The sequence below is a fragment of the Euprymna scolopes genome, chromosome 1 (genome assembly GCF_053919585.1).
Source record: "Euprymna scolopes isolate OS-2025 chromosome 1, ASM5391958v1, whole genome shotgun sequence".
Lineage (NCBI taxonomy): Eukaryota > Metazoa > Mollusca > Cephalopoda > Sepiida > Sepiolidae > Euprymna > Euprymna scolopes.
Window position 1 is genome coordinate 191252523 of NC_136482.1, and position 144179 is coordinate 191396701.

Genomic DNA, 144179 nt, shown 5'->3' on the forward strand with positions numbered 1-144179 from the left:
TTTTTTTTTTTTTTTTTTGTTTTTTTTTTGCTTTTCTGTTATTCAATTCAGTATCCTTAGTTGACAGTCAAGAAATTTTGTCTTTTCATATTTTGTTTTTTGATTTTTCATTTCATTTTCCAGAAATTAAAAAAACTAAATTGAATCAAAATAAGTTTTGTATAATTGATTAGTTCTTCCATAACCCGACATCTTTCTTTGGTGCTCATCTCAACACAATCATATGCAATATCAGGGTTTAAACATTTTTCAAATTATTTAGATTATTTGTTAATGAACAAACCTGTTTTCTTTCTTTCTTTATTGTTTTTTTTTTGTTGTTGTTTTTGTTTAAATACAATAAATCCTTTCCACATTTAAAAAAAAAAAAAAAATAGTGTTAAAGTTTTAAAAAGAACAAGATTAAATATTTTTTAAAATCTTTGGATTGGAGAAAAGGGTGAATTTTCTTCTTCACCTGCTACCCTGTAAGAAGGATGCCGTCAGAATTTGTTCTTGAATGATGCTTCAGAGAAATTCACTTTTATTTTATTTATTCCGTTTTTTTTTTTTTGTGTTTTTTTTTATATTGATATTTTCTACTTACTAAAAAATTGGTGAGAATAAGTATTGGTAAACCTCTAATCCTGCCAAATTTAGATTTTTTTTTCTAGTAGAGAATCTTTAAAAAAAAAAGTTTTCTGCAGACAAAACATGATACAAAATAAATTTTCTCTGTGTATTTAGTGTTGTGGTTAAGTTTTTTGGGATGTATTTATTTTATTTTTTTTTGTGCGCAACAACAGCATGCACATATACTTACATGTGCAGTTCTTTTTGTTCCCCTCTGTCATAGTTCCTTTATTTTTCTCTCCCATACAATTCAGGACATGTTTATTCATCAACAACAAAAAAAGCCAAACATTTAATAATTCTGTATTTTCTTCCCCATCAGTTTTAGTCCACATATTTTTTACGAATGTGAACGCGAAAAAAAAAATCACTTTCTCTGGCAGAATAAATATTTTTTTATTGCTAACATAAAAATTGTTATAATAAAATAATAAAAAAAATAAAAAAATAAACTTTTGATATCCAATAAAAAAGAAAGAAGAAAAAAACTCAACCCTTTTATCGGTTTGTGAGAAAACACCCCACCCACCCCTGACACTGAGATGACACATTTTTTTTTTTTCTTTTTCTTTTTCGTTTATTTAAATTTTCATTTTTGTAGATGTTGGAATTTTTTAGCCCATTAAGTCCCAAGATATCCAATTTTTTTGATTTATCAAGTTAGAATTTTGTATAATGACTAAAAATAGATTAGAATACACAAATTGAAAGGAAAATTTATTTTATTCAGAAAGCAAAATGTTAACTCTCCTATAAATAGAATACTGGGTAGATGTGATATATTTTAGAAATCAAGAGGCTATACATGCAAGATAAAATTTACACATAATGGTAATAAGCAAAGCAATTTACACAAAGAGCTACATTGCATTTTTAGCAATAAGTTAGTGGCTTTCTATTGCAAGACTCATTTAAGTTCATACATCATCGAACATATAGAATTTTAGAAAATTTCACAATGATTTGTATAGGCTTCTAACAACTCTCAGAAATGTTTATGAATATAAATTTAATCCTTTATTTATCCAGTAATTATCCAGTAAGCAGTACTATTATATCTTACAGATTTTAAAAAGAAATTATTGTCTTATTTATAGGACGATGGGACCTAATAGGTTAATGATGACTTTGTGTGATGAAACTGCACGTTCCAAAGAGATAAACAGATGTTGGTGGGGAGCGATGATGTTATGGAAGAAATGAGCACACATTTCGAACAAGGATGATTTTTTAACATGCTTTAGATACAACTTGATAAGTTTGTTATAATTTTCGATCAAATCTTTAAACAGTCCTTAGAAGAAATGTTTAATTGCATGACGAATTGGCCTCCTCCTCCTCCCTCCACATGTTAACCTTCAAGTAAAATTCACTTTTAAAATGTTAAGCCTTAAGTTTTCTTCTGGGGGTCTTTGGTTTGGAAGAAGTCAACCAAATCGCTGCCCCCTCTTTGTCAAATGGTGTCGAGTGCAATGTTTAGACAAACCAAAGAAAGCAAAGTTTATCGATTAACAGATAAAAATCTTTCCGTTCTATACAAGACATCTGTTCCAAATATTGGTTAGTTGCTTTCAATATCGAGTGTGCATATTAAAAAAAATTTTTTATCCATATATATATATATATATATGTGTGTATGTATGTATGTATATAAAACTTCATTAGAATCGGGACTTGTTGGCTCAAAAAAAACATTTCTGAACATTTTAAAATTTGTCTAATTCTTGTAAAAATAAAAAAAAAATTTTTTTTAATTATTAATCCCTCAGCAATCAGAACAAATTGTTAAAACAATGGTGATAATCTGTGTAATCCATTCATGCTAATCTATGATATGACTACAACAAACTGCAACTCTTTACTGTGATCACTAATAATCTTGTGATGTTAACATTTAAAAAAATTTCTTTTTTTTTCTGAGATACAATTGCAGAAATGGACTTTTTCTTAAAATCAAAATAAGATAAATTTATTTTTGTGAAATTTAGTTGTACAAGAAATGTTTTTTGTCTAATTTAAATGTTGGCCAATTAATGTTTAATTTTTTTCTTTTCTATTTTTTTTTTTTTTAAGTCTTGAAATCTGTCTTGTTTAAAGTTGAGTTGTAGATTGTAGAATTGGGGCACATTAATAAATCTCGCCTATTTTGATTGGTTTTGAAACTTATTTTAAATTACATTTCAAGATATTAAAACTAAAATTACAATCGATTTTTATCCAAAATGTTTCCAAAATCGGAGATTTTTTTCAATGATGCCCCATTCTACAATTGAACCGTATTCTTCAGAATGGTGAAATTTGTATTTGCAGTTCTCTGCCAAAAGTATGTTTCTTAGGAATTATTTTTTTGGTCGTTTCAGTTGCTTTTTAATTACAAATTTAGCTTCAAAAGTTACCAAAAATACGAAAATACCAGAGGAAAAAAAAAGACAACTGTGATTTTTTTTCTTTCTTTCTCTAACCAAAAATTAATGTTGCTGTATTTTAAGGACAATAAAGTTTTTTTTATATATTTTAAGATTGCATGTGATTTCTTTGTGCTACTTTTTTATGATCCATTAAGTTTAGTCTATTATGAGTGCCTAAAAATATCTGGTAGTTTGTTTTTATTTTTAAACTTTGTTGGAAAAGTGTCAATTTTTCACAGAGCCATCTCACCGGGCAGAGATATCTCACTCTAAAAACTGATCCTAAACATGCCATTCAAAAAGCCCGGCAAACAGTTGTTTATCAATGACTGGTTTAGATTGTCAAGTCAAAAATTTTTTTTTTTTTTTTTTTTTTTTTTTTTTTTACGGTGACCGAAAAGGAGATAAAAATAAGGTATTAAGAAACTAAAAATAAATGCAAGAAATACACGAGGGCCATTTCAAAAGTAGTAAGGCTTCCTATTTTTTAACTAAAAAAACTAAAACACTCCCCAACGTAACTACCCCCGACAAACCCGACAAGCTACTAAGTCTCATCCCTTTACAGTGGAGATCCCTAGGTGCAAGAAAGCCTTTTACTCCAATAGTTTCTTCCCCAGAACTGCGGGTCTTTGGAACTCCCTTCCGGGATTCTGCTTTCCCAGCTGCAATGATATGCAGAAGTTCAAGTGTAATGTTAACAAACATCTTTCTACTCTTCTCCCTTCATAATGACCCCGCTAATTAATTCCCTAATAGTAGCCCCCTGCTTCAAAGTGGCACTGTGCCTTGTTTGGGGTGAAAATTGAATAAAAAAAAAAAAAAAAAAAAAAAAAGATGGGAATGGTACGATTAAAATGAGTAACGTTCTATGTGACAGAATTTATTTTTCTACATAATTACCTTTCTTAATGCACTTTTGCCTCTTTTGATATAAGTTTGCAACGTGTTTTGTCACATCTGTCGCCTATCTGAAATCAACAAACCCAAATCTTCTAACTGTACTGACATCAACTGCATCGGCTTCGTAAACATTAAAAAAGCAAGAGTAAATGTTGATCAGTTCAATTTTTTCCTGCATGGAAGAATTCAATGATGCATATCTGTTTCTGACATATGTCCATGACAGGTTGGTTTCTTAGAGTCTCATACCATCAATATCTGCAACAGAGAGTAGCTTTCAGGTCATGAAGGCATAAGTTCAGTTATGATAACAATGCAATTTGCGGTCCCCTTTAATTCATTCGAGTAGAATTAAAAAAAAAAAAAATTTTTTAAAATAGGAGGTATTACTTTTGGAATGTTCCTTGTAAATTTAACTGAGACATTTATGCTGAACATCCACAGAATTCCAGCATCAATATATTACATGTGAAAGATTCCGCTGTGGAATTTCCACAGGTCCCGCTAGTTTATAGTGATTATTCAGTCAGAGCATGGCTCTTCTTCCAAACTTTTTCATTCTATTTTTCAATACTTTTATCAGTCAGTGACAAAGCAACATGTTCCTGTCTAAGTCCCAAAGTTATGACTCGCTCTGTATGAATGCTTCAGATTCAACCTATGTTTTGGGAACACATTCATCTACCGACTCAACATATATTCATATTTTTAGTCGCGTGCAAGCGACTCTATAAATCACTCCGTCTGTCTGTCGGTCTGTCTGTCTGTAACACTTTTGTGCTTGGCCTTTTTGGTTTCAAAGGTCTGTTTTGGCCAAGATCAAAGTGTAGTATCTGTTCCGGCAGATACTGCAAGCAACCCCACATATAAGACCTTGGTCAATGTAGGGGCAACCCTTCATACCAATTGTCACTATCCAGCTCCCCTACTCCCTGGGGGGTTGGCCCCCATTTCCCCCTCACTCCTCACATTAAAAATCGGCCATGTGCCTAATTTGCTCGGTGTGGGAGCAAATAAATACCCTTTTCTTGGCCTCTTGGCCAAGATCAAAGTGTAATATCTGTTCTTACTACATGCTGTACTTATGTTTGTAACTTTGTGATATAAAGTGGGAGATCACTTTTCTGTATTAATTTAATGTAAAATGATCACCCACTTTACAACCAGTTATTCTCCAGATCATTCAAGTTGTTTTTGAAGGATTCCAGTCATTTTTTTTAAGCATTCAAGTCATTCTTAAGGTCATTCAATTCACCCTTAAGTTCATTAGTCATTCTAAGTCATTTACTTTTTATTTATTTAAGTCATTTCAGCCCATTTTTTTTTTCGGTCATTTTAGTTTATCTTTAAGAATTTCATGTCAAGCCTACATCTATGCATTCATTCATTACACGAGAGCACACAACTAATGGCTATCGGCCTTGTTATCTTCATAACTGTTTCAAGCAAATACCAGTTTTGTTAATGAAACTGTATGAATAAAATTGTAATTTAATTGTAATAAAGAAGTTTGTCCTTATAATCAAACTATGGAACCGATTTTATTTCTGTTGTTGATGTTGTTAAATGCTGTCTACCACATCAAGAAGGACAAAATCAATGGACGAACAATAATAATGTTCACCAAAATGTAAATCTTACAAACTGTGAATTTATGTGCACCTGGTACAAGACATGTTTATACCTGGTACAAGACATGTTTATAAGGAATTGAAGGAGGAGGGAAATCTCCACACGTCCATACCAGATGACATCCCATGTCATAAGAGAATGAGAGAGAAAGGAAGTCAATATTGCTACCTTTTGGTTTTTACATGCAACTCTGGAAGTAAGGGTCGATAATCGTATATGTCTCAAATTTGAGGGCATTGTGAACTGTGTGCGCTGTATACAAGCCAGACTGGACAGCAGTTTGACAACACGTCTCTATAAATACTCCCCATCCAGTTAGCCGGCGGCTAGGAAATGTTTATGGAAAGAAGAAATATACAAATAAAAAAAAAAAGTTCAGGACGTTTGTGTAAAAGTTGTGATGACCACTATGAGTCGTGTAGATTGCAGGGATGGGGGAAGTCAAGGTCTGGAGCAGACACGATTATGGGTTCTGGGTCGGAAAAACTGATTGCAGTAGATGCTGAATTTGATGGTTTTTAGAGAAAAGTTGGTTTGACAGCATCTTGCTTGCCTTTGCGGTTGATAACAAAATATTTATCAGAGCGTTTTAAGACTAAGTATGGTCTGTCATAAAAAGGTTTGAGAGGTTTGTGAAATGAGTCAATAAAGACAGAAACGAACTTTGCGTTCTGAAGGTTCAGTGGATAATAAGGTTTAGAAACAGCAGAGCAAGGTGGGGTATACATTAAACCCATTACCTGTGACATAGTGAGTCTTGAAAGGGGCTGCATAACCAAAGGTGTCGGTGGGTATGGACCAATTCTCAGTGAAGAATTTGCTGGGCAGGTGAAGAGAAGTTCCAAACACTATTTCGGCTGAGGTAGCGTTAAAATCTTCTTTAATAATGAACTGAAATCCTAAAAGAACAAATGGTAAATGTTCACTCCACCATGTGGTTCTGGTTGCGTGGTTAGAGCAGCTTTAAGTTGGCGATGAAAACATTTCATCAAGCTGTTTGCAAAGGGGTGATAAGCAGTAGTTGCAAAATTCCAAAAGATTGGCAAAGATTTCTGAAGGTATATGAGGAAAATTGTGATCCTCTGTCGGTAGTAAGTAGTAGATAAGATACTCTACAAATTAATGGCCTACAGATTCTGAGGAAATGGCCAACAAGTAAAACGATCTACAAAAGTGAGTATGTAGATTGGGCAGAGGACTAATATATCCCTGTGAATATGCGAGAAATGAGTATAAGGACTGGGAAAATTCCAGGGTTGGTGATAATGCATTTTAATAATCTGACAGGAAATACATGTTTGGGTCTATTGGCATATGTCTGTATTCATATTAGGTCAAAAAACGAGTCATTATCAATTTGACTGTTGCATGTTTTCCAGGATGTGTCAAATTGTGAAAGTGCAGGAAAAATCTCTTCCGGCAAGAAAAAGGCAAATTTATTGACTTATTTTTTTTTTATTCAATTTTCACATCAAACAAGGCAAAGTGCCACTTTGAGGTAGGGTGCTACTGTCGGAGACATAACTTGCAGGGATATTATGTGGGCAGTTGAGCAGCACTGTGTCTGTTTACATTACACTTGAACTTCTGCATGTCAGTACAGTTGGAGAAGTAAGAAACCGGAAGGGAGTTCCAGAGTCTAGCAGTTCTAAGGAAGAAACTACTAGAGTAGAAGGCTTTCTTACATCTAGGGATCTCTACTGTGTAGGGGGGGGATTTTGCTGCTTGTTGGGTTTGTCGAGGGGGGTACAAGGGCTTGTAGTTCGTCAGAGCATCCACCATTAAAATACTTGTAGAACAGGCAGAGGGATGCAACATTTCATCGATGTGACAGAGGTGGAAGCTTAGATTACAGTTCAGAACCTATCAGGTTGGTGATTCTCTTTGAACCCTGTCCAGGAGTGAGAGACTAGTAGCAGATGCACCAGCTCAAATGTGACAACAATACTCCTTACATGGGCGAATGGTGGTCTTGTAGAGGTACAGGATTATTTCAGACGTGAGTAACTTTCTAACATATTAGAAAGAGTTCACCTTCTACGCAGCGGCCCTGGCAATGCCCTCAATGTATCTATTCTAACTCATGTTCCTTGTGAACGTTAAGCCAAGGAGTTTGAAAGAAGTACTTTCAGGCAATGTATCTTTAACCATAGCTATTGGTGGTTGAGAAGGTTTTTTGTAATTATTAAAGGAAACAAGGTTAGTTTTGGCGGCATTGAATGTGACCATCCATTTTTGTCCCCATTCAATTACAGACCGGAGATCTTCTAGTGTTTCTGCCATTTCCTTGGATCATCATCATCATATCTTATCGCAATAGAAATTAACCCATCGCATGGCGGTGCTGTTTACCTCCTTAAGGTCTTGGTTTGAGCAATGAGGGCCCAATCGGCAGTTTTCCCTAAGGTGGTGCATCGTTTGTACCTCTCCACATGGACATAAAGGTGAGGTGTCTAGGCCCCACTTGTGGAGATTGTCTTTTGTTTTGCCTTCTTTGGCTCTGGCTCTATTTAGAGTCACCCAGGGGGCAAGTAGCAAACCTTCACGTGGTGCCCCTGTTAATCTTCGGAGACCGATTGCTACACCACGCATAGAAATATACCCATTTCCTTAGATATGTGTTCATTTGTTTCCCTCTCATGCCTGCTATAAGATATGGTGTCATCAGCAAATATACCCATCTCAGAGACAATTGTATCAGAGAGGTCTTTTATGAATATCAGAAAGAATAAAGGTCTCAAGATAGACCCCTGAGGTACTCCCGCATTTATAAATAAGATCTTGGATGTGCAATAGCCATATCACACCGGATAAGTTTGCCCGAAAATGGAACTGGTACTTTTCTTCAGTTGAATAGCCAAAGCAGGAATAAAATCGGACAGTGATGTATGCCTTTCTTGTTCCAAAGCAATGTAATCCTAGTCCAGTGGTTGATTCAAGCTGCTGAAATCACAAAAACGGGAGAGAGCATCAGTTACAACGTTCGAATCACCAGGTAAATATTGAATATCCGAAGAATTAGGGCAAATGGATTTTGTTATACAATAGCATAACAAAATCCATTTGCCCTAATTCTCTCAGAGTATGCTTCCCCCGAAAAAGATTATGTAAGGGAAGCAATCCAAGGTTTGTAACCAGTAAAAATAATGAATTGTCTCCCTTCAAACATATTACAGAAATGTTTTACTGCTAAATACTGTGAGATATTTCTTCTCACTTGTTTTTGCTCCAAGACAGTGGCAAAAAATTAACAACAATTCAACAAAGTATACCTCTAAAATTCGACAAAAATTTTATTTGTTCTTCGTTGCAAAAAAGGAAATGCCTATTTTGCCTGTGAATAGAACTGGTAACATCTCAAAAGGTAATAGTCCTTTATCTTCAGCAGGAACTGGAATTTGGGTCAGCGTTGTTCGAAGATCAGATTAATTACAGCCGTTTGAAGGGGTTGGTATGATGCCTTCTGATGAACGATCCAATTGTCGGCTAGAGTCGACATCACAGAAGTTCATAAGGAATGTTCATTTGAAAGAAAAGTCATTAATGACAGGTCAATAATTATGACCTTAAAAAAATTTTCTGGGAGACATATAATAATAATAATAATTTAACCTAATCATTTAGGCTTTAAAATAAAGCCTCAAGGAAACAAAGGATAGAGGCGCCCAAATGCCACATATCCAGAGAGAGTTGAGTTCTATCTTTTTTCTATGGCTGCTTGTCTGGAACTGAAAAGAAAAAGCATTCAAAAACCCGCCAAGCCCATCACTTGGTGGTTAAAATCTCGACCAATTTGATTGGTTTAATCAAAGACAGTGGGTGGCTATCAACCAATGCTTATAATTGTAGAATTTCTCATAGTACATAGTAAGTAATTTGCATCCAAAAGCATTGTACCTATGCTGGGAAGAGCTCAGCTTAGTGGAAAAGAAGGACAGTGGTCACATTTGACCATCCACTAACTGATGGAATACAGCTCCAACGGCAACATCAGAGGCATTAGTTGAAAGAAGCGTAGCTGTTGGATTGGAGTTGATGAAAGAAAGTTTTGTAAAATGCGTCAGGACCATTTTGGAAGCATAAAAAGGTCCCAGGGCTTTGTCTGCATGCAAGCCAGGCTGGATAGCAGTTCAACAACAGGTCTCTATACTTCTAACCAAACAAGGCATACAGGACTCTTTCCTCTCTTACAACCCTTTCATCAACAAGGCCATCATTGTTCATAACCTTCTGGCAAATATCTTTGAGATTTTGTCAAAATACAAATCCTTTGGCTTTGAATCTTTAGGATAAATTGATGTTTTGCTTCGAATTATTAATTCAAGGACACAAAAGAAAGATATCATCTTTTAAGACAAAACAACAACAACAACAAAAGGGTTTTTAAACAGATATAGGAAGAAGACTGGGCAGGAATAAGTAATGTTTTTTCAGAATTTATTTATTTTGCATTTTCACCTCAAACAAAGCACAGTTCCACTATGATGTAGCGGGGTACTATCTAGGATATAATTTTCAAGGATACTACGTAGAGTTCAGCAGGAACATGTCTGTTTACATTACACTTGAACTTCTGCATGTCAGTACAGTCCGGGAAGCAGGAACCTGGAAAGGAATTCTAAAGTCTAGCAGTCCTAGGGAAGAAAATATTAGAATAGAGGGTGTTCTTAGATCGAGGGATTTCTACTGTGTAGGGATTGGATTTTGCTGCTTGCCGGAGGTATTTACGTCGAAGAGGAACAAGGGCTTGTAGTTTGTCAGAGAACCTACCATTAAAATACTTGTAAAATAGGCAGAGTGATGCAACATTTTATCGATGGGAGAGCAGTTGAAGCCTAGCTGATAGTGCAGGACCTTTTAGGTTGGTGACTCTTTTTTGGACCCTGTCTAAAAGAGAGAGAGACTAGTAACAGATGCACCAGCCCAAATGTGGCAACAATACTCCATACATGGGCGAATGGTGGTCTTGTCGAGGTACAGGATACTCTCAAGCGTAACTTTCTAGCGCCGTAGAGAGAGTCCACCTTCTTAGCAGTAGCTTTGGCAATGCACTCAATGTATCTGTTCCAACTCATGTTCCCTGTGAACGTTAAGCCGAGGAGTTTGAAGAAAGTACTTTCAGGTAATGTATCATTAGCCATGACTATTAGTGATTCAGCAGGTTTCTTGTCATTATTAAAGGAAAGAAGCTTAGTCTTGGCAGCATTGAATGTTACCTTTCATTTTTGTCCTTATTCTACTACAGACTTGATGTCTTCCTCTGGGGTTTCCACCATGGCCTTGGATACATGTTCATTCGTTTTCCCCTCATGTCTCTTATAGAGTATGGTGTCGTCAGCAAATATACCCATCTCAGAGACTATTTTAGCAGGGAAATCATTTATGAATATCAGTAATAATGAAGGTTCAAGGATCGACCTCCCTCCCTCAGGTACACCCGCATTTGTCATATTGTTTTGATATACGACAATCTTGGAGTGTCTTGATGTATTGCCAAGTACCACACCGATATTTAATACGAATTACGGTAAAAATGTCATGTTTTAGCAAAGGAAGCAAATGAAGGATAATTAATCGCCATGCATTTATTGAAGAAAAATAAAATTAATAAAATTCTCAAAGGAATAAAAAAGTATGATATTTTAAATTCATAAATAACTAGCAGTTCATCCCGGCTTTGCTTGGGCCCTATGTACTGTTCATAACTTTATGTGCACATGTATATATTAAAAAGTGTGAATATGTACGGTAATGCCTTTCTATAAAATAGGCTTCCTTAACTACCATAGAGAAAAGTTGGTAGAGACAGCAAAGGTCGTATTTTTTTAAACATTTGACCCCAATTTTGACCCCTTAACATTTATTGTTGTGGGCTCAAATTAAATTAAAATGTTTGACCCATGTCCGAGTAATCTACATCTAAAATTTAAAGTATTTAGACCCAAAATTGGCGGAGGAGTTTGGTAGAGTCTGGAAAGGTCAACTGTCAACTTTGACCTCTTACCTGCCAAATTTTCGCCCTAAAACGGATTAAAAAGCTTGCTGCATGTCTGAATACCCTTTATGTAAAATTTAAAATGTTTAGACCCAAAATTGGCTTTATAGTTTGCTAGAGACCGCAAAGATAAAATCTTTTGAACTTTGACGCCTTGGAAGCCAAATTTTCAGGAAAAAAAAAAAAAAAAAAAGATTAAAAAGCTTGCCCTATGTCTGAATACACTTTATGTAAAATTTCAAATATTTAGACCAAACATTTATTTTAATTCAATAAATGTTCAGATAATGTTTTATTTTGTTTATGGTATTACTTTAGTGTATTAGTTTTATTTTTTGTTTAACTAAAAATTACGCAAAACTTTTAATATTTTCAGATAGGGTCTTCTTCACCCCCTCCCTAGGAGTTCTTAAAAAATGAAAAACAAAAACTTGTACAAAAAAAAAAAAAAAAAATCAAACAAACAGCCCAAGTGCCGAAACTGATCTCCTAGTATAAATTCTAATTTGGTTTCTTCTCCCCCCCCCCCCGCCTTCTTTCGGCAAAGTTTTTTTCGTGTTCAGGTAATCGCCCACAAAAATAAATTCATGCGTTCGACTGAATGCTTATTTTCACTTGTTGATTTTTGTTGTTGATGTCGACTGTCGAATCCTAATTTCGTATTAATGGAGTTGAACGAAAATATTTCCAAAATAATTATTTTCTTTATTTCTTAGACAAAAAAAATCATGAAATTCTACACAATATAAAAATAATTTCGTTTCTGTTTTTAATTTTTTGTAAATACGAAAACAAATGCTTAGCTCTGTTCGTTAACATACAGGAAAAATTGGCGCCATTTACAGAATCGAGATTTGATTTAGTTTTGCAGAAAATATTTTTCCGCGAATTTTTTTTTTTTTAAGTTTATTTTGTTACAAACGTAAGTGAAATATTTGGAAAACAATTATCTTTTTTAACACAAGGTAACTGTTTTTTTTTGTTTGTTTTTTTCTAATTAATTTTCATTTGTTTTTATTTATTCCCCCCCCCCCGAGAAACGGATTTTTTTAATTCCCGAAATAATTAAATTTTCTTTTAAACTTTTGATTAATTCGATTAAAAACGGAGATGAAACAAAATTTCTACGTTATTAATGAAAACAAAATTAAAAGAAATACTAATTCTTTCTTAAAAAAAAAAAATCGAAAACTTTTAAAAAGTAGAAATTACTAAATACACACCTTTTTAATCGTTTCATTTGGAAATGTCAAATTGTAAACAAAGTTAGGTTCTTATTTAGAATCCAACCTAATAATAATAATAATAATAATAATAATAAAACGGCGACAAAACTACAGAAAAATCTTGGTGTGCGTATCCTCACTGAACGGAAACGTCATATTCCAAAAATAACGTAAATTGATCAATTTTATTTTTATAAAGAAAATCATTTTTAAACGAGTTAAAGCGACTAATGTGAAATCATTAGCATTACAAGGCTGATCTCAAAAGTTTGAATTATCGTGGAGTTATCTGCCCTTGTTTTTTCAAGATGACGACGTGAGACAGTCCCCTTTTGCTTACTCACAATTAACTTTTTAATAGTTTACGGGTTTGTATTACTGTACACAGATTCGAAAAAGTTGTCAAAAAACAAATATATAACAAATAAATGTTATCAAAGGCAAGATAAGTTACTTTTCTACCAAACTGGATATATTTTTTGTGTTTTTATTCAATGTAACATATTTATTCAGCTCAAAAAACATACAGTGTTTACCGATGTATTCGAAAATTCAAGATGGCGTCTCACACCCTCTTTAACACCGTAAGTATGGAAAAAGGTGTTATAAATAAAAAACTATACAAAATACTATTAAAAACCCGCCGAATATATGTCAACCTATGTCACGGTAACATATATTGAGCGAGTTTTTAACAGTATCTTATCCGGTTTTTTATTTATAACATCTTTTCCCAAACTTACCGTGTTAAAGAGAGAATCGGGCACCATCTTGAATGTTCCAATACATCGGTAAACACTGTATGGTTTTCGAGCTGAATAAACATATTACATTGAATAAAAACACGAAAAATATATCCAGTTTGGTAGAAAAGTAACTTATCTTGCCTTTGAACATTTATTTGTTATATATTTGTTTTTTGACAACTTTTTCGAATCTATGTGTACACTGTACAGTAATACAAACCCCAACCCCAACTTTGGTGCTTGTGCACTTTTGCCACCGCGCTATTTTTAAATATTTTCTTTTTCAGGTAAAATTCAAGCTTCACGATATCTTTTTTATTATGATTATTAAATTGTTAGGTAAGCACAGAATAGTTACAAAACACCCTCCCCATGTTAAGAATGGCTTTCATAATAACGTTATTATTTCAGTACGAGGGCAAAAGTACTAAATTTAACATTGGGGATCACTTTCCTAAAATGAGCAACCACTTCTTGGCCACGTAAACCTTGAATTCAAGCTTCTTCCAAAGAAAACGACGCCATTTTTTTTTTTTTTTTTTTTTTTTTTTTTTGTAAATCCGCTCGGAAAAACTGAATTTTTGAGATCAAATAAACAGCAATAAAAACTACTTAAAAACCAAAACAAATTAGCCAGGTAGGTATAAAATTAACTTTTTTTTGGCTACGGTAACATTTATTTCTTGTATATATTTATTTATTTCATTGTAGTCGTTTGTTGGCTCCTCTGCTAAATTACCCAACGTTCTCGTAAATCAATCCCCCATATTCGAACCACTTGACGAGAATATGAAGATCTTTCTTATCCACTTTATTTCGTATTGTTTTCACTGGCCGCCATATTTGTTTTTGCGCATTCAATTTTTACACACACACAAAGATTGAATGCTTTAGTCCATTAATAATGGTAGGCTTGTAGTTGTTCAGTACTCTCTTATTCAGCAAAACGCTCGAGAACCAACCCTCTGTATAACCAACCTTTGTGAGAAATGAATCTCACAAATTCAATACTCCCTGGCTGAGGCAAAAATAATTCCACAATTACGAAACCATACCTTTAAACTCAATTTTTATTTAGTTATAACATCAAAGCAAGGTTATTAAAAATGATGATCAGAACTTTAATAATTCAACTTACTATTTTTCGAAGCTTATATAACTACTTGAAAAATGTAATTCAAACGCTAATTTTTTTTTTCAATTAAAGGAGCAAAGACCAAATTTTTTAAAAATAACCGGTTTAATAGTAAATTATACAATATTTGTTTTTTTAAAGCGGTTTTCTTTAAAAAAAAAATATATAAAGAAAATCAACATATTTTGACTTGCTTATAAATATATGTATATATATATAAATGCCAAAAAATCACTTACTTAAAAAAAAAAAATACTATTAAATGGGTAGTTCCATTCTTCATTGTTAAGAATTTATTCATATTTATATTTTAAATTCCATGTATTTTTTAAATAAAAAGATTTTTTAAAGCGAGGTTCGTAGAAAATCACATTTTCGCAACGTGTTTTGCGCGAAGCTTTAAAGAGCTGCTGCTGCTAAAATTAAATTTATGAAATATGGATTCGTCCAAGGGACATAATGTCTCTTTTTTATTGCGTGTGTTAACCAAAATTAGTATTTTTCATCCTCCGTAGTTAAAAAGGAAACGCATATTCACTTATAAGTTTTTTCCCTAGAACAAAAAATCTGTTTCATCGATTTTTTTTTTTTTTTTTTTTTTGAATTTAACACGAATTTTTGATTGTTATATTTTAATACTTCTTTATCGGCTAAATTTTTTTTTAAATATCTAAAAAAAAAAAGAAAACATTCAATGAAATAGAAAAATTTGCCGTCAGCGTCTGGTATTTACTTGACGATGTAAGCATAACATGAGCTTTCAAAAAAAAAAAAAAAAGAAAATCAGCGTGTTTTTTTAAAAAAAGTTTTACACTTTGGACTCTTTTTTTTGTTTTAAATTAGAATATTTTCTTTATTGATCTTTTATCAATTTGTGATATATAAAACTTTGGTACATAAATTAATAATTAAAATTTTAATAGACGTTTCAAAATGGGGCGGGTTGAATTTGAAAAAAAACGTTTCTCTAAAATATTGTATTTGGTTTATTGGAAAGAGCATAAAATTTCACATTGACCCTGAAAATATCGTAAAAATTGAACCAATCGAAAAATTTTGATAGATTTTTAAAGTTTAAAAATTGAAAAATATTTAACTCGTAAAATTCTATTGATTTCATTACGTAAAAAAGTGGCTGCATTAAGGCACACCGGCATTTTGTAAACCTTAAACACTGTTTTTTAAAAAATAATATTCCTATTATTTTTTAAACAACTTTAATAGTTTATTTTGGAAGTATATTCCATACAGAAAATAAACAACCCACTTTAAAAGGAGAACTTACGGGTTTTTTATATTTTATTTGCAGTTTTCTGTTAGGGGTGTCAAAAATTCCTCCAAATTTCTGATACACCTAGTGGATCGGTTTTGCCTCCCAATTGGGAGCCAGTAGTTAACTCCTTTTGTTGGAGTGATAGTGTGGTTTTCCTTCCAAAAAGTCCATGATAATTCATGGTGTTCTTGGCAAGAGTTCTGGTGCTTTTAATTAGGCATAAATCGAGTCCCTTGGGACCCTAATTTGAAAGTTCAAACATTTAGGTGATATAAACATGATGAAAATGTTCAATTGATGCCATTCTCTAATTAGGATATTTTCGGCACAATATAAAGGTGTCTCTGCTTGTAGAGATTTCAAGTCCTTTTGCACCAAACATTTAGGTGATATAAACATAAAAAAATTGTTGCGGCTGTATTTTCAATAAGGCATTTGTGAGAGTTCTCAACTCCCAGTTTTTTTCAGAGGGTGGTTTGTTTACATTTAGTTGTCCACGAGTAGTAAGACAAAAAAGATGGCGGACGATAGATAATTGATGCACGTGTGTTTAGACGTGATATTGAAAATGCAACGAAAAAGTTTTTTCTCCTTTTTTTTGGAAATTGCGTTTTTTGTTTTGTTTTTTCTTTCTTTTTTGAGTATATTTCGCTGATTATTTAACGATATAACGGCATGTTACATTCGCGACAGAGAGAATGTTTTAAAAATGTTTTTGGAACGTTGATTGTTAAGCTTTTATGAGAATGTTCGTTAAGTCACCATTTTGAAAAAGATCACGTCGGGGTCACCAGAATGTTGGGAACAGGACGGTCTGCAGTGTGTTAGACGATCCCGTCCCCATGTGTGTAATGGTGAATGTATTTAATGGTAAAGGAATTGAAAAGACGAAAGGTCGCATAATGAAGACGAAAATATACCGTTATATATCAACGAAACAAATGCAATTTTATTGCATAAATGATGGAAAGAATAAGAGTTCAGTGAAAGATGAGTAACGTTACTTGCGGTTGACTGGCTAGTCAGGAACGCGGTGGTGGCTCATGGCTCCACCGGAGCAGTGTTTGTCACATCTTGACTGGTCGAGCGTTCAGGGGAAAAGAGGGTGAAATATGAGAAACAGGAAGTGACGTAGCTAGGTCGCTCTTCTGAGTTAAGGGGCGACAATCGAGTTAGGCTGAGAGTTCTCAACTCCCACACATTCTTCTCGAAGTCGACTTTTGGTGAGTCTCACTCTTGCCGGAGGTTTTGGTAGACCAAAAAACAAATGGATGTTTACAAAAAAAGTAATTATCTTTGCCCATACAAATTAACCATTCACAGGCTGCCTACAAGAAATGTGTTTAGGGGGCTTAAAACATGCAAATGGTATTGTAACTGGAATTTCTTGCACCTTCTGATTCAACAAACTGGAAATAAGATTCTCTTGCATTTCCTATAACTTATTTACAGCCATTGTGCGGAGTTTTACTGACAACTTTGGTTTTAGGTTACCTAATCTGTTGATGTGTGAGCAGTGATAGTGCTACACTCAGGAGTGTACCATGCTGTTAGGTCTCTGTTTGAATTTTTCAGAATAAACTCTGACTTTCACCTCTATTTGTGTTTCCTTTCCGAATAATAAATATATTTAATTCTTGCTAAAATGTTTCTCAACATACTTTATATTAAACCTATGTACTTATATATATATCTATAAAAGTGAACATGTCTGTCTGTGTCTGTGTACATTTCCTTACACAATAAATCTGTCAATTTTTAATCTACAGACTCAAAATTTACTGAGATTTGGGAAAATCTTTGTGATCGGTTTTCGGCCAGAAATTTGGCTGTTAAAGGGTCAAAGTTCAACAATTTGACCTTTGAGAACTCTAGCAAACTCCTCCGACAATTTTGGGTCTAAACACTTGAAATTTTAGATATAGGTTCCTTGGACATGGATCTAACTTAATAACTTGATTTGCACCCAAAACAATAAATGTTAAGGGGTAATAATATATATAGTTTGAAGTTGCTATTTTACAAAAGTAGGGTAACCAATGAAATATAATGAGGTTAATACAAGAGTGCTCAATACGGAAGTAGAGCTAGTTACATTTTCAATTTGTCTTTACATAAGCAGTGATTTGTTGCTACACAGTCATGAGCATGTTTTGGTCTTCTAATGTTCGGTCACTAGAGACCTTTTGTTGCCTATATAACCCCCAAAGTTAGGCAATGATGAGGTTGGCCAGTACCATATGGGTGACCACTTTGGAAATGCTAAGCGCCATATGTGTTAGACAACTCCTGCATTTAGTAACATGCTTGGTAGTCTTGATACTTTTTTTGCCATCAAGACCAAGTGTTTCTGGACGAGAGAGTGTGGTAGATGCAAGTCCTCAAAACTTTAAACTAAGTCAAGTGCAAGTCACAGCAAAAGGGAAAAGGGGGAGATAACATCAAAAGTTTCCAGAAAAAACACGATTAAACCCGAGCTTCAACTTCCAACATAGACCCCCACTACCATGTCTCCTTTTCCAACATCAGGGGTCTATGTTCCAACCTTCTAGCGGTTGAAACCCAATTACAGAAGACTTAACCAGACCTATTATTCTTAAGTGAAACTGGCATTCGATCGACTATTTCCTAAAAGAATTTGGAATTAAAGGATACTCTAACTTAACATCAAAATCTGACCCCCAAGATCGCCATGGGCATGAAATATGCGCCTACATTAAAGATGGCTTTCCATGTGGTAGGGACATCTCCATAGAAGATTCTAAATCACCCTATATGTGCTTCCAGGCTGCACTTGCTCACACGAATTCGTTTATATTTGCCCGCTATTGCCCCTACAACTGCGGAGTTACTATCTTTAAGAGCATATCTGAGAAAATTGACCACATTCTATCTGCTCATCCTGTAGCTAACATTCACGTCTGTGGAGACTTCAATGTGTACAATGTGGAATGGTTAGCCCAATCAAACAAGACAAATGATGAGGGGAGGTTCTGTCATGATTTCTCCATTGCTTATGACCTCACTAAGATTGTTCACGAACCCACCCGTGTGCCTGATACTGACAGTCAGTATGCAAGTCTCCTAGATCTTTTCCTCACAACTTGCCCTGAGCTATGTTCATCTTCTGTTCTGTCTCTACCGGGATCTTCTGATCACTCTGTTGTATCAGTTAAAATAAAAAAAAAATGTAATAAGTCCTCAGACGTACCTCTCCATCGTACAGTATATCGATACTCTATGGCTGACTGGGATGGCTTCCATTCATTTATATTAGATCTCAACTCTGCATTCTATGTTTAAAAAGGATATGTCCTCTATAGTATCAGACCTGACAGAATGGTTAATTGTAGGTATAGACCATTTCATACCCTAAAAAAAATTCCAGCAAAAACCTAACATCCAGCCGTGTTTCTCTCCGGAATGTGCTGCTGCCATAGCGTACAGAAATCACTTTTTTCATTGCTTCCAACGTAACAGATGTACTGAGACTAAAACCGCTTTCAGGACTGCCAGCAACCACTGTAAAAATGAAGAACACAAGAGAGTTGTATGCTCAGTCCATCAAATCTAAAGTGGTTGAGCAGCGGCTTGGTTCCCACCAGTTTTGGCAAATAGCAAATAGGATCCTGAACAGAAGCATGTGTTCTATCCCAACTATCATCAATGGACCTGAGGTAATCTCATCAGCATCAGACAAAGCCAAAATCTTTGCAGCTAATTCTACCCAATGCGACCCCCCCCCCCCGTATTTCCTCCTGTGTCAGAAAACATGCTATGCGATATCTGCATGTGATGTTGCCAAGCTAATCAAAATCCTTGATTCTAATCAGCAACTGGCCCTGACTGCATTCCAATTATAGTGCTGAAAAAGCTTCAACCAGAACTAGCTCCCATACTTACAAAGCTGTTTAAGTATTGTCTTAAGGAGAATTGCTTCCCAACACTCTGGAAAATCTCATCGGTATGCCCTGTATTTAAGAATTCAGGTGATCGGTCATCTCCCTCTTAGTACAGACCAATAAGTCTCCTGTGCGTTATGATTAAGTTGCTGGAATTTATGTTAAATAGAGAAGTAGTAAACCGCCTTCTTAGTGATATGCAATATGGTTTCTATTCTGCTAGATCTATAGCAGATGTGCTTACGGTTATTTCTCATAGGATTAGCAAAATTCTCAATGGAGGATTCCTTTCTAGGGAAATTGCTCTTGACATATCAGAGGCCTTTGATGATAGGGTATGGCATAAAGGTTTACTTCACAAGATCTCCAGCTATGGTACAACTGGAAATGTCTTAATTATTAAATCATTTCTCTCTGATAGGTTCATAAGAGTAATGGTTGATGGGCAGAAATCAGCTCATAATATTAATGCTGGAGTCCTTCAGGTGTTCACTCTGGGTCCAACTCTCTTCCTGATCTACATCAATGATCTTCCAAATGACATCCTTAGATCATTCGTAGACAATTTTGCTGACGATACTACCATCTATGGTTGTACATCAAAGGCCGTAAACGACCAAGTTCTCTCTGATTCTCTCTTCTCTGATCTTGAGCATGTGGTACAATGGGGGAAAAAGTGGCCGGCTACTTTTAATGAATCTAAAACCAAGCTTCTATCTTAATATTATCAACACTCTGATCCCCATCTGGCATCAATTGTAATGAATGGCTCTTGTCTTGGGGATGCTCCAAGCTTCTGGGCTTGACTTTTACTCCTGATCTAAAATGGAACACGTACATCAAATCCGTTGCCAAGGTTGCTGGAAAAATGTTGGGATCCTTCTATTACCACTCCAGTAGATATCTACCTGCTGATGCAATTCTCTACCTATATAAAAGCCAAGTATGTCTAAGGATGGAGTATTGCTGTCACATCTGGGCAGGAGCTGCTAGAATACCTTATCCTGCCTTGACAGAGTTAAAAATAGACTTCGTAGCCTAGTGCGGGATGCCCTTTTCTCTTCCCTGCAACCTCTTTCTCACAGAAGAGACATTACTAACCTGTCTCTGTTTTGTTATTTTCATGGCAAGTGCTCGTCTGATCTCCAATCTATGCCCCCCCCCTCGCCAAACATTCATGAGAAACACTTGTCTAGCTGAAAACACTATCAATAATTTCCTCCATTCTTTATCTGTGCCTAAACCTAAATGTAGATTCTATGATATTGTCCTTTTGACCACTGTACACTCTTTAACCCTTATCCTTGAGTGGCTTCTGGGCCTTAATAAGTGGTGATTCCTCTGTGTAAAAAAAAACCACAACTGTTTGTAAATACGAAAAACTGCTTGTAGGCTTTATGGTCTACCATAGATGAGGTAATATTACGTGACGACAAATTGTCGAAAGAAATTGTAAATTAAATTTTTTTTTTTTTTTTTTTTTTTTTTGCTAATCTGAAAGAATAATTATTAGCATATTCAAAACACAAAAGATGAAAAACTAAACACATGCAAAATTCAGATTTTCAATCTTAAAATCTGATACGTGCACAGTTGTTTTTTTTTGGGTTTTTTTATCTACAATCCTCACCATCCCCAAAATACAATATATATTCAATTTCGGCTGATTATTTAAAGCATATTTGTAACCACAAATAAAGAAGAGGTGGTTTGTAGGCATATATATATATATATATATATATATATATATATATTATTAGTCAGGTCTTGAAGTTTTCAATTGCTAACAGTGGATCTGAATTCTGTTTTCAGTCCCTTAAAATCCTAGATTTTTACGATCATGTATTATTTATGTATTGTTGTGTTGCAACATCAAAAATTGAAAGCTTTGTTTTTTTTTTGTTTTTTTTTTTTTTATTATTCTTAATTTATTCTTTATTAAATTGGCTGGATTTCTCCTGAAAACAAGACAACCTTTATTGAATAGCAAAGGCTTTCTTGAATCATTAAAAAAAATGATGTTAGAAATTCCGTTAAAAATAATGTCAGAAAAAAAGGTTTATTAATTGTTGTGATATGGTTAAAAATATTTTTTTAAAAAAACTTTTTGCGTCTTTCATGTAGAAGTAGAACTATAGAATTTTGCCAGTAAAATTTAATTCTAGATAGAAATTATTCTGATTGGCATAAGATAGATAAATTATTGTGACAACCATGTTTTTATCTATAATCATGGGAACAACTGAAAGTGATTTTAAAACCTTTAAATTGACTGATAGAAATTAATTTCAGGTTAGGATTAAACTTTATAGGCAAAAGTATAAGTATTATGTTTCATATAATTGAAACCAAATTAAAGAAAAACATCATTATTTTTGACAACACCACAATTGATGAGAATTATTTTTTTATTATTTGAAAGGAAAACTGGTTTGAATGCTTTCTATGTAATATTTTTTATATTTCTTTTTCAGTTAAGATGTCTGCCCAGGCGCAGCGAGAACAAATAACTGAAGTTGAAGACGAGACATTTGGACCCCTTCCAATTTCAAGGCTTGAAGTAATTTTTCTTTTTTGATTCACAAAATATTTTCTATTTTCAGGCAAAAAAATGTAAAAACATTTTTTTTAATGTGTGTGTGTGTGTATATATATATATATATATATATATATATATATATATATATATATATATAAAACTACTACATTTACTCACATAAAATTAATATACAAAAGTATAAATTTATGCTTAAACTTTAAGTATTTACTTCAAAAGTGCTCAATACGTAGGTAGAGCTAGTTAGTAATTTAATTTATATGGCTTAATCGCCATATATATTTTATAAATTACTATATATATATATATATTTTATACTTTTGCTAGTATATATATATATATATATACTAGCAAAAGTACCCGTCGTTGACTGGCTTCAAAAACAGCCTACAGAAAATGGACTCTGATTTATGAAAGTATGATAGGTTATGAAAAGGAAGGGTTATAAATTTGGTTGAATTTGCGAGTATCAAAACTAAAGCAAAATATGATGAAAGTAAAAATAAGATAGATAAACCCCATAATTTATTATACCATACCTGTTCACACTGAAACACTTATCACAATATTCTGTGGATCTATATTAAAAAATCTTGTTAAACTTTGTGACATATTTCCATTCTATGGAGGTCAGGTGCGAACGAACACCCCATAATTTTATTATACCATATTTCTTCAAACTAAAACATAATTATCAAAGTATACTTACGCAGATAGATATGAAAAGTCTTTATTAAAGTTTGTGCCTATTTCCATTCTATAGAGGCCAGGCGCGAACGCAGACCCTACAATTTTATTATACCATCCCTATTTAAGTTAAAACTTATCAAAGTATTCTTATGTATATCTATATCAAAAACACTTGTAAACGTTTTTTTTTTTAATTTTTTATTTCCATACTTTGTGGACCAGGCGCGAACGCAGACCCCACAATTTTAATGAACCCCCTTTCTGCCAGATCAAACATACCCATTCCTGTGTCTCAATACATCTATCATTATATGTAATCAGTTTTTTAAAATAGTCAACCATATAGGAACCTATTCGTGACCAGACACACACACACAGCTTTATTTATATATATATATATATATATATATATATTGTTTGCACAGGCTTGAAAAGGCCTTGATTTTTTATTTTTGTCTTGGAAAGGCCTTATTTTTATTATTGCCTTGAAAAATCCTTGAAAATATGGAAAATGTCTTTAAAATTGTATTCTTTATGTCCAGTAAAAGTTAAAAAAATAAAATCGAAATACTATTAAATTATTTTTTAAGTATTAATAAAAATATCATTAAATAATTTTAAAACATTGAAAATAAAATATATTTTTCTGAAATTACATAGTACTGTGGTAGATACAAGAGTTGCATCCCTTAATCACAAAACTGCCTGATGTTTTTTTTTTTTTTTTTTTTTTTGTTTTTTTACATATAACATGGATTAGTTTTGTGATAAAGGGACGTAACTCTTGTATTTACAATACCGGAAATTCAAAATTTAAAAGTAAAATGAACACAATGTAGACCAATCTACACTGCAGAAATAACATTTAATCGCGCTTTAACGTGTTAACTGTGTGGCCTTTAAAATTACTTCATGAAATAAATGAAAATGATTTTTCATGTTGTTTAATTAAGTTTTTTGGTTTATTTTATCATTGTTTATATATCAAATTTTTAAAACTTGTATTTTGTCTGGAGAAGGCCTTGAAAAACTTTGGAAAGTCCTTGAAATGAATATTAAAAATCTCTATGAACCTGTGTGTATTATATTTACAGTGGTGTAAAAGTCTGAACTCTTAGGCAATTTATTAATTATGTTCAGAAAAAAAAATGTGCAGAGATCATACATCTCCCTGCTAAGAAAGTAATTGTTGGAACTGATTTTTATATTCAGAAGAATATAAAAATCAGTTCCAACAATTATTGTAAGCTGTAAATTCTTTGAAAATTTCATTTTCAGAAGTAAATCAGTTATGTGTAAAATGTAAATTGTTGTATAATAAATTACCTATGGACCCAGACTTTAGCACCACCCTGTATGTATGTATATGTATATATTTTCGTAAAAATCAAGACAACAAAATATAAAGTGAGAACATCTTATTGTGTATTTTCTTATGCATTACAATTGTTTCATAATTGTTTGGACAATTTTAAATATTATATCACTTAAAAATATTCCAAAACAGCTACTCTTCAGACGGTCAAATACACTATTTATACATATATGAATACATTCATAATCTCTATTTTCAAAGAACAAGCAGTTGGACTCATCTACACACCATCTTTTTCTTTTTTTTATTTTTTGATAGCCTTCATACTTAGTAATCACTCCATTTTCATATTTCTACTTTTTTAAATGCTATTTCAATCAATTACCTTTTTTAATATTAATTTAATCTTTTGTATGTTTTTATTTTAAGGATTATTTTCCTTCCCAGTTTATTTGATTGATTTATTTCCGAATACTAATTGATCCCTTCAAATTCTAGTTGACACTTATATGCTCGATTCTTAATGTATAGAAGTGAAACCAGTGAGTGTTGAGGACATGTGTTGCATGAAGAGAAATGATAGATGTGTAATGTGAGTTTTAAAAAGAGGCTTTGCTTTGCTGAACTTAAAAAAATCAAGTTTTTTCCACCTCTGGGCTCAAAAAATAATTTGGGTTGAATTGCTGCAAGGATTGTCAAAGTTTTGTTATATCATTGGAGCACAGGGTGGAGAAGGTGCCAATCTGATTGCATGAATTAGAAGTAGATTGAGGATATGCACTACATAGAGAGAAATGATATAAGAACGATACGATGGATGTGTAATGTGAGTCTAAAAGAACGGCTTAGATCTGATGACTTCAGAGGAAGATTAAATCTGGACATTATAAGAAGTAGGTGAACACGAGTGGATTATGATGATATGATCACATTGAAAGAATGGATGAGAGTTCTTTGGTTTGTAGATGTAAAACAGTTGAGGTAGCAGGTTCAGTTCACATGGAAGAAAGTGATGAGTATGAACTTGAGAAAAAGAGGGATAAACAAAGACTTGGCCAGAGATAGGTTAGTTTAGAAATTAATTTTTAAAAATAATTTAATGCATACCAACATCTAAAATGGACATTTTAACAAATATGACGATGATGAATCTAAATCGACATGGAAAATCTGATTTTTAACAGCCAAATATTTGTACATTTTCTTTGGTAAATCTGCAAATTGAATGCATTTTTCTTTATATTTTCTTTCTAAATTATTTTTTTTCAGAATCATGGAATCAGTGCAAATGATGTGAAGAAACTTGAGGAAGCTGGTTATTACACGGTTGAAGCTGTGGCGTTTGTCCCCAAGAAAAGTCTTTTAACGATCAAAGGAATCAGCGAAGCAAAAGCAGATAAAATATTGGTGAGTGTTACGTGTTTAAATCTAGGGGCATTAAAATATGCAACATATATAAAATCTAGGGGCATTAAAATATGCAACATATATAAAATCTAGGGGCATTAAAATATGCAACATATATAAAATCTAGGGGCATTAAAATATGCAACATATATAAAATCTAGGGGCATTAAAATATGCAACATATATAAAATCTAGGGGCATTAAAATATGCAACATATATAAAATCTAGGGGCATTAAAATATGCAACATATATAAAATCTAGGGGCATTAAAATATGCAACATATATAAAATCTAGGGGCATTAAAATATGCAACATATATAAAATCTAGGGGCATTAAAATATGCAACATATATAAAATCTAGGGGCATTAAAATATGCAACATATATAAAATCTAGAGGCATTAAAATATGCAACATATATAAAATCTAGGGGCATTAAAATATGCAACATATATAAAATCTAGGGGTATTAAAATATGCAACATATATAAAATCTAGGGGCATTAAAATATGCAACATATAAAAAATCTAGGGGCATTAAAATATGCAACGTATATAAAATCTAGGGGTATTAAAATATGCAACCTATATAAAATCTAGAGGTATTAAAATATGCAACATATATAAAATCTAGAGGTATTAAAATATGCAACATATATAAAATCTAGGGGTATTAAAATATGCAACATATATAAAATCTAGGAGCATTAAAATATGCAACCTATATAAAATCTAGAGGTATTAAAATATGCAACATATAAAATCTAGGGGCATTAAAATATGCAACATATATAAAATCTAGGGGCATTAAAATATGCAACCTATATAAAATCTAGAGGTATTAAAATATGCAACATATAAAATCTAGGGGCATTAAAATATGCAACATATATAAAATCTAGAGGCATTAAAATATGCAACCTATATAAAATCTAGAGGTATTAAAATATGCAACATATATAAAATCTAGGGGCATTAAAATATGCAACCTATATAAAATCTAGGGGTATTAAAATATGCAACCTATATAAAATCTAGGGGTATTAAAATATGCAATATATATAAAATCTAGGGGTATTAAAATATGCAACATATATAAAATCTAGGGGTATTAAAATATGCAACATATATAAAATCTAGGGGCATTAAAATATGCAACATATATAAAAAAAATAAATAAAATACAAAGTTTAAAGAAAATAATAAATATTTATCTATAAAATATAAAAGTGTATGTGTGTGTGTCTATGTACATTTTCCAACGCAATAACTCTGTCAATTTTAAGTCTACAGACTCGAAATTTGATACTGAGATTTGGGAAAATCTTTGTGATCGGTTTTCGGCCAGAAATTTGGCTGTTAAGGGGTCAAAGTTCAACGATTTGACCTTTGAGAACTCTACCAAACTCCTCCAACAATTTTGGGTCCAAACATTTGAAATTTTAGATATAGGTTCCTTGGACATGGATCTAACTTAATAACTTGATTTGAGCCCAAAATAATAAATTTTAAGGGGTCAAAACAAAGCAAAAAAAAGCAGTCAATTTTTTTAACTTTGACCTAATAGTGTTACAATAACAGAAGCCTGTTCTTGTGAGTAAATATGAAATAGGATAGTCAAGGATTTGAACTTGCGAAGCTAGATTTGGAATTGAGAATTCCAATCATAAGTTAAAATAAATACAGAATGTTATTGAAAATAAGGAATGTGGAATCTCAATTGTTTAGCTCCCACAAAATAGTTAGATATCTGTTTATTGGAAAAGGAATGTAATGATGAAATTTGTTTCTGTTATAAAAATGAAATAAGGAATTTAATCGTCAATTGAAAATGTAAACATATTTTGTAAAGAGGTTACTCGAAAAATAGGTTACTGAACTCATGGGGTCATGTCAGTGTGGGATGTTTTGCAACGTGACGCATGTCAAGGCAACGTGCTCGATGAGCACATGTTTAATCATGCGATGACGTGACGAGTTCTCAATATAGGTAGAGATTTAGATGCAGTCTGGGAGAAAAGAGGAGAAGAGCCGAGAGAGAGAGAGAGGTCAGAGACAGCGGCTGACACCAAACCTTGGAAGCGAAGGTTAGAGAAGAAAAACCATGTAAAGAAACTTTGAATTCCTCGAGCGAAATCAGGACCGATCATGAAATAAAGGACGTCATCATGTGTTTTTGTATCTGCATCATCATGTTGTTATTCAACAGAAAAGATATTGTCCATTTATGTTATAAGAACCTTGATAAAATATGTGTTAGAAAGTATTAAAAAAAGTTAGAAAAAAAAAAAAAGAAACTTGGCGTTACCACGGGTACACAATGTAAGGGTCCATTCCATAGACGATCACACAACGTGAAAGAGAAAAAAGAAAGAAAAAACAAAGAAAAAAAAATGCAAAACGAAATAAAACAATAATTAAGAAGCAGAAAAAAGGAAGCACTCGCACATTTGAGCAGCTCCTGCCCAAATGTGGCAACAGTACTCCATCCTAGAACATACTTGGCTCTTCTAGTGATAAAAGAATTGCATCAGCAGTGAGATATCTACTGGAGCGGTAGAATGATCCCACCATTTTTTCAGCGATGTTGGATGTTTCAGATCAAGAGTAAAGATCAGACCCAGAAGTCTCCCCAAGATGGGAACCATTTATATCAGACGGGAGTCAGAGTGTTGACGATGGAAAGATAAAGGTTTGATTTTAGAGGCATTAAAATTAACCAGCCACCCATTTCCCCATTGCACCACATGGTCAAGATCAGAGGAGAGAGAATCAGAGAGATCTTGGTCATTTATTGTTTAAGTATTTTTTTTTTTTTCTAAAAAAACAGGTTTTACCTTAGCACTTTCAATCCGACAATTTGCCTCTGTCAACGATTTCAAGTTCTTGTATGCAAACCTAGAATCTCAAATCCTTAAATTCTACCATAAAAGATGTCAACAACTTTAATTAAAAACAGACAACAAAATTCACTCTAGGAAAGTAAAAACACAGTTTTAGAGAATCTACAAAGAAACAAGTCGCTACGTAGTGGTCACACAAAACTGACACATTTCTTTATACTTAAACAAGAGAAATATAGGTACTTGTACAGTTTAATCAAGACATTTAAAAATGAAAATATCAACAACAAAAAAAAAAATTATATTGTACGTATCCATTTTGGACTGAAAATCTCTAAAAATAAATTTCACTTAATTTGATTGAATAGTTTGTTTTTTTTACAGCGGAAAAACACGTTTTTATGAGAGTGCATTGAAGTCAGCCGTCTTGGAATTTTTTGAACACGCCACGTGGAGATAATTCAATTTAAAGTGCCGACACTCCCTCCCCATCTTTAATACTAGCTTTTCTTCCTAAAAATCAAACCTTTTGCTCAGTATCATAACAAATTGGTTTGTTTGTTTTTTTTTTGCTGTAAAAAAAAACAAAACAAAACTACTTAATGAAATTAAGTGAAATTTTTTTTTTTTTGGAGAACTTCATTCCATAACAGATACGTATAATAATAACTTTTTTTTTTTTTTTCGATATTTTAATTTTTTAATGTTTTGTAACTGTACAAGTACCGAAATACGAAATATAATATGGCATTTTCAAGCTCCACTATTGAACTACAACCTGATAGAATGTGCTCAACCCCCATGTCTACCAAACAAAAAAAAAGATTTATTTGAAAGCATCAATATGAATGACATGACTAAACTTGATCCTTACATCACTAATTTTAACCTTTCAACCTTTTAGCATTTCAAAAAAAAAACATAAATATCTTATAAGTTATACAGTGTTTCATCTTCTTTCTATAAAATAACTTTGAATGAGTTGATATGCCATAAAGAATAAATAAATACAATAACATTTCCAGATTGAAGCTACAAAATTGGTTCCTATGGGTTTTACAACAGCCACCGAATTCCACCAGAAAAGATCCGAAATTATCCAAGTGACAACAGGGTCGAAAGAACTCGATAAACTTTTACAAGGTTTGTGATTTTTGCTCCATTTCATTTTTAATATTTGAATGAATTTTTATCCAAGAACAAAAAGAAACAATTTTTTTTTTCCCAAACAATTGATGTAAAAACAAACTAATTTCTTTTCAATATTTATTCAACCCTTTCATTGCCTATTTAAATTATATGTGCTCATTCCCATAATGATGTGTATTATGTAGCAAAAAATTTTAATTGATATTTTGTGCTTCTGTAATACTTTTTTTACATCAGGTAAAATTTTCATATTTACCGCTAAAATTTTGTTTCTGAATTCTTGAAATGAGGATTGGCTATTCATATTGATCAGATTATCATTCTTATCTGAGTGTCATTTTCACAGCGTTTTGGTCGATGTAATCTCCGACCTTCCTTAGGTGTATCTTGTCGAACTCGAGAATGTTTACCTCAAACTCAGGAATCTGCACAGAATTCTGAACAGAACCCTTTATTTACTTCACGGGGGTAGCATGCTCTCGTTCTGTCAGCCATGACTGGATTGTATTTTTCAGTTGCCCACACTGAGAATTGAACTTGAAGATTGTTGGAGGTTACATTGACCGAAAAAAAATAACACTTGAGATGAGAACAGTAGTGCGAAGAATCAAAATAATATGAATTACAACTAAAATTGTTTGACATGAAATATACGAGAAAAAAAAACATTTTAAATTAGTGAAAAAAAACCCAAAGTAAATCTGCTTTTTTGCATTACAAATTTTTATTAAAATATAAAAAGAAAATAACCAACTGTCTTTAGTTTAAAATATGCGGAACTAAAAAAAATTAAGGAAAATGCATTTTAAGTAAAAATGCTATTATTATCGAAATTAGTAAAATTCCAAAGAACCTTGATTCCAGTAAAGCAACTGGCCCTGATGGCATTCCAGTTAAAGTGCTGAAAATGCTCCAACCAGAACTTGCCCCCATACTTACAAAACTGTTTAAGCGTTGCCTTAAGGAGAAGTGCTTTCCTGGAAAACCTCATCAATATGCCCTGTATTTAAGAATTCAGGTGAAAAGTCATCTCCCTCTCAGTACAGACCAATAAGTCTCCTGTGTGTCATGAGTAAGTTGTTGGAATCCATATTAAATAAAGTAGTAGTCAACCACCTCAACAGAAACAACCTTCTTAGTGACATGCAATATGGTTTCTGCTCTGCAAGATCTACAGCAGATGTGCTAACGGTTATATCAAATAGGATTAGTGAATCTCTTGATAAAGGTTTCCTTTCCAGGGCAATTGCTCTTGACATATCGAAGGCCTTCGATAAGGTATGGCATAAGGGCCTACTTCACAAGATTTCCAGCTACAGTATTACTGGAAATGTTTTCTCAATCATTAAATCATTTTTCTCCGATAGGTTCATAAGAGTAGTGGTTGATAGGCAGAAATCAGAGGCCCACAGTATTAATGCTGGAGTCCCCCAGGGGTCCATCCTGGGCCCAACTCTCTTCCTAATCTACATCAATGATCTCCGAAAACACATACTTAAATCATTCGTTAGCATCTATGCTGATGACACAACCATCTATGGCAACACATCAAAGGCCGTAAATGACAATGTTCTCTCTGATTCTCTCTCCTCAGATCTTGAGCGCGTGGTACAATGGAGGAAGAGGTGGCTGGTCACTTTCAATGCATCCAAAACCAAGCTTTTATCTTTACATCATCAATGCTCTGATCCCCATCTGGCATCAATTGAAATGGATGGCTCTCGTCTAGGAAAGGCTCCATGTTTTGACAAGCTTCTGGGTGTGACCTTTACTCCTGATCTGAAATGGAACACGTACATCAAATCTGTTGCTAGGGACGCTGGGAAAATGGTGGGATCTTTCTACCGCTCCAGAAGATATCTCACTACTGATGCAATTCTCTATCTTTATAAAAGCCAAGTACGTCCAAAGATGGAGTACTGCTGCCACATCTGGGCAGGAGCTGCTAAAAACAGCCTATCCTGCCTTGACAGAGTACAAAATAGACTTCGTGGTTTAGTGGGGGATGCCCTTTTCTCTTCCCTGCAACCTCTCTCCCACAGAAGAGACGTTGCGAGCCTGTCTTTGTTTTATCGTTATTTCCATGGCAGGTGCTCGTATGAACTCCAATCCCTCGTCCCCCCCTCGCCAATCTTTCACGAGAAACACCCGTCTGACTGAAACTACTGTCAATAATTTTCCCCACTCTTTATCTTTATATTTAAATCCAAACGTAGATTCCATGACCAAAGCTTCTTTCTTAGAACTGCACGCCAGTGGAACTCTCTGCCGCTTGCCTGTTTCCCACCTGACTACAACTTGGACGTCTTCAAGTCCAACATAAACAAACTCCTTACAAACCGCCCCCTTAAGTAAGACACTCTATCAAAACCCCCAATACTAATGATTACTACAATACTATCTCATTGATTACTATACACGCAATAACCCTTATCCCTGAGTGGCCTTCGGGCCTTGATAAGTGGTGACCCCCATGTAAAAAAATAAATAAATAAAATATGTGAAAATGTGCTAGAACTATTTTTTTACAAAAAACATTTCTATTCTGGATCTAATCGATATTTTCTAATTTGAATAAGTAAAAATTAAGTGAAAACAAGGGATATAAGTCAGTTTGCCGTATGGAATTTGACGCAATAGATTCAATGAACAAAACTGCATTATTCAATAAATTTTATTTTTCTTGTAATTATGTTTCATAATTATTGGAAATTTTAGTAATTTCAATATAACTCTTAATTATGTAATAATCTTAAAATGCATTTTTTTTTTTATTTTAATATACAATTATAATGCACAAGCACCTGAACCCCTTTCATAAAATTTATTTTATTTATTATCTCTTCTTGAATTTTATCTCAGGATATTTGTAACTGATTTGCATTTGAAATTTCCTTTCAAGGTGGAATTGAAACTGGTTCAATCACAGAAATATTTGGGGAATTCCGAACAGGAAAAACACAATTATGTCACACATTGGCTGTAACCTGCCAAGTAAGTCACAACCATTTATTTTATTTTTATTTTATTTTTTTTTTTTACATTTAGAAATTTAAATTTTGAAAAAAAAAAATTTTTGTAATTAAGGAAAGTAGAAAGGATATTTTATTTAAAAGTATAAATTAAATTAAAATAATAATGAATATAATAAGTTGAAAATTCTGTAGAAATAATTCTAATTTCACTAAAAAATTTCATCCTGTAGGGAGTTGAGCAGCAAACTGTCTTTATATTACACTTGAACTTCTGCATGTCAGGAAAGCAGGAACCCACGAGGGAATTTCAAAGTCTTGCAGTTTGAGGGAACTATTAAAGTAGAAGGCTTTCCGACATCTAGAGATCTCTGTGTAGGGGTGTGATTTTGCTGCTTGTTGGGGGTTAGGGTTGAGGAGGTTCAAGGGCTTGGAGTTCATTGTTAGCACCTTCCATTAAAATACTTGTAAAATAGGCACAGGAATGCAACATTTCAGCGATGAGACAGAGGTTGGAGCTTAGTTGACAGCAGGACTTATCAGGTTGTTGATTTCTTTTTTGAAGCCTGTCTAAGATAGAAAGACTAGTAGCAGGTGCACCATCTCAAATGTTGCAACAATATTCCCTACATGTAGAGGTACAGGATACTCTTAGATGGTGATATTTCCCATTGTTTATAAGGAACTATTCGAATAATCAGTTTTATAGTTGTTTCCTTTGACTGTTAGCTGATAAGAGTTAGTAACAGAAGTGGGTGGATAGACGCTGTATTAGATCGGGGGTGGGGGTGCAACTAATGTACTTTTTTAAGTTATGGACTACGGTTGTTAAGTATATTGCAGTGGGTGTTTTAAACATTAGCTCAATCCTCAAACCAATGAATATCTTAACAACTAGATAGCATTAAAAGAGAACCAAATGTTTACTCGGGTTTAGTATAATAATGGATCTGCACTTATGTGCTCATGACATCGAAGGAAGTAAATCATGGGTGGTCCTTGTGTAATCAGCACTTTTGATCTTAAAGTAGTATTTTTTTTTTTATTCCTTACATCAATTGGCTTCATGCTTTGTCTGGAGCAATTTCCATAAAAAATGAATACAAGAAAGTTGGTCACAGTACAAGTATCATAAGGGATAACTGAGGAAGATGGAAACGGAAACGCCTGCGATCAATTTTTTTTTTTTTTTAAACAGTGTTACGTACCGAATTGTCATGTCGAAAACAGTAATACAAAAAAAATTACAAAAATTCATTGTGTAGAAAGTTATTTATAGTTAAAAGTAATTTTTACAAAAAATTGGATAACATTGAATTTTTCTTAGACGTTATAAAGTAAGCAGTAAGAGTCTATACACAGGGGACATAACTCCAAAACGAATATTTTAGATTACTTGTTCATGGTTGCAATATTTGTTGTCTATGGCGATAGACTTTTTTCTTTTTAACTAAAACATTAGCAGTTGATTTTTCATAATTTTTGGATATATTACTATTTTCGGCATGACAATTAAGTATGTAATATTGTTTTTGCTTAAAACGACACATTTAAAAGATTAATTTGTCGACTATCTTAACAAGCACCTCAATTTCTTATAAAACATAATAGGATTTATAAATATTAGTGATGGGACGATTCCAAACTTTTTCCTGAATCTGATACAATTACCGATTCTGTTTGAAATTTCCCGATTCCGATACAAGTACCAATTCTGATTCTTTTAAAATTTCTTATCCTTTAATTAAAGATTTAATGCTTTTTAAAGATGTTGAAATAAACTTATCCAGGTAGGTAGAAGAGTCTTGCCTTTGGTAACATTTATTTGTTGCATATTTGTTTTTCATGTTCTGTTACTTACAGTAACAAATGCCCGAATCTCATTTGTCTTTGAGAGGTTATAAGTTTAAATGTAAATATAATTTCTTTAAATATAATTTAATTCAGAAAACTTCTAAGGTTTTCTCTTTTTGTATTTTATCCAAGAATTATATGAACTTAAATTTTCATCTATAGATTTTACTTCTGTCAAAAGCAAAGAAGTACCGTAAACATTATTTCAGAAGAAGCGGATGATAGACACCAACGAAATTGAAAAACCTTCTCACGAACATTTGAAATCTTTTCATAATCAAGTGTGAACACCATGAAACCTTTAACAAAAATGTGTGCGGAAATGTTTACAAAGAGATATTTACAGTAATGTACCAATAAAAGAAATAAAATAGACAATGTCTAGAGTGGGATTTGTAACCGATTCCATGGCCTTTAGTCTTACATTGTAAATGAAAAACTCCTATTAAATAAATTTGTGTTTGTTTCATTTTCTTATTGTCAAGAAAAAAAGTTAAACTAATCGTTTTGGAATCAGAAATGAGGCTCAAATTTTTCTGATTCCGATACTCAAAAAATCCTGACTTTTCCAATTCCTGATTCCGATTAATCATCCCAACACAAATAAATATGTAACATTTAATTTCTCTTTTTATTTGTAAGAGTTTAAAAAAAAAAATTAAAAATAAATTTAGCAAACAATCAGATTTCTTTTCTTAATAGCTTTTTACTTTTGAAAAAGAAATTAACTTAAGTTAAAACCATTATGAAATATTTCAAGAATAATAAGAAACGCATTAATTTATAGTCTAATAAAATATTTACGTGAATGTGATCTGTTGTGGGTTATTATATAATTTTAAATATAATTAAAATAAGAGAGACCAAAATAAATAGAAAAGAGGCTTGCCTTTTTTCTATTTATTTTGGCCTTTGGGCCGGGATCAAAGTGTAGTATCTGTTCTGCAGATGCTGCACATAAGTTAATTGGTCCTTGATCAATGTCGGGGAAACCTTTCATACTAAGACAATTACTATTTTTTTGGATACTGCCAGAGTTCCTCCTTTTTACCCTTGTTTTAGGGGAGCTGGTTTAACCCTACATTAAAAACGACTTTGTGTTTAATTTGCTTTCGTGGGGAAGCAAATAAATACATAAAATAAGACGAAAATAAATGGCAACACTTGAATCAGTTTCAGTAAAATCGAAATTTGTCATTTTCCATTGTTGCAGCTTCCTGTCGATATGGGTGGCGGAGAAGGAAAAGCACTTTACATTGATACAGAAGGAACTTTCCGTCCAGAGAGACTTCTGGCCGTTGCTGAAAGGTGATAATTTTATTTTGCAGTTTTATTTAACTTGAAGTTAAATCCAAATTAAAATTATTTTTTTCATAAGATTTTTAGGCATTTGTACAGTTTAATCAAAACATTAAAAAATGAAAATATTGAAGAAAAAAAAAAAAAAAAAAAAAGGTTATATTTTACATATCCGTTTTGGATTGAAGATCTCCGGAAAAAATTTCATTTAATTTGATCGAGTATTTTTTTTTTTTTTTTTTACAGCGGAAAAACATGTTTATGAGAGCGCGTTGAAGTCAGCCATTGTGGAAATTTTTAACACGCTTGATAAAGCGCCGACACGCCCTCCCCATCTTTAATAACTAACTTTTCTTCCTAAAAATCGAACCTTTTGCTTGGTATCATAGCAAATTGTTTTTTTGCTGTAAAACAAAAACTACTTGATGAAATTGAGTGAAATTATTTTTTTCGAACTTCATTCCATAACAGATACGTACAATATAACCTTTTTTGATATTTTTTAATGTCTTGATTAAACTGTACAAGTACCGATTTTTATTTAACTTTTAATTAAATTCAAATTATTTTTTTTCATAAAATCATAATTGAAATTATATTAAAAAGTTTTTTGTTTTTTTTTCATAAGATGTATCTTGTCTTTTGTTCAGTTCTGTTTGACATAGCATTTTCGGTATCTATGCATATCAATTCAGACAAAGTATTTACTTCTAAGAATAGTGTAATTTGAATTTATGGATTCGGTGAATTTTTTAATTTTAAACATACGGAAATGTATGTGAACAAAAGAATATCTAAAAACTGATTATTTTCATTGAAATTTTTTTTTTTTTTTTTTTACAAAAATAAGCAATGAATAATTTATTTCGTAAATATAATAAATTTTGAAAAATTAAATAAAAGAAAAAATGAATGTTTTCTTCACATTGTTAAAAAAATATGAAATCTTTTTACATATAAAGATTAGATAAAATAAATGTAATGGAAAAAATGTGTTTTTTTCCGTAAATATGAATAATTTTAATTGAAATATGTCTAGTTACAGAAATAATGAAAATATTTTTAATAGGTTTTGAAATTTAATCATTGCATTGTTTGATCATTCAATTAATAATTGAAACAAATTGTCATAAAACTAAGGTAATGTTTTAATCTCTATTTATAAAAGTATTTGATGGAAATAGTCTAGAAGTGTAAGCCATGTTTAGTTTCAGAACAGTTTCCGATGGTTAGATGTTTTATACAAGTTCTGGAGGTAAATGGTTCTCAGTAGACAAAACAGTTTCCGATGGTTCGTTATTCTACACAAGTCCTAGAGGTGACTGATTCTCAGTAGACAGTTCTTGAGTTGGAAGCCACAGAGCAAAAGACTCTTCCCGTGTTGACACGAAGAAAACATGCGAAGTTGCTACAGAAAAGGTTTAATTTTTATGGAGCAATTCTGGTTTCTGATTGGTTGATAGTGGAACGTGAATTTGATTTGTCAGTTCCTAGGAGCACCGTTTATAAATAAAATCTCCCGACTGCGCGGGATCATACCTCATTATCGATAAAAAATATTGCAACACATAGCTTCCAAAACTTTCAATCGAATGTGAATTTTTTAAATTGTAGAGAAAGCATGGATCTTTTCCTTATGTTTTTCTTGACATTATTGAAAAAAAAATAAATAAATAAAATAATCGAAAACTATAGATTCTACTGAATCAGATACAAATGATAGAGAAAAAAGTTGAATGTGAAGACGAGAAATCTGTGGAAAATTCCTGTTAACGAAGGAATTGATGAATTAATATGGTAATGTCTTTCAGAACAATTTTAATCCACCATCACGCAGTTGATATTGTAAATCGGATTGAAGTAATATTTTTAGGAATGTGTTCTGCTCTAGTTTTGGCATTTTACTTTAGGGTGTTTTGTAATGGGAGAAGTATATTTAAGATAAGCCAGATTCAAAGAAAGGTTAAAGAAAACAGTTCAGAAGGCAAAAGAATTCCTGTTAACGAAGGAATTGATGACTTGACATGGTGATTTGTTTCACAACTATTCTAATCCGTTATCATGCAATGTACATCGGATTGGAGCAATAATATTGGTGGGGGTGGTAAAGGGGTAGTCAGAGCTTCATTTCAAAACTTGCTTTTCTTTGAGTGACACTAGATGGAGGGGAGGTTCTGTGAACTTATCTATTTTATTTCTGTCCGTCAGGGATCTGAGATTTTCTCGCAGCCTGTAATTTCAGTTTCCATGCTTGGCGGTCTCAAGGATCACTTCTATTCAAATTTAATTTGTCTAAGATCTTTGTTGATGGTTTGCATCCAAGTTTCCTTGGGTTGTCCCACTTTCCTCCAGCCTTTTTTTTTTTTTTACTCACATTCAATCTTTACATATCGCCACTTGGACATAAGCGGCTTCTATTTGAGACAATGCTGAGTAAAGATTAACAAGATGTTGGTTTACTTTACATTTAAACTTCTGCATATCGGTACAATCAAGGAAGCAGGTAGCAAATTCTAAAGTCTAACTGTTTGAAGGAAGAAATTATTAAAATAAAAAGTTTTCCAGCACTTAGGGACCTCAACAGTGAAGGGGGGTAATTTTATTGTTAAGCAGGTTTGTTAGGGATATGTACATCGAGGGGGGGGGGCACAAGTGCAACAAGTTCATCAGAGCACATTCCATTAAAATGCTTGTAAAACAAGCAGAGAGATGCAACACTGCAGTGATGAGGCTGGAGTTGGAGCTTAGTTGACTTCACTTCAAGATCTCTGCATTTTCCTATTGAAAAGTAGCTCCTATCAATGTAACATAATTATCGTAAATTGCTGATCATTAGGAGTTTATCAAGCATAGATATGTTCAACCTTGCCAGCAAGTTATTAAAAGATTACCGTATATTTTGCCATATAAGATGACCCTTAAAGAAAATAATCTTTAAAAATTGGGGGTCATCTTATACAACCGATATAAAAGTTACATATATATATATATATATATATGATAAATTTATGAAAATTTGCTCCAGTTTTGTACCTTGTCTTATCTGAGGGTCACCTTATATGCTGAAATATACAGTATATGTAAACATATTCATTCTTGACATTTTGCATTGCCTATATGTTGTGTAACATTTCAATACAAATCCAGTTTTTAAATGTAAAAAAAAAAATTTATTTTTTTTTTTCGCTTGAAAGACAGACAAAAACTTTATGGCAAGTTTGAAAACAAATAAAAACTTCCATTCTGAAACCGATCTAAAACACATCTTCACAAATTGATTATCATGCTGTACAATCTTACGTCTCCTTCATTTATTTTTATCAGTTCTGTTAAATCAAACAATCCATTCTCTTTTTGCAGATATGGTTTATCTGGCAGTGATGTACTTGATAATGTTGCCTACGCTCGAGCTTATAACAGTGATCATCAAACTCAACTGTTAATGCAAGCAGCGGCTATGATGGCTGAATCGAGGTAAGGATCTAAAAACACAACACTATTATTGCCCGCGTCGTAAAAGTATGCAATGAAATACGACTTAACATATTGAAATGTTTACTAATGCGATAACTAAATTGCGTTAAAAAAAAAAAAAAAAAAAAAAAAACGAATATTAAGAAATTTGATGCTTTTGACAAACATTAATTGCAATATCATTACAAAAAGACTACATACATTTTATAAAATTACCGATCCCAATTTCCCTAAAACAAAGCAACTATGATGTACTTTGCACAAAGTTTTTGAAAAAAATTATTTGGAATCACATATTAGTTTTATTAATGATTAATTTATTAATTTCATCCACATGTTTTTGGGAAATATTGATATTATAAACGAATATTTTTATAGAGTATTATTTACTAACGAAATATAGTAACTATAATGGTTGGTAGAAATTATTTTGAATCCGACTGTATATGATCTCTGGTATATTGGGATTTTTTTAATATATAAATTCAATTTGCTATACTTTCACAAAAAAAAAATAAATAAATAAAAAAAACACTCGTCTAGTTACAACCACTAACAACAATTTCCTCCACTATATCTGTATTTAAATCTAAATGCAAATTCCGTGAACAAAGCTTCTTTTCTAGAACTGCCCACCTGTGGAACTCTTTTCTGCTTTCCAGTTAACTACAAAATGGTCTTCAAGTCCAATGTAAACAAGTTCTTGTTGAGCCATCAAATTATACCCAATTTCCACCACTAACTATTCCTACCCCTGATGACCACCGTACACCCATTAACCCTTATCCTCAGGTGGCCTTTGGGCCTTGATAAGTAGTGATTCCTTCATGAAAAAATTTTTTAAAAATTCCAATGTAAAACTGTGTTAGATTATAGATCTAAATAAGTTGTCATGTTGGGAAATTAAAATTTGACTTAGAAAAATATAAACTGCTACATGCTTGACCTAGAAATATTAAATTGATTGAAGCTATCCGGCGTTGCCTGGTATCCTGGAAGAGAAAATACTATAAAAAGAAACTGAGTAATATCATTAAAAACTTGCCTTTCTGTCACGTTTTCTAATACACTTCTTTCGGATTCATGCACAAACTTTTGCAACTGATTAAATATAATAAGGAATAATAAGGAAAAAAAAAACAAAAAAACAACAAAAAAAAAAAAACGTTTTTTTTTTAACAAGTTTCAGTTTTGTTTTTTACTAGTAAGAAAAAATGTTTATCATCCGCCTTCTTTTCCCCAAGAAAATATTTATTTATTTATTTTAAATATATATATAACTATAATTAGCTTGCAGATTTAATGAAGAACCCTATCTCCTCATATCCCCATATCAGATTATATTTTGTTATTGTTTGATGTGAAACTGAAGGATCTACTAAACACTGATTCGATTAGATGACATGTAAATAAAATATTGTTTTTAATGTATATGCGAGTTCCTCTTAAATCAAAGTTAAGCAACTTTGAACACTGTCAGTACTAAAATGGGTGACCATTTGAGAATTCTGGATGTAGTATGTGCTTTCCACTTATCTCTGCATTGTTTTCAGCCGTCCTGGACTTCTCCTTGCCACTAGACTCTAGCAGTACCAACTCAGGAGAGGTGTGGTTGGTGATTGCAAAACACTTGCTTCACAATATCATGCTAGCCACTTTTACAGGTGCTATCCATTGTCTTTCAAGATTGAATGGAGGCCATGCATGTATAAATATACTTGACGTTTCCTCATAAATTAGTGGGAACTTGCACATAATTCTGCTTCAAGCCTGATTATTTCTCTTTATTTCTATAATTTTACAATTTCTAAATCAAATAAAAAGTTGTCTCTTAATTTTATATCGGACATGAATGCACACCCTTATTATATTATTCCAGCCCCTTTGATCAAAATGAAACACAGTCAAATAAACTGGTTAATATGACTCATCTTTTTCTGCATGTTTGGCATGAATCTTGTACTTCATCAGGTATTACCTTATCGTTTCTTGGGGGAGGAGGGAATCGTTTTAGGGTTTGTATTATAAGACTTCCTCATTAGTGAGGGAGTGCCAACGCACCTATGCGAAAGCATTTAAATTCAGAGTGCTCTCCATTAAAAAAAACTAACCGTTACCCCCACCACAATCAAATAAAGAGTTCCATTCAAAATTCCGTCCAAATTCGAGTTCGAGAAGATGTACCCGAAGATCAAAGGCTACATCAACTGAAACGTGAAAATCACACTCAAGATGAGAACTGTAGTCCGATGAATAATAATACAAATAACAAATCCTCATCTCAAAAATGTCAAAAAAGGCACTTTGTGTGTGAATTTGTTCCCTAATTACTCCAAAATGGTTGGATCGATTGAATTTTTTTTTTTCACACAAATGTATTTTATGTGCCTGGAAGTGTTCTTAGATATGTTTTGTATCAAAATGCCTCCGTCATGTATCAAACATCGATGATGGAAAAAATTTGATCAAAGAAGGAACAATCGGATTTTGACGAAAGTTAACACCCTTATACAGCTAACATCACAAGCGCATTTCGTAAGTTTTATCATAGCAGAAGGGCCTGCGCCGTAAAACCAGTAGTAGGTTCTTTGATAAGACAGCGACTCATTTGAGATGAAAGTTTTAGTTTAGAGCACAACTGAACTATGACTTTTGCATTTAAAATTCAAGTCATTATATAAAAATAATTTATACAAATCAACAGTGAATGTAGACTACAATATATTGTGGACTAAATTATTGTAGGGAGGCATGTGAAGCTTCCTTCAAATACACTACAGTGTGTCCCTGACTAAAGCAGGCAATCAATCGATTTGATTGGAAAATGGGATAGTTCAGGTTTTGAAGTATGGAACATTTAATTCTCATTCAATCCTGGACAATGTCGGGTCCCCTTGCTAGTAATAAAATATACGACTTTTAATTTACTAGTGTTGGGACAATGAATCGGAAAAATTGATGCCTATTTTCCGATGCCGAAACAATTCTTTTGTCTTTTTTATTTGATTTTGTTTAAAGCAAAATCTTCCATTGCTGGTAATAATGATAAAATAATAAATATTTATTGATTTTAAAATACGATTAAAACTAAAATCGATAGATCATCTCACACAATTGTATTTTGACATGTAGGAAAACGTCTGCATATTTAACTTTTTTTTCTTTTTTTTTTTTTATGAAAATCGGAAAATGACAATCTTATAGTTAAATAAGTAGATATTTATAAAGTATCGGAATCGTTCCATCAGTTCTATTTATATAAACACTAGTGGTCTTCATTTGGCTTTGTCTGGTGGAAGAGGGGGGGGGGTAAAGTAAAAAAAAAACAAAAAAAACTTGTAGCGTTTCTGTAAAACAGCAAATGGCTTTAAATCAAAATAAATTCTTAAAAATATTCTTATAACTATTTTTTCTTTTTTTACAGAGATATTTATTCTTATAAAATGGTAATTTATATTTCAGTTTATGAAATATCCCTTTTTTTTTCTTCATTTACTTTTTAGACCTAACCAATAATTGTCCCTAGTGACCCCAGATCGAATTGAAAGAAAATTCCAATGTATTTAAAGTTCTGTTAAGAAATCAATTTCTATAACCATTAACCGCAATATGTATATAAGTATATTCATTAGTGATAGGACGATCACAATATTTTTCCTGATTACAATTCTTTATTTAACTATAAGATCGTTATTTTCCCCGATTTTCGTAAAAACACATGTTAAATATGCAGATATTTTCCTAGGCGTCAAAATACACTTATGGAGAATGATCTATCGATTTTAGCTTTACTGGTAATTTAAAAATCAATAAATATTTTATTATTACCAGCAATGGCAGATTTTGCTTTAAACCAAATCAAATAAAGACAAAAGAATCGTTTTGGCGTCGGAAAATAGGCATCAATTTTTCTGATTCTGATTAATCGTTCCAACACTAATATTCATAACAAACTATTTTCAAAATAGTTTATTACATGGGTAGAGTTTTTATAAATAAAATTATATAAACACTAAGAAGTTTATGTGGATAATGAACGTTTTTACATTTCCATAATATATTTTGAAACTTTGATCTGCATAGACTTCTTGAAGTGTTTATATAATTTTATGCAAGATATTTAGTAATATTTATTACACTTTTCCACGGTTAGATATTTAAAGTCATTGATTTGAAAGGCAGACCTCAAAAACTAAATTTTTTTTTTGTTAATAGATTTAAATATTTTGGAAACAAGTTATTCTATTACCTGAAGAAAAATAATAGCATGGAATCAGAAGTGGGTTTAACAAAAGTAATAAAATTGGACAACTTTTGAAAACTCTCAAATGACGTATTTATAGCAGAAGATTTTCTTTTTTTTTTTTTACCAATTGAATTGAAAAATATAGTTAAAACGAACAAATGTCCAAAAAGATAAAAGAAATAAGACTATTTGTTCAGAAGTTTTTAAACGATTTGTTTTTTTTATTTTAGATATGCTTTGTTGATTGTTGACAGTGCAACGGCCCTTTATCGTACAGATTACAGTGGACGAGGTGAACTCTCTGCCAGACAAATGCATCTGGCCAGGTTTTTGAGAACTCTTCTCAGACTTGCTGATGAGGTACGTTTTTCTTTTTATCTCCCCCCCCCCCCACCTGCAAACCTGCTACAAAAGAAAGAGCGAGGTCCAAACTGATTGGTACAAATCACTATTAAAAAAAAAAGTCATCGCTGTCTGGATGGTTTATCCTTGCTTGTCAGTTGATTTGTCACATTAAGATTTAAAAAAAAAAAAAAAAAAAGAAAACTAATTGAAAAAGATTCAGTGAAAATTTATGAAAATTAGTGCCAAGAGATTTTTTATACTAAAGGATAAGAATTTCAAAGTTATGAGGAATTTATGAAGCATAATTACATTGTGGTTTTTGATATTTCAAGCATTTTGTAATGAAGATCAGAGGATTGCTTTAAATAACAAAAACATTGTTTTTATGCTTCATAACCTTAAAATTATTATTCTAGAAGCGTTTGTGGAAGAATATATATTTTAACATTGCTAAAGGATAAGAGATAGATTGTCAGTCGGATGATGATCAATACTATGAAAGGATTGGAAATGATGACTGGACAAGATGAAATTTGAAGTTCTGGGAAAGAAACTGTTTGCTTTTACATATACAGAGCAAAAAAGAAAAGTTCTTTGCAACTGTGAATGTTTTACAAAGATGGCTGAAACTCAAGCATCTTCCATAGTAGAGAAAGAGGCAATCAAGAACAAAAGTGATCATCGCTTCACTAGATTGTGAAGGCAATTGGTGTTTTGAGTGGAACCTCTTCAGACATGAGAGCAATACTCTATCTTACAATGAATTTAAATGAGAAGTAGATGTATTTAAAATTTTGGCTGAATTTGTTCAAAAGTTTCAGTCCTGGGATGGTGGGTCATAAGAGCGCTGCATTATCTCATGCAGCATGTCTAGGGCACCCATTCCTCAGAGCACATACAGCACTTAACATCAGTGATCCAACAGGAACCATCGTGTCAACATGATTAAATATGCTTGTAAGCGATTGCATAATGAACTTTTATCTTCTTTTTTTTTAGTTTGGTGTTGCCGTGGTGATTACGAATCAAGTTGTGGCTCAAGTTGATGGAGCTGCCATGTTTTCTGCAGATCCCAAAAAACCAATTGGTGGAAATATTATTGCCCATGCATCAACTACAAGGTACGTATTAACCCTGGAAACTTTGGAGAGAAGGGGGGGGGGTTAAAGTGGTGCATGTGTTCATGTAATTTCAACAATTATGGGTCGATGAAGTTCGGGGAACTTCTGACGACATAATGAAGGATACAACGGATGTGCAATGTGATTTTTTAACGGCAGATTATTTTTATGCAATTTTTTTTAATCATGAAACCCACACGTGACGGAAGTTTATACAGGGTGACCCCCCCCCCCCAAAAAAAAAACGGGCCCAAACTCTAATTAGGCCCCGTTACTTAGAGTTTTGTCCGAATGAAATGAAACTTTTGTCATAACTAGTTTATTATATTCAACACCTCACATCAAAACACTAGGGTCTTTAGCCTTTATTTTTCTCTGTTCTACAGCATATGTTCTAGATATACTTTCTATGTTTTTTTTGGGGGGGAGGGGGTCACCTTGTATACAACTGAGGCACGAACACAAACTCCTCATTCACTTGTTGAACCATGCATAAATCTAATTTGGACACCAGTTGGACTGACAAGCCATAAGAGTATGAAATATTTCCTTTTTTGAAAAAGGACTCAATTTGGTTAAAGAGGAGTAGACTTTGATGGTTTGGTCGCCGTGTTGAAAGAATGGCCCTTGGATTAGTAGACGGAGAAGAGTTAAAGTAGCAGGTAAAGTGATAAATAAAGACCTGGCCAGAGATGAGAAATTTATTTCCTAATTAATCTAAAGCTATTAATGCGACGTTAAACTGAATAAATTAACTTTTCTCGCTTTCCTTTCAGATTGTATTTACGCAAAGGTCGAGGCGAGACACGAATTTGTAAGATTTATGATTCACCCTGTTTGCCAGAAGCTGAAGCCATGTTCGCCATTAATACAGACGGCATCGGAGATGCTAAAGACTAACCCCCTCCGCTCCACTTTTCTGTAAATAAAACTTTTGTTTCAATTTTCTTGTTATTTAAAACTTCAAAAGATTAATTTGAAAAAAAAAAAAAAATGAATTTTATTAAAATAGAAAAGCATTTTTTTTGTTTTGTTTTTAAATTCTAATAACTTGAGCAGCAATATTATTTACGATTGAGCCCTCTGGGGTTGGATGTAATTGCATGTTGACATTAAGACGAGCGTAAGTTCCACCAGATTCTCCTTTGGTTAACGTCCCAGGATTTACGCAGCAGCAACCGTCAACATCCTATAAAATGCAAGGAGGAAGAAAAAAAAAATGCTTTAATGAAAAGTGACAATTTAAAAAAAAATATATATATATTTTGTATTGAGATTGTGAACTAAAAAAAAGACAAAATCTACCAGCTTTAAATCTTTTATATAAAAGAAATTTGTCCCTCCCTTAAGGCCATCAATCATAATAGCACTATAACCAGACTTTCCTATGTTACTCTGTCCCACAGAAGTTTTCATGAGTATTTCCAAAAATTTTCTGCATTCAAAAATTACACAATCTCCAGTGACTTGACTCGAGAAAGTGGCTGCCATTTTCATTCATATTTTACTTTCTACTCCACCTGCCACCAATTGCACTGTATGCAATTTTTTTTTTTTTCTTTTGAATATTAATTAAGAGAAAAAAAAATTGCACTGTATGCAATTTTTTTTTTTTTCTTTTGAATATTAATTAAGTTCTTGGCCTTCGGACCGGGATCAAAGTGAAGTGTAGCATCTGAAGAACAGATATTACACTTTGATCTTGACCCAAAGGCCAAGTATTTATTTGCTCCCCCACCAAGCAAATTAGGCACAAGGCCGATTTTTAATGTGAGGAGTGAAGGGGAAATGAGGGACCAACTCCCCGGGGAGTAGGGGAGCTGGATAGTGACAATTGGTATGAAGGATTGCCCCTACATTGACAAAGGTCTTATATGTGGGGGCAACCATATGGTCTTTGCTTGCAGTATCTGCCGAAACAGATACTACACTTTGATCCTGACCTGAAGGCCACAAGTGCGCTTGTTTATAGTTTGCTGAAAGGAAATGAAAGGATGTGATTTGCATATGTGTCTGTTACCGGTTGTTTAAAAGCATCACTTCCTTCCAGGAGTGTTGAATGTTCTGATGACGGTTAAGCTTCTAAGGAACCTTTTAATATGCGGTACCTTTGCTAGAGTTCAAGGGAAAAAAAAAATTCCACTGTGTGCAAATTTTTTTTTTTTTTTCTCTGGAATATTAATTCACTAAGCATCGGTTATTCCAGAATCATTCTTACAAAAACAACTGCTCACTTTAATGTTTGCATGGTTAAACTTTTAATTGCTTTGGTTCAATTTTTCTATTTACCCTCGTATTCTTCATGCTATACAAAGTAAAATCTATTTAGATTCATGCACTAAATTTCATCCCTTCCCACGTCACCATTATTCTATATTTCAGATTAGAGTGAATATATAAATATTTTTGGCACATTGTATATGCTGCTCTCAATTATGAATTTATATTTTTTTTTGCTGATCCAAACTATACTTTTGCATCTCCATCCCAGACCAAATCCACTACCAATTTATACAACTTCCTGATACATCTACAGACTACCTACTGCAAATATTCAATATTTATGAAAGTGGCAATGTCCCTGAAATATGGAGGCCAGCCGCAGTGGTTGCTATACAAATCCCATACCCAAAGCACTCACTAGCTGCATTTCCAAGTAATGGAAAGAAGGATTAACAGCCGATTAGTATGATACCTTGAAACAAATAATCTGATTACAGATTATCAGTCAGGATTTAGGAACAAAAGAAGCCCCATGGACCACCTGACTCAGCTAAAAGCCTTCATTAAGAAAGAACACCTAACAATTTTTTTTTTCAATATTGAAAAGCTTATGACACAGCATGGAGGTATGGCATAAAAGATTTACAAGAATTCAAAGGCAAACTTTATAAATACTAGACAATTTAATGCATAACTGGGTGATATTATTTGTATCTATTAGTAAAAAAAAAAAAAAATATGGAGGTACCACAAGTATCCTGTCTGTCACACTTCAGTATCAAAATAAATATAAATGTAGGAACAGAATTTCCCCCCTATGTGGATGATCATGTTATAGATCAAAATATATTCCAAGGATAGAACCCCATTTACAACTTTTTCTGTTGTCCATTCATTTATTTTGTTTAGACAATGGGTTTAAATTTTCAAAAGAAAAACGAAAGCCATCCATTTCTGCCAAATGCACCATAACCCAATATTGAAACTGGACAATGTAATTGGGCATCATCTTTGATAAAAAAAGCTAACATTCATTCCTCATATTAAATACCGCAAACAAAGCCATCCAATTCTTAAAACTAGTAGCTCACACAGACTAGTGTGCAGACAAAGACATAATTAAATTATACAAGCAAAACTGGAATAGGGCCGACCACCTCCCTAGATGAGTTCATAATTAAAGGATACTCTAACTTAACATCTAAATCTGACCCCCAAGATTGCCATGGGCATGGAATATGAGCCTACATCAAAGATGGCTTCCCTTGTAGCAGAGATATCTCCAGAGCAATCCTAATTTACCTTATATGTGCTTCCGGGTTGCACTTGCTTATACCACCGCATTTATATTTGCTCTCTATCGCCCCACAACAGTGGAGTTACTATCTTTAAGAGTATATCGGAGAAAATTGACCACATCCTGTCTGCTCATCCCTCGACTAACAGCCACATTTACAGTGACTTCCATGTCCATAATGTGGAATGGCTGACCCACTCAAATAAGACTGATGATGAGGGGAGGTTCTGTCATGATTTTGCCATTGCCTATTACTTCTCTCAGATTGTTCCTGAGCCAACCTGTGTGCCCGATACTACAGGTCAGTACGCAAGCCTTCTCGACCTTTTCCTCACAACTTCCCATGAGCTAATGCTCATGTTCCGTTCTATCTCCTCTGGAATCCTCCAACCACTCCATTGTATAAGATAAGATAAAAATGAAATATGATAAGTCTACAGACGTACCTCTCCACCGTACTGTATATCGATACTCTATGGTTGACTGGGACAGCTTCCGTACATTCATATCTGATCTACCTCTCCATTCCATGTTAAAAAAGGATGTGTCCTTTATAGTATCAGATCTGATGGAATAGTTATTTGTAGGCATAGACCGATTCATACCATCCAAAAAATTCCAACAAAAACCTAACAGCTAGCCATGGTTCTCCCCTGAATGTGCTGCTGCCATCGCGCACAGAAATCACTTTTTCCATAACTACCAACGTAATAGATGTACTGTGACTAAAGCTGCTTTCAGGAGTGCCAGCAACCACTGTAAAAGAGTAATAAAACATGCAAGAGAGCTATATGCTCAATCCGTTAAATCCAAAGTAACTGAGCAGCGGCTTGGTTCCCACCAGTTCTGGCAAATAGGATCTTGAACAGAAGCATGTGTTCTATCCCAACCATTATCAATGGACCAGAGGTCATCTCGTCAGCATCCGACAAGGCCAAACTATTTGCTAAGAACTTTGCAGCAAATTCTACTCTATGCGACGAAGGCCATCAACTCTCGGTATTTCCTCCTATAACAGACAACACGCTAGGTAACATACAAATATCTGTGCATTAAGTTGCCAAGCTAATCAAGAACCTTGATTCCAGTAAAGCAACTGGTCTTGACGGTATTCCAATTATAGTGTTAAAAAAGCTCCAACCAGAACTTGCCCCCATACTTACAAAACTGTTTAAGCGTTGCCTGAAGGAGAAGTGCTTTCCAACACCCTGGAAAACCTCATCAGTATGCCCTGTATTTAAGAATTCAGGTAATAAGTCATCTCCCTCTCAGTACAGACCAATAAGTGTCATGAGTAAGTTGCTGGAATCCATATTAAATAAAGAAGTAATCAACCACCTCAACAGAAACAACCTTCTTAGTGACATGCAATATGGTTTCCGCTCTGCAAGATCTACAGCAGATGTGCTAACGGTTATATCACATAGGATTAGTGAATCTCTTGACAAAGGTTTCCTTTCCAGAGCAATTGCTCTTGATATATCGAAGGCCTTTGATAAAGTATGGCATAAGGGCCTACTTCACAAGATTTCCAGCTAAGGTATTACTGGAAATGTTTTCTCAATCATTAAATCATTACTCTCTAATAGGTTCATAAGAGTAGTGATTGATGGGCAGAAATCAGACGCCCACAGTATTAATGCTGGAGTTCCTCAGGGGTCCATCCTGGGCCCAACTCTCTTCCTAATCTACATCAATGATCTCCCAAAACACATACTTAAATCATTCGTTAACATCTATGCTGATGACACAACCATCTATGGCAACACATCAAAGGCCGTAAATGACAAAGTTCTCTCTAATTCTCTCTCCTCAGATCTTGAGCGCGTGGTACAATGGAGGAAGAGGTGGCTGGTCACTTTTAATGCATCCAAAACCAAGCTTCTATTTTTACATCATCAACGCTCTGATCCCCAGCTGGCATCAATTGAAATGGATAGCTCTCGTCTAGGAGAGGCTCCATGTTTTGACAAGCTTCTGGGTTTGACCTTTACTCCTGATCTGAAATGGAACACGTACATCAAATCGGTTGCCAGGGACGCTGGGAAAATGGTGGGATCCTTCTACCGCTTCAGAAGATATCTGACTACTGATGCAATTTTCTATCTATATAAAAGCTAAGTACGTCCAAGGTTGGAGTACTGCTGCCACATCTGGGCAGGAGCTGCTAAAAACAGCCTATCCTGCCTTGACAGAGTACAAAATAGAATTTGTGGCTTAGTGGGGGATGCTCTTTTCTCTTCCCTGCAACCTCTCTCCCACAGAAGAGACGTTGCGAGCCTGTTTTTGTTTTATCGTTATTTCCATGGCAAGTGCTCGTCTGAGCTCTATTCTCTGGTCCCCCCCCCCCTCGCCAATCTTTCACGAAAAACACCCAACTAGCTGAAATCACCGTCGATAATTTTCCCCACTCTTTATCTGTGCCTAAATCAAAACGTAGATTCCATGAACAAAGCTTTATAAATAATGTAATGTCATTCATAAAATAAAGTATTTCAAAATTTCTTTAAACATTAAAAATAAATAAATAAAATATGGACACTTAAAGTCTTTGCTTTAGTTATTTGTCACACAAAAAAAAAAAAAAAAAAAAAAATTTATGATTACAAAGTTTCAAAGATTTCTTAAAAATACAGAGTGAGGCAGAGCAATTTGCTTATTTGAATATCAAATAAAACAGAAACTGCCCCACCCTGTATAACATATCCAAAGATATTATTTAATATTTTTTTTTCTTTCTACAATAACCTGTTTAAAAATTACTTTCAATATTTGCAAACGGTTGTGTATGAAAAATCAGGAACAATAAAAATCTAAGCGTTCACTTAGATGTACAGCCATTATGGACAACTTGGATCCTTCTTTTATCTAGAAAGTCTAATATTAAAGACTCGATGAATTCATTTTCCAGAGAATACATTCATACTGGACTTTTTTCCTCGCGTTCAACCCAAACAAGGCATATCGCCAGTTGAACATAAGGAGCTACTATTTGGGATGATGCTTAGGAAAGATTAATAAGATGTTAGTTTACATAAACTTTAAACTTCTGCATATCAGTTCAGCCAGGGAATTCCAAAGTCTAGCTGTTCGACGGAAAAAACTATTAGAATAGAAAGCTTTCTGGCATTTAGGGACCTCAACAGTGAAGGGATGAGATTTTGTTGCTAAGCTGGTTTGTTAGAGATGTACGTCGAGGGAGCACAAGTGCAACAAGTTCATCAGAGCACATTCCATTAAAATATTTTTAAAACAGGGGGACAGAGGGTGTAGCTTAGTTGACACAGTGGTACCTATAAGATATAAAACTCTTTTTTGGACGCTATCCAAGAGAGAGAGACTAGTGGTAGATGCAATAACCCAGACGTGGCAACAATACTCCATGCATGGACGAATGGTGGCCTTGTAGAAGTACAGGATACTCTCGGGTGTGAGAATCAAAAGGTTTTCAGTATAGGTTTGCTTGTTTTGTTCAGCACATAGTATATGTGTTCAGAGATAAATGTTAGAGTTTCTGCAGTAGAACATGCTTGCCTGAATCTTTATTGATGGTCAAAAAGATTGCAAGATTGGTTCAAGATATTAGTGAAGAGTAGTAGGAAGATAAAAATCCCAGAAAACTTATTACTGTTGAGCATGACTTGGTTGGTTGTTTTTGTTTTACGGCATATCAACCCTTTTCAGGTTATTTAATGCCGAATCCAAAGATTTTGAAGAAAAAAATCTTTTAATAGAATATATTTATTGTTTTCAAGTCGGTTTCTATTTAACCCATAGTTGGGACCCGAACAGGTACTACCACTCCGGGTCAGAGTGGATCTGGAAGCAATGGCAATTAAAGGGTGGCTCCACACTCCCTAAAGCCTGCAAGTTGGAGCTTAACCCAGTGGATATAGTTTAAGGTCATATCCAGGACCAGCGTGACTTGGAGAAAATGGGTTACAGTCGAATGAACACTTACATAAAGTAAATTTTGCAAGAGAAATTGGAATTTTTAAAGAGGTTTACCATAATAAAGTACCGCAGTTGTGATGGCACAATCAGGATGTGTGGTTTGATGGGAAGTTGCATAATGTCCGCATGGTTGTAACTGACGAGAGTTTCTTCAGGCGGAGGATAAAGTGGATAGAAACTGGCAAAAAAAAAATAAAGAAATAAAATAAAGAAATAAAAAGTAGAATAAAATTTGGTGAATCAAGTTAATTTGAAAACCTGGAAATTTTGCTGTAAATGAGAAATATGGAAAGAATGAAATGCAATTTCCTTACCTGTGTTGTGTAAATAAATGACGGATGACCCGCTTGAAACGATTTGTATGTGTCGTGCTGAAAAGACAAAAATTAAAATTGGCTTTAAGTTTTAAGTGAAATGAGCAGAAAATTCTGAAGTTATCCATCTTCCCACGGCGAAATGATGTGACATAAGGATCAGAAAGTGGGATTTGAAAGGCCAGTGCGAAGAAAAGAGAACTCTGGCTTGCAATAAATGCCAAGGCAACCCCATTGACATTCCTCGGTAGAGACACCTCAGAATAAACTAACCTCATATCAAAGAGAGATGACAAAGCCTGGGAGGGTGGACTTCCTATGATTGCACAGGATCAGAGATACCTCAGTCAAAGCGGAACTAGCCAGCTCAGCAATGGTCGAGATTCAGCTTTGGTACCGAGGGAAAATGAGTTCTGATGATATTTTTACTTTCAAGTAAAAAATGCCTGGTGCTTCAATATTATAACAATGAAAAAAATATTGAATTAAAACAAATGGCACCTATGTAATTGTTAGGTTTGAAATAGTAACATATCCAAAAATTATGAAAAACAATAAGGTAGAAAATTAATTATTCATAAAAAAACAGTTCACATAAGGTTGAAAACTGTTCGATAACGTTGGGTCGGAAATATTGGGTCACGTGACCTAAGCAAAAGGAGAAGTAACTCCGTTGACACACAAACAGAATTTATTCAGAAAAGAAAAATAAACATAACGTGCATAATTTATTAATTTTTTTTAAAATTACTTTTTTTAAACTTTTCAAAACTTATCGAAATTACTTTTCTGAAATTGGCATAAGATTTCAGAGAAATGGAAAACTTGATTACCTCCCCTGTTAACTCTCCAATTCAAATCGGTAGATTTTGAAACCAAATCACTAGATTTTACAAATGTCTTTTTCATGAATAATTATTTTTCTACCTTATCGGTTTTTGTAAGTTTTGGATATGTTACTATTTGCGACATGACAATTACACAGGTACCATTTGTTTCACTTGAAGTCCAATTTTTTTTTTTAATGATATAGAAGCACTTAATTTTTTTATATTTTTTTACAAAAATCAAGCTTTAAATGATAAAATCTTGCTATCTACCTCGCATGAACTTCTGCATTGCTTAAGTGGAAAACAACATCGGTGGAGGTGATCCCGAAAACAACTCCATTGACTTGTAATACACACGGATTTGAAACAAGATGCATGAACTAGAAAGAAAAAAAAAAGAAAAAAAATGTTTAAAAAAGGAAAATATTTTTAAAAATATAATTGCTGAGAAAACGTCATTAATTTGCAAATTAAAATGCCCTTTCAAAGTTTGAAACTAGGAAAAGAATTAAATTGTTAGCTTTTTTTTTTTTTTTCATTTGGAAAAAAAAAATATTCTAAAATCATAAATCAAGTTAGTATATTTGATCAGCTTCATTCTGTTTAGCATTTTTGGTGTTTGTTCAGAACCCCCCCCCCCCAACCTAAAAATAAAAATCTGTATTATGTACAGATCCACAACGAAAAGAAAATATGCACTAAATATCACATAAATCAGTCAAGTAGTTTTATTTTCATGAAGAAAATCAAATTTCCTGGCTGAACAATGATAAACAATCTCACGGCTTCATCTTAAAAACAGCTTGAAAGAACAAGGGAGATAACTCCAAATAATTCAAACTTGCAAAGTTTTTAAAAAGCTATACATAAAATAGGGAGGCATGGGGGGGGAGCATTAAAAAATAACAAAATTCACTTAATGATTTTCTTTATAAAATACTCCATCAATTTGTGATTTTTGGTATATGATATTTCCTTTCTGTCATTAGTAAGTACATCATACAGACTTTTTTAGTGCTTATTTAGAATTCAACTGATTTTTCAAACAAAAATACACAAAAATCTTCAAAAGACTTTATGATGTACATACCCATCACGGAACAAAGATATCATATACCAAAAATCATGTAAATTTATCTAGTTATTTTTTTTTTTTTAAGAAAATTAAATTTTCTGACGAAGCACCATGTTTTATAGATAAGAGGTAGACAACTCAATTCGAACTACCAAGATCAAAATAAACCTTGTAATTACAAGGTACTATTAAAATCTATAGAAATTGTAAAAATAAAAAATTCTCTATAAAAACTAGTTGATCAATTTGTGATTTTTGGAATATGACATCCACATTTTATGATAGGTATGTGTGTACAAAGATTTTTCTATAATTTATTTTTTTCTAAATCGATTTAATTCTAAATAAGCAGCAAATTTCTTTTTAAATTCTGTTTTTTTCATATAAGGGAAATTCTGGATAAGCACTGCATTTTCTTTTTTTTAAAAAATCCGATAGTGATGGGAGAGACTTCTCAAAGGTTACCAACTACATCGTTGGGTTGCAGATTTCACAGAAAATGACAGGTAAAATTCTCCATCTGTACAGATATTCATTTTACAACATCTACCTCCCATTCTCGGTTTGATAAATTAAATTTTATTTGTTTTAAAACCAACTAAGATTATCTATCAAATAGAAATCGGTTTGTAATTCGAAAGTTGCAAACTTGATCTGAGAAAGATAGATGAAGTTATTTTTTAAAATTTTATTAACATCATTCCATTTCTCTTAAAAAGATAGTGTGCACAGTGACAAGCAAGCTTAACATCAATGTTTTCGTAACATTGTTATGCCAATTATTACGAGTTGAAAAGTTTGTTTTTTTTATCCAGAGTGGACGAGTCTGTTCACATTTCAGAGTTAAATGTTTGGATTAGTGACTCCAGAGCCATATTTGCAGATGAGTATTCCTTAACTAGGGTATGCTGTTTGTGAAAACGGTAAAATAAATTATGCTCCACTAGTGTTCTCACTAATATTTATATAAAAATCATAGAATTAGGTTAGTGAATATGGAGAACAGAAAATAAACCTTTTAACTCACTTCCCTTATTTTTATCCTTTAGTTCTCACATTCTAGAAGTGATGTTTCTGACATGGGGGAAGAATTGCTGTCTTCTGGGTCAGAATCACTTATCATTGCTTCATTTTTAACCACAAAGTGTTTTTTTTTTTTTTTTTTTTTTTTTTTTTTTTTTTTAGGTTTTTTCAAGTGGCTTCATGCCTTGTTTGGAGCGATTTACATAAAAAAAAACAAAAAAAACATTAAAGGAGAAATATTGTTTTTTAAATGTGGAACTGGTAACATTTCAAAAGAAGGTTTCAGTTGCAAGATTCAAATTTTGGGTAGATTACTTTAAATTCAGACAACCTTTTTTTGGCAACTGCATAATCTGGATACTACTTAAAGCACGGTTGAACGTCTTCCGTTCCCGGATGCTAGGGTTGAACGCCTTCTTGTACAACAAAAAGGATTAGAAACAGGTTTCTTTAAAGCAAAGTTTTATAGTTGAATGCCATTCTTAACGTCAGCTATTTTATTTGTGATCAACACTAAGTGAGTTACCACCCACAGCCAACAGTATCCACACAACAGAGTTAGGACTGTGACAACAGCATATTCTTTTCATTGTTTTGACTAGAGTATATATCTGACACAGATACAGTTAATCAACCGAGAACAACATCAATATATAAAAGTGTATAAGATATCAACGGATACACACTTGAGAGTCAAAACAACAAAAAAAATATGCTGTTGTCCTAGCCCTAGCCACACTTTACAACAGGCAGGGAAGATATCTCCAAGAAACGGAGATATCTTCTGACCAGGACATATCCTCTCCAAGTAGGCTGCTATCTGCTCCAGGACTGCTTATCGAGTATTCATAGCTAACCCTAACCTCCATATTGGAAGGTCATTCCCCTATCTACCACCTGGGAACTCAATGAATGGGAGATGGCACTCCACACCATCACAATATGAAAAAAAAGCTGCTTGTATTCATTGGCCAGTTGAAGTTAGGGTAGGAAAGAAAACGCCTCGCTCACCTTGCTTTCCGGTTCTCCTGGTAATGGGGGATGAGGAAATGCAGAAAAGCCGTTAATATCTCGCTGCGATGGAACCAAAATCATGTGACACTGAAGCCTGAAAGAAAGGAAACAATTCTTAAGATCTTGCTCTAATGTTCTTGTCCAGAATTCTCACTAAAAAATAAAAAAAAAAAAACTAAGATGTCAAAGTGGTTTACTTTCAGAAAGCAATACAATGTAGAGGTGTAACGGACAGACACAAACTGAAGCAAATTAACAGATATATATATATATATATATATAATACCGGTGCAATAAACGATGCAAATTCATTTTTATTTATCATATAAGAAATTCAATTTATTATTTTGTAAATTAGAATTTACAACAATTTATTATTTGACAAAGAATACAAGTTGAAAAGTTAAAATTTTCCTAAATCCATGAAGTTTCAAAGAGTCAGAGCATTGCAAATTTGAAAACAAATGACCTCGTTTGTGTCTGAAGAATGGTCTTTACCAAATTACTCTCAATTTTGGGTCTACAGACTTGAAACACGGACCTGTGAAACAAATTTGGTTTTTAGCTGGTAAAAATAGCTGCTAAAGGGTCAAAATTGAAAAATAAGAACTTGACAGGTTTAAGTCAACTAAGCGTGTATCTTCTAAGTTGACTAAACATGTTCTTTTTATGCGTGTGCAAATATACATTCCCAGTTGGATGCCTTCTAGTAATAACGTTTTTTTTTTTTTTTTTAAAGTTTTTACATGCGTATGGACTTAGCTCAGATGGTAACTAAATACTGCTGGAGAGCCACATGTTTTCGTTTCGATTCTAGCTGATGGCACCCAAGTCAGTTTTTTTTTCATTTCTTTGGAAATCACTACTACATATTGGGTACAATATAATAATCAAGAGTATTGACTCTATGATAATAAATACCAAATCTGCACAAATTAAAATACAGGGTGTTTCAAAAGTCTTGGGAACATAAAGATTTTTAATAACTCAAAAACTATTAGGAGTTAAAAAATGAAATTGGTACCGTTGGAAAGGTTAAAGTTTCAAGTTTTGTGGGGAATCTTCAAACTTGCTCAATATGAGCACCATTCGTCACACGGCAGACATCTAGTCGATAGTCCATTTCCTGCCAAACGCGTTCCAGCATCTTGACGTCAATGGTTCCCACAACTACCGTTATTCGAGCCTTTAGTTCGTCAATATCTCTTGGAAGGGGCGGCACATAGACTTGTTGCTTGACAAAGCCCCAAAGGAAAAAGTCACACTCAGTACCCCATATGCAAGTGCTATGCTTGTTAACTTTGCCATTCAGATAGAAGGTCGCCTCATCGCTAAAAACAAGCCGGTCATCAAAGCCGTTATCTTCCAACTTCTCTTGCATTGCAATGCAAAAGTCACGGCGAAGTGGCTTATCAGTGTCCTTCAACTTTTGGACCAACTTGAGCTTGTAAGGTACCATTTGCAGTCGTTTCCTTAAGACACGCCAGACAGTTGCTGGAGCAAGCTGAAGTTCCCTGCTGGCTCTTCTCACTGATTTACGGGGGCTCTGCTGAAAGGCTTCCGGACTTGCTCAACTGCATCTTCTGAAGTTGAAGGGCGACCTGTTCGCTTACTTGGGCACAAACACCCATCTTTCACAAATTTAGCATGCCATCTGAAAATGGGTTTCCTTTCAGGGACTTCTTTTTTAAATTTCCTGCGAAATGCACGCTGAACACATGTCCACGATTCAGTCTTTGCAAATTGGAGGACGCAAAACGCCTTGTCTTGTTTAGAGAACGCCATTACTGCACATGGAAAGATAAGACGAAAATCATTAGTATGACCAAAAACTTGATTAAGCAAGCTTTAAAATGACACCAGTTTCATTTTTCTACCTGGAATAGTTCATGAGATATACGCATTTGTAATGTTCCCAAGACTTTTGAAACACCCTGTATATTTAAGTGTATTTAACAAACAGGCAATGCTATGATACCTACTAGTATATATATATATATATATATATATATATATAATTCAATTTGGTTTTCTGCCGGCTGATTAAAACTTGAATTCTAAATTCTTTTCATTTGTTATTAAAATTACAAATTGAAAAGATGCATCTTTGTTTTGTTGTGGATTTTTGGCCTAATTGAATGGATTGTTAGATATTTGTGAAAAGTTGCACTTTGCCACTTTGCTCTCGCACGTCAGGAGTCACTTCTGGGAGTGGGGATTGGAAGTAAAAATTTTTCAGCACTTACTGTTTGGAAAGATCATCGATGCCATTTCTCAGCCGTACGTACATTTGCCTGTAAGTTTCAGTTGACATTTTCTAAAAATAAACAAAAAAATAAAATAAAATAATCATATGCACAGAAAGACGTGCGTGCGTGCGTGCGTGCGCGCACGCGGGGGGTGGGTAATTTACTTACAGCAATCCCTTCATGTTCTTCGTCAATGAATGGCCCAAGCTAGAAAATATAAAAAGGATAAAACTTTTGTTATATTGTCATAAAAAATAAAAATAAAAAAAAACTGGAATAAAACAAAGAAAAATGTATTTCAGATTCTTTGCAGTTTTGTATGCGTGCATCGAAATGCAGATTCTGCAAAGATCTGAATGGATTTATTAGAATGACACGTGAAATAAGACAATATCAGGGATTCCTAACAATTCCTGGGGATCCACATAAGTTTTAAGGGCCTCATGAAAAAAAGTTTCTAATTATTTTGAAGAGTTGTACATGTTAGGAATTTTAACAATTAGATTTTATGTTAAGTATTACAAAATTAATTGATTAAATATTAATAAATTCAATCAATTAAAAGAAAAAAAAAATACAAAAGGACAAAGTGAAAAAATTTGAAGTAAAATTATAGTCAGTAACAAATGCTAATTTATTTTTTCATAAATATAAAATATTTACAAAATTTTAACTATGAAAATATTTTTACAAAAAAAAATTAAAAAAACACTGTAGAAAGGAATTTGAAACCTCATTCACAGGCAACATGAATCGGAACAAATACATTGAGGACATTGCCAAGGCTTCTGCAAAAGGTGAGCTCCCTCTATCGTGCTAGAAAATTAATCACATCCGAGACGATCCTATATCTTTACAAAGCTACCATTCACCTATGTATGGAGTATTGTTGCCACATCTGGGCTGGAGCATCTACCACTAGTCTCTCACTCTTAGATGTAGTCAAAAAAAAAAAAAAAAAGAAAAAAAAAGTCAAATCTAACCCGAGCCTGTGCTATCAGCGAGGCCCCAACTCTTGCTCCACTGTCGCAATGTTGCATCCCTGTGTTTTATTCAGTTTAATGGAATGTGCCTTGAACTCATTGCATTCGTACCCCATTGACGTACATACACCTGACTAACCCAATATACAACAAATCCCACCCCTTTACTGTTGTGGTCCCGAGATGCCGGAAAATCTTCTAATCTAGCAGTTCGAAGGAGGAAACTATTAGATTTTGGAATTCCCTCATTTCCTGCTTTCCTGACTGTTCTAATATGCAAAAGCTAAAATGTAATGTGAACAGAAATCTCACTGTTCAACTCCTAAGAGTCCCCTGCTAGGTATGGTCCCAAACCCCCTTACCTTCCAAGTGGCAATAAGCCTTATTAAAAAAAATATAAAGTTAAACTCTTACCAAAATGCAAACATGTGGTTTTTCTTTTCGACAAATGTTTAGCAATTCTGTAAGTGGTTCAAACATCAGGCTGTCTGTCGTCAAGAACGGACCACAAGCAGTCATCACGTTCATCGAGGGAACTTGAAAAGAACAAAAAGATGCATCTTTTCAATTTATAATTAAAAAAAAAAAAAAAAATTTTAGAAGAATTCAAGTTTTAATCGACCAAGGAATTTTTTTTCTAAACTTAAAAACTTAGACCAATCTTCGATTTTAAAAGAAAGCAGTTGTCTGTATGTATATCCAGTTTAAAATAATACAAAGCAAATGCTGACAAAATTGGTATTTTCTTGGTCAACATTGCCTCGGCTGAATATCTAAAATTTACTGAAAAAAATTATTCATTTTTGACTTTAAACCAACACAAATTTTATCACGAGAAATGTTTTTTTTTAAGTTAGTTTATGTACTAATTAAAGGGAAATAACTCTTTGGTTTTATAAAATCAGTTATTTCCCTTATACAGATTCATTCCTTGAGAAATCTATGAAAAGGTATTGTTTATGCGTGTGTGTGTAGAGAGAGAGAGGAATGGGCTGGTCAGAGAAGAAAGAGGATGGAGCAGAGACAGAGAAAAAAAAATGGGTAAGGAGAAAATAGAAAAATATGTTACACTTTTGCCCAGGACAATGTCGGGTAGCTTGCTAGTTATATATAAAAAAAAAAATAAAAAAAAAATGAAACAAAGTAAAATGGGTTTTATTTATTTCAAAAACAAAAAAAGTAAATAAAAAAAAAATCAAGTTTGAAAACTTTAGATTATTTTTAATTTTAAGTATCTACTTTGTTGAGTAAAACTGTTTGTTGTTAGAATTTCAAGCACCTCAGTTAAAGTATTTCAGAATGTCAGGAGATAAAACCACCGTATTGAACTCTTTCTCAAAATAACTAACTCTTTACCACGAAATTATACTTTCAAGTCGCGTACAGGCCTATGCATGGTTCAACAAGTGAAGGAGGGGTTTGTTTATGTTTTGAAAACTCCAAAACAAAACAAACGTGTGGTCTACTTGCGATGGATGTTTTGGTTAAGCCCAATGAATGGATTGTTATATATTACAATAGAAAAATGCGAGCATGAAAGTAATATGGTTAAGCTTAAACATGGAAAAGTAAAGGACTAGTTAAAACTGGAAAAGAAAATGACAAGATATTCTTGTAAAAAATATAAATTTATAACTTAAAATATTGCAACATTAAGAATTGATTATATAATGTTATAAACTGAATTTAAAAAATTCTTAATACTGCAATATTTTAAGTTATAAATTTATTATATATTTTTTACTAGAATATCTTGTCCTTTACTTTTCCATGTTTAAGCTTAATCATTACTTTTCATGCTCGCATTTTTCTATTGTAATCCATGATTTCCCAGGCTTCCAATAAATTCACTTGTTCTTTGTTTAATTTCAGTCTTATTTTTTTGTCCCCAGAAACACATATGTAATAACAATGTACGGCACTCGTCTGCTTTCAATAAAATCCCTCAATTATCCCCTTTTCATGCTTTCATTCTGTTTCACTTGTTACTTATGTTTTTGAGATGGCAGTGAATTAGTAGCAACAGTAGTTGCTGAAGCAACATGGTTGCTATGGAAACCAGTCATAAAAAGCTTTTGTTTTACTAAACGAAAATTGAAATTTTTTTTTTTCACAATAAAGCCGAGAAGGTGATCTATAAACTGTAATAACGGTTTTATATTTGGTCGAGAAATTAATTAGCGGTGAAGCTTTAAAGCAGTTCTAAATGACTAAAACTGCCACTTAACCATATATCCAAACACTACCATTTGAATGATTATATATATATATATATATATATATATATATACATATACACACACACACACACACACACACACATGTAAAAATGACCTTGTCTGTTCAGAACAGTCAACCAAACTACTCTAAATTCTTTGTTTATAAACTTGATATACATATCTAGGTTTTTAGGCAAACAAAATAGCTAAGAGGTCAAAATTGAAAAATTGGAACTTGTAAGTCAACTTAAAGTGCTCCTCTATGTATGCACAAATATACATTGATATGTGAAAAGTCCACCTGTCGTTAGCTCAGTTTCGATTCTAGCTGATGGCATCCAATTCATTTTTTTAACTTTTGAAATGACTATGTATTGGATATAATATGATAATAGAGGATTGGCTCTATAATAAATACGAAATTTGCATATTTTACGAATGGGCAATGCTGGGCAACCTGCTAGTTTTAAACTTAAAATGTAAAAAAAAAAAAAAATTTCTTAGGAAATAAATGAATTAAAAATTGAAATGATCTTTATTAAACAAGTGTTTAAAAAAAAACACTTTGAAAAAACAGCGAGTTCAAATCGTAACAAGGGAGGTAATTATTTTCTGAAAACTGAAAATCTTGGGCAAATTAAACAAAACTAAATTTTCGCTAATTGTTTTTGAAAACTTTTCCTTAATAATTAAATTTTTAATAATTAAATTTTTAATAATTAAATTTCTACCTTACTGTTTTTTGTAATTTCATTACTGCAACATGTCAATTAAGTAGATACCATTGGTTTTACTTGAATTCAGTATTTCAAAGTTTGCTTTGTTAAAAAAAAAATAAAAAGCATAAATTTCTTTTCTTATTGAAAAGAAAAGCCTCAGTTTCATCTGTACTTATAATCTAATTTTTTTTTCTACTAAACAAAAAAAAAAAAAAAAAAAAAAAAAATTGAATTCCAGAAGAAAAAAAGCCATCTTTAGTCAATTATCTAATCTTTTCATCCTATTCATTATTAGCAAAGTGACCTGACGTAACCCTGGATTGAATGATTGAATGATGATCAAGTGTTTCACACTCCCATTATCATCAAAATCGGTGAAATTGCCTATTTTTCAATTAAATCAATTGATTGCCTACTCTAGTTGGGGACCTATCGTAGTCCACCGGAAGGAAGCTCACATGAGTCTCATGACTTATTCCATAATATATTGTAATTCACATTGCACTGTAGCGAACCTATTGTTGATTTTATAAAATTATTTTTATATATAATGGCTTGAATTAAAGCTTAAAATGCAAAACGTCCATCATACTTCAATTGTGCTCTAATTGAAAAACATTCATTTCAAACACTCTTGTCATATTAAAGAACCTGTTGATTTTATGTCAAACCTTTCAGCTTGTGTAGTAATAATAGCTCTCAGATGCACTTGTGATATGTTAGGCTGTGTAAGATGTTAACTTTGGTCAAAATCGCCTGTTCCTTCTTTCATCGGATTATTTCGATTATCGATACTTATCAAAGACATTCCGACACAAAACCTATCTAAGAACACTGCCAGACATATATAGTACCTTTGTGTGAAATTTTATATAAAGCTTCTCAAATGTACATGTGATATTAGGCTGTGTAAGATGTTCATTTTGGTTAAAATCGCCTGTTCCTTCTAAAAAATTTCATAAAAATCGGCCCAGCCATTTTTGAGACCATAGGAAACGAACTCACAGACACAAAGTTCCTTTTATATAATAGTGATTTCTATCCTATTATTTCACCTTAATTATTTTTTAATTTATTGAGAACAATAAAAATAAACATGTCAATTGAAGGATAGAGCACGCGGTGAGAATAAAGTTTAATTCAATAATTATTATCTTTTAAAATATGATTGCCATGCAAGGGGTGTTGGTTGTTTTTGTTTTACGGCATATCAATCCTTTTCAGGTTATTTAATGCCGTATATAATTTAAGGTTATATCCAGGACCGCCATGCAAAAGAGTCATTTTCGTACGATAGATATACCAAAAATAATGCCTCCTATTTTTTTTTTTTTTATTCTGCCAGAATGGATCAGAGGGGATTTCAAATTGCATTGTTATGATGACTGAACTTATGCATTCATGACCTGAACATTTCAATTCTCTGTTGCAGATATTGATGATGTGAGACTCTAAGAAAGCGGCCCCTGTCATGGACGTGCGACTGTGGCTATCCAGTCTAAGAGATGCAGGCCTGAGCGGGTGATAAGGAAACTTAGAGTTTGATTTTAGTCGTGCAACACCTCACTCAATAAGTCTTCGCATAATGAAATAAAACAACTTCACTCAATAAGTCTTTGCATAATGAAATAAAACAACATAGTAAGATTACTTGGAGGCAAGATACCATCATTTTTATTAAAATACGAAACAATTGCATATCACTAAAGAGAAAACAACGTTTAGGCAAAATTCAACTGGATTCATAAACAGTCCCTTTTCTTTCTTTTTTTTTTTTTTTCTTTTTTTAAAGGAGATATACGGATTCCATTGTTTCTCTAGAAATTTGATGCCTTTTTTTGTAGAATGATAATGAAAGAACATATTTTTATTTATGGTCAAATGCACCCACAGTGCCATTTAATATTCATTATTGATGCTGAATCCAGTCATTTTAGTAATACTTTAAGTTCTTTATATCTTCAAATATTTATTAATTTTTTTTTTTAGAGAATAAAAAAAAAAAACACAAAACATGGTGCATTTTAGGTTAGACAGCCTTTTTTTTTCTTTTTTTTTTTAAGGAAAAAAAAAAAAAAAAAAAAAAAAAAAGAAAGAAAAAAGACATCACTCAATAAGTCCTGGGGATAACTAAGAAAACAGCAACTTTTAGGCAAAATTTAATGCATCAACATTATTTTTATTGTTTTTAAAGACAAACTTCAAATGCTATTTTTTTTCTTTATCCTCAAAACATAGCTTGTTTACTGATATTGCTTCTTATTGTAACCAAATTTTATTGCCTGTTGCATTCTTTTGAGATCAGCAAACAGCTAGTAGTTGTTGAGTCATGTACGCATTGTTTTTTTCTTTTTTAATCTTTATAAAAATAAAATTTTACTGGAAATTTTTTTTTTTTTTCAAGTTAAGAATTTTTTTTATTAATCCTTCCTTGTTTTGCAAAGAATATTATAACTAAAGTGAAAGGGGTTACTGTGATAAGGCCCAGATTTTGGGATGGGTAGATCTTAGTGGAGAGTTGGTAAGCAATATGTTCACATTACATTTAAATTTCTGCAGGTTTGTACAGTTGGATAAACAAAGAGGGAATTTAGAATTCTGATAGTCCAATGGAAAGAAGCATCTAAGAGACCTCTACAGTGAAGGGGTGGGATTTTGTCAGTTATATTGAAAAGAGGAGATGTCCTTTTCTCTTCCTTGCAACCTCTATCTCACAGAAGAGATGTTGCGAGTTTGTCTCTGATGTATCGTTATTTTCATGGAAAGTGTTCGACTGAGCTTCAATCTATGGTCCCCCCTCGCAAAACTTTCACAAGAAACACTCGTCTAGCTGTAAACACTATCAATAATTCCCCCCACTCTTTATCTGTGCCTAAACCTAAACGTAGATTCCATGAACAAAGCTTCTTTCTTAGAACTGCACGCCTGTGGAATTGTCTTCCGTTTTCCTGCTTTCCGGCTGACTACAATATGGTTGTCTTCAAGTCTAACGTAAATAAGTTCTTGATGAGCCGTTCCATATAAGTTATCAAATTTTCCAAATTTTCATTACTAATGATTACTATATTATCCAATTTCTAATGTACAATCTTTAACCCTTATCCTTGAGTGGCCTCTTGGCCTTGATAATGTGGTGATGCCTATGTAAAAAAAAAAAAAAAAATGCATATTTTTCATAATTTTTTCAATCATTAAAAAAAAAAAAAAAAAAAAAAAAAAAAAAAAAAAAAAAAAGTAAATAAACTATTTTGATTTGAAACAAATTGAAAACAAGGAAAACTAAAAATCCTTACCTTCAGTCGAGAGATTAAGTTCCAGAGAAGGAAGGGGCAAATCTACGCCCTGCAAAAAAATAAAAAAACTTCTTTTACCATGTAACAAACACTAAGTAATGGCAGACAGTTTTCATTGTTTTCCATTTTCAAAGTTTTTTTTTTTTAGGGGAGAGCGGAGAACTTGTTTACAAAAAGAATAAAAAAAAAAAAAAAATAAAATAAATAAATAAATAAAAAATAAATACTAACACTTCAAGTAAGTTAGCTGCTGCTGCTCAATTAACAGACACACATAGCAGCGTAAAAAGATCACCAGTCACCTCAGGTGCTTACCAGAGAATGTTGACAAATCCAATAAAGACACATTTTGCAGCCATCCAGAGTGACCTATTTGGGAGAGCTGAATTCGCCACTATAAACTGATGCTATCAGACACAAATAACATTTAACTTGACAAATCAAAATTTGATTCTGACTAGCCAATTTTGATATTGTGTGTTTAACAAAATTATAAACGTACTTCGTTGCAATTTATTTAAGATTTATGAGTTGCCCGGCTTTGTTGGGTTATACAATATGCTTAAATATGATATTTTAATTCATATAGATTTCATACTTATTACATAGCCAATTTTCTATTGAATATTATATTGTACCTAATATATAGTAGTGATTCCAAAAGAAAAAAAAACGACTTGGGTGCCATCAACTAGAATCAAAATATTTAGTGCTCCAGTTGTGTTTCTTACTGATGTAGCTATCAAAAGATAATTAGGAAAGATTTAATATTTATTAAACGAAGATTTGTGCATTTCAATTTGCTGATATGTCTCCTGGCCTTGCTAGATTGTAAAATATGCTTAAATGTATTTTTAATTCATACAGATTTTATATTTATTATTATAGAGCCAATTCTGTATTAAATATTATATTGTACCTAATATATAGTACAGATTTTAAAAAAGTATAACTCTAGTGCCATCGGCTACAATCGAATCCAAAACATTTAGCATTCCAGCCGCATTCCCTATTGATGTAGTTATCAAGAAACAGGTAAGAAAGTTTAAATGTTGAAGAAATGAATTGAAGCTGGGCTGCACAGAAAAATAAATATGCCGGCAAATTGAAATGAACATTTTGCATTTCAATTTGCCGACATTTCTGTATGCGTTATTCATCCAAACAAAAATTTTACTTGTTATAAACCATCCTTGGTGTATGATTACTATTTTCTGTTAATTCCAATCTTATGTGATCAGTAGTTTAAATATTTACAGACAGACACATGTTTTATATATAGATGTCTTAATTTTTACATAGGCATAACCACTTATCAAGTCACAGAGACCACTCGAGGATAAGGGTTAAGAGTGTAAAGTAGTCAATTGGACAATATAGTAATCGTTAGTAATGGAAATTTGGTAAATTTTTTAACTTAAGTGGAACAGCTCATTAAGAACTTGTTTACGTTGGACTTGAAGACAACCATGTTGTAGTCAGCTGAAAAGCAGGAAAACGGGAGACAATTCCACAGACGTGCAGTTCTAAGAAAGAAGCTTTGTTCATGGAATCTATGTTTAGGTTTAGGCACAGATAAAGAGTGGGGGAAATTATTAATAGTGTTTCCAGCTAGACAAGTGTTTCTTGTGAAAGTTTTGCGAGGGGGGACCATAGATTGAAGCTCAGTCGAGCACTTGCCATGAAAATAACGATAAAGCAGAGAGAAACTCGCAACATCTCTTCTGTGAGATAGAGATTGCAGCGAAGAGAAAAGGACATCTATGAGGCTATGAAGTCTATTTTGAACTCTATCAAGGCAGGACAAGTTCTTTCTAGCAGCTCCTGCCCAAATGTGGCAACAGTACTCCATCCTTGGATGTACCTGGCTCTTATATAGATAGAGAATTACATCAGCAGTGAGCTATCTACTGGATCAATAGAAGTGTCCCTCCATTTTTCCAGCGGCCTTGGCAACAGATTTAATGTACATGTTCCATTTAAGATCAGGAGTAAAAGTCAAACTCAGAAGCTTGTCAAAACATGAGGCCTCCCCAAGATGAGAGCCATTCATTTCAATTGATGCCAGATGGGAATCAGAGGGTTGATGATGTAAAGATAGAAGCTTGGTTTTAGATGCATTAAAAGTAACCAGCCACTCCTTTCCCCATTGTATTAATGTGCTCAAGATCAGAGGAGAGAGAATCGAACTTGGTTGTTTATGGTCTTAGATGTGCTACCATAGATGGTAGTGTCATCAGCATAAATGTCTACGAATGATGTAAGGATGTGATCTGGAAGATCATTAATGTAGATCAGGAAAAGAGTTGGGCCCAGGATGGACCCCTGAGGGACTCCAGCATTAATACTGTAGGCTTCTGATTTTTGCCCATTAACTACTACTCTTATAAACCTATCAGAGAAATGATTTAATAATTAAGATATTTCCAGCTATACTATAGCTGGAGATCTTGTGAAGTAAACCTTTATGCCATACTCTATCAAAGGCCTTAGATATGTCAAGAGCAATTGCCCTAGAAAGGTTGCCTCCGTCGAGAGATTTGCTAATCCTATGAGATATAACTGTAAGCACATCTGCTGTAGATCTAGCAGAACGGAAACCATATTGAGTGTCACTAAGAAGGTAATTTTTGCAGAAATGGTTGATTACTTCTCTATTTAACAGATTACAGCAACTTACTCATGATGCACAGGAGACTTATTGACCTGTACTGAGAGGGGGATGAGCGATCACCTGAATTCTTAAATACAGGGCAAACTGATGAGATTTTCCAGGGTGATGGGAAGCAATTCTCCTCAAGACACCGTTTAAACAGTTTTGTAAGTATGGGCGCTAGTTCTGGTTGAAGTATTTTGAGTACTATAATTGGAATACCATCAGAGCCGGTTTTTACTGGAATCAAGGTTTTTGATTAGCTTGGCAACATCACGTACAGATATTTGTATATCAAATAGTGTGTTTTCTGATACAGGAGGAAATATTGGGGGTTGGCGGCCTTGATCGCAAAGGATAGAATTAGCTGCAAAGTTCTTGGCAAAGAGTCTGGCTTTGTCCGATGCTGACGAGATTACCTCAGGTCCATTGATGATAGTTGGGATAGAGCACATGCTTCTGTTCAGGATCATGTTTGCTATTTGCCAAAACTGGTGGGAACCAAGCTGCTGCTCAGCTACTTTGGACTTAACGGACTGAGCATACAACTCTCTTGCGTTCTTTATTACTTTCTTACAATGGTTGCTGGCAGTCCTGAAAGCGGCCTTAGTTTCCATACATCTATTACGTTGGAAGCAATGGAAAAAGTGATTTCTGTGCACAATGGCAGCAGCACATTCTGGAGAGAACCATAGCTGGCTGTTAGGTTTTTGCTGGAACTTTTTCGCGGGTATGAAATGGTCTATACCTACAATTAACCATTCCGGCAGGTCTGATACTATAGAGGACACATCCTTTTTAAACATGGAACGCAGAGGTAAATCCAATATAAATGTACAGAAACTATCCCAGTTAGCCATAGTGTATCGATATACTGTATGATCGAGAGGTAGGTCTGAGGACTTATCACATTTCACTTTTATCTTAATTGATACAACAGAGTGGTCGGAAGATCCAAGAGGAGACAGAATGGAAACTGAACATAGTTCAGGGCAAGTTGTGAGAAAAAGGTCTAGGAGACTCGCATACTGGCCGTCAGTGTCGGGCACAGGGGTGGGTTCATGAACAATCTGAGTGAGGTCATAAGCAATGGAGAAATCATGACAGTAGTAATACACACGGACGAAAAAACGCTTTGGATAATCACAGATTTCAAGGTAGTTCTACTAAAATAGCGATATTTTTTTAACCAAACACTTTAAGTCTTCAAATTACTACTGTTTTGTTCGGAAATGAATATACTTTCAAATGAATTAATAAATATGAATGTACATTATATATTTTAAGAGTTTTAAGCAAATAAAGTGATAAAAATGTGAACGTCATAAAATGGCATTTTCGGTAAGGTTTTGTAATGACCCCCCCTGTTTTCTAAAGGTCCGTACCGTGATTGTATGAAGAATTTCTTCATGAAATTTGGGAACCAATTAGAAGAGGTGCTAATCTTAATACTGTCAAGTGTCCGAAATATTTTTGACCATTTCTTTTTTTGTCGTGTTAAAAATAAGACTTTAATATGACGAGTATTGAACATTTTGAAAAAAAAATTATTCGGACACCCAGTAGTAAGTAAATCAATCTTTTTACTATCTTTATCAATTAAAAGTATTATTTTATGTTGAGTAGGACCGCGGTAATTGATAATTTAAAAGGACCTACCCGAAAAAAAAATTGTTTATATTTCTCGAATTTGGTCAAATGAAGTTAGTATTTTAAAGAAGCAGCAGGAGCTCCAGCCTGTAGAATCAGCCATAGCACAGCACAGTGTAAACAACACGCGTTCTTTAATTTTTATTCAAGAACGAATTAAGAAAAACATGAAAATATGAATATAAATGTTCTTATACGTTTAATGAGAGCTATTTTGTTATCAGAATAACATTAGTTTAGAACTATTCGGTTTTCAGAATGTATAATAACAATCCCAACCAATTCGGCATTATGAATCTGTTGCAATTTCTTACATTGCTCGTCAAATTTAAAAACATGGTTAAAAAAAACAACTACAATTAGGAAGCTTGCATGCACTTTTATTCTTTAAATTAGTTTTGAACAACGAATTAAAACAATGTTTTACTGCGAACAGCCACAAATGTTTTTTTTTTTTTTTTTTTTTTTTAAATCAAAATAAATATCAAAATCTCGTTCATACATAGATTCAAAAAGTTGTCAAAAAACAAATATATAACAAATAAATGTTATCAAAGGCAAGATAAGTTACTTTTCTACCAAACTGGATATATTTTTTGTGTTTTTATTCAATGTAACATGTTTATTCAGCTCGAAAAACATACAGTGTTTACCGATGTATTGGAAAATTAAAAATAGCGCCCGGCCCGACTCTCTTTGACACGGTAAGTTTGAGAAAAGGAGTTAAAAATAAAAAAAAAACTATACAAAATACTGTTAAAAACTCACTGAATATATGTCAGCCTATGTCACGGTAACATATATTGAGCGAGTTTCTAGCAGTATTTTGTCTACTTTTTTTATTTTTAACTCTTTTCCCCAAACTCACCGTTTCAAGAGAGTCGGGCGGGCGCCATTTTAAATTTTCCAAAACATTGGTAAACACTGTTTTCAAGCTGAATAAACATGTTACATTAAATAAAAACACTAAAAAATTATCCAGTTAGGTAGAAAAGTAACTTGCTTTTGATAACATTTATTTGTTATATATTTGTTTTTTTGACAACTTTTTCGAATCTATGTGTATAGTAATACAAACCCTCAAAATCTATATCAATATTCTTGAAATTTTAAAAGCAGTTAGAAAACACATCAAACTACAATTAGGAAGCTTTCTATTTTGTTATTTTTTTTCTACTTAAGCGAAAGATATTTTTAAAACCTGCTCCAGCGTAGTATAAACGGCCTATGGAATTAAAACCTTCAACCTCGAAAATAGAAAAACAAATTTTTGAACGCTCTCTTTGAAAAAAAGCTCTCTTAACTTTACCTCTAATACAAATTATGTGTGGCAAGTCTCCTCCTAAAACACTCTTTAACCCTAACAATAACACTAAGTTCGAGTGGCAAGCCCCCCCAACAAAATACCTCTGTAAGCCACATACAAGCATCTAAAACAAACAAACAAAAAATAGACCCTTCCTTAAAGAAAAATACACATAAAAATAAATTGGTTAACTGTCCTAAAATGCTAGAATGGCCAGGAAATGATGAATTATTTTACATTAAATTTTTGTGAAACTAACCGCTCCCCCTCTAATATTGTTTTTGTTAGCTTTGTCTCTGTCAAGTTTTCAGTATGTTCGCACATAATTTTCCTTAGCCCTACAATTAATTCAAAGACCGAATGGCAACCCTCCCCATATTCTCATTGCATAGAAACCCTCTTAAAACTACACATAATCATCTTAAAAAAAAAAAAAAAAAAAAAAAAAAGCATGCATATTTTCCCATAGAAAAAAAAAAGTTAACTGCCCTAAAATGCTAGAATGACCTGTAATAGGAAATTATTTTACATTCAATTCTAAAATAATTTGTTTATCTTTCATTAAAGTATTTCATGGCATTTTATACATAATTTCCTAAAAAGGTAGAATCACATTTTGGAGGGGTGGTCAGAAGGAGTTGAGTGGGGTTAAACAGAAGGTGTTAATCTGCAATAATACCAAAGAAATATTGCAATATATTCATTTTTAAATGGTCTTATGTTTAGATTTAAGTTTTTTGTACATAAAGCACATTACAATTCAACTTTGAGTTCTCCAACTTCTTTTCTGTTTATGGATACATGGCATTTTTAAGGAATTGCTGCATATTTATGCACATTTACTGCAGATTATTTGGAAACCATAAACTTTTGGGAGATTTTCAGTTGCATATTCTGATTCCTTGTACAAAAATACACTTATATCGTAAATTTCATTTCTTAGTCTTGTGTTTTAACAAAGATATGACATTTTTACTGAAAAAGTAGTGCAAAAAATGTGACGAAACGCATACGGTCTTAAAGAGGGAAAAATATCCAAACGTGTGAGGCACAAAAAATAACCATAACTTCCTTAATTCTAATCAGATTTCAAAAATTTAAAAAGATTCTTTCTTAGCTCATCAAGCTCTTTCTATGCATACCAATATTGAAATATTTAATGCTATTTCAATTTTTTCATGTGTATTGCTAATGACAGAACCTCCCCTCATCATCGGTCTTGTTTGAATGGGTCAAGCATTCCACATTGTGAACATTGAAGTCTCCACATACGGGAATGTTAGCTGAAGGATAAGCAGATAGGACTTGGTCAATTTTCTCAGATATGCTTTTAAACATAGTAACTCCGCTGTTGTGGGAGTGATAGAGAGCAAATATAAACGCAGTAGTTTGAGCAAGTGCAACCCGGAAGCACATATAGGGTAAGTTAGGATCTTCTCTGGAGATGTCCCTACCACATGGAAAACCATCTTTAATATAGGCACATATTTCATGCCCATGGTGATCTTGGGGGTAAAATTTGGAAGTTAAGTATGCTTTAATTACGAACTTATCCAGGAAAATTAGTCTGTCCAATGCCAGTTTCGCTTAGAAATAATAGGTCTGGTTTAGTCTCCTGTAATTGGGTTTCAACCTCTGGAAGATTAGAATGTAGACCCCTGATGTTGGAGAAGGAGACCTGGTAGTGGGGGTCTACGTTGAAGAATATGAATCATTTCTTTTAATTACTTAATAAAAATCAGCAAAGGAGAATAACTCATTTTAGACTGAAGAATATAATGGGAGTTATGTGCAAATAAAAATGTAAAAGATTTTGCTGCATTTCAACCAACTGGTTGCTAATATCATGAAGTTGAATAATTATCAAGTTTCTAATGCAAGGGTAGAAAACTCTGGGCATACTGGCCGATCCAGCAAAAATGTATATTGACCATCATTTTCTAATGTTACACTGACAATTTATAAAGATCACATTCGTGAAAAAAAATGCAAGAAAAAAATTGCTGAAGACTTAATAGTTTTATTTTATTTTCGTTTTTTATTACTAAAATGTAGAATTATTTCCATTAAAAATCCAGGTATTATTATGCATCTAAAATTGAGAAAAATCATGCTTGAAAAGTATTAATATGTGAATACATCGAAACCAAATAAATTTTGCCTGAGGTCGCGTTTATCTAATTAATGAAGCAGAATTAAAATGTCTTTTCTCAATTTTGATGCAGAATACCAACTGGAAACTTACTCATGCAAAAAAAAAAAAAAAAAAAAAAAAATACAAGATACAAACAAAAACCAAACCAAATACAAAACAAAGACACAAAAAATACAAAAAACAAAAACAAATACAAGACACAAACAAATACAAAACATAAAATAAAACAAAAATCAAATACAAAACACAAAAAAAAAAACAAAAAAATCAAAAGTTTAAATCTTCCATAACACAAGGAATACAATCAACTCACCGTGTACAATTTTTTAACTAAAAACTTTTTACCAGTATAATTCACTCCATCTACAAGCACAACCTAAAAAAAAATAAAAATAAATAAATAAAATAAAATAAAAATTTTTTAACTAAAAACTTTTTACCAGTATAATTCACTCCATCTACAAGCACAACCTAAAAAAAATAAAAATAAATAAATAAAATAAAATAAAAAATTTTTCCATTAAAAATAAAAAATATTTCTTTCACAGAAAGGATATCTTTTTTTTTTAGAAGCACACATGAAAAAGATAATCTTACACTAAATTCTCAAGAATTTACTAAACCACAACCTTTTCATTTTCTTAAAAGGCAAATTTACGACAGTCAACTATTGCATCAGTTGCACTTATTGACTATTGCAGTATCAATGCACACAGAAACGACTCCTGCAAGCTCCAGTATTCTCAATGGCAAAGAATATTGGGTTTTGAACAAAGTCAATAAGAGGAAAATTGCTGCTTTTGAATTGTGGTGGTCTGCTCTTTGGTACAAACCCCTAGCAAAAGGATGTGGAATACTAAAACCAAGAACGTCTGAGTACATTGTGGACATTAGCATGGCCGCCAAGTTGCTCAGAATGGCACAGAAGTTAATGGTGACGATTCATGAAGAGTGCCATGGCTGGTCATTCCATCAAAAAGAGAGAGTTACTTGCAATCGTAACAATCCAACTGATGAAATGGATACAGTTTGTAGAGAACATTCACTAGCTTTTGATAGAGTTCTTTATTTTCAGAGACCTTTCCACACTTTGTTTCTGAAATCAATCCTCTCTTCAGATGTTCATGTTATCGACAGCTACAACTTTTGTTATTCAAATCTTTCTTTCAAAGTTGCTGAATTGGAATGTTTACAGTCCGACTACTAGAATTCCAAAATGTCTGACAGATTCCTTATTTTCCAATAATTCAAACCACTTAATTCTTAGGGATCAAGAAATCATACTCAAACTCCAGCATTCTGACGAGTCCAAGGCAGATTCTAAAACCTCCAAATCCTTCAGACCCTGCTTCCATCTAATACAGTTGATTAGACAAGGCTTTCCCTCAATGCTCAAACCAAGAAAATATAGGTCACTGTTGAGATGGCTTTTTTCCTCTGTGGGATGACTTTGGTTCTGTGCAGTTTGAGATTTTAGATCATTCTTTCATTAATAATTGCCTCGGGCACCTGTTTTGGAGAATGCTGAAGGAGCTGCCCAGGCATTTTTTGCAGGTCAAAATACTCTTCTATGGAGCTAGCTTTTCAAATCCCACTTTCCAATCCTTGTTTTATTATTTCACTGTGGGATGAAGATAAATATCAGAGTCTAATAAACCCCATAGCTGGAGAGGGAAGGAGATGTATTTACAACTTTCCTAAGGAGATTAGTGAAATATTTCACTAAAGTTGATATTTCTCTGGATACCAAAAAAAAAAAAAAAAAAAAAAAAAAAAAAAAAAAAAAAAAAAAAAAAAAAAAAAAGCTTTTTTTTTTTTAGACAGAAAAAACAAAAAACTAATAACACGCAACAAATATAAGTTTATTAACATTTCTATGAAAATAAATTCCATTGTATTTTAAATATAAAACTGATCCAAATGAGATAAGTTAAAAAGCAATAATAAAAACTCGGAAAGTAATATTGTGCTACATAGTTCAATACAAATAATAAAATCAGATTGTAAGTACTATTCTTTAATTTACTCCCTCAGACCAGTATCTCTTGACAGGCAATTATTTTTATGTATTTTTTTTATTTTTTGCACCATTTTTTTGGAAGTTCCCTTCCCTTTTTTATATAATATTTAGCTAACTTCTTTCTTTGGTTAAGAACTACTGCACATCAAAATTAAGACACCATTACAGCAATGATCATATTCGAAAACGAGGCTACATCAAAGGGAGGTGACTTGCATTCTTGTCCAGGGTTGCTAGATTGGCTTTGTAAAGCCAAATTTCACAAACTTGGCCTTTTTTTTTTTTTTTTTAAAAAAAACACTTTGGCTTTTAAAAATTGTATTTGATAATTTTTCAAAACATAACGTATGGACTAAGGAAGGAACACGCAGAATATTATAGATTTTACAATCCCGGATAAAACAATGTTCACACAATTTACTAAATCATTGAATAAAAACAAAATTTTTCATGTAAATTTTAACATAAAAGGATTTATCCTTCACATATTGACACGTGCGATCACCAGTCGAGTTAAAATTAAATTACATAAAAAACAAGCAAAAGTTATTATTGTGTACGTTTCTGCCAAATTGATGGTTGAATAAGATTAAACTTGTGCTTATTTTTGCATTAAATAATAATCCCTGTTAATTCCTAACTGTGCATCTAATGGATACCATAATATTTAGTTTGCTGCACCTAATGGGTCATAAAAAATCCCTAGCCAGAGCGACCCAGTAGTTTCAGAAAAAAGTGGAATGGGTAAAGAAAGAGAAATATAATATAGACAAGTAGAGATCTATATTATTTTTTTATTGGAATCCCTTGAGATGAGTAATTTGTATATTTATTTATTTGCGGACCGTTATCCTCATAGTTGTTATTTCATGATATTTCGGCCAACTATTTCTCTGGCCTTCGTCAGGTGGTTAATCGTGACAGGATAGAAATGCTGAGTTTTAACTGTATCCACAATAATTACCTACTTCCATAGTGGTAAGACAACAACTATGGAAGGCAGTAATTACTGTGGATACAATTAAGACTCAGCATTTCTATCCAGTCGCGGTTAACCACCTGACGAAAGCCAGAGGAATTGTCGGCCGAAATGTTGTGAAACTTGTTAGTCTACTGGAAAACACTGGAAACAAATTATAATAATCAATTATTATGATCGTTGTAAGATTTGTAAAAAATAAATATTTACAGAAAAAATTGTTTAAGATGTAAAGAATGTATAAAGAATGCAAACAGTTTAAAATAAATTGACCTCTAAAGTCTGTTGAGGTCAATTATGAAGTGACGTGGATTTTAGAGTTTAGTGAAAACGCATCAAAGCGCAGAAATTAAAAACTCAGGATTTCTGGAAAATCTACAACAATGTAGCAAATAATGGGCAATCAACAATTCTACTATCCAACAGTCTTATAGTGGTTTACACAGCAACCGAGAAAGCTAATTTGCATGCCCGTCAGTTTTCCTGCAACTCTACTTTGGACCCAGCAAACCACTTCCTCCCGGATTTTCTTCTGCAGACAGAAACCACACTAGATGATCTGAAAATCACCCTTCTCAAGTTCATGATATAAAAAACCTTGACACTTCAAAAGCATATGGACTTGATTTCATCCCAGCTGTACTATTAAAAAAAAAAAAAAAATGCTCTGCGGAGGTTGCTCCAGTTCTCTCCAACAAATTCCTTAATGAATCATGCTTTCCTGACTGCTGGAAAACTGCTTCTGTGGTACCAGTTTAAAAGAATTCTAGCAAAAGAACTGATCCATTAAATTATTGTCCCATTAGCCTCCTCTCACTTTTCACCAAAATATTTGAGCCAAATCAATTAAGCTCTAGTCCACCACCTCACAGCTGCTAAACTTCTGTCCGACCAACCGTCAAATCAATTAAGCTCTAGTCCACCACCTCAGCTGCTAAACTTCTGTCCGACCAACCGTTCTACTATAATTGTTATTCATCCTTTTTGTTGCAAATTTGTTTTTTCTTGTTCCATTATAAACTTTAATTAAAGGTACATACACACACAACAAACTTTAAATGAGACGATCACAACGATAGACATCATAGACGAACACAGGTATATACACACATCATATAGATAATTGACATGTATATACACTCACTACATCTATATGGACCCCCCCCAACACAACTATGAAAATGAGGATAACAGTCCGCAAATAAGATCTATAGTCATTTTATTTTTTACTCGCATTCACCCCTAATAATGCTTATCGCCACTTGGACATAAGGGTCTACTATTTGGGATCATGACTAGGAAAGATTAACAAGATGTTGATTTATGTTACATTTAAACTTCTGCATATCAGTAAAGTAAAGGAAGCGTGTAACAGGAAGGAAATTTCAAAGTGTAGCTGGTTGAGGGGGAAAAAACTATTAGAGTAGAAAGCCTTCTGGTATTTAGGGACCTCAGCAGTGAAGAGGTGAGATTTTGTTGCTAAGCGGGTTTGTTTGGGATATGTACGTTGAGGGGACACAAGTACAAGTTCATAATCTAAATTATAACTGAAAGTGAAATGTGTTACAAGTGTGATCTAATATGCAAATTAATTGATAACCTGTTCCTTTATGAAAGTTCAAAATAAAAATAAGATTTTGAAAAAGATTATAAAAGTACTAAATAACCTCAGAAGTGAGAGTAAAAAAAAAAAAAAAAAAAAAAAAAAAATCCAGTTATTTTTTTTTAAATAAAAAATAAGTAAACTTGCCTGTCCTGGAAATAAGGAATAATCTGTGAGTTCACTAAGGTCAAGAGGGATGCGTTTCCCAGCAGATGTTTCCCTGGAACCTTCTAGAAGGATTGTATGTGCATTGGCTCGGCCTTCAGGATCACAACAAATTCGCCCAGCAATACTAACAACTTCCTAATTTCAAAACAATATTATTTCAAAACAAAATTATTTTCTTAATTGTTTAAAAAAAAAAAAAAAAAAGTAAAAGAAAATATTAGCTGTTTCCAAAGCAAAAGATAAATGAATTTAATTAAAAACAGTATTTTATAAAAATATTTCCCATGCAGAAAAAAAAAAAAAAAAAATGACTGCATTTTTGCAAAAGTAAGCTGTAAATTCAATTTTTTTAATCCAAAATATTTTCCAAAGCAAAATATTTTTTAAATGAATTTAATTAAAAGATATTTTACTAAATTATTTCTGTAAAACAATCAAAAATTTAATGCATTTTTACAATAGAAAAAAAAAAAAGCTAAAAATTTTATTTTCAATCTAAAATATTTATGAATTTAAATTGTTTCTGTATTTACCTGAATTGGGTCAGTGACGTGAAAAAGAGACTCAATTTCATGCACCTGCTGTAGTTTCCGAGACATTTCTTGTATTTGTTGATTGAGAACTTAAAAAAAAAAAAAAAAAAAAAAAAAAAAAAAAAAGTGAAATATTAGTTTTGGGGGTACTAAAATTGGAAACTAGCAGCGACTCAAAATAGTAAGCCCAAGTGTACTGGTTGTGTATTCCTATCTCAACCAAAGCAATTAGAATCCTCCCCCACCCCTTTGTATTTTCCTGACAGAAATTGGAATCTGAAGTGTATGCTAGAATACAGAAACAGTGAATGATATATATATAAAAAGAAAAATGGCACATAAAATACTCTTTAATCTGGGTGGGCTATCACCTAGAGATGGTATCGATAAAAATAAAGGCCTTCGTCCTCGAGTTGGTGTAAAGAAGGCATCCAACATAAAAATTCTGTCACGACTAAGGAAATAACTTCTAAAGAAAATTCTGCGCTTCTATATTATAATAATGAAAAAAAAGTTTCAAGAGAAATGGTACCTACGGCTTGTCTGAGCCCCAATCTATAGTCCCTCCTGGCCTGACTTTCACAAAAAAAAGTCTAGCTGAAAACACTATCAATAATTTCCCCCACTCTTTATCAGTGCCTAAACCAACCTAAACGTAGATTCCATGAACAAAGCTTTCTTAGAAGTGTACGCCTGTGGAACTCTTCAGTTTTCTGCTTCCCAACTAGCTACAATATGGTTGTCTTCAAGTCCAACATGAACAAATTCTTGATGAGCTATCCCCTTAAGTAACTCAATTTACTAAATTTCCACTACTAATGATGACTGACATGTTCCCTTGACCACTGTACACTCATTAACCCTTATCCTCGAGTGGCCTCTGGGCCTTGATAAGTGATGATTCCTTTGTAAAAAAAAAAAAAAAAAAAAAAATTTACTCGCCTCAAATATCCAAAAGTTACAAAAAACGATAAGCTAGAAAAATAATTAACAAAGAAATTTTTTAAATCCTGTACCTTTACAAGGCCACCACCATTCATGTATGGAGTATTGTTACGACGTCTGGGCTGATGCATCTGCTTCTAGTCTCCCTTTTAGATAGGGTTAAAAAAGAGTTGCCAACCGAATAGGTCCCGGAGTATCAGCTAGGCTTCAACTACTGTATGATTGATGAAATTCTGCATCCCTCTGTTTTACGAGTACTTTAATGGTAGGTGCTCCAATAAACTACAAGCCTTCATACACCCTTAACGTAAATACTCCCACCCACGCTGACTAACAGCAAAATCTTACCCTTACACAGTAGAAATCCTTAGATGCAAGAAGAAAGCCTTCTACTCTAATAGTTTCTTCCTCAGAACTGCTAGACTTTGGAACTCCCTTTTGGGTTTCTGCTTCCCCAACTGTACTGACACGCAGAAGTTCAAATGTAATGTAAACAGACATCTTGCTGCTCAACTCCCTACATAATACCTCTACAAATTATGTCCCAGATAGTAGCTCCTTCCATCAAAGTGGCACTGTGCCTTGTTTGGGGTGAAAATGCAATTAAAAAAAAAAAAAAAAAAAATTCTGTCAGCCATGACTAGCTATAAATCCTAAATAATTCAGAATTGTATTTAGAGTGTCACCCGCACTGAGTATTGAACCATCAATCTCTAGAAGAGTAACTTTTATCTGAATTTTACAAGCAATACTCAAAATACAATTGCGAATTACTTAACGACTTCTACCCAGTTATAGTTAATAGAACGAGAACATGCTGCCCCCGCCCCCAGGATTAAATAAAGAATTCTGTTCAAAATTCTGTGCAGATTCTCAAGTTCAGCAGTAAGATTTAAGAGTTCGGCAAGATACACCCGAAGAAGGTTAAAGGTTACATTGAGCAAAACGTGAAAATAACAGTGAAGATGAGAAGTGTAGTGCGAAGACTCAATAAAAAATAAATAAATAAATAAAATAAATAAATAAATAATCTTCATCACAAAAATTCAGAAACCTGACATAAGCTGTTCTGAATTGGGAATGAAAAAGTGGTCTAATTTTTTCATTTTTGCAGATAAATTAGGAGATAAAGCAATCTAAATAATATTCTGTTTGTTTCTACATTTGAAATAGAATTACAATTTTTGAAGGCCAAACTATAAAAATTTTTTTTAAAAAGTTCAAATTCATAAAATTTTACCTTTAAAAGACCAATTCGGTAACCTATCAGCTAGTTTTTGAATATCATTATAATAATATATGTTGTAATATTGTGAAACAGGAACTCATAATTTCGTACTGGTTCTTCACAGAAGAAGAAGAAAGTCCACAAAATGTTGCATTAAAAAAAAAAAAAAAAAGCAACTTCTGAAAGAAACAGCAAAAAATGAAGAACGTTATCTGCCCAGATTGTCACTTACAATTTGATTTTATTTGTCATTAACTATGTAGCACAATACTACTTTCTGTGTTTGTTAGTACTTATTAATTTATCTTATTTGGGTCTGTTCTATATTTAAAATACAATGGACACTATTTTCATAGAAATGTTTGTTGCATGTTATTAGTTTTTCTGTAAAAAAAAAAAAAAAAAAAATCATCTTTATCAAAACATTTGTTGATTAAATATATTCCTCATTCTGTGAAAATTCCATAGGTCCTACAAGTTGAAAATATTTCTCTCGAAGGAGGCAAATGATTATTTAATCAGGTTTTTGACGATCTTGCTTGCAATCATAAAAACTGTCAAAGAAGTGGATCTTGCATTCAAGGCTACTCCAGATCTTTCACTAATCAACTCAGAAAAAGTATAAATACATCTGTCTTCTTCCTTCCCCAGCTATGGGGTTTAACTGCATGATAAGATTTATGCGGGTCTTATAACAGTAAATCGGAAAGTTAATAAAGAATTTGCTGCCGTGGGATATCTGAATAGACATGTTGGAAAGATCACGGACAAAATGGATTTGGTGATTGGTTTTTGTTATATTAGCAGTTCAGCCCGGCTTTGCTCAGGCCCTATGTACTGTTCATAACTTGCCTTACATGTGAATACACTTTATGTAAAATTTCAAATGTTTAGACCAAAAATTGTCTGAGTAATTTCGTAGAGACCAGAGGTAATTTTTTTTTTTTTAGACTTTGACCCCAATTTTGACCCCATAACATTTATTATTTTGGTCTCAAATCAAAATACAAAGTTTTACCTATGTCCAAGTTACCTACATCTAAAATTTCAAGTGTTTAGACCCAAAATTCATGGAGAAATTTGGTAGAATCTGCAAAGGTCAACTGTTTCAACTTTGACCTTTTGTCAGCCAAATTTTCGCCCCAAAACTGATTAAAATGCTTGCCACATGTCTGAATACCTGTTATGTATAAATTTCAAATGTTTAGACTCAAAATTGGCCGAATAGTTTGCTAGACACTGCAAAGATCAAAATCTTTTGAACTTTGACAGCTCAAATTTTCGACCCAAACTGATTAAAAAGCTTGCCCTATCTCTGAATATCCTTTATGTAAAATTTCAAATGTTTAGACCAGAAATTGGCTGAGTAATTTGGTAGCGGCCACAGAGGTAAAAATTTTTTTTCAAGTTTGACCACTTTTTAATTTGATTTGGGCTCAAATCAAATTAAAAAGTTTGATCCATGTCCAAGTAATCTACATTTAAAATTTCAAGACCCAAAATTGATGGAGGAGTTTGGTAGAGTTCTCAAAGGTCAAATCGTTGAACTTTGACAGACAAATCTCTGGCCGAAAACCGATTAAAAAGATTTTCCCAAATCTCACTACTCCTTATGTCAAATTTCGAGTCTGTAGACTGAAAATTGACAAAGTAATTTAGTAGGGAAATGTACACACACGCAGACATTTTCACTTTTATAGATATACTGCATCATACATGGCTACAACATTTTCGTACTACAGTTCAAATGTGAAAAATCATCCTTTAAGATGATCATTCAGAAATGGGTGAATCACTTCACAAAATATGCAACAATGGAGAATATTTGTATGACTCATGATATCAAGAATTCCCAAAATATTAGAAACTCAGTGGAAAGATTACTGCATTACATCATGTACGTGGGGAAAGAATGTAAGTTTTGGATTTGAAATAAAAAGAAGACAGGTAATGTTGGTATTTTATTGCAGAAAAGTGAGTATGATAAAGTGATTGATGTTAATTGTTTTAGGGATTAAATCATAGAGTTGATGATTGATGAGAAAATTTGCAAAGTTATATCTGTTTATGCACCACAATGTAATTTGAAGTGAAAACACAAAAAAAAGATGAGTTTTATGACAATAACTTGTAAAGTTGATGAGAAGGTGTTTATGAAGGAAATGAATATGCTGTTAGGGATAGAGAAGGAGAAATGGTTTGCCATGGACATGTGCCAAATATAGGTTTGAAGTGAAAGTTATCTCATTACGAATGAATCTGGAAAAACAAACAAGCAAATAGATTGTAAGAAAAAAGGATGGATATCTCTCGAGTGATTTGAACATTTTTTTTTTATAAGGAATTCTGGACCTGCACCAAATGTTTAAAGAAAGACTTAAAAAAAAAAACTCACTTTGAGCATGTTGGTATTTCTTTTCAAACATATACTCATAATGACCACTTATTCCATGTGCCGGATGCAGAACTTCTAATGAATAGTTTCGCCCCAATTCCAACCAAGTAGCAGCATTGACATTTCCAAAGTTCAAAACAGATTCACCAGCATTCTTACGGTTTTTGAATATACGGGGTGGAGTGGCACTGTAAAAAAAAAAAAAAAAAAGTCAAATATTTTTTCAGTCCACAATATTTTAACAGAATTTTCATATTCATCTTTTGATGGTTTTATCTTTAATAAAACTTGTAAAAAAAAGAAAAAAAAAAAAAAAGAAAAAAAAAAGATTTCATTGTGAAAATCTAAACAGATAAAATATTGTGTTTATTTGTTTCTATAGACACAAAGATTAGATAAGGGATCTGAACCAGGTTTACAGAAAACAATGTAAAACCAGAAACAAAAGTGATTACCGGTTATTTTGCCATGGCATGTCACCGGGTTTGGTTTGGTTTCTTTTATGGCATATCAACCATCTATGGATTATTCAAGGCTGCATAAAGTTGTTGAACATAAGTCTATAAGTAAGATAATTATTTATATAAAAGCGAAAATGTGTGCGTGTGAATTTTTTTTGTATTTTGAAGGGGGGGGGTTATGTTTTAGAACTTTTTATATACTCCCTAGATTATAATATCTATGATTTACAAAACAAGATGGTGTATCTTTTATTTTAGCGATTTTATGTTACAAAATTTGCAAAATGTGATTTCATTTCTCTATGACGTGATGTTTGACCTAGAAAAGTAGACGTTGACATTCATTTAAGCACCTGCTTTTTTTTTTTTAGTGTTTAATTTCAACCATTCTCACTTCTCTGCTCTCTTAGCATCACGGTAACATGTCCCACTTCCTTTTCCGCCTCAAGACTTCGGGTTTGAGCCTATCTGCTAACCAAAACTTTTTTTCTTTTACACCTCCAAACACCCAGGCAATGCCGGGCACTCAGGCAGCTAGTTAATTATATTTCTAGAACATATGTTGTATATTGAAAGAGACAACTCCTGGTTTTTAGTTAGAAACAAAGCAATTAAGATTGAATATTATTATTGAAGGAGGATGCTGGAATTAAACGCAGTTGTTATTAGTTAAAATGAATGTATTTTGTTAGATATGATTCCAGGAATGCAGGAATTATTCATTGTAATAAGGAATAATGGAACAAAAAAAAAAAAAAAAAAAAGAATTTCCACAGAGAAAATCTGGGACTTGTGTTGCCAGGACACGTGTTGGAAGCATGTGCATGGAAATCACATATCTGGCCGACGTGTTTGGTCGTTTTTGTTTTACGGCATATCAACCCCTTTCAGGTTATTTAATGCCGAATCCAGTGAATTTGAAGAACTATATTTTAATGGAATATATTTGTTTTTTTTCCAAGTCGGTTTCTATTTAACCCATAGTTGGGACCCTTACAGGTACTACCACTCCGGGTTAGAGTGGATCTGAGAGCAATGGAAATTAAAAGGTTGGCTCCACACTCCTCAAAGCCCGCAAACTGGGGCCTCACCATCGGATATAGTTTCAGGTTATATCCAGGACCAGTTAGACTAGAAGATGCAGTCAAAGAAAGACAGTCAGTCACAGAGTCCGAGCGAGTCTGGTAGAGCAGACTGGGGAGACGGACAGAGTCCTTAGGAAGTAAAGGGAAGGAAAAGATGACAATGCAGCAGAGTTAGCAGGCATCGAATGATAGTTGTTACCGGTTAGCCTTTTTGTTTTTGTTTGTCATCAACTGCAAGGTAATGTGTTTTTGTCTTCATCGTCTTGTAAAATGAACTCTGTATGTAAACCCCTTTCCAAAGGGGAATTGTATGCCCCCACTTCGATAATACATTTCCCTCCTGTTCAAAAGAACCGTCATTATACTTGGATCACACATCTATCTCCCAGCTCCACTGTCTATCGCTTCTATTATAAATGTGCACCTCGCAGTTCAACATACACTGCGACTCTAAAACATTACTTTTTGAAAATACCCACATCCAAATTTCGTATTTACAAACAGTTATGTTTTTTTTTATTACAAAGGAACCACCACTTATCAAGACCCAGAGGCCACTCGAGGATAAGGGTTAAAGAGTGTACAGTGGTCAAAAGGACAATATAGTAATCATTAGAAGTGTAAATTTGGTAAATTGGAATGCCATCAAGTTGCTTTACTGGAATCAAGATTTTTGATTAGCTTGGCAACATCACGCACAGATATTTGTATGCCGTATAGCGTGCATACAGGAGGGGGGGGACTGATCAGAGTAGGGTAAGCTGCAAAGTTACTGGGTTAGGGTTCATCTGCTGTTGATGATATTACTTCAGGTCTATTGACGAGGGTTGGGATAGAGCACACACTTCGATTCAGGACCCTGTTTGTTATTTGCAAAACTGGTGAGAACCAAGCTGCTGCTCAGCTACTTTGGACTTGACTGACTGAGCATACAGCTCTCGTGTTTTTTTTATAGTGGTTGCTGGAAAACCAGAAGGTGGATTTAGTCTCAGTAGATCTATTACATTAGAAGCAACGGAAATAGGGATTTCTATATGCAATGGTAGCAGCACATTCTAGAGAGAAGCACGGTTGGCTGTTGCATTAGTTTTGTATCTGCAATAAAGTAGTCAAATATAATTCTATAAGTACTTATATTCCTGGAATGCAATCACACAGTGAAAGTAGAAACGTTACTCTTAGAAGGGAATTCTACTGAGACGAGAAGAAAATCTTGCCATTAAAACATCACGCCATAAAACAGTACTCTTTGATATCGGTAACGTTTTTTTGTTTTTAAACACAATTGATTCTCGGCTTCCACCTTCTAGCATCTATTTTGGGAGAAAAATAATTTTTTAAATGAAAAATAAACATTTTTTTAAAGAATAGATCGAAAAATATGCATGGGGTTACAGTAAAAAAATTTGTGACATTGCCGACAAGGCAACATGTCAGGATCATAAAATAGTACTTGTGTCACCCTAAAATTTGACTCGAATAAAGTACAGATTAACGCTCTATGATCTCATCGGTCGACCAAACGTAAAACAAATTTTTTCGTATTATTTGAACTACTGTTCTGGAGAACTATTTTCATAACATTTTGGTTGGTATACCATATATACTTGTGTACAAGTCAAATTTCTGGGAGACAATTTTAGGGGGGGGGTCGACTTATACGTACGTAATGTTTTGGAAATGTTGTTAAAGAACAACTCGGCGCTCATAACATAGAAAACGCCATTTTGTTTGTGCACTATACCGGCAATCCTAGTAATTAATCGCACTCTTGAACCCCACTGCAGTGTGCAGTTTTTCAACATGTAAGCACGTGTGGTTTTTCAGCAAGTCATCAACGCATACACACTTGCTTCATTTGCACATGTGTTAAGATGGTTGCTGGTAATATTTTCACTAATCAGCTATCATAGGCTGCTGCTGATTTTCTCACATGTACCCATTCATGCTCTGTTACAATACAAGCGCACCACTTCATTACATACCTTCCATTAAAGAAAAAAAAAATTTTTTTTTTTAGTAAAATAAAACCTGCCTGAAGCAATAAAGAAAACAACTTGTTAACTCATTAAAACACAAATTAAATCTAAATAAAAATGCATCGTCTGTTCGACATTTCCATTTTATACTTTTGTCGAATTCCTTTCCTTATTCTTTTTTTACATTTGTAAAAATAAAGGAAGTCTAACATTTTTTCTATGCTGCTAATATTTTCACTAATCAGTTATCCTACGACTGCTGCCGATTTTCTCACACGTGCCCATATGCGCTCTGTTACAATAAAAGCACATCGCTTCGTTACATATCAAGTTTTCATTCAGTAATATCATACGATTTAATTTTGATGAGAAGACCTTCGTGCCAGACTTTGTAAATGTGCCGGTTATGCAGAGATAGGAAATTTGTGTTAAAAATTAAGATTACATGTTCAGATAAGATGACATCTCAAGTGAGATGTGAATATGTCAAATTTTTTCTTGACTATTTTCTGTCAACCAGAACAAACGTTTTATGGGGTGGGGGGTGGGGGTCAAATCCACAGTAAGCGTTTTCATATTGAGAAGGACTACAAATTTCTGAATCTGTTTCTAAATACGTCCCTTGACTTTAAATAAACAGATTAATAAAATTAAACTGTGAAAGTTAGTGTTTATTTAGTATATTTACTTTGCATGATGCAGCGACATTGTACAACTAAAATAATAGAAGTGAGTGTGCAGCCTGTGCAATACCGTGCACCTTGGCTAGTTTTGAAAAGAATTACAAACAAACATGAAAAAAAAAAACATTGAGCTTTTGGAATTCTTTCCCTGCTCCCTATTCAAAACTTTACCAATATGCAGAAATTTAAATGTAAACAAGCGTCTTACTGCATTACTTAAGATGCCCCTATTGAACATGGCCTCAGAACTCTGCAACAAATTCTACCCTTTACGATCAGGGCTGCCTATCCCCCTGTATTTCCTCCTGTGACTAAAAAAACACTATGTGATATATAAATATTTGTACAAGCTCATCAAAAACCTTGATTGCCATAGTGGCAGTCCAGTCATAGTGCTAAAAAAGCTGCCATACTTACAAAGCCGTTTAAACATTAACTTAGGAGAAATGCTTCCTAACACCTTGGAAAACTTCATCAGTTTACCCGGTTTTTAAAAGTTCTGGAGATTGGTCATCTCTCTCTCAGCACAGACAAATCAATCTCCTTTGCGTCATGAATAAGTTGCTGGAATCTGTGATAAACAGAGAAGTAGTCAACCACCTCGGCAAAAATAACCTCCTCAGTGACATGCAAGACGGTTTCTGTTCTCTGAGATCTACAACTGTTATATCACACAGGATTAGTGAATCTCTTGATGGGGACTTTGTTTTTAAAGCAGTAGCCTTTGACATAGCAAAGGCTTTTGATAGAGTATGGTATAAAGGTCGACTTCATAAAATCACAAGTTATGAAATAGCTTGAAATATCCTCTCAATTATAAAATCCTTTCTCTCTGACAGGCTTAGAAAAGTAATCGTTGATGGGTAGAAATCAGAAACTCATAGTATCAACGCTGACGTCTCTCACGGTTCCATCCTTGGCCCAACTCGCTTCCTGATCTTCAATGATCTCCCAAATCACATTCTCAGATCATTAGTAGACATTTATGCAGACGAGACCAACAATTTCTGATTCTCCTTGTCTTGAGAATGTTGTTCAAGGGGGAAAAGGTGGCTGGTTAATTTTAATGTATCTAAAACCAAGCTTCTCTCTTTTCATCATAGTCACTGACCTCTATCATACTTAATTAAAATGAATGGCTCTCATCTTGAGGAAGCTCCAGGTCTTGATAGCCTCTAGAACTTCCCTTCACTCCTGATCTAAAATGAAATGCAGACACTAAATCTGTTGCCAAGATTGCTAGAAAAATGGTGAGATTGCTCTGTTATGATATGGGGTGCAAACGAGTGATGGTCCATGGTGTAGTCACAATGTAATGATAGGTATGTGTGATAATGAGAATAGCTACTAACGTAATAGATGTACTGAGACTAAAACTGCCTTCAGGACTGCCAGCAACCACTGCAAAGGAGTAATAAAAAATGCAAGAGAGCTATATGCTCAGTCCGTTAAATCCAAAGTAGCTGAGCAACGGCTTGGTTCCCACAAGTTTTGGCAAATAGCAAACAGGATTCTGAACAGAAGCGGGTGTTCTATCTCAACCATCATCAAGGGATCTGAGGTCATCCCGTCAGCATCGGACAAGGTCAAACTTTTTACCAACAACTTTGCAGCTAATTCTACCCTTTGCGACAAAGGCCATCAACTCCCCGTATTTCCTCCTATAACAGACCACACGCTATGCAACATACAAATATCTGTGCGTGAGGTCGCCAAGCTAATCAAGAACCTTGATTCCAGTAAAGCAACTGGCCTTGACGGCATTCCAATCATTGTGCTGAAAAAGCTTTAACTAGAACTTGCCCCCATACTTACAAAACTTTTTAAGCGCTGCCTTAAAGAGAAGTGCTTTCCAACACCCTGGAAAACCTCATCAGTATGCCCTGTATTTAAGAATTCAGATAAGTCAGCTCCCTCTCAATACAGACTAATGTCTCCTGTGTGTCATGAGTAAGCTGCTGGAATCCATATTAAATAGAGAAGTAGTCAACCACCTCAGTAGAAATAACCTTCTTAGTGACGTGCAATATGGTTTCCGTTCTGCCAGATCTACAGCAGATGTGCTAACTGTTATATCTCATAGAATTAGAGAATCTCTTGACAAAGGCTTCCTCTCTAGGGCAATTGCTCTTGACATATCAAAGGTATGGCATAAGAGCCTACTTCAAAAGATTTACAGCTACGGTATAACTGGAAATGTTTTCTCGATCATAAAATCATTTCTCTCTGATAGGCTCATAAGAGCAGTAGTTGATGGGCAGAAATCAGAGGCCATTAATATTAATGCTGGAGTCCCTCAGGTTTCCATCCTGGGCCCAACTCTCTTCCTGATCTACATCAATGATCTCCCAAAACGCATACTTAAATCATTCGTTGACATCTATGCTGATGACACTACCATCTATGGCAACACATCGAAGGCTGTAAATGACAAAGTTCTCTCAGATTCTCTCTCCTCTGATCTTGAGCGCGTGGTACAGTGGGGGAGGAGGTGGCTGGTTACTTTTAATGCATCTAAAACCAAGCTCCTACCTTTACATCAACGCTCTGATCCCCATCTGGCATCAATTGAAATGGGTGGCTCTCGTCTAGGGGAAGCTCCATGTTTTGATAAGCTTCTGGGCTTGACCTTTACCCGACCCGAAATGGAATACGTACATCAAGTCAGTTGCCAAGATCGCTGAAAAAAAGGTAGCATCCTTCTACCGCTCCAGAAGATATCTCAGCCCTGATGCAATTCTCTATCTGTATAAAAGCCAAGTACGTCCAAGGATGGAGTACTGCTGCCACATCTGGGAAGAAGCTACTAAAAACAGCCTATCCTGCCTTGGCAGAGTACAAAATAGGCTTCGTGGGTGATGCCCTTTTCTCTTCCCTGCAACCTCTTTCCCACAGGAGAGACATTGCGAACCTGTCTTTGTTTTATCGTTACTACCATGGCAGGTGCTCGCCTGAGCTCTAATCTCTGGTCCCCCCTCGCCAATCTTTCATGATAAACACCCGCCTAGCTGAAACCACTGTCAAAAATTTTCCCCATTCCTTATCTGTGCACAAAATCAAAATGTAGATTCCATGAACAAAGCTCCTTTCTTGGAAGTGCACGCCTGTGGAACTCTCTTCCGGTTGCCTGTTTCCCACCTGACTACAACCTGGATGTCTTCAAGTCCAATGTGAACAAATTCCTGATGAACCGCCTCCTTAAGACACTTTATCAAATCTCCAACACTAACGTACTGTACACACAATAACTCTTATCCCCGAGTGGCTTCCGGGCCTTGATAAGTGGTTATTACCTTGTAAAAAAAGAGAAAATGGCCGATCTTCATCAATGCTAGCATCATATTAGCGACGTGAACATGGATCCAAATCATTCACATCTCATTGTAAACAAAAATAAACGTGTCAGATTTAACAATGGTGAAAACTAATTTTAACGTTCATAATATGGCTTCATTTAATAAAAATAAATCATTGTTTGTTGGTGTATTTAATATGCGAGAGAAAGATTAAATCATTAAATGTTCTAAAAGATGTTCGTGCTTCTTGGGAACAGTGTCCTGGAAATAAATGTTAAGTTTTATAGTCGCTAGGATTTTATGTATTTCTTAAAATAGAGTCTGATAGGACTGGAGTTAAAACAATTGCACCAAAAAAAAAAAAAAAAAAAAAGAAAAGGCAAAAAAGTAAAACTTCCGACTGAGTCAATCAGGTCTTTTTTTTTTGTTTTAAGAGAAAAATGTTTTTTTTAAGGAAATAAAATTTATTGTATGAATTAGTTCCAGTAATGTGGTAATTTTGCTCCATAAATGTGTCAGATGTGGTACAAGGTCATTTTTTGGGCGGAATTAATCCAGTGAGATTAGGAGGTTTTTAGATGCATGGTCGTAAAGTCAATGCTAGTGATTTCATGTCAAGCAGACGGAGTCGAAAACAGTTCATTTGTGTTACTGCGTCCTGAACTGAACTGAGATCTGACTCAACTGGTTTGGATTTCGCGCGCAGTGCCTTTTATACGATTTTGGCCAGCTCCAGCGAAGGCTGTCAGAAACAGATTCTAGAAAAGTTGATTTCTTCAAGTGTTGATTGATAGAAAGTGGACACCCTGTTATGTGGTATAGTCTTGTGCTATGTCCGGACAAAGAGGCATTATTTTACTTTTTACTTTGACAGAATTTGCGTGGGTGTATACGATACATGTACGTGTACCTGAAATGTTCTTTATCAATGCGATTTAATCTCTCTGGCGTATTGCTATAGCTCTACTGCTCCAGAAGGTAGCTCACTGCCGATGCAATCCTCTATCTGTATAAGAGCCTGGTATGCTCTAAAATGGAATACTGTTGTCACATCTTGGCAGGAGTTGCTCAGTGCGCTTTATCCTGCCTTGATAGAATTCAAGGCCAGCTTCAAAACCTAGTTGGTGATGCCCTTTTCTCTCCCCTGCCACCTGTTTCCCCACAGAAGAGATGTTCCGACCCTGTTTCTACTCTAATATTTTCATGGTAAGTGCTTGATTGAACTACAATCTATGCCAAACTTTCACAAAAAAAAAAAAAAAAACAAAAACAAAAAAAACACTCGACTAGCTACAACTACTATATATGATTTCCCCCATTCTCTATGTGTGCTTCTAAACACATTCCATGAACAAAGCTTCTTTCCCAGAACCAACTGCTTGTGGAACATTGTTCCACTGGCCTGCTTCCCAATTGAATACAACATAGTAGCCTTCAAATCCAATGTAAACAAATTCTTGTTGAGCCATCCCCATAAATAATCAAATTCTACCCAATTTACACCGTTAATGATTACTACACTACCACTTTACATTCATTAACCCTTATCCTCGAATGGCCTTCAGGCCTTGATAAGTGGTGTCTTTCAAGTAAAAAATTCACAGTTGCCTAAGTGGCTGTGTGCATTTTAGGGTAGGGGGGTGAGCAGAGTAAAAAAAAAAAAAAAAAAAAAAAAAAAAACGGGGGGGGGGGGGCGAATCGACCAGTAAAATTTCATAAATTTATAATTTTTGATTCTTACCTTTTAGGTGAATAGAGTTCCGCTCGAAGAGATGAGGACATACTTGTATTCAAAGATTTTTTGGAAACACCACTTCTTTCTGGAGTGCCAGATATTCTTGCATTGTTTGTCACCTGAAAATATTTATAGCAAGAAAAAAAAAATCTAACATATGCTTTTGGATTTTCAAGTGTGACTATCTTTTAAATAAGACCATAAAGAAATGAAAAAGAAATTTATTCACCTGAGTGATAGTGTGGGTGTGTGCTCATTTTTTTTTTTTTTAATTTACATTTTCATAAAAAAAAAAAAAAAAAATTAAATATGGAGTCAGTTACAAATGGGAGAAAATAGACACTCTCTCCTTTTTGAATTCTTGCTCATGTCTAATACAAGGAGGGCTCCAAAAATAATGCCTCCTATTTTTTTTTATTCTGTCGAAATGGATCAAAGAGAATTGCAAATTGCATGGCTGTGATGATTGAACTTATGCATTCATGACCTGTAAGTTTCATCTCTGTTGCAGATATTGACAGTATGAGACTACAAGAAAGCAACAACTCATTGATATGTATCAGAAGCAGAGATATGTCATTGAATTCCTGATCAAAGTGAATTAACAATGATGGTGACTATGTAGAAAAAAAAATTCTGAAGGAATGAAAAAAAAAATTCTGAAGGAATGAAAAAAAAAAAAATTCTGAAGGAATGAAAAAAAAAAAAATTCTGAAGGAATGAAAAAAAAAAAAAAAAATTCTGAAGGAATGAAAAAAAAAAAAAAATTCTGAAGGAATGAAAAAAAAAAATTCTGAAGGAATGAAAAAAAAAAATTCTGAAGGAATGAAAAAAAAAAATTCTGAAGGAATGAAAAAAAAAAATTCTGAAGGAATGAAAAAAAAATTCTAAAGGAATAAAAAAAAAAATTCTGAAGGAATAAAAAAAAAAAAATTCTGAAGGAATGAAAAAAGTGGAAGCTTTACTTTTGAAACAACCTTGTACGTCTTAGTTGAATTACATACCCTGAAAACTAATGGGCTAATATTTTAAGAAATGGTTTTAGTAATTTATCCTTTTTCTTTATTAAATCACTAATTAGTGTTAATACTGACAAAACTATTGCATATATATGAAAAAATAGGACAATAAAATTGCAAATAAATCACGCCAAACATAAATTTGTTATGAACTGTTTAAAAAATAGTTATGCAAATTATTGCATTGAAAGATCCATTTTTGAGCTTTTCACCTCTATGAGATTATGACAAAAAGTCTATATTCCAAATTTCAAGATGTTGTCCATCTTACCATTTATTTTTTTAGCATGTTTTGTAACGCAGAATCGTTCATGTAATTATCATGTCGATTTAAAGATGGCCTAACTAAAAGAAAACATGACTGCAACTTCACTTCCGATTTTATAATCATGGCCTTATTCCTTTATTTTCCTTGCGAGTTGACGAGTTCCTTTTCTTCTGATGAGTTATGGGCGGAATAAGGTGAAAAAAATTGACATAATTACACGAATGATTCTGCGCTACGAAGCAAGTGCTGTCAACGAAACATTTCAACATACTTAAAAAATAACCGATAAGATGGTCAACAAATTTGGAATATAGACTTTTATCATTTATCTGTATATGCTCTGTAGTTACATCGAGCTTCATAAATTAAAATATTACTATAAATAAAAGGTGAAATATAATCGAATAAGCATATTTCCCATAAACATACACTAGCAGGGAGACTCAACATTGCCCAGGAATGAATAAAGATCAAATGTTTTACCCTCCTATATTCTATTGTCATCGAAATCGGTAAAAATCGCCCATTTTTCAACCTCTCTGCAGTTACTTAGTCGACATTGCACTGTAGAGAACTTACTATGGATTTTTTAAAGTTTGCTTTTATATAATACCTTGAATTAAAGTTTAAAATGCAAATATCAAGTATCACAGTTCAATTGTGCTCTAAACAGAATAAAATATTTCTTTGTTCCTAATATTATTTCAATAATACAATACAATTGTGTTATCTTTGATATTTTAGATCAGCTGAGGGGTCTGCCATTGTTTATTGGGCGAACCTGAGGAGCTTTATATATATAAAAAAAAAAGTCAATATTTAAATATTTGTAGGGGGTGGTCAGTTTATAATACAATATTCTAGTAAATGGATCACCCATTTCAGAACCAATCAATGTTTTAGGTCAAATTTTGTGAATTTAGCCTTTTTTTAAGCAGTTTAATCTTTTTGAATTTCACTTTTTAAAATAATTTAAAAAAAAAAAAAAAAAAAAAAAGGGTTAAATTCATTAAATTTTGCCTAAAAACATTGAGTGGATCTAAAATGGGTGATTGATTTACTAGGATGTTGCATTAAAAACTGAGCACCCCTACAAATATTTAAATATTGACTTTTTTTTTCCTTTCATTTTCTTTTTGATAATCTGGTCGTCTAGTGTTCATTCGATAAGAATCTGTGAGGCGAGGGGGAGGGGGGTTGAGCTCCTTTTCACTCTTTATGTTATGAGATAGGTAGAACAGAATAAATTATCCTATATCGATCTAGCTATCTGCCTAACTGGAGAGGTAGGCAAGAGATGGATAAAACCTTCATAAAACCTGTCAAAATATAACAAAGCTAGATCATAGACAAGTTTACCAGAAGGTCTGGTTAGCTGATTGGATCTATGTGCGAGTCACGTGATCAGGTTAGCTGAAGATCAGAGGAGTTGGAACTTAGAATTGAAGCAGAGTGGTTGGGCGTTACGGTTGTCTCTGCTCCCCTTTTGGGAGGGAGTGACGTGTCTCTCAATGTAGACTTTTAAGACCACAAGCAAAGAAATTCACTTTCCATTTTCATCTGCACGACATCCTGGAAAGTGAAATAAAAACTAATATGAAACCAATCATCATCTTGGAGTCAATGTGTTTCGTCTAAAAGCTTCCAGCCCCTTCCAAGAACAAGATGAAGTCAGGATGGACCAGGTTCAATGAGCAGAGAAGATAAAGGTATGTTGAAGATACACATATGACCAACACACTCACACATAAGAACATTAGACGACTACGAAACAAAATGGGTTCAGAAAGTGAAGAACCACTAATAGACATTAGTAACACATTTAGGACACGCCACAAACAAACATGAAACGTAAACACTCGTTTACATGGGTGTCGTTCATGTTAGATAACGTAACATTTATTTCAATTTGACCCAATTGTTATTGTTTTAACTTCATTTGTTAAATGTTAACTATTTTTTCAAAGCCGTTTTATTCTAAAAATTCCTCAAGCTTAAATGCACAAACTTGCATATTTATCTAGTGAACCTGCTCGCTAGCTAATCGTAGGGCCGCAATCTCTTTCAAATCTGTTTTGTTTTCCTTTCTTTACAATTTTATGCAGAAATACAAGAAAAGTGACAGAATTTATTACTTACGGTATTTGGAGTTTTCACATTATAAATGTTCATGATGTCTTCTCTGTAGTCCAGTTAAGAAGTTGTTCATCATGGTGTTGAATAATTTAAAACAAAACTTTAAGATACAGATTCAAATCTTAAACATGTCAATATCAGTGCATAGAACTAATACGTCTTGCATGATCTGACAAACCCCAACCTCTGTCTCATCTGTGTGTTTGACAAGTATTTTCACAAAATGTGACGAACATACTGCACTTTGTATCCACTAAAGGAAAATACTGAGGACCACCCAACAAGCTGCTAAATCTCAATTTTTAACTACAGAGTTCCCTAGAGGTTGCAAGATTTTCTCCAATAGCTTCTTTCCTCAAATCACTTGCCTTTAGAATAATCTTGCTGCCCCCACCCCTGACAGCACCGATATGCTTTGTTTGGGATGCATAATAAAGAAATCTAAATATAGTGAATATAAAAAAAGTGTTGCTAGCAAGTTTGCAAAAAAAAAAAAAATTTTAGTTGCAGGTGAATTTGAGCATTAATGCAAAAAAAAGGGAAAAGAAAGAGGAAAGGAAAAGAGAGATCAACAATTTTGTAAAATAAAAAAAGTTCTTTCACGGTTATGTATTAATCTTTGCCAAGTCCTTTTTCACCGTAATATTTTGCTTTATATAAATAAATAGTTTCCTTTGTCGACTATGGAATCAGGTTTGGAATATTGTGCTAAAGAATTTATCATTGACTAGCAGGGGGTACCCGGCGTTGCCCGGGTGTTTGGCGGTGTGCGTGTTAAAAAAAACAAATAAATAACGTTGGCCGGGCGTTTGGAGGTATAAAAGAAAAAAAAGTTTTAGTAGAAAGGTAGGATTGAACCCCGAAGCCTTGACACAAAGGTGGAAACGAAAGGGAAAAAAAGCTAGGCACCTAACCACCTTGTCCACGAGAAAAGAGGAATTAATAAGCGTGTTAAAATAAGGTTTATAAAGTAAAATATACAGGTGTGAGGAAGTGGTGTGATGTTTGACCTAATTTTGCGCTGCAAGCCAGTTACTGTTTCCCCAGCTTTTTGAAGACGCGGCGAGCTGGTAAAAATCGGGCAAATTAAATACACACACAACCCCTGTTGTTAAGTCATAGATATTATCATTTAGACGAGATATAAAAAGTTTTAAGAAGGAGCGACCCCCCCCCCCCCCGAGAAGGCCTCGGAAAAAAGCCTTTTGCAGACATACACGAAAAGCGAACATACATACACATTTTCGCTTTTATATATATATATATATATATATATGTCATTAGAATGGCAACAATTTTAATCAAAAAGATTAGTGATACCATTAGATTCTGACCATCTCTTTAAATAACAAAAAAGATGTAGAATTAGCTCAATGTTTGGAATCGGCATGGAGATAAACTCTTAAGATATTCAAATAGTTTTACGGTCATTCTGAATGTGATTATTTCTTGACTTTGTAGAGAGATTTTTGAATTTGGAAGCAATAAAAAAAAAATTTTTTTAAATGTTTAGTTTGAAAGGATACAATCCAGATGGATCACTCATAAGTACTGGATCAGGATCATCTTTGATTTGGCTTTTTGCTGGGACCGACGATTTCTTTGCCAAAACCTAGAAAAAGAAAATTTTTTTTATAAATATTGAAATATATTTTCATTCCACCATTTCATAAATAAATGTTCATCTCTGCAGCAAAGAAAAAGATTAAAAAGCTAAAATATTTTTTTAGTCGTTAAAAAAAAAAAAAAAAAAAAATTCCTTTTCTTATAAAATAAATTTCAACACACAAAAATGACAACACTCAAAATAAGATGCGAACAAGATTTATTGGACAAGAGAAGAGAATGGATGTAGTCAGAGTTGAATTTTGTGCCAATTCTATTTACTGTAAGATTTAAGATAAAACATAAAAAAATCAGGCACAAGGCCCATAGGTTCGGGGATGAAGGGAACATGCTGGTCTGTGATATACTGTTAAACTAGGCGCTTGTCCCACAATAGGCTCATTCCATGGAAAGTGGCCCAAAATCAGAGAATTTTAAATCCAATATTTTCTAGCACTTATGTTTTTTCTGAAAGACAACATCCTAAACTACAAAAGAATAAAATTTCAATTCTGATCTTTTGTGTTTTCAGTGCTGAGGTTATAAACATTGGCTATTTATTAAAGTCAGAAAACGAAAGAATTGCTTATTTTTCAGGCATTCATTTTTACTAATAAATAACATAGAATTATGTTTAATTATATTTTTCATGATGGAGACATATATAGATATCAAAATAATTGAGGCCCCGAGTTTCTGTTGTTAATCATTTTACATTAAATTTTCATAAAGTTAGCCCTATGTCCATGTAACACACGTTACGCTTAATCAACTTTTTCAATAAAACCCCTGAGGAAAAAAATCATTTCTAGTTATAAGCTAGATAAGCTAGTATATTACTGCAAACAAAAAAGAAGCTATTTTTTTCTTGAAAGAACACTTAATTTGTGTAACATGTGACGTCACGTGTGTTACATGCCAAAATATCACTTGAAAATCTCCAATAATCAATTGATTTAAACATAATAAATAACATACTCATACGATGCTATAAAAGATTTATTTATGGAGAAATTTTAGGTTGAAAATAAAGCACATCCTGGAATTAGGGAGTAGATGGGATCAGGTCATAAAATTAATACAAAATTTATTTGTCACCCAGAATTTCTCCATACTAAAAAAAAAAAAAAAAAAAAAAAAAAAAATGTATGATGTACAGCTGTGATGAAATGAAAAATATATTCCAAAAATCATGTAAATTGATCACTGTTTCATTTTTAAATAAGAAAACCCATTTTTAAGTGATTAATGGGAATTCGTAGGCATTACATGATTTTGCAAAATTTGAATTTATTTTTTTAGATTGTATTGCTGACCATTTTGAAAACAGCTATTCTATTACTCATAAAATTTGATTTTCTTATTTTTAAATAAAACAACTTTGTCAATTTACGTGATTTTTGGAACATAATATTTTCATTTTGTCATGGGTACGTACAAAGTTGCTTTATTTAAAAATATACATTATACATTTTTCTTGATTTTTTTGTATAGGAGAAATTCTGGACAATAACCCCAAATTCACATTTATAATTTGATGCCATGACTTGCTAGCAAATACAAACTACTGAACTTTTTTCGTAATTTATTTTGATATTTTCATTACTGTGACATGACAATTCAGTGAATACCATTGGTTTCATTTGAAATTCAATTTTTCAGTTTTCAAATTTCATACAATATCAAAGAACCAAGAATTTTTAAATGAATTTACCTCCCTTTGCATATTAAGCAACATTTCAACGGTGGGTTCCTCACTCAGATCGCGATTCTTTGTCATAAGAAAAGCGATCCAGTTGTCGTGTAAATCTCCAGCATCAAGATTATATTTGATGGATAATTCTTGCACTGGAAAGATAAGAGTGAGAAAAGTTCTGAAACATCATTTAGAAGAAAAGATGGCTTTCGTTAATAAAACATATTCGCTGAAAAATAAAGTAATGAATTCTAATTTTAATTCCTTTCAGCATAATATATTTATTCCAAAAGACTTGGATAGAATTACGAATGGTTAAATTGTTCAACTACTGTCGTAGGTTTAGCTGTGGTTGCTTTGTTTTACAGCATATTAACCCCCCCCCCCCCTTTTGAGGTAATTTAATACCAAGTCCAGTAATTTTGGCAAAAGGTTTCATGCTTCAAGTTCTTTACAGCTGCAAGATTTCATATAAAAATGTCTGGTTTCATTGCCTTTTCTTATACATTTTTTTTCTATTACATGCCCAACGAAAACTAGAAGATTAGTTTCTACTGAAGTAGAACTTGATAGAATAGCTTGGATATTCATCAAAATCAAATATAAAGCTTATTAAAAAAATTGTCCAGAGTGGAACAATAAAGTTGTCGCCATAAATAAAAACACTACAGCTTTGTTTTAAAACTTTTGTTGAAAAAAAAAAAATCAATTCACGTAATTTGATGTAGTAAAACTGACATCTATTCAATGTGGCCGCCTTCAATCTCAATCAATGCCTCGATACGGATCCAGAACTGAGAGCATGCCTTGCCTTTTCCACAAGCACCGGTGGGAGTTGGGCAAATACTCTGCAGACGGCGGCAAACAGACTGGCTTTGGTATTATGGGACGTCATGTTGGTGATGTAAGACGAAGTAGTCCAGCGGGTTCAGGTCTGGAGAGGAGCAGGGCCAGTGAGAGAAGAGTACAAAGTCGTAGCACTCCTGAAACCAAACCTAGGTCTCTTTGGACTTGTGGGCTAGTGCCAAGCCCTGCTGCTACACCCAGAGTCTGCCAGCAGTCACTTGATTGCACCAGGAGATCACCATACTCTTCAGCACATCCAGATACACTTCAGTGTTGAATTTCAAGCCGACTTCAAAGATGCAAGGTGGCATGATGTGACTCTCACATGAAACCACACCAAAGACCATAACTGTAGCCGGAAACTGTTTTCATCACCCTGGGCACGTCCCTGTTATTCGTGGCAATCCAGTCATGCATTTTAAGGATGCTGGCAATGGTCTCGTTATAACTTGGATTGGTAGCAGACACGAGTTGTACAGCGATGCATCTGATTTCCCACATTGAACATTGTGTCACTCTCAGACATGATAGAAGGTTTCTATCACTCTTGGAATTTGTACACAACTGGCCAACTAGTAGATGGTCTGTAACAAGAAAAAAAAAAAAAACGGTTTTCATCAAACAGAAATGGAATCATGTCTTTTCTAGGGCAACAATTTTATCGTTCTACCCTGTATTTTAATCTATATACATAAAAGTAATCTTGTCTGTGTGAGGAACGGTCTACCGAATAACTGTCAATTTTTGGTCTAAAGACTCGAAATGATATACAAAGGATATAGACCTGTGGAACAAATTTGATTTGGTTTTTAGCTGGGAAAAATAGTTGCTAAGGGGGTCAAAATTGGAAAAAATTGGAACATGGCAGGCATAAGTCAATTAAACTTATTTCTATGCATGTGCAAATATACATTTAAATCTTTAACAAAGATTTTTTTTTTTCTTTAAGTTTTTACATGCATATAGATTTAGATCAGACAGTAACAAATAAGGCTGGAGAGCTACATGTTTTGGTTTCTATTTTAGCTGATGGCACTCAAATCATTTTTTTAACTTTTGAAATCACTATTATATATTGGGTATAATATAATAATCAATAGATAATGGATAATAAATACAAAATCTGTAAATTAAAATATCATATTGAAGTATATTTTACAACTGGGAAATGCTAGGTGGCATGCTAGTTTATAATAACTGTGCTAAAAAAGATTTTAAACAGATTTATAAGTTCTCCAATTAATGTTTAAATTAACGGTAGTTTTATACAGATTAAAAGCAATTGTTACAAAATAATTATCAATAATACTGGAATAATTTTCAAATAAGTTAATTTTCTTGAAGATAATTTCCAATACGAAAAAGTAAATTGTAATAATTTTGCTTATAAAAAAACATATCTGAAAATTTCATACTATGCTTACAATAATCCAGCTGAAAGTTTAAATTTCATCAAGTTAAATATAAAAATCAAGTTTAAAATGACTAATGGAAGTAAGGTTTTTTTTTTTATTTGACTTTTTTAATTACTTGCAGCTAGTTTTTTTTTTACTTAAATTTTATAGTAAAAATGGCAATCAGGCATATTTACTCATTCGGATCCTTGCTCCATGACACTTTATAGGAAGTAGACAGTGGCAGTCGATTTTGCATCCCTCACCGAAAAAGATCCATTTGTTGGTTTCATTTCAGTATTGATTTTAAATAGCAATGCAGATACCAGTTATTATAGGTGCCAAAGGGCTTATGAAGAAGAACCTGAAGTCCTACCTAACTAATATTCCTGGTGAACCAAGTGCAAAAGAGATCCAGACAATTGCACTTAAGGGTACGAGGATAGTAAGAGCTCTCGGTTGGTTTCAATAAAAAGCAAAGCTAGTTTGGCTGCCCCATACCCAACGTTACAATCTTCAAAAGAAAATTAAAAAAAAAATTAAATTGAAATGGCCTAAAATATTTCAATATTGAAAGAGATTCTTCATATATATATATATATATATATATATATATATATATATATATAAAGAGGTTGGTGATCTAAGAAAGAATTTTTTTTAAATTTTCAAACGGATTAAAAATAAGGAAGTTATGACTATTTTTGTGCCTCATACGTTTGGATATTTTTCCTTCTTTAAACGTGTTTTGTCACTTTTTTTTTTATACTACTTTTACTACTCAGTAAAAAAATGTCTTTGTTAAAACATAAGATTAAGCAATGAAATTTGCCATATAAGTGTATTTTTATGTAAAGTATCCAAATATGGCACTTAAATTTTCCACAAATCAATGGTTTCTGCAGTGATCTGCAGGAAGTGCACATAAACATGTTGCAATTCCATGTATCAATTAATAAAGATGTTAGAACTCAAAAGTTGAACTGTAATGCATTTTATGTGAAAGAAATCGGTCCATTTTCTGTAGGCTGTTTTTTAACCCAGTCAACGATTTATTAAAGTATGATAGGTTATGGAAAGGAAGGGTTGTAAAGAAATAGCTTCGAATTTGGAGGTATCAAAACCAAAGCAAAATATGATAAAAGTAAAAATAAAATAGATAAACCCCATAATTTATTATACCATACCTGTTCACACTGAAACACTTATCACAATATTCTGTGGATCTATATTGTTAAACTTTGTTGTGACATATTTCCATTCTATGGCGGTCAGGCGTGAACAAACACCCCATAATTTTATTATACCATATTTCTTCAAACTGAAACATAATTATCAAAGTATATTTTCGCAGATAGATATGAAAAGCCTTTAAAGTTTGTGCCTATTTCCATTCTATGGAGGCCAGGCACGAACGCAGACCCCACAATTTTATTATACCATCTTGAAGTTAAAACATACTTATCAAAGTATTCTTATGTACATCTATATCAAAAACACTTGTAAACGTTTTTAATTTTTAAATTTTTTTTATTTCCATACTTTGTGGACCAGGCGCGAACGCAGACCCCACAATTTTAATGAACCACCGTTCTGCCAGATCAAACATACCCATTCCTGTGTCTCAATACATCTATCATTATATGTAATCAGTTTTTTAAAACAGTCAACCATATAGGAGCCTATTCGTGACCAGACACACACACAGACATTCAGCTTATATATATATAGCAAATTTTTTTGGTATTATTGTAGATTAACACCTGTTAAAACGCCTTACCGGCTTCCCTAAAATATGATTTTCCTTGCTTTTAGATAATTACATGAGGAAAGAAACTAAAAAGTTGGCAGTAATAAAAATTTAATATAAAATGATTTTAAATTTTAGGCTGATTCTAATGTGTTAGGGCAGTAATTTTTGTTTGATAATTATGTGTTTTTAAGAGGGTCTTTGTAAGAGGAGGAAGCTTGCCACTTGGACTTCAGGTTAGTGGTATGGTTATGGACAATTATATGTGAACACCCTGAACACTTGTCAGAAGAAAAGAAAAAACAATTATTTTTAGAGTAGGGGACTAGTTTCACATAAATTTAATGTAGAAAAATTCATTTCCAGGCCATTCTAGAGTTTTAGAGCAGTTATATTTTTCTGTGAGGGACAAATAGTGTTTTTAAGGAATGCAAGGTATTTTCTTTTAGAGTTTAGGTGTGATTTTATGATGATTTGTACAAAGGGGGCTTGCCACCGACTTAAGGTTAGTGGTATGGTTATGAAAGGGTTTTTATTTTGAAATGGGTGCCATTCAAACTTAACAGTAATAAGATTAAAGGAGATTTTTTCCAGGTGGGATTTCTCACTCAGATTTAAGGTTAATGGGTACAAGTTCAAGGAAGGTATTTTTAAGAGATGGTCTTGTCATTAGGAACTAGATTTAGTGGTAGCATATACTAATATATTTATTCAATTTGAAAAGTTATATAAAATAATTTGGAATACTAACTATTTAAAAAGCAAGAAAGTTTGGGAAATGGGGGAACATAACACATTAAATTTATATGTGGAACTGACCCCCACTCTCTACTCAAATCCTAAATTATTTTTGCCATCATTTTTTCCACTAACTTTTGAGGCATTCACACATAATTGCATAAAAGAACAGAATTTTATTGTTTTTTTTCAGTTGGCAGCTATAAAGTCATTTATTACTAAAAGTTTGAAAGTATATTAAAAACCAATATTCCTTGAAGGAAATTTTATAAAATAATCAAACTGCATTAATTTTAAATATTTTTCTTCAAAATAAACGCAATTCATAAAATTTCATGATTTCAAACTAACAACCGACAATGACAATGACAGTGGCTGCTGTCTAATCATGAGTGCTATTTGTCAAATTGTTTAATTTGACTAAAAATGTGTTACAATTTGTGTGTGTGTGTGGGGGGGGGCTATTTAAAAACGAACGATACCAAAAGAGAAATTAACAGAGTTATCATTTTAACACACAAAAAAGAGAAAAAAGTACTTTATGTACAAAAAATTTAGAAAAAAATTTTTGAAACAGGTTATGTTTAAATTTTATTTTAAAGACAAAAAAAAAAAAAAAATGGACAAGTTTATTTCATACACCTACAATAAGTGAGATGTTTTTTCTGAATGTTTTTCAAATTTCATGACAAAATTCCTCAAAAATCTTCAAGTACCACAGGAGGTAAAAAAAAAAAAAAAAAAAAAAGCCTGACACAAGATGGCCGTTTCATAACATTTTAATCAATTTCCTAAAAACTCTTCAAATACATCATGTAGATTATTATTTATTAAAGCATATGAAAGGATATTCATTTCTGCAAAAATCGTAATATTTTGAAGATTTAAAGTGTTTTGGTTTTTAAAATATGATTATTTTAATAGAACTACCTTAAAATATCCAAAGCGTTTTATGGTCGGTGGACATCACTACTTTATATATAATAAATAAGAATATCTGCATAAATATGTTTACTTTGACATTTTTAATATAATTTATAGATAAACATTCATTAATTTCTATGAAAATGTAACAGTTCCAAAAAATTGATTAAGGAACGTAATGGGGCATGATAAAAAATATTTGAAAAAAAAAAAAAAAAAAAAAAAAAAAGTTTTCGAGAATATCTAAAAGATTTATTTAAAATAAAAATTGCATGTAATCTATTATATCATAAAACTCAAATCATCTTGCTTGGGCGTTGAATCAGTGTTTCCAGTCTCCAAAATTCTATGCAACCATAATTAATTAAAAACAAAGTCATAAGAGCTTAAAAAATTTGTGTTTAAAATATTCATATAAAAAAAACTAAAATCTTACTTTTTTTTGTGGCATTTTACGAATTTTATTTGTATTCTTCATTGCAAGTTGGAATCGTTTATAAAAAAAAAAATTAATTTGTATTTCAAAGAAAAAAAAAAAAAGAAAAAGGTTATAACCCGAGGTAAAAGTGCTCCAGAGGACCAACGAAAGACTAGCCTTTTAAAACTTTATTTTTAGAGATAATCAACTTTTATTTAAGGTTATAAACTTTCATTGCAAGTTGGAATCGTTTTCAAACAATTTTTATTTACAAGAAACAATAATTTGAATCTAATCTGAGATTCTTCAGAATCTTAGTATGATTCTTTAAAAAAAAAAAAAAAAAAAATCATTTTCATTAAAGTTTTAAACTTCTTTAATTCATTTTTTCATATTACAATTTAAGATGCTAAAAACAAACGCAAAACATTTCACATTACAAAAACATTAAGATATTTGGAAAAGATAAATTCAAGTGTTTGCATGAAAAACGTTCAAATATCAGCTTTTTTTGTTTCTTTTAAAAAAATTAATCTAAATATAACTAAATGAAAACTGTTTTAAACTGTCCCCACCAAAAAAAAAATGAAAGAAAAACTAAATTAAATGAGAAAACATACGTAAAAGTTGTTTTTTTTTTAAATTGCACTAAAATCTTTCAAATCTGCAATTTGCATCATATACTTTTTTTTTTATAGAAAATCTTTTTACTTTTTTTTTTTATAGAAAATCTTTTTACTTTTTTTTTTTATAGAAAATCTTTTTACTTTTTTTTTTATAGAAAATCTTTTTACTTTTTTTTTTATAGAAAATCTTTTTACTTTTTTTTTATAGAAAATCTTTTTACTTTTTTTTATAGAAAATCTTTTTACTTTTTTTTATAGAAAATCTTTTTACTTTTTTTTTTATAGAAAATCTTTTTACTTTTTTTTTTTATAGAAAATCTTTTTACTTTTTTTTTTATAGAAAATCTTTTTACTTTTTTTTTTTTATAGAAAATCTTTTTACTTTTTTTTTTATAGAAAATTTTTTTACTTTTTTTTTTATAGAAAATTTTTTTACTTTTTTTACTTTTTTTCTATAAAAAAAAAAGTAAAAAAATTTTCTATAGAAAATTTTTTTACTTTTTTTTTTATAGAAAATTTTTTTACTTTTTTTTATAGAAAATTTTTTTACTTTTTTTTATAGAAAATTTTTTTACTTTTTTTTATAGAAAATTTTTTTACTTTTTTTTATAGAAAATTTTTTTACTTTTTTTTTTTTATAGAAAATTCAGTGTCAAAGCTTTTTATTTTATTGATTCTTTTAAATAAAAATTAAAATTTTTTTTTCACAGAAACTAAGAAAAAACAAACATACAAAATAGGAAGCTGAAGTGACCAAAAAGTGGGTGCTCACTGTATGCTAATGTCTTAGTAAAATAGAGTTATCTCCCTCAGATCAGTGACGACATATCCAATAACACTGGCAAAAGTTAAAACCGTTGCCTTGTGACAAGTGCTGCTTCCGTTAAGAGTTGCACTTCATTGTTTTACAAAGCCATTCGGCGGAAGTAACATCAGACAAATTTTAAGGTTCGGATGACCAACACATTATACAATGTAACTTTTTTTAAAGCAAATATAAAAATAAAAGTTTAGGTAAATTTTTACTTAGTTTCCATCTGAACATTTTCCTTTAAAATGACGACTTTTGTAAGTTTTGAGGTATGCTGAAAACCATTCAATTTCCCGCAAATAAGCAATTTTTGGATATTAAGCAATGTTATTTTTTATGTTAAAAAAAGGTGGTCATTGTTGTATTGCACTTGTCTATATATATATATATATATAAGGCAAAATGTGTGTGACCATTTCGTGTATGTCTTCAAAAGGCTTTTCTCACACACAGTTCCGGGGTCGTTACAATCGCTTACAACTGTTTATATGGGTCCTAAATAATAATATGTACGATTTGGGAAAGCGCGTCGCATCTAGATTTATTTACGTCGACTTTTACAAAATTATTGCTATTTTGGCTTCTCGTGTGTTGATTGGGCTTTTTAGTATAAATATGTGAAACTAAACTCAAACGACGTCTTCTCGGCATTGCGCCAGGAAAAACGTCCAGAAGCAATCAGCTTTGATCACTCTTGTACAGTTGCTATTCAATCTGGATAATTGGGAGCTGCTTCCCCCTCCCCAACATCTGTTGGGGGAAGAAACAGTCAAATTTGAATAAACAAACCCAAACGCTGCGTGACTTCTATTTGACCTTCTTAATTAGGTCAAACGGAAGCAGCAGAGTTAACTTTTATTGCGCACGCCTGTTTTTATTGTTAAATAAATAAATTAAAACCTGCTTAACGTTGTCTGTCGCTGTGGCTCAATGGTTAGCGTAGCACTTTTTTTTTTCACACATTAATTTCCAACTCAAGGGTACGGGTTCGATTCTCATACTCACCTACCAAAACATTTTTTTTTTATTACCCCCCCCCCCCACAAGGAGTTTTGATTTACCTCAAGACACCCGGGCATCGCCGGGTAATCCCCGCTAGTATTAATATAAAGTGTTATTGAGCAATAGCTCAAATGAGTGAATATGCCTGATAAAAAAAAAAAAAAAAAAAAAAAAAATGAACATTGAAAAGACTTTTTGGTTTGTTAATGATTAACAATTATTTTCCAATTAAAAAAATAAAACGAACATTTCAAAGCTAGTACTAGTATGGCCAGATTTTTGCCAGATCAAATTAAAATTCTAAATTTTAAAAACATTACACACGATGTGAAAATTGATATAAATTACCAAAATTTTGAAAAATGATCCAATAGAAAAATAATTACTCGCAAAAATAGAACTTAATGAATTATCGAGTTTTTATTTTATGTTTTAATGTGGAAGAGTTGTGCGACCAATTCAGCATAAAAACCTGATTTATCTCCCTTGACTTACTTTAGAGCCCACCATTTTTAAACAGAATGTAATTATGGATGATTTTTACTTCAAAATACAGGCAATCTTGACAATTGTAGGGTGAATGTCAAAACATTGATAAAATGGCCACCGAAAGGTGATGTCACTTGGGAAATGCAAAATGATGTCCGGATATATGAAACGAAATAGATTTTAATAATTTTTTTATATAAAAATAGTTTACATACTGTATATTTCGGTGTAGAAGACAACCCTTGAAGTCACCTTTCAAAACCAATATTTCATAAGATATCAGGTGCTAGGCTAAACAAATGTGGTTTCGTTATTTAGCAGTTATCTTATACAACTGATTATAATTTATCAAAATTTGCACCAATTTTGTACCTCGTGTTATCTAACGGCCACCTTATATGCCGAAATATACAGTATTTCACAATTAGTTACGAATTACATTAAAATAAATTAACTCAAAATTAAACAATAATTACACAAGACTTATAACTGAAATGTTAATTAAGTCACAAGAATTTTAACTTAAATTGGTCCTCAATACATATCTGAGGGGGATAACTCTATAAAAAGTCCGGATACATTAAATAAAATCAGTTTTAATGTGTTGTTTTACAAACCTTGTTACATTAAAAAAAAAAAAAAAAAAAAACAGGGGGGGGGCAATTCCATTTTAAGAGATTTGTAAGAGATTCTATTTTATTTTTAAAATAAATTTTAACCTTAAAAACATTACAAAAAATTACCTTTTTTTTTTGTTATGTTTTTCAGATTAAAATTCATTTTAAAAATAAAATAGAATCTCTTACAAATCTTTTAAAATGGAATTGTCCCCACCCCTTTTTTTATTAAATGTAACAAGGTTTGTAAAACAACACGTATTAAAACTGATTTTATTTAATGTATCCAGACTTTTTTTTTTACTTGGTTTCCACCTTAACATTTTCCCTTAAAATGACTTTTATAGGTTTTCGGATATGCTGACAATGAATATCACATTTACATTTTCTGCAGATAAGTAGTTTCTCGCATATTAAGTAATGTAATTTATTATGTTATCAATAGTAGCCATCTTGGAGCGTGCGCTTGTACATGTAAACATAAGTATGTTGCGTACATGACACTGCGACTGACAAATCGAGTTACAATTTTTTTGGAGGGAGGGAGGGAAGAAATTCGGCATTGTAGAGTCCCATCAGTGCAAGGGAAATTTTATTTCTTTTTATATTGCATTGGGGCATTTTTTACTTTTTTTTAAGGATGGGAGATTCAAATCTCCTTTTTTTCTGCCCTCGTGTGTTATTTAATTGGTGGTGGGGGGGGGGGGCTAGCCATCAATGCCTCTCAAGTTGGCCTCCACATCCACCTTAATAAGACCAAGATCCTGAAAATCAACGCCTCCAGCATAGAGGCAGTGAAGTTGGGCAACAACAATCTGAAAGAGGTCGAAACCTTCACATACCTTGGGAGTGTGACCAACCAGCAGGGAGGAACAGATGCAGACATTAAGACCCGCATTGGAAAGGCAAAAGCATTGTTCATAGCCCTCAAGAAAATCTGGCAATCCAACCTCATCACATATCTCACCAAAATCCACCTGTTCAATTCCAACATCAAATCAGTCCTACTGTATGGAGCAGAAACGTGAACAACAACAAAGAAATCAAACGTTTATCAACACATGCCTTCGAAGAATGCAAAAGATCCACTGACCAACTACTATCAGTAACATAGACCTCTGGGGGTAGAGCCAACCAAGTACTAGCAGAGGAAGAGATTGATGTTTATTAATTGCTAGGTGAAAGTACAGAATAGTTACAAAACACTCCTCTTTTCCACATTAAGAATGGGTTTCTAAATAATTCGATTGTTTCAGCACGGCTCAATAAGTGCACCAGTACTATACTCGTTAATAAAGATTACAAGTATTTAGATTTTTAAGTTACTGTCGAGATTTTAAAGATGGAAGAATCATATCACAGCCATTTTTTCTCACATAACGCTCGACACTATTTGTTTTTCAAACTAATTAAACGTTTTAAAGTAAAAAAAAAAAAAAAAAACTTATCCAGCTAGGTAGAAGAATAACTTATCTTGCCTTTGATAACATTTTTCTGGGTCAACCTATGCAATGAGCATTCTCCTTATGTTTTTCTTTTCATCTTTTTCAATTTTTTCACCGGATTATTAGATCGGACACTAATCTATCAGATTATAAAGAAAAAAAAAAAGTCAATATTTAAATATTTGTAAGGGGTACTCAGTTTCTAATACAACGTTCTAGTAAATCGATCCCACATATTAAAACCACTAGAGGAGACCATGCACACCCCTCTTATATAAAGTAATTTCCATTTATCAATTTAAGGGCAATAATGGTCAATGTGCACTAGGGTACGAACTAAAGACTTACCTTGGAAAAGTTATTTTGCCGCTTCTACACTATTGGGAGGAAACTTTGCAAATTGTAAAACTGAATTTCACACAAAAATAATGGTATCTACATATTCCTTGTATTTTTAAGATGATTATATTCAAAAATCGATAAGGTAGAAAATTATTAAAAATAAAAAGTAGAATTTGATGAAACCGATCAGGTGGACATACACGAGTGATACTTCCATTGCGAAATATGCACCGACTACAATGTTGTACACAACGCGTTGCAGAGAGCATTTCGTTTTTGCTCTGAAAAATTTTTTTTTTTTTTGCCGCTGTTTTTCGATATAAGAAAAACAGTGAAATTTTATTTTCTTGAATAAAAAACTAAAAAAAAAAACTACTCAACGAGAACACGACTGCTTTTATTTTAATAATTATTTGGTAAATATAGCTATATGGTAAAATGGTGTAAAAATAGTCCCTGGGTTCAGGGGTTAATACCATACAAACGGTAAATTTGCAACCGATTTGATTATCAGATTCGTAGTCAGTGACCTCAATTACCCCTAAAAAAAACAACGTTAGAGTGATCCGTGTTTTGTTGTAGTGTATCACTATATTTACTATAGTTTTTAAATGTTTGGAACTTGTGACCATACCCAGTCACATACAAATTAGGGATGCTTTAAGTAGATAACCCCCCCCCCCACACACACACCATTAATAAATATGGTAGATAATACGGATTTCACGTGTATATGTGAAATCACAGAACCAATAAGACTGGTTTGCGCTCATTGATTCTTGCTGAAATAATGTTATTTAGAAAGCCATTCCTAATATGGGGACAGGAGGGTGTTGTGTACCTATTCTGTACTTTCACCTAACAATTTAATAAAAACATATTGTAAAACTTGCAAATTAAATTTCACTGTTTTTTGATTAAAAAAAAAAAAAAAAAAAAAAGCGATAACATCTATCTTCTATATATATAAAAGGCAAAACGACTGCACATTTTATGTATGTCTGGCAAAGGCCTTTTTCGCCAGGCTTCTCGGAGGGGGGGGGGTACCACGTCTTAGAACTTTATATACCCCCTAGATCATAATGTGTACGATTTGCGAATGCATGTCGCATCAAGATTTATTTACATCGACTTTCACAAAATTCTTGCTATTTCGGCTGACCTCGTGTGTGTGTTCGGTTTTATCGTATAAAAACAAAACTAATCGGAAGCCATAGCATCTTACCCGGCTTCCATGCCGGGAACATCCAGAAACAATCAACTTTTGATCAATGTGGGGGAAAACTCCTTATATTAGACAATTGCTATTCAATTTGGACACTCCCCTTTTTATAGGGAGCTGGTTTTACCCCCCGTTCCCCAAAAAAAACTACCCCGTAATAAAAGTTAACTGCAATATTTCTATTTGAAAACGAATTTGTGTTCCCGGCCCTATGTGCCAAAACGTCCAGAAAGCAAATAAATAAAGTTTGATCAATGCTGGGGAAAAAAAACCCGTCATATCAGACAATTGCTATTCATTAGGCGGGGGAAAAAAATACACAGAAACTGGCTTGCAGCACCAAACTTAAGTCGCGTGATGTTTGACCTTATTAAATTCTCACACCTGTCAATTTCACTTTATAAACGTTAAATTAGGACAGTTTTTTGGGGGTTTTTTTTACATAGGCATCACCACATTATCAAGGCCAAGAGGCCACTCAAGGATAAGGGTTAAAGAGTGTACAGTAGAAATTGGACAATATAGTAATCAATAGTAATGAAAATTTGGTAAATTTGATAACTTATATGGAATGGCTCATCAAGAACTTATTTACGTTAGACTTGAACACAACCATATTGTAGTCAGCCGGAAAGCAGGAAAACGGAAGACAATTCCACAGGCATGCAGTTCTAAGAAAGAAGCTTTGTTCATGGAATCTACATTTAGGTTTAGGCACAGATAAAGAGTGAGGGGAATTATTGATAGTATTTTCAGCTAGACGAGTGTTTCTTGTGAAGGTTTGGCGAGGGGGGACCATAGACTGAAGCTCAGTCGAACACTTTCCATGAAAATAACGATACATCAGAGACAAACTCGCAACATCTCTTCAGTGAGATAGAGGTTGCAGGGAAGAGAAAAGGACATCTCCTACGAGGCTACAAAGTCTATTTTGAACTCTATCAAGGCAGGACAAGTTCTTTCTAGAAGCTCCTGCCCAGATGTGGCAACAGTATTCCATCTTTGGACGTACCTGGCTCTTATATAGATAGAGAATTGCATTAGCAGTGAGATATCTACCGGATCGATAGAAAAATCCCACCATTTTTCCAGCGGCCTTGGCAACAGATTTGATGTACGTATTCCATTTAAGATCAAGAGTAATGGTCAAGCCCAGAAGCTTGTCAAAACTTGAGGTCTCCTGAAGACGAGAGCCATTCATTTCAATTGATGCCAGATGTGGATCAGAATGTTGATGATGTAAAGAGAGAAGCTTGGTTTTAGATGCATTAAAAGTAACCAGCCACTCCTTTCCCCATTGTACTACGTGCTCAAGATCAGAGGAGAGAGAATTGGAGAGAACTTGGTCGTTTACTGTCTTAGATGTGCTACCATAAATGGTAGTGTCGTCAGCATAAATGTCTACAAATGATGTAAGGATGTGATTTGGAAGATCATTAATGTAGATCAGGAAAAGAGTTGGGCCCAGGATGGACCCCTGAGGGACACCAGCATTAATACTGTGAGCTTCTGATTTTTGCCCCTCAACTACTACTCTTATGAACCTATCAGAGACAAATGATTTAATAACTGAGAAGACATTTCCAGCTATACCATAGCTACAGATCTTATGAAGTAAACCTTTATGCCATACTCTATCAAAGGCCTTAGATATGTCAAGAGCAATTGCACTAGAAAGGTTGCCTCCGTCGAGAGATTTGCTAATCCTATGAGATATAACTGTAAGCACATCTGCTGTAGATCTAGCAGAACGGAAACCATATTGAGTGTTACTAAGAAGGTTATTTTTGTTGAGATGGTTGATTACTTCTGTATTTAATAAAGATTCCAGCAACTTACTCATGACGCACAGGAGACTTATTGGCCTGTACTGAGAGGGGGATGAGCGATCACCTGAATTCTTAAATACAGGGCATACTGATGAAATTTTCCAGGGAAATGGGAAATTATTCTCCTTAAGACAACGTTTAAACAGTTTTGTAAGTATGGGCGCTAGTTCAGGTTGAAGTTTTTTGAGTACTATAATTGGAATACCATCAGGGCCAGTTGCTTTACTGGAATCAAGGTTTTTGATTAGCTTGGCAACATTACGTACAGATATACGTATATCACATAGCGTGTTTTCTGATACAGGAGGAAATATTGGGGGTTGGCGGCCTTGGTCGCAAAGGGTAGAATTAGCTGCAAAGTTCTTGACAAAGAGTTTGGCTTTGTCTGATGCTGACGAGATTACCTCAGGTCCATTGATAATAGTTGGGATGGAGCACATGTTTCTGTTCAGGATTCTGTTTGCTATTTGCCAAAACTGGTGGGAACCAAGCCGCTGCTCAACTACTTTGGACTTAACGGATTGAGCATACAACTCTTTTGCGTTCTTTATTACTTTCTTACAATGGTTGCTGGCAGTCCTGAAAGCGGCTTTAGTTTTCATACATCTATTACGTTGGAACCAATGGAAAAAGTGATTTCTGTGAGCAGTGGCAGCAGCACATTCTGGAGAGAACCATGGCTGGCTGTTAGGTTTTTGCTGAAACTTTTTCGAGGGTATGAAACGGTCTATACCTACAATTAACCATTCCGTCAGGTCTGATACTATAGAGCACACATCCTTTTTAAACATGGAATGCAGAGGTAGATCAGATATAAATGTACGGAAGCTATCCCAGTCAGCCTTAGTGTATCGATATACTGTACGATGGAGAGGTACGTCTGGGGACTTATTACATTTCATTTTTATCTTAATTGATACAACAGAGTGGTCGGAAGATCCAAGAGGCGACAGAACAGAAACTGAACATAGTTCAGGGCAAGTTGTGAGAAAAAGTTCTAGTAGGCTCGCATACTGGCCGTCATTATCGGGCACACGGGTGGGTTCCTGAACAATCTGAGTGAGGTCATAGACAATGGAGAAATCATGACAGAATCTCCCCTCATCATCGGTCTTGTTTGAGTGGGTCAACCATTCGACGTTGTGAACATTGAAGTCTCCACATACGTGAATGCTAGCTGAAGGATAAGCAGATAGGACTTGGTCAATTTTCTCAGATATGCTTTTAAACATAGTAACTCCGCTGTTGTGGGGGGGGGGGCCGATAGAGAGTAAATATAAATGCAGTAGTGTGAGCTAAAGCAACCCGGAAGCACATATAGGGTAAGTTAGGATCTTCCCTGGAGATGTCCCTACCACATGGAAAGCTATCTTTAATATAGGCACATATTCCATGCCCATGGCGATCTTTGGGGTCAGATTTAGAAGTTAAGTTAGAGTATCCTTTAATTGCGAACTCTTCTAGGGAAATAGCCTGTCCAATGCCAGTTTCACTTTAAAATGAAAGGTCTGGTTTAGTCTCCTGTAATTGGGTTTCAACCTCTGGAAGGTTAGAAGTAGACTCCTGATGTTGGAGAAGGAGACATGGTAGTAGGGGTCTATGTATATTGGAAGTTGGAGAACCGGGTTTAATCGTGTATTTTTTCTTGAAACTTGTCATGATGAAATTTTGGAATTTGTGGACTAGGTCGTCAGATTTACTTAGAGCAGGACTGAGAGGGGAAACTAAGAGAGAAAAAGAAACAAAGAATTTTTTTTTTTATTTGTAGCTAATGATAAGGTCCCACTAGTATGGCATCGAGAGGCCCCACCAGAAGCTACTGCATGGTCCAGAATCCATTCACCAAATGGCAATACAGCAGCCCCAGTACTTTGCACCTGCTGATAGGACAGCCTCCTTAGGTTTTACTTCCTATCCCCTCGTGCCCGAGGGGGGGGTTAGATGTCAGGGTTCCCCCCCTTCTTTTCCACCTTTGCGTCAAGGCTTCAGGTTCGAGCCTACCTACCAAAACTTTTTTTTTCTTTTGAACCTACAAACACTCGGCCAACGTTTTTTTAATTTTATTTTGATCTAACACACGCCTCCAAACACCCGGGCATCCCCGCTAGTTCAAATGAAAATTCGGTTTGACAACCATCTTCATTCTGTGACAAGAGGTACACGAAGGTTTTCCTTTATTTTGGCTGAGTTTTGTTTATCTCTACAAGCGCTAATCTGGACTTGCACCAATTTTCCTGTTAATTGCTTATAACTATAATCTCCGGCAAAAAAAAAAAAAAAAAAAAAAAAAAATTATATATATGAGCACATGATTCCGTGACGTCATATTTCTGTTAACTATACGAACTATGGAAAAGCAGAAGCGACTTAATGATTTTTTTAAAACCTTTGTATTAATAATTAATCTTTGTTATACTTTTGTTAGGTTTTAAGATTTACATTTTAATGATTAATAATATTATAAACATTTGTATATTAAATATGAAATACAGTTTTAATGAATGTTCATGTTCGGCTTCTATACTTTTGTTCAGTAAAAGAGACAAACAAAATATGAGGGGGGGGGGGGCTACAAAATACTTAATATTTGTGCAATATTTTCAAATCGGTTTTAATCTGGCGAGAAAATAGCTGACAAGAGCTATGTTTACATGAAAACTTAATATTTAAAAAAAAAAAATTAAACACAATTAAAAATCTATGTTGTAACATGACATTTTGAAATAATGAAATTTTAATCGTTTTAATCTTTTAAAAATTAATTTTTAGGAAGTTTCTTCCTAGCAATTCAACTGATTATAGTATATATTATTTAGAAAAAAACGCTATTAAAAAAAAAATTATATTTATCTCATTTTTTAATTGCAACTTCAACTAAGCTAAGTTTTTATTCAATATGTGTATTTAAATTTTTAAAAAATAAATATTTTTTTACTTAGTTGAACTCTTATGTTTTATAATAAATAGAAATATCGAAAAAATAAATAGGGGGGGACACGCACTAAAAATATTTTCCCCTTGTATATTTCAGGGAAACTGCATTTTATATGTAATTTCATTCTAAAATGGATAAGTATAAAAAATTTAACGAAAAATCTGACCATTAGTTGGTTTTTGCTAGATTCATTAAACATGGGTATGTTTTCACGTTCGAAATGCTACTACATGGGAACGTTAATTTAAAGCGTCAATTATGTAAACACGATTTTCGTCTCACAATTTCATTATTTTCGTACGATGGAAAAAAACTTTAAAAAATTATTCCTAGTTTATTTTTTACCCTTCTTTTAAAATGGTACAAAAGCTATATTGATAATATTAATTTGTAACAAAGTTACATCGTTTTACATATAGGGAGGGGGTCTGGTGACTTTTGGAGGTACCTACTGGACGCCATGTTTGTTTTCGCATGCACACTCGCACTGGTCGCCAAGTTTGTTTTCGTGTGTGCGCAAATAAATTGAATGCACGCGGGAAAACATGGCAACTAGTGAAACAATACAAAATACATTGGATAATCGATAATAATCCTCTGAAAAAAAAAAAAAAAAAAAAAAAATGAACAAAAAACGAAAAGGAAAAATATATATAAGGTGAGAGGTGGTGCAAGGTGCATTGTAAGTCCACCTACATTTGTTGTTTTTACCACTTTTTCGCACGTTTGTGTATAGCAAAACAAACACGTATAGGTAATAGTGTAGATTAACACGCTCAGCTGAATCACACACACACACACACGCTTCAACAATAACAACGGGGGGGGGGGAGAAAATGAAGGGGTTTGTATATACACATATTCGAAAACGTTGTCAAAAAGCAAATACATAACAAATGTTATCAAAGGCAAGATAACTTTACTATCTAACTGGGTCATTTTTTTAGTGTTTTTATTTAATGTAACGTGTTTATCAGCTCGAAAAACAGTGTTTACCGATGTATCGGAAAATTTAAAATGGCACACGCGCCCGACTCTCTTGAACACGGTAAGTTTGGGAAAAAAAGTTTAAAATTAAAAAAAAAAAAAAAAAAACTATGTTACCGTGACATGACTGACATAATCGGTGGGTTTCTAACAGTGTTTTGTATCGTTCTTTTTATTTTTAACTCCTTTTCCCAAACTTACCGTGTTCAAGAGAGAGTCGGGGGGCCCATTTAAAATTTTCTAATACATCGGTAAACACTATGTTTCGAGCTGAATAAACATGTTACATTAAATAAAAACACTAAAAACGTATCCAGTTAGGTAGAAAAGTGACTTATTTTGCCTTCGATAGCATTTATTTGTTATTTGATTTTGGTAGTAGTGCACTTATTGATCCGTGCTGAAATAATAACGTTATTATTTAATGAGCCATTCTTAACATGGGGTGGGAAGAGGAGGATGTTTTGTAGTACAAAACTTTTGTACCTATTCTATACTTTAACCTTACAACTGAATAAAAAACATAAAACTTTAATTAAACTTGAAATACGATTTAAAAAATCGCGCGGATTAGTAAGTGCATTGACAACTTCTTCGAATCTATGTGTACGAACACTGAGATTATACTTTTTATGCGATTTAGGTAAACACCCTGAAAATTTTGGCGAAGAAAAAAAAATGGGTACTTAGGCAGAATACAAATCGTGCTGAAATAATTAGCTATTATTTAGAAATCCATTCTTAACACGGGAAGGGAGGGCGTTTTGTAACTATTCTGTATTTTCACCTAATAATAAACAAAGATAACGTAAATTTTGACTGACTTTTAAAAATCCTATCTAAAAACCAAGTCTGCGTCTGCATAAGTACAAAACTTTTAACACTTTTATTTAATTCATAAAAAATGGTATTTTTTATGACACTACCCAGCGTAGTATAAACACCTCCAACCATCCCCATGTTAAGAACGGCTTTCGAGGTTGGAGGTGTTTATTACGAAATTCTTGACATGGCAAGGTTAGGGGTGTTTATACTACGCTGGGTACTCTCGTAAAAAAATACCAAATATCAACACATTTTCGTTTATGTCTGAAACCCAAATGTCAATCACAAAAGATGGGAAAAGAATACAGAAAATATTTTGATATTTCATTAACTTACATTTTTCGAGGACATCGACATGGTCTTGCGACAACTGAAATTTAGACCTAAATTCACCGAAAGCAACGTTGGATGCCGACATTTTTGTCGTAAAGAAGAAAAACAAAGGGAAAAGTTTCAAAAATGCTAGAACCAGATGACGACAATCAGTTTTCCCGCGTTATTCACTGCGGAGCTGTCATCGTCATAAGTTTCTATTAAATATGTTAGGAGTGTGTGTTCCTGGACATATTTTTTTTCATATTAATACAATTTTCGAAAAAATATTACAATTTAGTCTACAATATGAAATAATTGCACTATGATTTATCGACTACTTATCTTATTTTCTTTCTTCAAAAAGTCGATGTTTGTTTTGTTTTGGTAATCATGTAGATTAGACGGTAAATGGACGTACTGTTGATATTTCATACCTCAATAAATTAAAAACTAAACTTTATTCAAAATAGGACTATGTATTTTTGTTATTTCATTGACTAGAAACTATCGCTTTTAATAAAAAATAAAAAACTTTACAAAATTTTAATTATTTATGAATATAACTGTTGTTATTTTGAAAATACGCTTATCTAAACAAGGGAGGCAACTTTTCGATTAATAATGAATATATTTGGAGTTATCTCCCTTGGTTTTCTCTCCGCACTTAGAAGTTAACAGAGTTTTATTCCCTGTTCCCTGACATATGTTTCTTCTGGTTTTGCGCAGTTATATGATGTCCACCCTCCCAGGCTTTGCCGAGTAACATTTTGAGAAGATGTTAGTTTATTACTGATTACTTGAGGCTCCTCCACCGAGAATGCTGACAGAGCTGCCCAGGTATTTTTTGCAAGCCAGAGTGCCCTTCCTCTAGGATGCTGACTCTTCAATCCCACTTTCCGATCCTTGTGTCACATCATTCCGTCGTGGGAGGGAGATAAACAGACTCCCATATATTAACTTTTTTCTTTTATAATATATATATTTTCAAAATAAATTAAAATAACTTGGAAGACAACACATATGATCAAAGTGTAGTATCTCTTTTTATACTACACGTCATCTTTTCTCTCCTCAATGAGTGAATCCTTATAGACTGAAGCATGACACAAGCCAGAGTGGCTTTCTTCAACGAGCTGGGTTTTCCCCATATTTAAAACCGGCCATTGTGTCTAAAGTTTGTAAAAAATTGTCAGGCAAAAAGAAAAAAAAAAGTTTAAGAACTCCTTGTGAACTCCACAATTGAATTCGTCGCACCAACTCCTTTTAACGCAATTCATTGCACCAACTCCTTTTAATGTAATTCATCTGAAATGGAACACATACATCAAATCCATTACCACAGTCGCTGGAAAAATGGTTGGATCATTCTACTGCTCCAGTAGATATTTCACTGGCGATGCAATTCTCTACCTGTTTAAGAGCCAAGTACGTCCTAGAATTAAGTACTATTGCCACATCTAAGCAGAAGTTGCTCGAAGCACCTATCCTACCTTGACAGAGTTCAAAATAGACTTCCTAAACTAGTAGGGATGCAACTTTCTCTTCCCTACAATCTCTTTCCCACAGAGGAGATGTCGCGAGCCTGTCTCTGCTCTATTGTTAATTTCATACCAAGTGCTCGTCTGAGCTCCATTCTATGCCCCCCCTTACCAAACTTTCACAAAAAACACTTGTTTAGTTGAAACCACTATCAACAATTTTCCTCACTCTTCTATCTATGCCTAAACCGCTAAGCTTCTTTCTTAGAACTGCACACCTGTGGAACTCTGTTCCATATGCCTGCTTTCCAGCTGACAACAATATGGTCATCTTCAAGTCCAATGTAAACAAGTTATTGATTAGCCATCCTCTTAAGTAATCTAATTTACCAAATTTCCACGACTAACGATTACTATGATATTGTTCCATTGTCTATTGATTGTACAGTCAATAATCCTTATCCTCGAGTGACCTTTGGGCCTTGTTAATTAGTGACTTCTTTCTAAAAAAAGAAAAAAAAAAACCTTTGTGACTCGGTGGTTCTGGTATTAATCGTCCAAACTGCCACAACGAATACAAATGCAAGGTCTATCTACTTATTGAGTGATGAATACGAATACATCCGAGTTCCTCCATACAAAAATATGATTGGCACTAAACAAGCCATAAATACGGACTGGTACAGCAACTTGGAAGAGATGTTGAAAGATATGCTGAAAGCCTAAAGCTTATACATATTACCAGCTACGACTATGAATAACCGTTCATCAAGATAACTTACTAGATTGTATTACTCGATTTCTGTAACTAAGACCATTTAGCTACTACAAACAAAATATATCTTTTCCAGAACATATCATTTATACACTGTCCATATATATTCTCTGGCCCTGGTAACACGTCTTTATTGATTGTATTGGGGTATTAATGTATTCTTTTTTGGATATTAATATCTGTTCTCCCTTTGTTTATCATATCAAATTAAATCCCACCTTATGTGTTTCATAGTCACCATTTACGCTTGTTCTTTACAAACTAAACTTTTTAAGTGAGAATAAATGTGTATATATTTATATGCAACCGTTTCTTTAATGTTATCCCTTTTTATTCGACTTTACATGTTATCTACAATTTTCTTGTTCTCTTTCGGTGGAGGAGAAATCCTTCACGACTGAGGCAATAATGCCACACAATTACTTGGCCTTTTGGTCAAGATCAAAGTGTAAAAATGTTTTAAACAATTCGGTGCCAAGTAGGACGTCCCCAAGTACGAAAGGGCAAATGCGGTATTATGGTGAAAGAAGATTCTAGCTAAGAGAAACTTTTGTTTTGTTCTAGAGTGACAAGGATGACCAACCACTCCCATCTTCCCCCCCCCCTTTTGAGTTGGCCTTGTGCCTAAGTTTTTTGTTCATGTTCTTTTTTTGCCTGAATAGAAGATTTAATATCTCAAAGTGTAGTATCTGTTCTTCAGATGCTGCACTTCCATTTCTTGTTCTCTTTCGGTGAAGGAGCAGTCCTTCACGACTGAGACATTTTTTTTTATTTTTGTACCTTTTCTCCACGTTAAAAAACGACCATGGTGTCTAACTCTGTCCAGTGGGGAGGCATTGTAAATAGGAACAATAATGCCACACATAAAATGGTAGCTGCATGTATGAGAACTGTACTGTACTGAAGCAACACTCACACTAAGTGCATTGAAATGGCTTCTTCTGAAGGAGGAAGTTTCATGGGAATATGAAATTCACAAGCGGTGCCCAGTCATATGTGTATCTCCATCAGGGGAGATAACTACGTTTGGTTTTATGCAGCTCTTGAAGGGAGGTGTCAGTGTCTTCCTACATACAGTGCCTAGTATCCCAAATGGTCACCCATCTGGTACTAACCAGGCTTAACGTTGTTTAACTTATTGATATAATAAGAACTAATATGTCAACGTGATTATGTCGATTACACTGCATGTATGGGAAAGATATACATGATTGCTTGACTTAAGGGTTTGGATATGAAACATTTTTTTAGCTTTACAATTATTTCTTTTCTTGAACTTTTTTTTGTTATTATGTTAACAACATGGATGGTTTTGACTCTGTGTTATAAGAATAATAATAATAATAACATAGTATATGATAGTGAATCAAAAGTACTCAATATCCTGGATAGAATAAGAAAGTTTTGCCTAGGAAAAATAACATCACCCTGTTTTGTTTTACAATTTTATCCAAGAAAATCTCCTCGGTGTTGCCTTGGATTAATAATAGTAAAATGACTGTCCCCTCCTGTGTCATAAGAACTGATAACCCTCCTCTCTAAATATATGTTATAAGAACGACAGACTGTAAAATGTATAAATGTCCTCCTCTCTCTTCTATCCCCCTCTCACTGTTATATACGTTCTCCTCTCTCTTCTATCCCCCTCTCACTGTTATATACGTCCTCCTCTCTCTTCTATCCCCCTCTCACTGTTATATACATGTCCTCCTCTCTCTTCTATCCCCCTCTCACTGTTATATACATGTCCTCATCCTATCTCTTCTATCCCCCTCTCACTGTTATATACGTCCTCCTCTCTCTTCTATCCCCCTCTCACTGTTATATACATGTCCTCCTCTCTCTTCTATCCCCCTCTCACTGTTATATACATGTCCTCCTCTCTCTTCTATCCCCCTCTCACTGTTATATACATGTCCTCCTCTCTCTTCTATCCCCCTCTCACTGTTATATACGTCCTCCTCTCTCTTCTATCCCCCTCTCACTGTTATATACATGTCCTCCTCTCTCTTCTATCCCCCTCTCACTGTTATATACATGTCCTCCTCTCTCTTCTATCCCCCTCTCACTGTTATATACGTCCTCCTCTCTCTTCTATCCCCCTCTCACTGTTATATACATGTCCTCCTCTCTCTTCTATCCCCCTCTCACTGTTATATACATGTCCTCCTCTCTCTTCTATCCCCCTCTCACTGTTATATACGTCCTCCTCTCTCTTCTATCCCCCTCTCACTGTTATATACGTCCTCCTCTCTCTTCTATCCCCCTCTCACTGTTATATACATGTCCTCCTCTCTCTTCTATCCCCCTCTCACTGTTATATACATGTCCTCCTCTCTCTTCTATCCCCCTCTCACTGTTATATACGTCCTCCTCTCTCTTCTATCCCCCTCTCACTGTTATATACGTCCTCCTCTCTCTTCTATCCCCCTCTCACTGTTATATACATGTCCTCCTCTCTCTTCTATCCCCCTCTCACTGTTATATACATGTCCTCCTCTCTCTTCTATCCCCCTCTCACTGTTATATACGTCCTCCTCTCTCTTCTATCCCCCTCTCACTGTTATATACATGTCCTCCTCTCTCTTCTATCCCCCTCTCACTGTTATATACATGTCCTCCTCTCTCTTCTATCCCCCTCTCACTGTTATATACGCCCTCCTCTCTCTTCTATCTCCCTCTCACTGTTATATACATGTCCTCCTCTCTCTTCTATCTCCCTCTCACTGTTATATACATGTCCTCCTCTCTCTTCTATCCCCCTCTCACTGTTATATACATGTCCTCCTCTCTCTTCTATCCCCCTCTCACTGTTATATACATGTCCTCCTCTCTCTTCTATCCCCCTCTCACTGTTATATACATGTCCTCATCCTATCTCTTTAAAAGATCCCAACTACACAACACTAATGTCTACAGGTTTATCTCTAATATGGTCACATATGAAGAAGCTTTCAAAATTCTCAACACAAAATATATAAAAAAAAACAAGAAAAAAAAATTGCTTATTACCAGGTGTCAATAGCATTAAGAAAATATTGACTAATTTCTTCCTGGCCTAAATAGACCGAAAAGTGATTGCACAGTCACAGCTGTTGCTACTAATTGTGATAATTTGGTTATAAATATATTTATTAATGGACTGTTACCCACAAAAACTTATATAGAACATATAGAAGATCCTACTAAGTGCTAATCCAACCATCTCCCAAACTTATGATGGATGAATCCAATATTTTTCCTCATATTACAATTACCGATTCCGTTTTAAATTCAAGATTTCAATACAATTACCGAGTCTGATTTTGATTCTTTTTAAATCTCAAAATATTTTGCTACAGTTGTTTTGGGTTTTCAACTAATTAGCTCCATTGGAAACTCATATAATATGTGCATATATTTTTGCAAATGTAAAAGTCTAACATAGCCGTCACTTTTTAACTGTGTTGCTACAGTTCAAGCTTCTCAGACCCACACGCTGTCCAGCACTGCTGTAAAGGAACAAGTAAATAAAAAAGGAACAAAACAAAAATCCGACTCAGCATTTTCTTTTTTGTTTTAACACAAGACATTTATTACCGTTACTTTCCAAACATGCTTCTTGTTTTTTTTTTACTGTTTATTTCAGCATTGACAAAACCCTGCCATTTTGACACCAGCTTAAAAGTCTCTAACTGTCACCACGAGGCCACACGTCCATCTTCCTTGATATACCCTTTGCCTCCTTTCTCGACCACATGGTGTATTTTTCTCTCCTTTTCTTGTGATACGAACTGGCACCTCCTTGTTAATTTGCATATGTGTTTTAACAGATGCTCCTGCTAATATTTACACAAGCCAGCTATCCTACAGCTGCTGCTGATTTTCTCACATGTTCTTACATGCGTTCTGTTACAAAAGTACACTTGTGGCAGTTATCTATAAATGTCAATTTTACTGGTAGTTTAAAATCGTTAAATATTCATCATTTTATCATTAGTACAAACAATGGAAAAAATTTTTAAACAAATAAAAAAAATTAAAAATCGTTTTGAGCATCGGAAAACAGGCACAATTTTTTCCCATTCCAATATTGGTTCTAATATCCAAAAAAAAGTTCTGATTTTTCCAAATCCTGATTCCAATTAATCATTCCAACACTAGACTTTGCTTAACATAACTAAAATTCTTTTCTGACACTTTTTTCTTTGTGCGTCACTATCACTGTATTCTTTGCATTAATATTGTATTCTCAAAGATCTTTCAATCTCATCTGGTTGCGCAGTGGAGGGCAGACAAGGCAGTGCTGCATTCTCATTTGCAGATGGTTGGGTTGGTTTTGAGCCCTCATCTTGCAACATGTCAAATATGTAAATTGATTAAATAGGTTTTTGTTAACAAAGATCAAATTTTATTACAAAGCAAGACACTATATTTTGATTAGTGTTGGGATGATTAATCAGAATCAGAATCGGGAATCAGAAAAATCAGAGCTTCCTGAGGTATCGGAATCTGTATCAGAATCAGAAAAATTCAAGCCTATTTTCCAATGCCAAAACCAATTCCTTAAATTATCTTTTTTATTTAATTTTGGTTTAAGAAACATCTTCCATTGCTTGCAGTAATAATAAAATAATAAATATTTATTGATTTAAACTTCCAGAAAGACTAAAATCTCCAGACCACCCACTCACAATTGTGATTTTACGTTTGAGAAAATGGATGCACGTTTAAGATGTGTTTTTACAGTAATTAGAACAAAATAACACTTTTTATAATTAAATATTTAGAGATTTATAAAAAATCGGAATCAGAATCAGTAATTGTATTGGAATCAGGAAAAATATTGGAATCGTACCATCACTAATTTTGATCCAATACATTTTCTCAACAAAAGGGAAACAACTCAATTTGAACTACCAACATTTTAAAATCAACTTTATAATGGGCATGCATTTGTACTCTTACTTGATTTGAGTTGTGATGGCCATATTAAGTTTAGGAGTAATCTGGGAATTGTTTTGATTGATATTATCTTTGAGATGAACCCAAGGATAAAAATATTTGATGGGGACTGGTTAAGGTTCGATCATGGTGAAGTTCATACAGGATCACACCTTCTACTATTGTTGCATATGTTGACTCTCCTATCAATTTTGATGTATGCGGTTCCACTACAACAACTAAGTTGTTCGGAAATCCACACAGATAATTTGTTTTATAGTGGTAAAGGCTTTGTGTAGAACCAACTACATTTTTGGTATTACTGCTAATCTTTGTCAGTGCAGACGACTGCCAGAAGGCAGACCATATAGTAGATCGCAGGTTTTTACATCAGAGTTTCCTTCTCCTAGATGCATATCTTAATGAAGACTGGGGTGCATCTCTCCCAGTGAATTAATGCGCCCTTAGATACCAACTTGGAAATTTATAATATTCGGTATGGTACATACAACATCTAGCCTTTCCAAATGGTCACCCATCCAGTACTGGTCTGGCCAGGCTTATCATTGCTTAACTTCAGTGATCTGGCAAGAACCAGTGTGTCAATGTGATTGTGCCATATATATATATATATATATATATATATATATATATATATATATAAATGAATAAATGAATGACTATAATGCTCCCTATCTTGGGAAGTGATATACAAACTGCCATTAGCATATTAAGCGATGCTCTTTGTGCAAACAAATCGAGCTTCAACATTTGGACGATATCAAAACATTTTTGATTCACTACCCACACAGCAGCAGCCGAATAGCATAATGGTAAGAAGCCTTGACTCTCCTTTGCGTTTTGATCCTGGCTTGAAGTAGTTGCCTGTCTAGCCACACTGATGGGCTGTGATACAGCGAAACAGTACTGTATGTGGATGACTATATATATACACACACAGACACACACACACACACACACACACACGCACACGCACGCACACATCCAGTGTTTCTGTGATGTAGAAATGACATATATAGTCGATTGTATCTTCTATTGTCCATGCAATTATATAATTTTCATTTGCATGCATCTGTGCGTGCATGCATGTGTGCGTGCATGTGTATTTACACATATTCAAATTGTTATTTGATTTGTTATTAGTGTTCGTTTTATGCTTGCACACTCAAATACACATGGTTCCCAAACATGATGCATAACATATAGACAGTTCATCCTCATCTGTGTGGCACAGATGGAGGGGAACATATTTTCTCCCACTGGTTGGTCTTGACTGAAGTGTCTGTAAGATGCTGATTACTTCCCTCCAAAGGAAACACCAGATTCAGTTTATAATTTCATATATTTTTTTCCTTCTTCCACTCGGAGTTTGCAGATGCTTAATATTCTGGTTCCTACATCTTCTCTAGTTGATTCCTAGCTGCTTCCATGGACCGCAGCAACAAAATCTCCTTCTGCATCCACTGGCCAACCCAGACTGACTGATTAGACTGGTCTGTGTTTTTGTAAATATGTGAATAACTCGTTTCTTTGTTAGTTATCTGACGTCATATAATCAGGTCGGTTGTATTGTTCTAAATTAACTTTTGTTTTGCTCACCTAAAATTCCAACTTTCATTAAAAATATTTAACTGTAAATATTGTATTGTTCCAGATACCTATCCAATTTCAGTAACATTTCTCTCTTAGTGAAATATTTCATATTTCGTTATGAAATTGTTGAACAATTTCTATCTCTTGTTTCAACCGTCCCCTTTCCTCTGGGCAGTTCGGTGTCGCCCAGGAGTCATATCATCCAATACTTATGAGTCGATCATCCAAATGTTCCCTGTACATCATTGAACGGTGATAAAACAAAGACTGTTGGACAATCATAAGTGAAACTTGGTGGACAAGTCAAATATAGGCTGAAATTTATTTGTACTAAACTTGGATTACAAAAAAGATTGTGAATTTTATTAATTATTCTATCAGTGAAATTCTTTTTTACTTGGGGGACTTACTTTATAACATAAACGTTAAATATATTAAATATTTTAGATAATTTAGAACTAATATATTTAAAAAATAGATAAGAATAGCAATAATTTTATTTCATTTCAATCAAGTTCAGCATTGTTGTGGTTTGGACAAATTAAAATTTTTATGTAATTTCTGTTGTCTTATAAACAAATTTCAAACAAAATACGACGTTGTTCCAAAAGTAAAGCCTCCTATTTTTTAACTCAAAATCTAAAACATTGAAGACGGGAGTGGTACCATTAAAACGAGCGTCCTTTTGTGCCCCAGAATTTAATTTTCTACATAATCACTACCATTCTCAGTAAAATTTTGTTGATGTCTTGATCGTAAAAGTTTGGAGCATGCTTTGTCAATCACATCTCTGTTGTTACTCTGAAATCGACGAACCGATCTCCTAACTGTGCTGACATCAACTACATTGGCTTCGTAAACGTTCAACAGATGTCAGTGAATGCTAAGCAGTTCAATCTTTATGCATGAAGAAATTCAATGATGCATCTATGCTTTTGATGCACATCCATGACAATCTGACATGAGTCTTAGTCTCACACTGTCAATATCTGCAACAGAAAGATGAAACGTTCAGGTCATGAATGCATAAGTTCAGTCATCATAACAATGAAATTTGCAATATCCTCTGATCTATTTGAAAAAAAAAAATAGGTGACGTTACTTTTGGACCGTCCCTCATATTTTAGCATATTTTTATATGTGGGTGACTTTGAGTTCACTAGCCAGCGATTCTATCGACAAGAGCAATTTTTACTTACAACTGATGGCTGATACCGTATCCAGAGAAGGGGCTCTCCAAAGAGATTAATTCCGATAATGGTATTTGTTCAGCATAACAAAGGAAAAGTGCAATCTGTCATGGGTTATTGAGAACTGAATGACTGCTTGAAATGTGCTCACAAAAAATATTAAAAAAAAACAAAAAAAAACAGATAAAAATAGCAATAAGTTAATTTTATTTTAATTTATTTTAACATTCTTGCAGTTTTTGGGAAATTAAATTTATTATGTAATCTCTGCTGTATTATATTAGTGACGGGACAATTCCAATATTTTTCCTGATTCCGATACAATTACCGATTCTGATTCTTTATAAATCTCTAAAATATTTAATTATATAGTTGTATTTTTTTCTCTCTGATTACCATAAAAACACACATGTTAACTGTGCAAGTATTTTCCTAAACATACAAATATATACTTGTGGGGGAGGATCTGTCGATTTTAGCTTTGCTGGTAGTTTAAAATCAATAAATATTTATTATTTTATCATTATTACCAGAAATGGAAGATTTTGGTTTAAACAAAATCAAAAAAAAAAAAAAAAGACAATTATAAGAATCGTTTTGGCATCAGAACATTGGCACAAATTTTTCCGTTTCGAATACCGCTTCCGATACCCTCAAATAATCCGATTTTTCTGATTCCCGATTCCGATTCTGATTAATCGTCCCAACACTAATTATAATAACATTTCAAACAAAATGAATTGGGTGCTTATTCAGATTGGCACTTATGCCGGAATTTAAAATTAAATAAAATACAGAAATGTCTGTATGATATACGCACCAGTCACGGAACGAAGATAAAAATTCCAAAATCGCGTAATTTAATCAAGTATTTTTTTAAATTTATTATTCAAGAAAATCAAATTTTACTGTTTTCAATGAGGGTGAAAAAAAATTGAAATAACGAATCGGTAGGCAAGGGCAGATAACCCTAATGCACATGAAAACTGTCAAAATAATCATAGATTAGCTCCCCTTATTATGTTCTCTAGGGAAACATGACTTTGTCTCTCATCGGTAAAAAAACGACAAATTTGTTTTTTGTAAATTAAAAAAAAAAACTACTTGATCAATTTTTGTGATTTTTGGAATATGAAATAGTCATTCTGTGACAAGTAGGTACACTATAAAAGTTTTTCTTCAGTTTTGTTCATCGATATAAAAAGTGTCAATTTGAATAAGCACTAAAGATTTTAGTTTATTTTATATCCGAGTGCCTTTGAGTTTATCAGCTAGCATTCTATCGACAAGGACGATTTTTACTTAAAGGTCATCTCGTTTCAAACTGTGGCGTCTAATCTTAACAAAGTTGAGAAAAAAAGACAAAGATTCATCTATTTGTTCGATATCCAAACTTGACTCTTTGTCTAAATGTGAATAAATGTTGCATCAAAAACTGTTTAACTTCAGGGTCAGGATAAGTTTGCACATTGCAAACCCAATCAACATGTTTTTAAACCTGTTAACGAATGTAATTTCAGATAAAGGTTAGACTTTTTTTTCTTTTTTTTTTTTTTCAAGCTGAATCATAGTTGACGTTTACTTGAAGGGAAAGAGAACAGGTTTTACAAGGTATTATCTTGTACACACACACACACACACACACACACACACACACACACACACACACACACACACACACACACATACGCACACGCACACACGCACACACTCACACACATGCTCACACCTACACGCACGCTCACACACGCACTCACACATACACTCCCACGCACACATACACTCACATACACATATACTCACATACTCGCACTCACACATACACTTACACACACGCACATACACTCACACATTCACACACACATGCACATACACTCACACCGACGCACACATATGTACATAGACATGCACACACTACACACGCACACATACACTCCCACACATATACTCCCCCCACACACACACATGCACACACATACATATGCTCACGCATATACATTCACACACACACACACACACACACACACACACACACAGACTTTTGTTCCATCAAGGGAGATACACACTTAGTCAAAAAAAAAAAAAAAAAAACTGTGTCAACTTACAGCTGTTATTTCGTTCACATTGTATTTTACTTTACGGTTGGTCAACTGCAAATTCTCTCCACAAAAGCCGAACAATCTAAGTTGTCTTGAAGTGTATGTACTTACATATAAAAGGCCAAAGACCCTAATGTTTTGATGTGATGTTTTGAATATAATAAACTAGTTATGACCAACGGATGGCAGTGATTGCTGAGAATGCAATTAGGAGATTCAAAGTTCCTATCCGTCGCGGTTACCACCTGACGAAGGTCAGAGGAATAGTTGCCCAAAACGTTGTGTAACAACAACTAATAAAGATGAGAATAATAGTCCGCAATAAATAAATTAATATAATCATGATGATTTAGTACTACAATTCCTGAACCTTTATTCGGTCTAGTAATGACTAACAATCTATTTTCTTGTACAATTTTTATAACTGTATAATGCTCTTTGTGCCATTTAAACTCTGGCTTTTTTTATATTAAATAAAATAAACAGAGAACATACATTATTATTTACACAAGAATGAAGGAATGTTATATTTTCTTGCATTGATCTTATTTTGCTTTTAATCAGACGAAACGAATTTAATTTCTTAATTAAACTAGAATTGTACCTTTGACAATACACACACACACACACACGCACACACACATGTTAGCAAGAAGACCCGATATTACCAGGGAATGAATGAAGATCAACGAATGTATCACCCGTCATATTTTATTGCCATTGAAATCAGTAAAATTGCCCATTTTTAATCCTTCCCGTAGTTACTAAGTTCACAATACATTGCATTAAAGAGAACCTACCATTGATTTTATAAAAAATTTTTTATATAATGGCATGAATTAAAGTTTAAAACGCAAACGTCAAGTATCATGCTTCAATTGTGCTCTAAACAGAAACATTCAGTTCAAACATATCCCTGTCATATCAAAGGACCTACTGTTATTCAGATTTTTTCGATTATCGATTTATAAATACTTATCGAAGACATTCCGATAAAAACATTTGTGTGAAATTTCAAAAACATTGGCTCAACCGTTTAGGAGTTACTAGGGAGCAAACTCACACACACACACAGATAATATATATATATATATATATATATATATATATACTTCGGAGTAGTTTTTATTTAACAATCAGTGGTTATGTAAACGTGAGATTGTAGGTTTACAAAATATTACTGGCGGTAATATTCTATAAGTTATCCCATCTAAACGAGAATTGCTCGATATTCAAGATAGAGCAAATAAATTAAATTGTAATTCAATGAATTTCAAAAAACTCTCATTGAAATGAAATGAAGTGGTTGAGTTTCATATCAAAGAATTTTTATTATTCTAAGCAAGACAAAGAATGTTTTAGAAAGTTTATCTCCTTAACCTATAGGGTTTCGATGTCTACCATCTCATCAGAGGAGTGAAAATATTAGCAAATAGTTATAAAGGTATGCACCCTATTTGCTAAAGTCAGTGAGACATGGAAAGTCAAAGTGAAAACATTATATTTATCAGAAGTTCTGTGGCAGGAGTATTTGTAGAAAAAGGATATGACTGTTTTTGTTGATCCAACTTGTTTGGTAAAATCCATATTATATGTTCTTTACATCCGTTTGGTAATAGTTTCCAAGTTATATCCTGGGTAATCCGCATAGCTGTGTATATATCCGAATCGGGCAAGTAAAATCTTAAACTGCATGTAGTAATATTAAAATAATATCTTATAAAATTAATTTTAAACTCCAAGTAATGCAAAAATCTACAGATAACCCTAACCCTAACCCTCCACAAGTTTGTTTTTTATGGTTGAGAAAATATATGCACATTTAACATGTAATTTTATGGCAAAATACAACTTTCTAAAATATTTAGAGATTTATAAAGAATCGGAATCAGAATCGGTAATTGTATCAGAATCGGGAAAAATATAAGAATCATCCATTCACTAATATATATATATATATATATATATATATATATATATATATATATATATATATAAAACAAACCATTTTCCAATGTAGGCATATACACTGTTACTTGGCAAAATTGCCATCATATATACGTTGGTGAAACCCAACATAGATAAAAGAAAAGAGTCAATGAACATAAAAGAGATATAGCAATTCTCTGAATGCATTATTCTCTCATTCACTTCAATATATTTCTTTTTTTTTTTTACACATTGGTCACCACTTATCAAGGCCCGGAAGCCACTCAGGGATAAGGGTTATTGCAAGTACATTATGTTAGTATGGAGATTTGATGAAGTGTTTACTTAAGGGGGGGATTCATTAGGAATTTGTTAACGTTGGACTTGAAGACATCCAAGTTGTAGTCAGGTGGGAAGCAGGCAAACGGAACAGAGTTCCACAGGCGCGCAGTTCTAAGAAAGAAGCTTTGTTCATGGAATCCACGTTTTGATTTAGGCAAAGATAAAGAGTGGGGGAAATTTTCACAGTGGATTCGGCTAGACGGGTGTTTTTCGTGAAAGATTGGGGAGGGGCAACCAGAGATTGGAGTTCAGACGAGCACCTGCCATGGTAATAACGATAAAACAAGGACAGGCTCGCAACGTCTCTTCTGTGGGAGAGAGGTTGCAAGGTAGAGAAAAGGGCATCCCCCACTAAGCCACGAAGTCTATTTTGTACTCTGTCAAGGCAGGATAGGCTGTTTTTAGCAGCTCCTGCCCAGATATGGCAGCAGTATTCCATCCTTGGACGCACTTGGCTTTTATATAGATAGAGAATTGCATCAGTAGTGAGATATCTTCTGGAACGGTAGAAGGATCCCACCATCTTTCCAGCGACCCTGGCAACAGACTTGATGTACGTGTTTCATTTCAGATCAGGAGTAAAGGTCAAACCCAGAAGCTTGTCAAAACACGGGGCCTCTCCCAGACGAGAGCCATCCATCCCAATTGATGCCAGATGGGGATCAGAGCATTGATGATGTAAGGATAGGAGTTTGGTTTTGGATGCATTAAAGGTAACCAGCCACGTTTTCCCCCACTGAACCACGCGCTCAAGATCAGAGGAGAGAGAATCAGAGAGAACTTTGTCATTTACAGCCTTTGATGTGTTGCTGTAGATGATCGTATCATCAGCATAGATGTCAACGAATGATTTAAGTATGTGTTTAGGGAGGTCATTGATGTAGATCAGGAAGAGAGTTGGGCCCAGGATTGACCCCTGAGGGACTCCAGCATTAATACTGCAGGCCTCTGATTTTTGTCCATCGACCACTACTCTTATGAGCCTATCGGAGAGATATGATTTAATGATTGAGAAAACATTTCCAGTTATACCGTAGCTGGAAATCTTGTGAAGTAGACCCTTATGCCATACCTTGTCAAAGGCTTTTGATATGTCAAGAGCAATTGCCCTAGAAAGGAAGCCTTTGTCAAGAGATTCACTAATCCTGTGAGATATAACCGTCATATAATCATACATTTGACTTTAAACAAGCAAAAATAGTTAAATTTATTTCAAATAAACTACAGCAGAGACTTCTTGAATCAGTGCTTATTGTCAATTCAAACACAATTAAACAACGTATATGTTTCTATAATTTATCGTCATTAATAAGTAAACTCCAATTAAAAGACATAACTTAATTTTAGACACAGGTTAACATTCTCACACCATAGAAAACATCACCCATAATAATGAATACATATAATCAGTCAATAAATTGCATAACAAATATACACTCATTTCATTTCAGTTACACATCCATATTTGAATTATAAGGGACATATTTGTTCCAAAAACAATATGAATTGCATCATATCTTATATATATATATATATTAACGGTTGTATGACGTTATAAAAAAGAAAAAATCTTATTCTCTTTCACAACTATGTCCTCCTTCCCCCACTTTTTGAATTTCCAATGCCTTTTTTCGTTTCTGAAATGAAACAAGGTCATACATTTTATTACGTCAAAAATATATATTCAAATATTTGTACTGGTGTTTTGTTTTCTTAATTTCATTTATCCAGAAGAAGTCTTGCAATAAAGACAAAACGTTGATGAACACATAACTTGGTTTGTTTGTTTGTTTTTTTTATCTCTCTATGTACAGAAATATACACACGAGGGTAATTCCAAAAGTAACACCTTCTTTTTCTTTTTACCTGAAAAAGTTGCAGAGCTATGAAGACGGAAGTGATACCATTAAAACGAGTGACCTTTGTGGTCTAGAATTTATTTTTCTACATAGTAACCACCACATTTCACCGGGAATTTAATTACACATCTCTGCTTCTGGCACACGTTCATGACAGGTGTTGCTTTCATAGTTTCACACCATGAATATCTCCGACAGATGGAGGAAATTTTCAGGTCATGAATGCATAAGTTCAGTCATCATAGCAGTGTAATTTACAATCCCCTTTGATCCAGTCAGGCGATTCAAAAAATAGGAGGCATTACTTTTGGAATGCCCCTCGTATATATTTAAGAGGAATAGAAAAGTGATCTTGGGTTTCGCTTCCCTTATTTTGTCCTTTAGTTCTCACATTTTAGGAGCCATGTTTCTGACAAAGAGGGAAAAATTGCTGTTTTCTGGGTCAGCATCTATTCCATCTAAAACCTATCGTTGGCAAGTTTTTGACATTGAAGTACTATTTTTTTTTAAATTCCTTACATCAAGTGGTTTCATGCCTTGTCTGAAGCGATTTCCATAGTTGTCTCGGTTCTAATTCTCTGATATTTAATAACAAGTGTGATAGTTTAAGGGAAGTAATAATATTTATATCCTATATATGATGTACTTCAACACATTTAACTTTATAAAATTTTATTTTCCGGGAAAAAATAATTAAAATTTCCCCATTTGAAACTTCTTAAGAAATAATCGCAGCTAAATACATTTAATGCGTTTAAAAAAGGTAATATTGGGGAAAAAATGGTTGAATGAAAGAACCTGCAGAAGATGTTTGTACTATTTGGATTAATCAAAAGACTGTTTTCATCTTAAGTGTTATTTGCATACCTATTTTGGTCGATGTAACCTCTGACCTTCTGTAACAGAGCATAGACGCACATATCCAAATACCGAGCCATGTGTGAAATGACGTCAGGGTAAGGAAAAAAAATGACTATAAAAAGGAGAGCGGACGTTAGAGACTACGATCACATTATTGTTGTGAGACTGAAACTTATTTGCACCATGAACTCTTCCAGTACTTTATTACGATATGAGAGAACACTCTCAGGAAACAGTATCATAATATCATATAATCAGCAGGAGTACTAGTAGTGTGCAGCAAGTACGACTACCCATATTGAACACCACCAGATACTAAGCTCCGCTTACCCTTTATCCAATGATGTGCGGAGAACTTTTTCAGGGCAGATGATCAAATGAATAAAAAAAAAAAATGGCAAAAATATAATAATGAATACTCTACTCGTTATTTGCACACTGTTTCGGTCGATGTAACCTTTGACCTTCTGTCAATATTTTGACTAAGTTTGGTGACGATTGGTCAAGCAATAAGGGACCTAGACTGTACAGGAAAAAAACATATAAACAGAGTGGCAAATCAAATGCAATGAAAAACATAACCTTCTACTTAACGGAAATGATTAAATTAATCATTTATCAAAAATAAATAAATAAATAAATAAATAATAATAATAATAATAATAATAATAATGATTCTGATTTCGTTTATCAACGTCTTCCTGAAAAGGGATGGAATTCATTTCCAGAGGATTTCCCTCAATCCCGGCTCCAAATCAAGAGCTTCCAAGATCAAGGGTTTTCCTAAGGATGTTGGTGGTACCTACAATAGCAGAAGTCTGAAGGCCGCCTAAAACATCGGGGATTCATAGTTTTTTCAATTGTCCTTCCAGACGACTTGATACTACTCCTACCGTACCTACTACGATCGGAATTATTTGTGTTTTAAACCGTGTATACGCCTTATCTCCAAGGCCAATGGAGCATAATTGTTCCACTTCTCATTCTCCTTCTCTCTCACATAATAATAATAATAACAATAATAATAATAATAATAATAATAATAATAATAATAACAATAATAATAATAATTATAATAATAAATAATAACAATAATAATTATTATAATAATAAATAATAATAATAATAATAACAACAACAATAATGATAACAATAATAATAATAATAATAATAATAACAACAACAACAATAATAATAATAAAAAGAAGTGGGTAATTCTCCATTACACAGCAGGAGGTGGCGGTGGTGAAGTGGTTAATGACATGGACTGACAAGTTCCTATAGAAACACTTTTACTTAAAATGTGCCAACCTTCACTTGGTCCCTCCTGTAAGTACTCAATGTCTTTCTAGAAAGAATTCTAACTAGAAAATATTGAGGAAACAAATGCCAACAATTACCTGATTCATAGAAAATGAATGAATAATGCTTAACGACAACTACTCAACAGCAAGGATGACACTCGAGTTCACCCAAACAATACACCAGAGAAATTTTCTGGATTAACCATTCACAATCTTTATCCCCCTCCCCTGCCTCTCTCTTTAAAATAGCAACCTTCATGCAGAAATCCATAACAGAAACAATGTTAAAAACTATCTGTCTACTAAAAGTTGCACATTTTCAGAATTCATACTTTTCAATATTTCAATAAACCATTTTGAGGTCGACTGATGACGATGCAATGTTTGTAAATGTATCCCAATAATTGATAACTCAGATGAAAGTTTTTCAGTTTCAGAAAAAGCAAAATGGTAAAACACAGCAACATACAATCTCGTTGATATAACCAGGTTTCTACATTGTCTGAAATCATGTTTTACCCTGAAAATATATGTATAAAGTGTATTGGTATATGCCTGTATGTAAAACTCTCTTAATAAAACTCTCTCAATGAAACCCCTATATAACATATGTGAATCGAGTTGAGTGCAACACTACAGCATGGGCCAAAAAAGCAAAACATCCTCCTCTTATCTCCAAGAAGGCCAGGTTTTAATAGCAAATGTACATCATATAACCTGGAATCCATACTGAAATTGCTGCACTTTTTTGGCTCACTCTGTAGAAGTGACTGAGGGAAGGGATAGGGGTAACCTTAGATATAGTAAGGGGTGATTCAGCATTACTGGCAACCATTTCATGTAAAAGATTGGCCCTGAAAACATGGGTAAAAAATCGTAAGATTTATTGGTTTATCATGAAAAATGACCGAGTGTTTTAAAACGGAATAGAAAATGACTTTTAAGTTTAAAATATTCAACTTCGAAGGCCAGAGGAATTAGTTGGCCGAAACGTTGTGAATAAACAATCCAATAAAAAGATGAAAAACAACAACTAATAAAGATGAGACTAGTAGTCCGAAATAAAAATAAATTAATATATATAATGCTCATCTAAAAAAATGAATTCCAATTAAGGAATAATATATATAAATAGACCCGTACGGCACAATCACACTGACACACCGGTTCTCGTCAGATCACCAAAGTTAAGCAACGTTGAGCCTGGCCAGTACCAGATGGGTGACCATTTGGGAAGGCTAGGTGCTGGGAAGTTTGGACATGGGGCCAGCACCCTCACCCTGAAAAAAGAACTCTTCGCTACAAAAGCATCTACAAAGTTTTAGATGGCCTATGCCCCATCCAGGGGCTCAAGGCTATGGAGAGTAGACTCAATCTGACATAAAACCATTAAAAAAAATGTTGCAAGCTTTTTGTAGTTGGGGTTCTTTGGCGTTATATATTGATTAGCATATATGTTGTAAAAATACATCTTATTTTCTTTATTGTTCAACATATGTATGATCTACATCTATGTGGTTTTTGGCATTCTTAAGGGGCAGTGTTGATATGCCGCTCGAAAACACACCACTTTCCTTAGCTCTCTCTCTGTTGTCTAGACGCTCAGGTGTCGGATGGAAAATAGTCCTTTTAATGAGTTCTTATTTTTCTAAGTGTTGAGGCTCCTAGACTTGTTTCGATAAATCACATGGGAAGTGTTCTAATTGGTTAATTGACATTAGATTGCCTTTTAATTGTGAATTGGTCATGTGATTTGTTTTGATTTTTTACTTTTTGTTTTTTCGGAAGTAAGTTGTAGACAATGGTTTCAAGCTTTCCCCATTTCCACATTCCTGTAAGCATTGCTTTTTTGTGAAAGAAAATAAAAGAAAGAAAGGAAAGAAAGAAAAGAAAAGAGTGAAGCAAATCAAGTAGATAATAGAAAGCAACGACTTAACATGCCAAGAACTTATTTTGCTTTGGCGCGTCTTGTTGATCTGAGCATGAGGGTCGTTCCAAAAGTAATACATCCTATTTTTTAACTTAAAAATAAAATTAAAGAACCATGAAGACGGGAGTGATACCATTAAAATGAGCAACCTTTTGAACTCCAGAATTTATTTTTCTACATAGTCACTACCATTCTTAATGCACTTTTGCCAGTGGGGTGGGGTGGTGACTGTGCACGGGCGTCCGTAGCATGCTTTTGTCATTTACATCTCTGTCACAACTCTGAAATCGACAAACCCATCGCTTGACTCTGCTGACGACTGCATAAAAATGTTTGACTTCAGAAATTTAAAAGGTCTTTCGTCAACCTAAGAAACTGTATTTTATCAGCAATCACTAGGGCTGTGACAACAGCATATTCTTTTCATTGTCATGACTCTCTAGTATATATCTGACACAGTTAAACACAGTTAATCAACTGAGAAGCACATCACTCTATATAAAAGCATATAAGATATCAACGGATACACACTCGAGTGTTAAAACAATGGAAAGAATATGCTGTTATCCTAGCCCTAGCAACCACACATACACAATATATTATGTGTAGCATTTGTTTATTTGTACATTTGTGCATAAGATCTTTGAAGATAGCTTTGTACCGTCGCAAATGAACAAAAAAAACAAAGGAATGAAATAAACAAAAAATCTGACTCTGCATTTTTTTTCTCTTTTAGCAAAAGGCATTTATTACCAGTACTTTCCAAACAATGGCTGCTTCTTGTTGTTTTCTAACTATTCATTTCGTCTGTCACGAGATTAAAAAAAGGAAAGAAAGAAAGAAAAGAAAAGAGTGAAGCAAATCAAGTAGATAATAAAAAGCAACGACTTAACATGCCAAGAACTTATTTTGCTTTTGCGCGACTTGTTGATTTGATTATGAAGGTCATTCCAAAAGTAATACATCCTATTTTTTAACTAAAAAAAAAAAAAAAAATTGAAGAACCACGAAGACGAGAGTGATACTATTAAAACGAGCACCCTTTGGAACTCCAGAATTTATTATTCTACATAGTCACTACCATTCTCAAAGCACTTTTGCAAGCGATGGGGTGGTGACTGTGCATGGGTGCCTGTAGCGTGTCATTCAGATCTCTGTCACCAGTCTGAAATGAGATTAATAAAAACCCTGCCGCCTCAATAGCAACTGAGCTGAGTTTACTTATCCATCTTCCCTGGCATGCACTTTGCTTCGCTCTTCGACCACATGGAGTATTTTTTTCTTTTTCTTCTGACGCAAGCCCGCGCACACTTCCTCATTTGAATATGTGCTTTAACAGCTGCTGCTGCTAATATCTTTGCAAGCCAGTTATCCTACAGCTCCTGCTGATATTTTACACACGCTCTGTTACAGGTTTATATACAAACAAAAAATAACTGTTCAAAAAAGATAATAATGTTTTGTTTTGTTTTTTGGCAGAAAAAAAACGTTCTTGAAACTTAAAAGAAATATATTGTTTTGCAACTTGATTCAATATAATTTTAAACTTTTGAATAAACAGACAAACTGTTTTGAAACATTAAGATGCAAATAATTTATTGAAAAAATAAATCACTCATTTTTTTCTTTTTGTTTTTAACTTGTAATGCTTTTTATTAATTTCGGATTGTATAATATCCATTATCAAACAATGTAAGAGTTTTTTGGTTTCATAACTAAAATGCTTGTGGCCTACGCTGTTACACTGAAGCTGTGTCTAGTTGACAGTGTTCTAGAAAACAATTCTTCACTTGGGCTTTTTTAGGTGCATGGTCGCTGTAATGCTATGAGAATTGATAAAAAGCTCTTAAAAGCATCTATGATATAAATCTCACCAGTCTGTTTAAATGTATGTATGTATTATGTGTGTATGTGTGTATGTATGCTTAAAACTTTTGACGGAGGCGACAAATTTTCACAAGCGATATCGTTTTGAAGCTTAACCCTTCGGGCGACAACTATCAAAAAATTGGCCAAAAACATTAATTCCTTCACTCTCAACTGGGCACTTTTCTACAGGAAGGGATCGTTTTTTCGCTTATATTTTCGAAAGTCATCCCTCTTTTCGCTTGTCTAGCCTTAATTTAAACCTACATCACTTCCGGTTTGGCAATGGGTGCAACAGCAAAGATGTCACTTTTTTTTTTCACATTCTTTTCCTCCTTCGCTGTATGGGTTCAAGCCTGCCTGCCTGCCTACTACCACTTTTTTTTCTCTTTTTGGTGCTCAGCACACACCTCCAAATACTCTGACAATGCCGGGCACCCAGGCCAGTCTTTAATAAAATGAAAAATTTTGAATAAACAAACTGTTTTGAAACCATGTTAAGATGCAAATATTTATTTAAAAAAGACATTCAATATTTCTTTTAAACTTGAAATATTTCTTATTAATTTCTCCATCCATCCATCATCATCATCATCATCATCATCATCATCATCAGGGTAGAAGGAAAGAATTTTTTTTTAATGTGAAATGTGAATCGTCTCCATGCTGGTATCAGGTGATCCTTGTTCATATTCGAAATTATTTCTATATATAAGTAATCCTATTTCGTCAAAGTTCTCAGAAATCAAGGGGTCCCTTTACTGGGGCTAACACGTGATCGCTGCATGAACTACCAGGTAAATCAAGTGCAAGAGAGATGCAAACAATTGCACTTGAAGGAACGGTTAGGATCTTAAAAAGAACACTCAGTTGGAGTGTTTGAAATCGCGAATGAATATCTGGCATCCGGTAGGATGGTTCAACCCCAGCAAAAAAAAAAAATAATTGAAAAACAAAAAGTATTTGTAGACAGCATTTCCAATGGTGTTTTTTGCAATCAACCTCTTGGAGCTAGGGTTAGTGTTAGGGTTATCAGTAATGAGTTTTTTAATGTGTTTGGAATATCTTTTACACTTTGAAAATAGTGGTGCCTTGAACTGTTACCAAACTTTGTAAATTGTAATGAACAAAACAAAGCACAAGGTGATTTTTTTTTACTTAGGAGACACCACTTATCAAGGCTTGAAGGCCACTTGAGGATAAGGGTTAATGAATGTAAGGTGGTAGTGTGGTAATCATTTATGTTGTAAATTGAGTAGAATTTGATCATTTATGAAGACGGCTTAACAGGAACTTGTTTACATTAGATTTGAAGGCTACAATGTTGTATTCAACCAGGAAGCATGCCAGCGGAACAGTGTTCCAAAGACGGTCAGTTCTAGGAAAGAAGCTTTGTTCATGGAATTTGCGTTTACATTTAGGCAGAGATAGAGAGTAGGGAAATCATATATAGTGGTTGTAGCTAGTCGAGTATTTTTGTGAAAATTTGGCAAGGGAGGGGGGGGCCATAGATTGGAGTTCAGTCAAGCATTTGTCATGAAAATAATGATAGAGCAGAGACAGGATCCTGAAGTCTCTTCTGTGGGAAAGAGGTTGCAGGGAAGAGAAAAGGGCATCACCCATTAGGTTTCAAAGCCAGTTTTGCACTCTCTCAAGGCAGGATAAGGTGTGCCGAGCAGCTCCTGCCAAGATGTGGCAACAGCAGGCCATTTTAGGATGCACCTGGCTCTTATAAAGATATAGAAAACTGATTTATTACCATATGTACACACGCGGTTTACTATTATAAAGATAGTGCCTTTGTAGAGGACTAGGATATATATCCTAATCCCGTTACAAAAGAAAAATAATGAAACAAATGGAATGAAGGGAATAAAGACTCAATTGCTGGATAAAATAAACGTGTCGTTTATTTATTGTTGAAAGAATGAATGTTTTAGATATAACACGTGTTCATGTCCGCACGGGTGTAACCATCATTCGTTACGGGATTGGTAGTATAGAAGGAAAAAGGAAATGTGTGTTCATCTCACCATCGTTTGTTCGCACGTGGGAAGAGAAGTGAGTGAATGTAGTGGAAAATGAGAATGATAGTCCAGCGTGTAGACAAAGACAAAGGGTAGAGGGTTGACCTCAGTTAGCAGTCAGCTATGCGAAGGTATTCTCTGGCACAAGTAGTAGATAGAGAGAGAAAGAGTGAGAATGTCAATCCAGTTCATGGAGAGAGAAAGCATATAAAGTGTATGTACTGTCTGTTGGCTTTTTGTTCCACATAGTAGCAGGTGGCGTGAGGTACGCGCGTGCGTGCACCTGCCGAAACAGTAGTGGCTTGTGCGCCACCACTCACCTCGGAAAGCGAGTTGGAAAAGGAAGATGCTGCTTATTGCTCTTGCTTTTATACTTGTTCCCGGTGGTCTTTTGCGCATGTGTGGATTTCCTTTGAAAAGGAAGTGCCGTCGTCCATCTGTGCTTACATGTGCGTACGTTAGCGTGTGTGTGTATACATGTGAATGTGAGTGTATGTACACGAACGTGAATATATGTGCGTGTGTGGATGTGCGCGCGTATGTTTGTGTGCACGTATGTATGTGACAAG

General features: G+C 33.6%; 2 protein-coding genes and 1 pseudogene across 4 annotated transcripts; 2 read left to right on the forward strand and 1 right to left on the reverse strand.

Annotated features, from left to right (window-relative positions):
- The first annotated feature begins 4942 nt into the window (after positions 1-4942).
- Positions 4943-5080, forward strand: LOC145284472 (U2 spliceosomal RNA; annotated as a pseudogene).
- Positions 5081-12336: 7256 nt separating this feature from the next.
- On the forward strand, positions 12337-50550 carry LOC145278354 (DNA repair protein RAD51 homolog 1). Of its 3 annotated transcripts, XM_080130651.1 has the most exons (11): positions 12383-12515; positions 22307-22392; positions 25664-25801; positions 29673-29790; positions 32699-32790; positions 35836-35930; positions 39282-39395; positions 43872-44001; positions 44986-45107; positions 45884-46028; positions 50444-50550. In XM_080130651.1, exons 2-10 carry the CDS (start codon positions 22312-22314, stop codon positions 46005-46007), a joined length of 1014 nt encoding a protein of 337 aa, XP_079986777.1. In that variant the 5' UTR covers positions 12383-12515; positions 22307-22311; the 3' UTR covers positions 46008-46028; positions 50444-50550. The 3 variants fall into 3 exon arrangements, with proteins under 3 accessions (XP_079986779.1, XP_079986775.1, XP_079986777.1); XM_080130653.1 differs by lacking the exon at positions 50444-50550 and having other exon boundaries at positions 12337-12472; positions 45884-46050; XM_080130649.1 differs by lacking the exon at positions 50444-50550 and having other exon boundaries at positions 12365-12515; positions 45884-46050.
- Positions 46087-119618, reverse strand: LOC145278343 (DNA polymerase alpha subunit B-like). Its single transcript, XM_080130639.1, has 18 exons — positions 119435-119618; positions 99917-100050; positions 98124-98209; positions 96601-96643; positions 93181-93293; positions 83936-84123; positions 79368-79456; positions 78814-78969; positions 74378-74440; positions 66301-66349; positions 60484-60605; positions 59255-59293; positions 59084-59154; positions 56835-56931; positions 53996-54105; positions 52896-52952; positions 52636-52759; positions 46087-46296 (listed from the first exon to the last, which is right to left on the reverse strand). Exons 1-18 carry the CDS (start codon positions 119514-119516, stop codon positions 46144-46146), a joined length of 1776 nt encoding a protein of 591 aa, XP_079986765.1. The 5' UTR covers positions 119517-119618; the 3' UTR covers positions 46087-46143.
- Positions 119619-144179: the final 24561 nt, after the last annotated feature.

What these genes read in the sequence shown, in the direction of transcription:
- LOC145278354 (XM_080130653.1), top strand. Translation starts at nt 22,312, where the DNA reads ATGTCTGCCCAGGCGCAGCGAGAACAAATAACTGAAGTTGAAGACGAG. An exon ending in CAAAAGCAGATAAAATATTG is followed by an intron (nt 25,802 to 29,672) that starts GTGAGTGTTACG and finishes TAACATTTCCAG; the next exon opens with ATTGAAGCTACAAAATTGGT. An exon ending in CTTCTGGCCGTTGCTGAAAG is followed by an intron (nt 35,931 to 39,281) that starts GTGATAATTTTA and finishes CTCTTTTTGCAG; the next exon opens with ATATGGTTTATCTGGCAGTG.
- LOC145278343 (XM_080130639.1), bottom strand. Translation starts at nt 119,516, where the DNA reads ATGTCGGCATCCAACGTTGCTTTCGGTGAATTTAGGTCTAAATTTCAG. An exon ending in TGCTTAATATGCAAAGGGAG is followed by an intron (nt 98,210 to 99,916) that starts GTAAATTCATTT and finishes TTCTTTTTCTAG; the next exon opens with GTTTTGGCAAAGAAATCGTC. An exon ending in CATTTATTTACACAACACAG is followed by an intron (nt 52,760 to 52,895) that starts GTAAGGAAATTG and finishes TTTTTTTGCCAG; the next exon opens with TTTCTATCCACTTTATCCTC.